At 36.9% G+C, this 142,750-nt stretch overlaps 11 protein-coding genes across 17 annotated transcripts in view; 7 read left to right on the forward strand and 4 right to left on the reverse strand.

The window, feature by feature from the left end:
* The first annotated feature begins 9,050 nt into the window (after positions 1 to 9,050).
* Positions 9,051 to 18,950, forward strand: LOC108676589 (syndetin). Of its 2 annotated transcripts, XM_047882223.1 has the most exons (9): positions 9,051 to 10,918; positions 11,200 to 11,417; positions 12,610 to 12,770; positions 13,417 to 13,558; positions 14,912 to 15,124; positions 15,432 to 15,578; positions 16,004 to 16,177; positions 17,084 to 17,310; positions 17,430 to 18,950. In XM_047882223.1, exons 1-9 carry the CDS (start codon positions 9,238 to 9,240, stop codon positions 17,434 to 17,436), a joined length of 2,970 nt encoding a protein of 989 aa, XP_047738179.1. In that variant the 5' UTR covers positions 9,051 to 9,237; the 3' UTR covers positions 17,437 to 18,950. The 2 variants fall into 2 exon arrangements, with proteins under 2 accessions (XP_047738179.1, XP_018020177.1); XM_018164688.2 differs by having other exon boundaries at positions 17,084 to 18,950.
* Positions 18,951 to 20,495: 1,545 nt separating this feature from the next.
* On the reverse strand, positions 20,496 to 33,620 carry LOC108676590 (probable small nuclear ribonucleoprotein E). Its single transcript, XM_018164689.2, has 3 exons — positions 33,460 to 33,620; positions 21,013 to 21,181; positions 20,496 to 20,674 (listed from the first exon to the last, which is right to left on the reverse strand). The coding sequence occupies exons 1-3, from the start codon at positions 33,508 to 33,510 to the stop codon at positions 20,595 to 20,597; spliced, it is 300 nt and encodes a 99-aa protein (XP_018020178.1). The 5' UTR covers positions 33,511 to 33,620; the 3' UTR covers positions 20,496 to 20,594.
* Positions 33,621 to 38,599: 4,979 nt separating this feature from the next.
* Positions 38,600 to 42,995, forward strand: LOC108676598. 2 transcript variants are annotated; one of them, XM_018164705.2, is made up of 6 exons: positions 38,603 to 38,641; positions 39,144 to 39,402; positions 39,705 to 39,890; positions 40,061 to 40,224; positions 40,467 to 40,571; positions 40,731 to 42,995. In XM_018164705.2, the coding sequence occupies exons 2-6, from the start codon at positions 39,187 to 39,189 to the stop codon at positions 40,912 to 40,914; spliced, it is 855 nt and encodes a 284-aa protein (XP_018020194.1). In that variant the 5' UTR covers positions 38,603 to 38,641; positions 39,144 to 39,186; the 3' UTR covers positions 40,915 to 42,995. The 2 variants fall into 2 exon arrangements, with proteins under 2 accessions (XP_018020193.1, XP_018020194.1); XM_018164704.2 differs by having other exon boundaries at positions 38,600 to 39,402.
* A 7,363-nt stretch (positions 42,996 to 50,358) lies between these two features.
* Positions 50,359 to 52,464, forward strand: LOC108676588. Of its 2 annotated transcripts, none has more exons than XM_047882224.1 (5): positions 50,359 to 50,615; positions 50,900 to 51,082; positions 51,260 to 51,426; positions 51,614 to 51,718; positions 51,876 to 52,464. In XM_047882224.1, exons 1-5 carry the CDS (start codon positions 50,400 to 50,402, stop codon positions 52,057 to 52,059), a joined length of 855 nt encoding a protein of 284 aa, XP_047738180.1. In that variant the 5' UTR covers positions 50,359 to 50,399; the 3' UTR covers positions 52,060 to 52,464. The 2 variants fall into 2 exon arrangements, with proteins under 2 accessions (XP_047738180.1, XP_018020176.1); XM_018164687.2 differs by having other exon boundaries at positions 51,263 to 51,426.
* A 4,979-nt stretch (positions 52,465 to 57,443) lies between these two features.
* LOC108676599 lies at positions 57,444 to 59,941 on the reverse strand. Its single transcript, XM_018164706.1, has 4 exons — positions 59,370 to 59,941; positions 58,705 to 59,009; positions 58,254 to 58,358; positions 57,444 to 58,034 (listed from the first exon to the last, which is right to left on the reverse strand). Exons 1-4 carry the CDS (start codon positions 59,622 to 59,624, stop codon positions 57,869 to 57,871), a joined length of 831 nt encoding a protein of 276 aa, XP_018020195.1. The 5' UTR covers positions 59,625 to 59,941; the 3' UTR covers positions 57,444 to 57,868.
* A 4,348-nt stretch (positions 59,942 to 64,289) lies between these two features.
* On the reverse strand, positions 64,290 to 66,458 carry LOC108676585. The gene is made up of 3 exons (XM_018164684.2): positions 65,757 to 66,458; positions 65,248 to 65,549; positions 64,290 to 64,398 (listed from the first exon to the last, which is right to left on the reverse strand). Exons 1-3 carry the CDS (start codon positions 66,006 to 66,008, stop codon positions 64,290 to 64,292), a joined length of 663 nt encoding a protein of 220 aa, XP_018020173.1. The 5' UTR covers positions 66,009 to 66,458.
* A 27,335-nt stretch (positions 66,459 to 93,793) lies between these two features.
* On the forward strand, positions 93,794 to 103,562 carry LOC108676586 (calexcitin-1-like). The gene is made up of 6 exons (XM_018164685.2): positions 93,794 to 93,923; positions 94,198 to 94,250; positions 96,144 to 96,263; positions 100,984 to 101,059; positions 101,240 to 101,337; positions 101,981 to 103,562. Exons 1-6 carry the CDS (start codon positions 93,860 to 93,862, stop codon positions 102,098 to 102,100), a joined length of 531 nt encoding a protein of 176 aa, XP_018020174.1. The 5' UTR covers positions 93,794 to 93,859; the 3' UTR covers positions 102,101 to 103,562.
* Positions 103,563 to 106,604: 3,042 nt separating this feature from the next.
* LOC108676597 (protein FAM151B) lies at positions 106,605 to 113,710 on the forward strand. Of its 4 annotated transcripts, none has more exons than XM_018164698.2 (7): positions 106,605 to 107,003; positions 109,066 to 109,209; positions 109,875 to 110,032; positions 110,246 to 110,335; positions 110,584 to 110,697; positions 111,471 to 111,662; positions 112,445 to 113,710. In XM_018164698.2, the coding sequence occupies exons 1-7, from the start codon at positions 106,970 to 106,972 to the stop codon at positions 112,724 to 112,726; spliced, it is 1,014 nt and encodes a 337-aa protein (XP_018020187.1). In that variant the 5' UTR covers positions 106,605 to 106,969; the 3' UTR covers positions 112,727 to 113,710. The 4 variants fall into 4 exon arrangements, with proteins under 4 accessions (XP_018020187.1, XP_018020191.1, XP_018020189.1 ...); XM_018164702.1 differs by lacking the exon at positions 106,605 to 107,003 and adding an exon at positions 107,285 to 107,343; XM_018164700.2 differs by lacking the exon at positions 106,605 to 107,003 and adding an exon at positions 107,502 to 107,624.
* Positions 113,711 to 121,027: 7,317 nt separating this feature from the next.
* LOC108676592 (chitin deacetylase 7) lies at positions 121,028 to 126,658 on the forward strand. Its single transcript, XM_018164692.2, has 9 exons — positions 121,028 to 121,096; positions 121,703 to 121,750; positions 122,478 to 122,636; positions 123,753 to 123,886; positions 124,128 to 124,248; positions 124,733 to 124,912; positions 125,192 to 125,307; positions 125,849 to 126,001; positions 126,310 to 126,658. The coding sequence occupies exons 2-9, from the start codon at positions 121,706 to 121,708 to the stop codon at positions 126,590 to 126,592; spliced, it is 1,191 nt and encodes a 396-aa protein (XP_018020181.1). The 5' UTR covers positions 121,028 to 121,096; positions 121,703 to 121,705; the 3' UTR covers positions 126,593 to 126,658.
* An 885-nt stretch (positions 126,659 to 127,543) lies between these two features.
* On the forward strand, positions 127,544 to 135,886 carry LOC108676591 (chitin deacetylase 7). Its single transcript, XM_018164691.2, has 8 exons — positions 127,544 to 127,625; positions 129,197 to 129,288; positions 129,783 to 130,096; positions 130,935 to 131,055; positions 131,425 to 131,604; positions 132,036 to 132,151; positions 133,048 to 133,218; positions 134,891 to 135,886. Exons 2-8 carry the CDS (start codon positions 129,226 to 129,228, stop codon positions 135,207 to 135,209), a joined length of 1,284 nt encoding a protein of 427 aa, XP_018020180.1. The 5' UTR covers positions 127,544 to 127,625; positions 129,197 to 129,225; the 3' UTR covers positions 135,210 to 135,886.
* A 4,323-nt stretch (positions 135,887 to 140,209) lies between these two features.
* Positions 140,210 to 142,750, reverse strand: part of LOC108676593 (CKLF-like MARVEL transmembrane domain-containing protein 4) — a 9,758-nt gene continuing 7,217 nt past the window's right edge. Inside the window, exons 2-4 of the mRNA XM_018164693.2 lie at positions 141,372 to 141,506; positions 141,007 to 141,180; positions 140,210 to 140,663 (exon numbers count right to left, since the gene is read on the reverse strand). Of these exons, the coding sequence (XP_018020182.1) occupies positions 140,424 to 140,663; positions 141,007 to 141,180; positions 141,372 to 141,506 (549 nt within the window). The 3' untranslated portion in view covers positions 140,210 to 140,423. The remainder of the gene's footprint in view (positions 140,664 to 141,006; positions 141,181 to 141,371; positions 141,507 to 142,750) is intronic.

Here is a 142,750-nt window from a genome sequence, read left to right on the forward strand (position 1 = left end):
AACGGAATTCGAACACGTGGATGACGGCATTACGTATCAGTAGAATTTGAAGCGCGGACGGAATACGCCTTACCACGTGCCGAATATTGCCACGCAACATGACGGAATATAGGGATTTGGTAGGTTTGCATTCTAAAGGCTTTTACATAAATATGGCAACATTTTGTGACGTTTCATTGTTGCCGACGCGTACTACGGTGTTTTGAGTATCACCTAAAGCAAACAGAACTTGATTAACGCATACGGTTATTTTTTTATAGTTTTTCATTTCTCGATGCGTCCTTAATGTGACGGAATATACGGCGTTTACCCTATACCATGGTCAGGCAGATGTACCAGGTGCACAGGAATTTATATTGTCATTTTAACGACCTGCGCGGTGCGCCGTACTATGCCGGTAAAAAAATGCGCGGTGTGCCGTACTTTAAGAAAGCTAAAATAGTTTAAATATGGACACATGGCATTCGTGGCGGCAACGCAAATTACGTAATCACACTGACCGTACACACAAACATGTATCCGCATTGTGTTGTGGTTGGATATGAGTTGCCTAGATAAGGCTAGATTGCTAATGCATCAACTCAGGACTTAGGTTCTAAGAGTCAGCACAGTAATGAATATTCATAATTCATTCACAGATCACAATTCAATTTCAATCAGACATGAATTACAGAACTAAAGAAGGCAACATGGCTTTAGATGTGCCATCGGTGCCTTCTAATGAATGACTGGACTGGTTGTTGTTACCGTGTGTCTCTAGCGGATGAGAAAAACTCGTCTGCTTATGAATTTAGAGGTAACTATCTAAGTGAAAGGATAATGAAACAATTTCTCTATAAAATTAAATAAGGGATCTTGTACAAAATTAATCAAAACAAGTGACTGAAGTAAACAAAACAGACTATGGATAAAGACTAATAAAAGTGGTGTGTGGATTGTGAGTGGTGATGCTAAAAGTGAACTAGAAATTAGACTTTAGAGCATGGGCAGGCGGAGGTGGTTCGTGTGCCAGTTAACTGAAAAAACATAACTAAAATTAATTGACGGAAATTAAATTGGCAACACTCATGACAATGCTTTGGAAGATGAGAAATATTTTAAGGTAATTTAACCACTCATGGCCATCATGCCAATCAAGACAATAAACATGCTTGAAGCAGTAATTAGTGGAACAGAAAACGGAATCATAGTTAATGAAGGTACAATTAACAAATCAAGATTTCAAGGTTAAAACTCTGAACTTAATGACTGTAGATAATGAACTGAACAATAATATAACTTGACTAAAAATGTTAGTGAATCATATTGGCACTTTAGAAAAGCATCACAAACATGGGACAAAATAGCTGGTACAGACTAAATAAACACATAATACAATCACATAATAAAATGCACATTCAGAAAAACCTTGCAATGACAACAGTTAAATTAAGAACCAAAAGCCTCTATTGAAAATTGTGAAAATAGCTTAACTAAGAAAGACTTAAGCAAGACTGTGACGCTCAGACACTTAGCATCATCTTACCATTAGCCTGAAGGGACAACAACAGCAGTCAACTCACCTAGGCAATAGTCCTTTTAACAAGCAATAATAACCTTCTGACTTCCCAATTGATCAGACAAATTACCACAGCTTCACATCAAGGCAATGACACTGGTAATGGAAAATAAATTGATGCTGGAACGAGACAAGAGAAAACATGGCAATGTTAATAATGAATACATTAAGGATAGGTCAAAATCAGCTAAATGGGAGAAGGCAGTAAGGGATGTGCTAAAACTAGCTTAATTATGCTCCCTGCAACATTGTGGCAAGTAGGGTATGAACCTGTATGTCAACAGTATGAAATGTTGGGACTACATTACCGACATCCTCCCGGCCGGCAAAATCGACACGATCAATACCTAATAACAATGCGCGTAAATGGACTATACAAATTAGGTCAATGTGGCATAATTACAGAGCGTAATTATACTATATGATACAAAATACAAATATATATATATATATATATGCAAGATAAGTCAATGGTCTGTCATTTATTTTTGCTTCATTTGAGCAATTATGGTTTCCAAAACTGGGTGCGTTATGTTACGTCATGCGTACTTTGAATGTGCAAAAATTATAACTAGTATCATATGAAAATTGTTATGTAGGTTATCATAGCACGAATCGCAATAGAGTATCAAGGTTGCAGTTCTGCCACCACCCTTCATTGATTTATCCTGCCTTTTTTTCTAAAATTCAATAATCTCTCTTCCAGCAAAGTTTGCGAAATTCATTAGCTGCATAAAATACTCTCTGCTGTGGTGTTCGAGTTCCGGTTGACATGACCTCCGTTTGCTTGTTTGACACTAATTTTGTAAAGGTTGCTTCAGATAAATTAATCATTGCCATTCCCATGTTCCACCCTCAATTTAATGTAGCTGACAATATTGAATGGCATTATTCATACAAATCTATATCTATTGAACTTTTACATTTTAAGATCTGATGGAAGCGGCAAGCGGCCCTAACAATATTTTATATACAATATGTATATAAAAACATTAATGATCTAGGAGCGGGCTTCACAAAAAAAATTTCAATATGGCTATAATTAAATAAAGATCATTACTTGTAGTATAATAAACATGAAGTTTCCCTATTAAAAAGTTATATTTCGTTGGTCATCAAAGTTTATATCAACTGCGCGAGTCGTACTAACAATAATAAAATGTAAGAACTGTCTGGGACTCCGGGTTACTTCTGACTCTTCCGCTTGTCGGATACGGAACATACGGTAATCGTAAACTGCGGCTATTAAACATACGAAATGTAAAAATACGGTGTTCAGTGTTGCCATATGACTTTGGAGATAATTTCTTCCAAAATAAAGTTCTAGATTTCTCATTTACCAAATTTCCATATCAAGAAAAATCATATATTATTGAAGGATAATTAAAGGCATACTGTACTGAGTATTGCGTCTGTTCCTCCACAAACTGCTCTTGTGCGGCGTAGAATTGATGGCCGGAATTGCGCAAACTGCAGAAGTCAAGATAAAATAACCACACCGCAAATCATTCATTCACTAATAAGTGCTAATTGCATAAAAAAACACAGGCACCGGAAGAAATCTATCTTGATTATAAATTTTCATTTTATTAATAAAAATGAGAATAGCTTCAGAGGGACACATCACACTCAAAGTCGAAGATCGTTCAGCGTTACTTGAAATCTACAGACAATGTTGCCATTCCATTCAGATGAAAACTGTGTCTAAATCAGAACTGTGTCGGACGGCTCTGCAGCCCACGCCGAGTGCTGCGCGGCGTGATTTTGATGACCATGATTTACGCAAACGCGTGCGCAAAGAAAATATAAAAACTATTTATGTGCGGGAAATTTGCCCATTTATATACATCTTCCTGAGTGTGGCAAGTATACTTGTATTTGCTGATTTCAAGTGGAAGTGGGTTAATAAATTAACAGATGATTAAGTTGAGAAACGGAATTAGACACATGAAAACTAATTCCTACACAACTTGAATTGGACACACACAGCTCGTTCCAAGCTGTGTGCAAAAATTGAAATTTTCTTAATTAAAAGCTTAATAGCTGTTAATTAAAAGCCTACTTAAGTAGTGTTCAATATTTAATAGTGTTCTAATTAAAAGCCCTGTCGTATTCCAATATAGCTCACACAGCGATTGGAATTCGAACACAAGGATGTCACTCAGCATGTCAGAATTACGTATTAGTAGAGTTTGAAGCGCAGCTGTTCCGTAATTCGTCTCACAACATGCCAAATTTAGTCACACACAGCGTCGGAATATAGGGATTTGGTTGGTTAACATTCTAAAGGCTTTTAAATAAATATGGCAACACTTTGTGACGTTTCATCGTTGCTGGCGCTGGCACGTAGTGCGGTGTTTTGAGAGTCACGTAAAGCAAACAGAACTCGAGTAATGCATACCGGCATACCGCATACGGTTAGTATTTTATAGTTTTTCATTTCTCGATGCCTCCTTAATGTGTCGGAATATACCGCGTTTACCCTACTCAAGATTTAAACCAATTTCATATGCATGATAAGATCATAAGTCTGGTATTCATGATACTTTACTGGTCTACTAATAGGACTCACAAATGAACTTGATGGAGAACCTATCTAAAAAAGTCTTTGCCACTATGAGCTACAGGGCCTGCAGACCGCACCAGATTGCCGTAAATGGGAACGGGCCCGCACCAGACTGTCACATCACCTTACGTCCTTACCCACTGGGCCACTTTGCAGGCTTAACCCCAGCCCTGACATTCACCAGCATCTTCTTCCTCCACAGTCCACACTTACCCCCTTCTCTTTCCTGAATTTCTACGCTTACCCCCCCCCTGCCCCCCCCTTTCCGTGACGGGTTAGGGTAGGTAGGATTTGCTTGAAACATGAGAAAGAATGGGAAACTGAGATATAATGTGAAAATTCTTCCGTAAGCTGGTAGCTAAAGTAGGACTAGGGGGAGCAGGAGGTAAGCCTCCAGAATGGAGGTTTAGCCTCCAGAAGAATGGACAGGCAGGGGAATAGCCTCCATTCTCCAGAAGAACAGACAGGCAGGCTGGCAGGGGAATAGCCTTTAGAAGAACAGTCAGGCTAAAGAGCCAGGAGAGGTAGCAGTATACACTGTACTGATAGCTCTTTGGCACAGGCATTCTTTATCAAAATTCAAAAGTGGTGAAAGCCTGAAGGGGCTAGGCTGCATGGAATAGAAATATTTCAGGGTTTAGTGTGTGGGTTACGACCATTGTTTTGGCGGCTTGCAGCTCAATGCTGAGCTCATTGGCTTGCTGGTTTACTTCCATGATGATGAAGGGATTCAGTCCCTGTGGGCTGTGGCTTTCAGCAAGTAATCATGTTGGCTAATTTGCTCTGCAGCATGCTTGCGCTGTGCAAGCATGCTGCAGAGCAAATTGTGGCATTGCGCAAGTGCGCAGCGCAAGTTGCGCACAGGGTGAAGACCCCGTGAAGTATGAAAATTATGCTGGTTTTGAGCAATGCTGGGCTATCTCAGTTGTGTTATCCCACTTTTAGCAATGATCATGTCATGTGTAACTTTTCTGAGTAACTGTGTACAGTCATCTGTGTTCTGTGTATGTGTAACTTTCCATGTCATGTGTAAATTTTCTCTTACATGCTGTCAAGCTCATCCATCACCTCTACTGACCTTGTGCAAACAAGGACAAACAGGCCAACTTTCCTTGCCAAGAAGTCCAACATAACATAAGCTCTCAGACTCAGTCTCAGGCCCAATGGTCATCCTTGTGGTTGTCCTGTGTTTTTCAGTCCAGTGAGTCCACCCAACGTGGACACCTTGAAAAAAAAAAGTAGTCACACCTTTGCTCTCGGAAAGTGTATTTACTTCTTACCAAGGTTACAACTTTACAAGAGAGCAAGCAGCAACACAGACAGAGAGAAGAATGAAGCTGAGAGCAAGAAGATGAAGACTTGAATTAAATAATTATTGCTGAGTCCAGGTGTTACAAGAGGTCTGCGCATGACTTCTTCTTCACCTTCAACCTAAGAAATTTTATTTACAGTGCATCAAAGGTGAACACAAGTGTAAAGTGTTACTGTGTTAGTGTGTTAGCTTAAAAACATGATTGATAGAATTTGAGTAGCTCATTCCAAAAAAATTGTTGGCCATTTCTGCACAATGGGGCTATAAGGGTCATCCTCCTAGGCCTCTAATGTCATGTTTTTTGTTTGATTGAAAAATTGTGGTTTGCAACTTTGCAAACATATCATTTAATAAAATTTTCAACTTTCGCAATGATGGCGCAATCTGCATTACCGTAAACTGGGGCTACTCGGGACAAGCGGGGCTACTCGGACAGGCCTCTGACACGGCGTAAAACTGTTGTAGTAGCGAAACTAATTGGAATATTGCAAAACTAAAAATAGTGGCGTAAACGTCAAAATTTTTCCTATCTATGTAGTATAAAGGAAGTTGAAAAATACTACATTTACTTGCTTGAAAAATTCCTAAAAAAATGGTGAAAAACTATATTTCAAAAAGTTACAACTGCTAAGGTATGTAGCAAAAAAAATATTTGCCGTATTAAAAAATTTTACTTACGTAAAAGTTGCACCCAGGTGTCGGCTTGAAAACATAATTGACAGAATTTGCCTATCTCATTCCAAAAAGAAATGGCAGCCATTTCCGCACGGCGGGGCTACTCGGGACACCCCCCCGGTGCTATTCGGGTTACCCCCAAAAACGCATTTACGGTAGAACCTCAGTTAGCAAAGGCTCCAATTACAATTATTGATCACATTTTCCTTGCTCGGCGAAAAAAATTTCACTTATCGAAAAATTAGTGCATCATCGGTCATCACAAAATTGTGCATAGCATGTCATGTATAGAATTGTGCACCAGGCATCATAGAATGAAAAGTAATTGACCTAAACTATGATTTATTTCTCCAAAAGATACATTGGTTGTCACTGAAACATTCCTTTCTTTTTTAAGTATGTTTTTCATGATCTTTTTTGATAGTTAATTCACTTAATGCAATTAAAATTGTGTGAAATTACAAGCCGTCCTGTTCCTGTAAGCTCACAGATACAGAAAAAATGCTATAAGGTTGCTGATATGAAGCTTGTAGTGGACAAGGTTGTTGTAAATGCTCAATGGCATGTTCATGGATACGGTAATATTGCATCAATAATATGATAATTGCACATCAATAATACGGTAATTAATGTATATGGTACCGGTAATATCATATCAATAAAGGAAAAACAGGTAAAAATCACAGAAAATGTCATTTATTCTACCTCTACATTATCTACAATGAAAGAGGAGGACTTCAAAGTGCTGTTAGTAATGGATGAGTACGCTCTGCATGCTTCAAATGTTTTGAAATGAAGTTTTATTCCCATGGTCCCGAGTAGCCCCGACCGACGGGGCTACTCGGGACAATCTTTATTTTGCGTCTGGCACCTTACAAATAGCATATGGAATTTTTTTGACAATGCCATTTGATAGCCCTCGCAAAGAGCTATAAAATAAGCCTAAATTTGTTTATGAAATGTTTCATCGTAAGAAGTTATTAACAAAAAAAAAAAAACGATCAAATCTGTCCTGAGTAGCCCCGGTTGACGGTACTTCAATGTTCCCGCCAAAATATCCTGCAAAACGTAATTACAACAAGGCAACACAAAACATTTCCTTGAAGCAGAAAATCACATAGTTGCAGAGTGAGTGCAGACTGTAGTCATGTCAGAGCGGTCAGACTGCATTATCATGTGTTCAGTTGCCACTTGAGTGAAGCCAAATGTTAGTTTTGCTGTTTGACTGTTTTAGGGTAAAATTAGAGATTTGGGGTAACATATGCACGGACTTTGTAAATTTGCTTGCAGGTTGTTGATGGCTTTTCATAGCCAAGATGTGGAATTTGCGGCTCAAAGAAATAGAATCACGGCTGGCAAATCCATAAAACCACAGCTAAAAAAATTCAGTCGCAGCTTGCCAAGTAGATATATTCCATGATCCATGCCTGAATGGCATTATAACTATAACATGTCCATGGATACGGTAATATCACATCAATAATACAGTAATGTATTATGTACAGTATGGGTATGGCAATATATCACAAAAAATGAGAAAAAATCACAGAAAATATAATTTATTCTACATACACATCATCTACAAAGAAAAAAGACTTCAGAGTGCGGTACTGTTAGTAATGGATGAGTACACTCTGCATGCATGATGCATCAAATGTTTTAAAATTAAGTTATACGGTATTTCAATTGTCCTTATTGCTCTGTTCCTAGGGGTAATCCTATTGCCCTGAGGCTTTTATGTTGCATCTGGCACTTTACGCTTACAAATAGCATATGGAATTTTTTGGAAATGCCATACAATGGCCCTCACAAAGACCTTTATAATGAGCCCAAACTTGTTAATGAAATGTTTTATGGTAAGAAGTTATAAACAAAAAATGCTCAAAACCATCCCTTATTGCCCCATTTGATGGTATCACTTTTTTAACATTTTTTCAGGGATTTTTAGAGCTAGTAAATGTTTGATTTCTCAACTTCCTTTGTGGCTTATGCTACATAGATAGGAAAATTGTTAAAGTTTAAGTCACTGTTTTATTATTTGCAATATTTCAATTACATTCACCACTATAACATTTTTATGCCATGGCAGAGTACTGTTCTGATTTATATCTCCTGCTCCTGCCTCTTATAACCTAGTTTGATGGTACCTAAATTTTCTGCCTAAAATTGAGTAGGTACTAGTCTATGTGACTAATATTGCCAAATCATTCAAGTTGCCAGTACAATGCATGCTCCTGCTCTAATGGAAAAGAAATATTTTCTAAAATAGTTTAAATACAAACATTTTGTTGTTTCAAAAATACACATTTTTGGGGATATTGCTCAAACATTATATGTATAATGCATATCCAACAATAATTTCTGTCAATAAGGATTGAAATTTTCAAACTTATTACTGAAATTTTGTGGCTTCAAAGTGCCAAATTTTCAATACATTTAGAATCTCGCAGCCCATTTGTTCTCTTTTGTTAACAATACAAGAGCAAATTCATCTAGTGCAAATTTTGCAGCTCCAAATATGATAGGAAAGCTATAGTTGCTTTAGTCTTTTCTGCACACAGCCATTATTAAGCACTGGAGTTCATTTTTCAAAATTTGCTCAAATTCACTTTACCTAAAGTTAATTTTAGGTGTGAAAATGCTTGTTTCTTAACCTATTTCAATATAACTGAATCTGAGTTTTTAATTGAATTCTAATTTCACATGAAGACAGTGAAGACTGTGTAGCTGTATTTATTTGGGTTAGAATTTCTAAGGTTGGCTCCTATACTTTCATCAAATTGCAGGCAATTCATTCAGTGGACAAAACAACAGTTCATCCATACAATTTTATCTGAAAAATAATATCCTTGACCATAAATATCGCAAGTAGTTCTTGTTTGTTAGACATTTTTGGGTATAAAGATGGTTAATTAATTCCATTGCTGATGTCATCATATTTTTTCAGGCTGCATTCACCACTGCCAGCACCTTGAACTTAGCTGATGTTGCATAAATTTGGAAGATCTGCCAGAGACAATAATGTTACTAATGAAATGGCTTAATTCTTAAATTATAATATTGGCCTCTCTGTTTGTTATAGTAACTCACATATTTTTGATCACATTATAATTTGTAATAGCAATTATGGATATAAAAGAAAAGTTGAAAACATTTATTGATAAAAAAACTAACAAGACTGCAAAGCATCCTCCAACAACTCCAGCATATCTAGCAGCTTCTGAAAACTGGACAACCAGTGATTTTGACAATCACCTTGCTGTCATTGGACATCAGAATCGCAAAGCCAGCATCTGTGAAGAAATTCCATTGAGCAATGAGGCTCAAGATGTGGTGATAGATACAATTGAGACCATATATTTCCAAAGTGACAATCCTGATGTGGGAAGCCATGAACTGCAGAAATTTCCTGATATTTCTGACATCCATGTTATCAATGGAATTAGATCTCGACTTAGGAAACAGCATGCCATTGTCTCCAGAAGGGTTTCAGACCTCATTATAAGCAAGCAAACTGCATGCATGGAGGAAATGGCTAAGATTGACAGGATCCAAAAAGAAGGCTGCCTTGCTGTGGCTCTGTGTGTTCAAAGTAGGAGAAAATTGTCTGTTGGCAAAGATCAGTTTACTTCCGCTAGTCTACGTGTTATTGCTAATCATTTAAAAAGACAGAGAATAGTAGAAGTAATGAACAACCTGAAGACAATAAAAACTTTACAAATGACTGATATACAGTTACAAAAACTCCTGAGAGCTGAGGCTTATCCTAGTGCCATTCAGTTGTTGTTGGAGTGCCAGACTGCAGCATCTACTTTCAGACACTTCTCATGCATTTCAGATCTAAGTGCTAAATTGCAGGAGACTTTAGAGATGGCTGAAGAACAACTGGACTGTGCAATTGGCAGAGTTGTTGTCAATTTCAATGCCAACACATATGCCAAGTTGCATTCTGCTTACATGCTACTTAACAAACGCCAAGCCCTAATGGATCAGCTGCATATGCACCTTACATCTCATATCCACAACTCAGCGTTCTCTATAGTTATGGGCTATGTAGAGTTGTACAGCTCTGTGTCTCAGCTCAACATTTCTAATATTGCTAATAACTCTATCAATGATACCAATAATTCCATAAACTGTGATAAAGCAACCCAGTCCTCATTTAGCAAGATGCAATATAGTGAACTGTGTAAGTATGTTGACCATGAGTGCTTCTTAGCTTGTTATCTAGACTTATGCAAGTCAATGTTTGCAATTCTAAGAAACTACAAAGCCATCAGCAGATGGCACCACAATGAAGCTGAGGAAATGAAGCAATTAAAAAGTGAAGCCTCATCTCTCAGAAGTAGCCCTACAAAGTCCCCTGTTGCCGAAAACTGTTCTGTGAATGAAAGAAGTTATGTTGAACAAAAACTGATCCATGGCCTCCACAGAATATGGCAAGATGTCCAAGCTAAAATCCGTACATTTATTCTGGCTTCTGACTTGTCACACTTCAAGTTTGATGACTTCCTGCTAGTGTTGGATATCACCAGTAGATTGATATCAATTGGAGAAGACTTTTGTGGTAGTAAATCTGAAGCTCTTCAAGACTCAATCAAGAAGCAAAGCATGGGGTTCTTCCATCATGAGCATGCGGCCCGGCTAGAAGAATTACACATGTTTCTAGAAAATGAAGCGTGGCAAATAGTTCCTCTCAAACCTACATTCACTGTCTACCATCTTCTAGAATACAGATTCCTGAAGAGAAAAGATGCATCCTTTGAAAAATCTTTGGTTGTGGCTGCCTCCCCAGCAAAGAAAAATGGTAAATAAGTGTTGTTGCTTGCAACAGACTCAAAGAAATGAACCGGTTTTGATGTCATTATAACATTATTTTTGGTATGAAGGGTTTTCTAAATTCATTTGAAATTCATCAAATTAGTTCAAAGTATTTTGTTACATTGAAATACTACCTATTGTAGGCTAAGCCCTGAGCAGTATTTCATTATTACTTGGTCAGCAATGTTTCTCTATAAATATGTTGTATGAAAATTTATTCATTTAATAGTTACAAGACTAGGAATTAATTCACAATCCTATCTGCAGATGCCCTGTGGTCTATAGATGCCTCGTCCAGTCCATTTGACCTGACCTCGGAAGAGACAAGCCTTGAGGAAGACATCCTGGCACCTGAAGAAGCTTTAGGAAAATCTGATGAAGATACTGATGATGATGAACCTTCCAGCACTTTGGACGGCAAGAATGGGATTGCAAGTGATAGCATAACTGCAGACACGTTCAAAAAATTTACAGCAACAGCTAATGTAAGCTTGTTACCACGTTTTTTCTTTGCTTCGTTTCGTGTCTGTCTGTCTGTCTGTCATCAAAAATTCAGTCCTTAATTTAGAGCTCTTCTGAACTTCCTAGAAACTTGAAATTTGGCATGCATGCTTATGCTGCCTAACATTTCAAGATTTGATCATCAGAAGTAAAAATAAAAAAAAAATTTTTTTTAAATAAAAAAAGTAAACAAAAAATTAAAATTTCACGGTTGGAATGGAGTTTTTTGTTGAAAGTCCAGACTTGCCAACCCTAGAAATTGATTTGAATTGCTAAAATTGCTAAACTAAAAATTAGAAAATGAATACCAGTACGTAAATATAAAAGACATTTTTTAAAACCATGTTTTTCTGGTTTTTACAAAACTAAAAATGATGAAATAAAACAAATAAAAAACTTTTTAAAACCACGTTTTCTTAACAGACAAAAAAGAAATACATTTACCCTTACATAACATTACATAACATTTTACATAACTTTAATGTTATTTAAAAGTAAATGTTTTTCTTTTTTGTCCGTTAAGAAAACGTGTTTTTTTTAACACGTTTTTCTTAGCTTAGCTTCGCGTTTGTTTGTTTGTTTGTTTATTTGTTTGTTTGTTTGTTTGTTGTTAACATTGACAACGAAAATTAGCCCACTTTTGATTGTTCTAGAGATCTGAAATTCGGCATGCAGGCTATTTTCGCCTATTAAGTGTTGTGTGCTTTTCGCTTTAATCATAAATCTGCCCGACACACGTTTTTTTTGGGGCGAACCATAATTTATTTTCTACTTTTTAGTCCACCAGAAAAACGTGTTTTTTTTAAAGTTTTTTTTAAGTATTTTATTTTAATTTTTTATTTGTTTTATTTTTTGACGTCTTATCAGAATTAGGCAGTGATAAAAAGGATCCATGATTTTTTTAAGAAAGATGTTTTTGCAGGATCCACTCATATGTTTATCTCTTGTCTGAGCTATCAAAACTTCTCTCATTGTATAAATGACATCGCTACCCTTTCTTTGAAATAACATCTATTCACTTGCTAAACTTCTCAAATCATTTATTTATAGTAATGATATTCGTGTAATTGCAAAAGTTGTGGAATCTGTTTTTACTTCACCCAGTATAATTTATATATTTTTCATAGTTTAATAGGAATAATTTGTTGGTAGTTGATGTTGAGAAATATTGTGCAGTTGCCAGTAGCAAGCAACACATGTCTGGCCATCCTGCGACTGGTGGGCAAGTACCTACTGATGATGAAGCTGCTGCAGCCAATAGCCGCTGATGTGTTCTTGTGCACAACTCAGCTGGTCCGCTACTACCTCTACACCATCTGCACCACCTTTTGCTTCAGGTGATGCGCGTGCCTTGAATGTATATTTTATATGTAGGTACTGGTATACCCTAGTCTGTGTGAGCTAAACCGTACCTTTTAATTTTAAGTCTGATTTACAAATATTTTTCAGGAAATTCTTCTTTCTGTATTTTTTTAGTTTGGGGCATTTTTCTAGTGTCTGCACGTAAGGCAAACGTTCACATTATGTTTACCTACTATTCGCCTTGTTAACTCAGATGTTATGAATTGCAGGAGCCAATAATTATGAATCTGCAATGAAAAACGCATGTGGGTAATAATTTTATCACGTTGTTAATTGATGAGTGCCATAGCAACTACTGTTCTGTCCTATGGACAACCAAATTAGTAATTTAATGTTGAGAGCAAATCCGTAGACTTTCAGCAAATTTTTGTATCGTATTCACGCTCATGTCTGCGAAACCATTATCAATGCTACTTCATTGCTCATACTTGACACATTTTCTTTACTTCTGCATGAAATCTAAAATTCGAAAAGCATTCCAATTCATTTGTGTGTCTCAGCCTGTGTCTTTAACAGCAAAATCATAGCCGGTCTGAAATAAAACAGTAATGCAGAGTAAGCCATTTTAATTCAAGCTCTGACGTGTGGCATGAAATTGGTGTGAATTCTTCTTTGATCCAGTGGCATGAGCAACAAACTGTCGTCTGTGCTACGGGACATCGAGAAGGAGATCATCATGGAAGACACCCAGCACCATCTGTCGTCGTCTGGTGCGGCGGAACAGAGCCTCTCGGTCACAGATATTTCCAGCAGAACTGCTAAAGTGAGACTTCCCAGGAAATCACTCGTTACAATTTTTTTTATTGGATCAGCAATCATTTGTTGTACTATCAATAATTGCTATGTTTGAAGTAGGGAAATATGCTATTGGTTATTTATTTACCCAACAATGAGATTTTTGCCATAAGGACGAATGAGCGATTTTTTGTAATTTGAAATTCTTGCTTCGAAGTTTTACACATTTATTTCCTTGGGTATTGCGATGGTATTCATAATTCGTTATATCTTTTGCACTTGTGTTTTCACGAGTTAGTAGCTCAATATGAAAGTCTTGTGTGCCTCTGCACTCATGTCTAGCTCATTCAGTTTTGAGATCATGTCAATCGCGTTCTATTCCATTGTGGTCACGGTTGTAAAGGATCATATTATTCGCTCACTACCGTATTCTTGTATGGCCACTAACTATGGTAGATCATTCAAAATATACTATTTCTTTATGATCACAGCCAATTAGAATTATCTAATTTGCGTATTATTCTGTTATGGTATCTGGTATGTATATGGTATATATTCTGTATGTATCTGGTATATATTCTGTTCTGGTATGTATTATACCAGATTATATTATATTCTGTTCTGGCATATATTCTATTCTGGTATGTATCTGGTATATATTCTGGTATGGTATCTGGAATGTATGGTATGTTATGGTATCTGGTATGGTATAGTTCCAAAGGAAAATGTTAACAGCTCACTCAGCCTCACTGTTTGTGCATACGGTAGTTCCGGTCTAGAAGGATCCACTAAAATATACTTTTTGGGTAGTCATGGCCCAATGTGATCATTTAAATAACAGAATATTTTTTGGATGACCACGTTCCAGGGTGGTCATTTGAATTGCATACTGTTCCCTTATTGCCGCGGACATAATCGACTATTTCGACCGCACACTATTTCCGCGTTGCCTCTAACACAGATCATCCTAACTATACCTGCATGATCACGATTCAGAAGGATCATTTAACTCCCATACTATTTCCACATTGTTGTTCCATTCTTACGTATACTATTTATTCTAATAAAATGGATGATCAATTGAGCATGTCAGTGTCATATTTCCTCTCATAAAATGCAGGATCCAATTGAGCATGTCTGTGTCATATTACCCCTCATAAAATGCATGATCCAATTGAGCATGTCTGTGTCATATTTCCCCTCATAAAATGGATGATCCAATTGAGCATGTCTGTGTCATATTTCCCCTCATAAAATGGATGATCCGAATTAGCATGTTTGTGTCATATTTCCTCTAATGGAATGCATGATCCAATTGAGCTTGTCTGTGTCATATTACCTCTCATAAAATGCCTGATCCTAAGGAGGTTGTCTGACGCAGGTGTACCGGGCGAAGGCATCACCTGTGATCACGGAACTGCCGGCATGCGGAACGGACGGCGTGTCGGCGCGGCTGGTGGCGTGCGAGAGCCTCCTGCTGCTCTGCCGGGAGCTCTGTGGCCTCAGGGAGGCCGTCATCTCAGCTCTACTGCCTGCAGAAGCGGCCGAAGCCTGCGAGGCTTTCTTCACTCAAATCGACGACGTGTTACCCGAGGTAAAACACTAAAAACAGTGGTTTCTTTTATACATTTATTTCATTGCAGCTTAATATGCATGTCCTCGTAAGCGCTATCTGAAATTAAAAAAAAAATCAAAGTCTTATATAAATTGTGGCATTTATCATGAGTGAGCTAACAAATTGTCAATTCTTGATTTTCGCTATTTAGCATCGTTTGCATTTATTATGATTCTACTTTCTTATAAATGGAATAGTATTCGTATGTTTGTTAAAATTGTGTTGATTTTTGTGAATTTTAAAACAATTTAGTATACGTGACTATAACAAATTCGCTTCTGCGCAGGTTGTGCCAGCCGTGTACAGCTGCGTGGGCGCTGCAGTTGTGCCACATCAGCAGCTGGTGCAGCAGATGTCATCAGTGAACTGGTCCATCAGTAGACTGGAGAGCCAACACAACGGATATGTGGACCAAATTCTTAGGCTAATGCAGGCAAGACATTAAACGTTTCTGTTGAGACTCGTTTAAATCTTTACTGCATCCTTCTTGTCACAATCTTCAATCTCCTTGTCATAGGTGAGGAGACAAGAGACAACAACCCATTACATTTTACTGTATGCTCAATATTATGGGTGAAGAAATTTCTCTTTGTACCAACCTATTGAAACTTACTGTTTCCTCATATTTTCTTGTGTGAACTGCAGGGCTATTTGACGTTAGGATATTCGAATAGATGTTTTCATTAGCCCTGCAAGCCAATTAGTTGTCATGTAGGCTTGGCTAATGACTTGTCTTGATCCAACACGTATTCGACTGTTCATTATGTTTAGCTGCGTTCATGCAGATTTTTGTTCATTATTTTCTTCTTATGTCCTCCTATCCTCAAGGTCCATTATTATGATTCATTGTCTGTACAGGGATTTTCATCAGTACTGCAGACAGTAAAGACGCGACAACCTCTCCCCGCGAATGCTGAGCAGCATCTGTGGAGGACTACCGTGTATCAGCTACACGCGGCGCTGTTGGCGGGCTACGCGGCCGCCAAGGTCTGCTCCAACGAGGGGCGCTCTCTCATGCAGCTCGACTACCAGGTGAGGAACCTTGAGACCTTGACTAACAACCTTAAGACATTCATTAACACATGTACGGGTCGTCCTAATTATATATAAACTTCATGTTTTATAGAAATTTTGGGATATGAATTTTGGAGGTAGCAGTCCCTGGCTACGCTGGAGAGTAAATGTCTAAAACCCACACAGCTTATATTGCCACGCACGTGGCAAGTCTTCAGATGAACGTGACGAATATTGGCACATTTTTATTTGTTATTATCATCAAGAATTTAAATACATTACAATACTGATATTACAAATTAGCACATTAATTTATTTCCGTGGAAGCTACGTATTCTCCCAAATATCTGTAAATGAACTTTGGTGTTTGTGACATAGGTACATAATCAAAAATAAATAAATATAAAAACATTTAAAAAAACACGTTTTTCTGGCTTTTAAAAAACTAAAAATAGTGAAATAAAACAAATAAAACAACTTTTAAAAACCACGTTTTCCTAACGGATAAAAAAAACATTTACTCTTACATAACATTTAAGTTATGTAAAATGTTATGTAATGTTATGTAAGAGTAAATGTTTTTCTTTTTTGTCCGTTAAGAAAACGTGGTTTTTAAATTTTTTTATATGTTTAATTTCACTATTTTTAGTTTTGTAAAAGCCAGAAAAACGTGTTTTTTTAATATTTTATATTAATTTCTTTTCTACTCATTAGTTAGCAATTTTAGCAATTCAAATCAATTTCCAGGGTTGGCAAGTGTGGATGTACGAGAAAAAACTGAATTCCAAACCGTGAACTTTTAGTGTTTTTTTTTATTTATATAACGTGGTAAATAAGTAAAAACACGTGGTAATAAAAATGACTTAGTTCACTTCAGATTAGGAAATTTTAAACATCATAATATTTAAGTTCCCGTATTTGCAGCAACTAACGTCAAAGCTGGAACCTCTGTGTGGATTGCGACCTCTCCCTGGACGCCCATTGGTCGAGAGCTACATTAAAGCTTTCTACCTGCCAGAGAGCGCACTCCGTGATTGGCTCATCGAGCACCGATCAGAATACAACACTAGGCACCTCGTCGCCCTCGTGGGCGTCATGAGCCATGTGCCTAAACACGCCAAGACTGCGCTCACTGCCATGCTCGAGAATAGGGAGTGACCTTTACTTTATACGCTCGGAAACTTGGAATAAAAGGCTAAGAAGAAACACGAAGATAACTTATGCTAGATGCTAGAGAATTGAGTGCGCTCACTACCATGCTCGAGAATAGGGAGTGACCTTCACTTTATACGCTCGGAAACATGGGATTAAAGGCTAAGAAGAAACACGAAGATAACTTATGCTAGAGAATTGAGTGCGGTCAAAATATTTATTAAACCATGCTATGTGCAAATGTTTACAATAATAGACTGATAAGAGGAATAGTTAGAAGAAGCAATATTTTACTTTTAAACAGGTATGAATTTAAACAGGTATTTTACTTTTAAACAGGTATGAATTTGAAGTTGAGATTTAGTTAACATTTTATAGTCATTCAAAATGATTCTGGAATGAGGATGATAATTCTAAGGATCTTTGTGTTTAAGATTTTCAATCGAAACGAATATGAACAAAATATATGCGTAAACTATGTAAGGACATGGTAATATTCGTGCCTGAATGTCAGAAAGCAAGTTTCTGCCTCTTGCTAACTCTGTGAATGGCGATTGGGGCCCGCTATGATAGTGAACTAAATTATATCTATCGATAGGTATTCATCATTTTAAATCATATCTTTGTGATGGGATGCGAGAATTATATTTATGAAGAGAACATGTGTGTCTTGTGATCTTTTATTGCATTGCGAAAGAAAGGTCTGTTCTTTCGCTGAAGTATCAGTATTACTATTGATGACTACGTTGGGTCGTCAAATGTATTGTCCGTAAGTTCGTTCCTTGAGACTCGTGAGCCAGGTTAGCGTTTTCAGCTTGGGCTTCAGCATTTCTGCGACGTGGACAATCTAATCATAATTTAATAAATCATTGCACCTTTGGAACATTTCAATGCAGCAAATAATTCAATATATATATATATATTAAAACCTATATATCCTTAACTTCAGTTTGCTTTTTGATTAGTTATGTGACATCTAAAGCCGTTGTTTGGGCTGCTTCTGTGCGTGCACATTCAATATAAAATTGCACTCGTTGAAAGGTACTACTGCCTGGTCCATTTAACGCTTTAGGCAAACCTCTATAGCTCACGAAGTGCCTGCTCTGAACGCCCTAACCGGCACCAGCATGCTTTTCAAGACATCACCGCCCCGAAATTAAGAGGATATCACTGTACCTACAAGACCACCAAGGACTGGCATTTTCAGCTTTCCAACTTGACATTTTAACAAGCTTTCTGCTATGCTGTCGCAAGCCTGCATGACGTACGGTACTCCATTTTGATACTCGCCACCATTTGCCCAAAAATGGCCTTCATTGACCAGACATACTTCCCCCATCCACCCACCTGGATCACGCTAGCACATTGTATCTTGATAGCGCTCTCCATAACCAACATCATTCTTTCATTTTTGTAGCTGCTCTTCCTGGGAGAACACCTATGAAGGAGGCTCTGCAATCCCGCTTTAACCATCTCATTGTGGTTGTTCTAGCACCGTTTTCGACACCGGCATTATTGGTCCAGCCTAGGCTGGAACCAACTTGCAACTGGAGTTGGGCTGTGCCGTAGATCATGTGTATTGAGGGTTGTTGAAGCAATTTAAGAGGTGAAGATCACCAGGAACTATAGAGAAGTAGTTGAAGATGTTTTGGGCTTTTGGATGTTTTCGTCGATTCGTATTCATTTAGGAGAATGCAGTGACCAGATCAAATTTGACCAGTGCCGGCTTGTTGACGGCAGGAGGGATTGTCATAATTCATCAATGTTTGCAAGTGAAAAAGGCCATCTTTTGATCAGTCCCGATGTGTGGTACAAATCGAGGGTGGCTCGGAGGATTTTGTGTCAGAATGTGCTCGCTGGTTGTTTGGTATTAATGGTTGGACGAGGTTGATGTATTTAACATAAAGCGTGACTTGCATGTTGCCAGGTTGGTGGTTCGGTCGCATAATTTTTGTTAGGCGTGTGTGGTATTTCAGCAGGTATTGGGCGAAAAGGCAATCAGTGCCTCTGTCAAGTTTTGACATTCGGATAGGTGTTGTTCATATGTATTATGGTAATGTTGCATTATGGTAACAAGTTCTGTCTCGTTTGGTGGAATTTCCTACTGTTCGGAGGCAGGTGGTTCACCACTATAATCTCGCAAAACACGTATACCGCCAACAATATTCTCTTAGTTACCCCCAACACCTAAAAATGCACTCGAGGGGGCCGCGCTCCTCCACCACTACCACTCCACTCTGACTCAGCTGCGTTAGGGTTTCTGAATTAATTTGGTTCCTTCGATATTTTGAGTCCAGCTTTCTCGCAGCGCTCCCTGCCTAGAGCGTGGATATTTTCTCTCCGCACAGCATATTTTCTATTGCCCGTTTCTCCTGCTAACCTTCTCGTGTCCTCTCTGAACGATAGTTTCGGCTTTAATTAGCATTTGCTCGGCCAACATTGCGTGCCCATGACTCTTGTGAGTCGGTTTTTAAATGACAAGATTTTAGTATTCATGTGTAAAATGACAAGGATGGCTGGCGGTATAGCACTGAGCCAATACGGTATCAAGCGCATTAAACAGCGTATATGCTTGTTATCAGTTGCGAAAGATCCTTTACAAGTATAAATGTGACTTTCGTTAGTCCAATAATAACACCCAAGATCCTGCCTGCTGCGAATGTGCGCAACACCTTTTTTTTTTATTTGGAATACGTTGGCCAGCACGCAATGCGCCAACTCTGTAAGCTAAATAAAATTTTTATTTTACTTGAAAAATGATTGGTCTGTTCCTCGATTTCTCGTATTTCGTCTTTTCTCGAACGAGCGGAGTCAATGAGTGACTATGATCGTACTTATTTCTTCACACAGTTCAATCGACTAATTAATTGTTCCTATCAAAGATCAATTAATTAAATTCAGTTTTACAGGCTTCAGCTTTTGAAATAATTCAACGTCATAGCTATAGTTAATGTGAAACCAAGATACACGTTTGAACTGAATTTGGTTTAGTCGCACTCGTAATACTTCAATTACGATCAATTGGTTTGGACAATAAAAATATTTTTAGTTTATGAAATTTAATGAGCGAACCTAAGGGAACAAATAATAAATTCCTTTCGATATTTGGTTCATGATGGCTTCAGGCATAAAATTACTGTCCGACCTCAACCATGGTTTCTTGACTGTGAACGACAACTTACAAAACATAATTGAATATTTGTCATCATGAAGTTTGAAGTTAACTGATACATGAAAATATTAAAACTATTTAAACTGAACAGATTTAAACGCATCGGATCTATCACAGTCCACCTGACACATCGATTTCAGGATTGCTATTCTGGATCAGTGTGATGTTATCACCCTTCAGCAATATCCGACCTGGAACAAACAAAATAGATGTTAATCAGTAGCATTTGGTGATTTATTGACCGCGTTTATATATGCATCAGATGAGGATGAAAGCATCTGTAAGTCCTGACATACACCCAAGCATTGCGAGCGCAGTTTCACAGCAACTTTAAAGGTGATATTGTGGCACACATGAATCACATTGAAATTTTCTCTACATATTCTTTTGCCAATGGTGTCTCCCAATGAGAATTCCATTTTATAAAATATGCCCCTATCTTGATAAATGTGATGTGTAATGATGCCTCTTAATACTAGAAAAGGTCATTGTTTTAACTTGTAGAAGCAACATTTAATATTGAACTTACCAACTGTTTTTCTGGTGCCTTTCTTCATATGCACTTCTTCAGCCTGGTCCAGCATGACGTTCATGTACTCGTCAAAGCCGATGATGTGGCCTTCAATGCGCAGATTTTGATTCTCGTAGAGCCAGACTTGAACACGAGCTCGTGATTGCAGGTACCTGAATATCAGGTTCTGAAGAGGTCATGTTAAGGAAAGTTGGCACAGATGGTAACAATCACATGGATTCAAAAATTACAGAATTGCCAAAAAAAAAAATAAATTGATCCACATATTTCTATTTTAATATGCCTTTGTATTCAAGGGAAATGAAAAAAATTGAATGGAAAAAGTCAATAGGTCAGAAATCTGAATGCAGACTGAGGTGTGCTTCAAACTTTAGAAAAAGAAAAATCTCAGGGCTCCTTCGGAGAACTTTGGAATCTTGACTGTGCACTTACGTGAATTAGATATGACAAGTCATCTAGCAGGAATCAGGCATCTCCAAAAAAATGGCTGGAAAGCTCTACTTGTGACTTGGAAAGTGTATATATTCCATGCTTGGATGAAAACCTGCTTTTAACAAGCAGATTTAACAAATAATGAGTAAAATTAGGACCATTTTATAGATTGTTTCTAAAAATTCAGTATTAAAATTTTTATTTTAAATTACTTTTGACAAGTGAAAAATATTGCAGGATCCAAATTATGAGCAAAGTTATTAACACAATCTGATTTTACAGTATATGTACCTACCCTTAAAAGGTGCAAAAACATTTTCAATTGACAATTTCATGCTATTTCTACTTTAAGATGGGCTTGTCTAGGAAGTTAATTTTTCTTAATCAAATGTTTCAAAGAGACATAATGCATTTCTTGAAGAAAATATATGAATAGAGCTCTTGTAGTATGCAAGAGATGAAAATTTTCCCACTTCAGCTGCTGCTTCAATGTTTAATGTTTCATGCAAGACTTACAGAATACAGATTGACCAGAAAGTAAAGGATGAAGATATGTAGCAAACCTTAATGCTTACATACATGTCAAAAATACACCAATTACAGGCTGCAAATGACACCATCATAGGTTTTGATTGGGTTGGGAATGAAACAGTCCTTCTAGGTTCAAACAATATCTTTATGCTAACTGCTGAAAAATTGCCCATTAATTGTATTAAATTCTATTAGAATTGCGAGTGTTCCACACCAAATATCAAGGACCTCAGTGCTTTGACAAGTGCTATTCCTCAATTTACTCACAAAATACATGCTTCATAGTGAAATCAAAATGAATACTGTAGAACAGGGTGACTTTGTTTTGACTACAAGATAAGAAAACCCCACAACTTAGAAAAGTTCTTGCCTTACAAAAATTGTGTTCATGGCTCTTGAAGTACCATGAGATAACCTACAAATGCAATAAAGAGATATTTCACATATTTACTGTGTGACTATTTGAATAATAAGAAATACCAGTGCTAAAAATAATCCAAGTCACCTCATATTACAGTACAGATGCAAACTAGCAGCACTCCCGACATTGATCTATGGAGAAAAAATATTAACTACCCAATTTGATTGGGTAGTTTAAATTTATATCACTATACAGGGTTCATACCCGTACTTAGAAAAAAATTCCATGACTTTTCCATGACTCTCCATGATCATCAATATAATTTTCCATGACTCATATACGACAAATTTAGCATGACTGAAAGACTAGCCATGCATATTCTATCATCTTCAGTTAATAAATAGCAAACTTGTAAATGCATAGCTCTTCAAAGCTGCTTCCCCCATAATTGACACATCAAAGTCTTTCGAGCACAATGTACATATCGCCATACCTTCATGCTTTGGATGGCAAGCAAGCCAGTCACAATAAGCTTCTGTTTTTAACCACAAGTCATGAAATTTACTTTCCAGGCATGGTGATGTAGAAATTGCACGCTGAAGATGGAACGCTGCCACTGCAGATCGAAAAGTTGCCGAATGCAACTGAGCTTGGTGACCAAGCTCATGTGATTGGTTCTCTAGTCACATGAACAATGGTCACATGATTGGAGAAACAATCAGAATGCAGGAAACAAGAGACTGCACCAATAGTAAACACATGCAGCACAGAAAAACACTTCCTTATTTTCTTCTGTTATTTGCAAATTCCATGCCTTTCCATAACCTGAAATGAAATCCAATGACATTTCAGCATGGAAAATAAAAAATCAAATTCCACGACTTTTCATGTTTTCCAAGACCAGTATGAACCCTGACTATAGTAGACAGGAAAAAATAGGCATTTCCTTGAGTTTACTTTATTCTTGAGTTAATTCAACATCTTGCAGCATTGTGATAAATAGTTGACCCACAAGTTCTCAGAGAATTTGAGGCTCTCTTTAGTGACATGTTATTTGCTATTCACATAATGGCAACACTAACCTTGCCAGGCAAGTGAACATAGTGCAATTCTATAGATAATATAAAAGAACATGGTCTTATGACATTTTGAACTGGTCAATGCTTCTTTACAGACCACCACACAACACACTAGCACTTTCTCAAACAAAAGAAAACTGCATACTAAATGGACAAAAGGGGCAGAGCAGCGTGACAACAAGCTTTGTCAGCTGTTAGCAGCTGTGGCGGGTTTATCAAAAAATTTGCAAGTAAAAGGCCTCAAAGAAGTGTGTTTTCAAGTCCTTAGGACTCCTAATACTTGCCCTTTCAAGTCCTATAAATACTTGCTAAATAAATTTTAATTTGCCTATAAACATTGCTCCAAAACTGATCGCTGCAAGACTTGGGGCGCTCAGTTTTCAAGTGATGTTTATATTCAAATTATAATTTATTTAGCAAGTATTTCTTGCACAAAAAATACTCAGTGCTCTTTTCAAAAAAAATTATTATTACTTTTCATCTCATTAGGTTTGATAAAAAATTTATCTTATTTAGCTATTAATAATCAGAAATTCCAGGAATAAAGAAGAAGCTACAACTAATAAAACAGCATGAAAAAGCCATAACACAGGATTGAAGATTTAATAATTTAAGAATTATCCTATTCAGGAAAATTGAGCAGAAGCCACCCATGAATGAGAGAAAAAGGCCCATTCATGCCATCAATTACACATGCTTTCATGCTGGCATGATATGTATCTACAGTTTAAGCTATAACTGGAGGCTGGAGCTTTCCTGCCAAGTTTAGATCTCTACGATTGATTCTGGATGAATCATCTATCTACTTCAGAGTTCAGACTAATTGTTGATATAACTGCACAATTAAGCCACAAAATTCCAAATATTTGAAAAATTGGTCACTTTGGAGTAGACTCCTGCATCTTGAAATAATATTCTCAAAATGAACTGGGACAGACAAAATGAGATGAGAAAATTCCAGGAAAAAATAACGGGACAGAGGGTAAAATTTGTCCCGGAATAAACATATGAGCCAAGACAAGACTTCTGTCCCGGACTTTGAAACTTGTGTCCCGGTATCATGAACCGGGATGAGACAGACAGATTTGAAACAAGACATAACTAGACGAGACAAGATTCATCTTAATTATTTAAGACAAAACAAGTTTTTTGATTATGATGCCAATCATTTTGAAAACATGGGTTGAAGAATGACAAGTTAGCCCTTTATTGCTAATAGGGCCACAGACAGTTACCAGTTAAATTGAGTTAATTGCAGATTTAGCAAAATTTGTCTAACTGACATGGCAGTTAATTAGTGGTCCGACAAATACCGCAAACCTGTTGATGTATGGCTGAGTATTGAGTAAAAATGTTACCCTCAAGTCTTAAGGGGACCATGTAGGTCAAAATCTATTTCCTATATTTAGGGAAGGATCATCTCCAAACTTGGTACACATATGTAAAATCGAAAATGACAACTATTTTGTTCCTGTGAAGTTTTAAAAAAAATTAAAGAAAACATGAAATTCATAGAAAATGGCCAAAAAGGGGGTACTCTAAAAAAAGATGACTGTTGCAAATCACATGCTACAACATCGAGACACATATCATTCAATGCGTAAGACCATATCTAGCGATTCTCAGGCCACTTTTTCAATTTTTTTCTTGGTTCTCTTGTTATGATGATTTTTCTGAAAAAATTTTGAATTTTCAAGAAAATTTTTTAATTTTTCCACCTTTTTTCTAAATATTTTCAAAACTAAAACAAAATCGAAAAAATGGCTTGAGAATCTCTAGATATTTTAACTGCAAATTGAATGGTATATGTCTCATTGCTGTACTAGCTTCAAAACTCTAGGAGTTATTAACTTTGCCGTTACAAAAAGTGTGAATGTTCAGTACAGCCCAACAAAGTGCCACGCGCATCCGAATAGCCAATGTAGCAAGGATACGAAATTAAACATTACTGAAGCTAGTGCCAGTCAAGGATGGTGGTAGTGACTACATGTACACCTCCCCATTCAATGACAGGAGGGTGACTAAGCTTCACTCCAAGTAGAGACTATTTATAGGCTGGGCAGCAACAGCGAATTTTCTCCAGTCTTATTACTTAAAGACCCCGCCCACCTCCCTCCCTTGCAGAATCTCTAGTGAATGCATATATCAACGCACAGAGATAGTAATGGTACCATTGGATAGCTCAGAATGTCAGCTTTAAGACGAGACTAAAAACCGGAAAAGCCAAACCTGTCGATTCTGTACCCTTAACTAAGGCTTTGATGGCACTTTATGGGAACCGTATGAGTACAAGTCAAGTTTATTATGCATTCGGAACGAGTTCAGGCTCCATGGAGCACATAGGGAGTAGGGACGCAGTGTCTAGATTAGTCGGCCAATTAGTAGAAAGGAGTGGAGTACGATATTCCCAATAATACTAAAGTTAGTTTCCTGGAGGCTTTGCCTCCCAGGAAATGCTAGTTTCCCAGGAAACTCCCAAGAATTTTCACTATTGTGCAGTTTCCTGAATTATTATTAAATGCTTGTTTAACATTATTTAGGAAGGATACATATGAATATTTCGAGTTCTTTTCTGAAGATCAAACTATTATATTTTTCCAAATTAAATTTTGTAGTATTTTAAAATGTTGATATTTCTTTCCAAACTTTTTGTCAAAGGAGATTGATTAAGGCAAGATCGATTAATCTGCTTCTGTGATTGAGCTGGAGGCAAATCAAAGTCTGTCCAGTCCAGGGTTGGCAATGATTAAATCAAAATGATTAAATCATGTGATTAAATCACTTGATTTTTTTATAAAAAATCATGATTTTTTTTATTTTTTCATATATTTAAATATATTGAGAGGCAGTCTTTAATTTATATTGAGGTATTGTTATTCATGGTTTAGTATAAATGTACCGTAAAATGGGGTAACTTAGACCGGCGGGGTAACTTAGACCACTTTTCGTTTTTTTTACAAAAATTCCCACAACTCAAAAACTATTTGACATAGAAAAATTTTGTCTTGGGGAATTAACACGTTGGCCGCGATTGCTGATTTGGCCTGAATGCCGTACGGGCGATAGGTTCAAACTTGTATATCTTCAGTTACCCGGCAGATAGCAAGGAGAAAAGTTGTGTGCTGCTCTGTAGGGCTATGTTCTGTCATTGTGTCACGTAAAATTCGTGGCCGCATTTGGTGCACATCGCTCAGGGGTGAAATTCGTCATTATTCCTGGCGATGTGTACCAAATGAAGCCATGCCTGTTGTGGCTCATATTGGCTCACGCCGCCTATCGTAATCACTTCTAATACTATGGGCGATGTGTACCAAGCAAAGACATGCATCTATGGCTCATATTGCCAAAAAAACACCTAAAGTTATCACTTTTATCACTGTGAGTGATGCGCGCAAGAAATCTACATTAGTTTTGAGTCATAATTGCACACATTATGGCTATTGGTATCTCTTAGCTTATTGTGAACGATGTATATTACGCATGGAAATTACTATGGAAAGAGATTGGTGTCCAGGTTTTCATAATCCTGAATAAAATTGAGGGTACTTACATTGTTAGTTCAGTTATATTTACCATATAGAGATCATTCATCGTATATATTGTCTTGAGCTTCTGTTACAAGCAGCATTTCAGAGAGAGTAAAATCAGGATGTATATCTCAAATTATCGAGTGGGACAGAGGACAGCCCACTTTCATTGAACCAACTAGAACTAAAGCCAGGATGCGCTGCCATGAATGCTACAACATGCTCTCAGCAAATGAGGGAAGTGCCGTAGCAAAGGTGAAACTCAAAGGATAAAAAAATACATTGGTGACTGTGAAGGAAAGTCATACATGTGCGATAACTGTTTTTCAATCAGGTATGAAATATAATGATGTTGGCAACACCCAATTTTGTAGTTTCAGATCAATAAGAAAATATTTTATTTTCTTTTCATACAAAGATAGATTTATATATTGCTTTCATCAATGGACACAAATTTCGTAATTTTTGTATTACTTGCATTTGAAAATAAAACTATTTCTCTAAGCAGTAGTTGACTTCAAAGCATTCCCAAACATGCCTATTTAATTGTATCATTGAAATTTTAAATTTGAAAGAGTAATAAGATTTTATAAAAATATGTATTATTCATATGAATGTACCACATGTGTACACATCGCGATTCTGAGAAGTACAGCGTGTACATATATGGCGCACATCGCGGCCAACGTGTTAAAGGCCTAATACTGAGGCTACATAACACGATAGAAAGATTTAAAAAGTTTGCATATCTAATAGGTTAAAAAATTAAAAATGTGACCCACAAAAAAAAAGCTATTATTCAAAGCCTGTCAGAGTACCCCCTCCAATTTTTTTTATTTTTTGGTTAAATAACTCCAGGTTTTGATGCATTGTAGTAGAACTCTTCTAGTTACATATGCAAATGACAAATTTTAGGAAAGTGTCATAGTTTGCAAATGGGGGACCACCCCCAAATGGGGTAACTTAGACCACCTAATGTCAGCCCTGATGGGGTAACATAGACCGGCTTGGAAGTTAATATAAAATTACCATATATAACATATTTTATGTTTGACAGCCTATTTGTGTTTTTTCTTTATGTTTCAGACTACACAGAGTCTTATATATGGTAATTTTAACTTAATATCCAAGCCAGTCAATATTACCCCATCAGGGCTGCCATTAGGTAGTCACATTTCCCTCATTATGGGGCAGAGCCCCCCATTTGCAAACTATGACACTTTCCTCAAGTTTGTCATTTGCCTATGTAACTAGAAGAGTTCTACTACAATGCACCAAGACCTGGAGTTATTTGGAGTTATTTTACCAAAAAAAAATAATTGATTTTACCACCCGGTCTAAGTTACCCCAAGAGCTGGGGTAACAAAGACCATCACTTTTTTTGAAATTACATAAAGACTATGAGAGGCAGGAGCCAGCAATTTATGGTGAGTGAAGCTAGAGTATAGACTTGTATTTTGCATGTTTCAATTCAAGTTTAATTTAGCTAGTAAGAAAATGGCATCATTTATAAGAAAAAAAGTGGTCTAAGTTACCCCATTTTACGGTACTATAAATGACAAATTGGTATATAAACTTGTTGCCTTTAGTGTGTATTAGGTTCCAATAAATTGAATGTTTTTGGTACAGAGGCATCAAGTGTGCAATACATTGTACGTAGCTAGCAGCTTAGCTAATTCTTATAAGGCTACAAGTAGTCTTTAACTATTTGACCATTTGCTATATATTGATTACAATATACAATTTAAATGTGTTAGCTAGCTTATACAGGGTGGGGCAGAACTGATTGAACAGTTTTGGGGCGAAATAAAAGAGTAATGGAGGTACATAAAGAAGAAAGTTTATTTTCCTTAAGATTAGCATAACATATCATATAAAATGCTTATGTTTTGCAAACAATATCAGGAAAATGGTGTTTGTCAGCTGCATCACACTGTTGGAGTTGTTCTCGGAAGTTTTCTACAGCAAGTTCACACATGGCGAGGTATGGCCATAACCTCTACTGCAATAATCTGTTTCCTTAGCTGTGGTAGGGTGTGAGGGCAATTTCTGAACTTCTCTTTTAGATGTCCCCAAAGAAAGAAATTGCAAATGCTCAAATCAGGTGACCTCACAGGCCAGTGTAAATCACCCCTCAGAGACACCAGACCTCTGGGAAACATGTGTTTCAAAACATTGGGTGACATTCAGGCTGTGTGAGCTGTAGCCCCATCCTACTGGAACCACACGTCTCGCAATGCTTCATTTTCAACAATGTTTTCCATCATGGGCTGCAAGAAATTTTACAACATTGCAGCATAGCGATTGGAATTCACTATCACGGTTACTCCCTCCTCCGAAAATGACTCCAACAGTGTGTTGCAGCTAATAGCCCTCATCTTCCAGATATTGTTTTCAAAACATTAAGTATTCTAAATGGTATGTTATGCTAACTTTTAGGAAAATAAACTTTCTTCTTTATGTACCTCCATTACTCTTATTTTACCTCAAAACTGCTCAATCGGTTCTCCCCCACCCTGTATATTGAGAGGTTGAGATTGTATTGACCTTTTAGGCAATTAGAAAGATTTTACACCCTAATAAAAGTATTCTTATAAAAATATTTAATTTCAATCTTTAAATATGTGAATTTAAAACTAGAAACAAAACAATTACAATTATAAGACTATATATAAAATAATTAAATGCAGTGAATGGATATAAAATATTTGAATTGTGCACATGTTTATTACAAACAGTATTAGATTTTCTCATAACTCAAGTCTCGTTTCAAGTCGTATGAGGTTTGTTTGGTTATCGTTTAGTTTACGTTTAGTATTGGTTTATTGGTCTGAATAAAATGGGAACAGTGCAGTTAGTCACTCAGTCACTATAAGTCAGAGTGTATAGAGGGTAGTCTGGTAGATTTATAGGTTATAAAACTAGTAGATCTAATGATAGTGCAGTGCACTGTGCCATCAGCTACAGTCACTACTAGTTGATGTGTATAGAGGGTAGAGTCTGGTAGATTTTTAGGACATGAAACTAGTGGATCTATTGATAGTGCTGTGCACTGTGCTATCAGCTACCTATCTGTTATGTGACTCTTTCAATGTTTAGAAGATCTGCATTCCTGAAGTGTTTTTGTATATTGAAGCCAGTTGAATGGTCAATATTTAGCTTATTACCTTGCTCCATACAAACTTACGAAGCTAATGAATAGATATAGTACCAATAATTGTTTACCCAGAAATCCCTATGTGGTTTACACCACCTTGGCCTGTTGGCCAGTATTGAAGGCAATAAGTGCCCTTTTTAGCCATCCATTATGATCCATATACTGTTATTGTTAGTAGGCTAATTGCAACATAAAAAATAACACTTCAAAAAGACAAAAATGTTGAAAAAATAAAAAAAAATCAAATAAATAAAAAAAATCATAAAAAAATAAAAAAATCATTGATTTTTTATTTTTTTAATTAAAAAAAAATCAAAAAAATCGCCAACCCTGGTCCAGTCAGCTGATGTCACCAGCAACAGCTAGCATGGCCTCCTCCAAACCATCATAGAACACAGTTTTTAGAAAAAAAATGTGCTTTTCCATTAATATTTGCCTGTCAAGATTAAGTACCATATTAAACCACAACATGTATTTGTAGCAAAAATCATTTCAATTGCCAAGCTCCAATCAGAATAGTAAAAGGATACGTCTCAAGTTATTATATAAATGTATGATGGTAAGCCAAAGTTTACACCACATCAATAATTGATTTTTCTCGTTAAAATGGCTATAAATTCCGGGAAATTTCAAGCTACCTATTTTAACACGTTGGCTGCAATGTGTGCCATATAAGTACATGCTGTACTTCTCAGAATCGTGATGTGTACACATGTGGTGCATTCATATGAAAAATACATATTTTTATAAAATCTTATTACTCTTTCAAATTTAAAGTTTCAATGATACAATTAAATAGGCATGTTAGGGAATGCTTTGAAGTCGACTACTGCTTAGAGAAATAGCTTTAATTTCAAATGCAAGTAATACAAAAATTACAAAATTTGTATCCATTGATCTTTGTATGAAAATAAAATAAAATATTTTCTTGTTGATCTGAAACTACAAAATTGGGTGTTGCCAACATCATTATATTTCATAAGTGATTGAAAAACAATTATCGCACATGTATGACTTTCCTTCAGTCACCAATGTATTTTTTTACCCTTTGAGTTTCACCTTTGCTACGCCGCCACTATGCAGAGAGAGTGGATGAATATTGCAAGATCTTTGGCGACGCTTCAGTAGCAAAATTTATGCCTTCAGAGTATCTTGCCGACACATTTAGATTGAAATTCTTGCATTTAATATATTTGTCAGTCTTCGGCCAACTATTTAAAAAAAGTAAGGTTTCCGATATGTTGGATGGATCAGCATCCAGCTTGTCCAGAAACCAGTTGTGATGAGTTCCTGCCAAAAAAGTGTAAACAGCAAGCTTACGATTACGTAGTTGTGGTCACATTAGAGCAGTCAGACAAAATTATCACATGTTCAGTTGACACTTGCTGTAAAATCATACTGTTTTAGGGTAAAATTAGTCATTTGGGGTAATACGTGCATGCAACCTAGTAAATAAGTTCGTGGCTTGTAAATAGTTTTTCATTACTCAGTGTAAATGGCTTTTCATTAAAAATTACCCGGCGACGCATCTTAAAATTACCCGGCGACGCTTAGGGCTTAAAATCCCATCTATTGGCTACGCTGCAACCACCCTCTGCGCCCTGGTGCTACGGCACTTCCTTCATTTGCTCAGTATGTTGTAGCATTCATGGCAGCGCATCCTGGTTTTAGTTCTAGTTGGTTCAATGAAAGTGGGTTGTCCTCTGCGTCACTCAATAATTTGAGATATACATCCTGATTTTACTCTCTCTGAGTGGCTGCTTGTAACAGAAGCTCAAGCCAATATATACAATGAATGATCTATATAAGGCAAATATAACTGAATTAACAATGTAAATACCCTCAATTTTATTCAGGGTTATGAAAATCTGGACACCAATCTCTTTCCATAGTAATTTCCATGTGCAATAGACATTGTTTACAAAAACCTAAGAGATAGGTAGTCATAATGTATGCAATTATGCATACATTATTTTTGAGTCATAATGTGTGCAATTATGACTCAAAACTAATGTAGATTACTTGCGCGCATCACTCACAGTAATAAAAGTGATAACTTTAGGCGTTTTTTGGCAATATGAGCCATAGATGCATTTCATTGCTTGATACACATTGCCCACAGTATTAGAAGTGATTACGCTAGGTGACGTGCGCGAATAGGAGCCACAACAGGCATGGCTTCACTTGGTACACATCGCCAGGAATAATGACAAATTTTAACCCTGAGCGATGTGCACCAAATACAGTCACCAATTTTACGTGACACAATGACAGAACATACCCTTGCAGAGCTGCACACAACTTTTCTCCTTGCTATCTGTCAGGTAACTGAGTTACATACAAGTTTGAACCTATTGCCAATACAAGTTTGAACCTATCGCCCGTACGGCAATCAGGCCAAATCAGCAATCGTGGCCAACGTGCTAACCACTAACCAGGATGTCTTGTATGTTGTATTGCCCCAGAATTCCTATGGAGGGCTGAAAGTTGTCCAGGTTTTTATTGCGAACCGGGACAGAGCCTGTTGTCTTGTCTTGTCTCGGATAAAAAAAAAAATACCAAATGCAGCAGTCTACTGTGGAGCCACAAAATTTCATTCATCAGTAAGAAAATTCAAATTAGCATTTATGGCCTTTTTTTCATTCATAGTAGGTAAATGAGATAGATGGGGCAATTTAGCCAGCAATTTTTAAAAATTAGCCATAGGCTAAGCCTACCTAAAACAAGAGTTTTTACATGCAATTTTTATAAAATTCTGCTTATTATTCCAGATTTATAAACAAGAGCACTAACTTACAAGTTACAAAATTTCAGAAAAAATCCAATTTCATAACTTGTTCCAAGTTTTTTACCATTTAACTTTAATAATTCAAGGTGTTGCATTCCAGAAAGAACAAAACATCTTCATGAAATTAAATTTAATATAATACTATTTTATTGAATGTTTACTACAAGTTTTGACATTACTTAGCAGTTAGTAGAAGCTTTCACTTTTCAGCACTAACAATTTAATGAAGGACCCTCAACTGAGTCTATGCCCTCAAGGAGTAAATGGAATGGACCATCAGAACTTCATAAGTTCACATTGTCATTAAAAAAATGAAGGTCGCAAGAAATGCTTCAATTAATGAAGGATTGCTGGTCATGCCGTCATGGGCGTTAACTCAGCCAAATGCCAATACCTACTTAACAAATACAGTTAATAGCCTAACAACTGCAATTAATTCATGCATCATGCATGCTGTAAAGAAAACGTTTCTTGACCTCAATCGAATATCATGACATGCGATAATGTCATGCCTAGCATGCTAGCCCTAGCGATCTCATAAACAGAAAATTTTTGCTAATAAAGGATACGATAGGTTGCACCATAACCTTCTGCACTTTGGGTTTTCCTGCGTACGACATGTTGATTAATCAATGTATAAAGATCTTTCTGAACACGTTGAAGTTGCAACAGCCTGAACAGGAGTCTGAAGTTGTCGATTCGTTTGCTGCCGGGAAAAAACGCGCTGGGATTGGCTCATCCACACAGGGCTATTGCCATACTACTTTTCTTCTACACGAGGTAAGAAAATAAGTCAGAGATCTGGCGGTAGTTTATCGAATGAATTTTGTTTGAGCATGAGTGTGATATTTGGGAACCAACTTCGAAACGTTAAATTTTTCAATAAATAAATATGAAATAATTTATCAACACGATACAATCGCCCAGCATTCTGAGTTAGCGATGGAAACGCCTTTGAATTGGTAATCTACATTTCCCCGGCCGGTTTTGCAATTAGAATAGAATTGAAGTGTCGGCATTGAAAAAAATAGGCCCATGGCCTGTTGCCGATTCTTGAATTTTTCGTGACTTGATTCACAAGGGATCCGGCCTTTTCAACCCGATCTTTCCATAACTGACGATTGATTGAGATAGCTGCTGGACTTATTGCCTGGTCCGTAATTTGCTAGGCTTTATAATTAAGACTGAACATATGCTCCTGCATAGCTTCGTCTAGTCTGTTTTTGAAGGCGTTCATACTCGGAGCGTCAACGATGCTATCAGTATCAGGGAGGCTGTTCCACATGTCGGTGACTCGAAGCGAGAAGAAATTTTGTCGCATCGATGTGTTATAACGCAGTTTTTTATAGCCGTGGCCCCTGGTGTTGGTTCTTGTTTCAAATTCTAGTAATCATTCTGGGACCTTGTATAAGCCATGAGTATACTTGTATGCTTCAATGAGGTCCCCACGAAGACATCGATAACTGAGGCTTGGACGCTTCGTAATAATCTTTAATCTTTCCTCGTAGGACTGGCCTTTCAAGCCCGGAACTATCTTTGTTGCACGTCTTTGAACACTCTCTATTAAATTTTTGTCCTTTTCAGATTTCAGTGACCACACGACGTTTCCAAACTCTAGGTTCGGGAGCACGATAGTAACAAAAAACTGCTTCGTCGCTTCTGCATCTAAGAACTCGAAGGAGCGTCTGATCAGTCCAAGTCGTTTATTGGCTTTATTAACTTGACCTTCAAAATGCTTGGAAAATTTCAACTCATTGTCGATATTAACTCCTAAATCTGTTTCCATTGTCGACTTCGACATCATCACTCTGTCGTTGCAACCGTGTCTTCTCATACTGTAATCTTGCTGTTCATTATTCATGCCAAGGTGTATAACTTTACAGCGTTAAAACGCAGCTGCCACTTATCAGCCCAGCCAACCAGCCTGTCAAGATCACCTTGCAACTGTACTTTTTGCGACGTATTCTTCACTGTATTATAAATTTTTGTGTCGTCAGCATACATCGAGAAAACGCTAGACACAGCTTCTGGCAGATCGTTTCAACGCAACGAACTATGAGCACGAACACTTGGAAACATTCTTCTTGTATTTTCCAGATTCCGAATTAGTTCACATTTCACAAGATACAATGCAGAACAGGCAGCTCTGTGACATTTTTTTTTTGTTCACAGTGCTATATTTTCTTTTGAACAAACCATTGTATTTTTTCGTACAGCCTCTTAACCTATGAAATATATGAAATTGAAATAATGTTTAACAAAAACTTGTAAACAAGGTCTACCAGTGAAATATGAAAAAATTACGCGCAGTATTTTCTACACATAACGTTAGGTCAGATCCATTGAGCTCGCCATGTACGACGCTTAGTGACGTCGAGCGCATCTTCCTTGATTGGTATTCTAGCGGCAATTGGTCATTTTATTCTTGATTGTTATTCTAGCGGTTAATTGTATTCTTGGTTTTCTTTTACGACTATTGCAGAGGAATTACAGACAGCGTGTTGACATGGTCAAGAACCGTTCATATATTTGGGGCATGCATGAGCACTGTTCTAATTTTAAAGACAGAGAAATTAAAAATATTCAAACTCAAAATACTCGACTAGCGAGAAACTTCACAAATATTTGAGCAGAATAATAATTTTTTTATTGCCTAATATCAGGATGCCGTTTCCAAATTCTGTTGCGTAATTAAATGGTCCGCTGTGGTCACCACGGATTAATTTGGATCGGTTCGTATCTTGACACAAGAAAATTCTACATGCATTTATCTTGGCTAATGTCAGAACGAAAAAAAATAATGGAACTGCGTTGGTCGCATATTTATTATCACTTCTACATTTACGTTATGTGCATTATAACAAGGGTTAATTAAATAACAAGTTAATTCGACACTTACTTCATTATCAGTAAGCTTACATTATTATCTCTGAAAATGTTACAAGTGTGACGGAACACAATTTTTGTGGATTATTTTTTTTTTGAGAACATTGTTTCGCTTCTAATTTAACTGAAGGATTTAATTTATGTATGACTAAGCAATGCGTAAACGAATATTTATTTCGTGGCCGTAATATGGAATCTTGTCTAGCTGTGGTGTTTGTAGGATTTAGTGTCTTGGAACGAGACAAGGTGTAGCTCCAACGTGATTGGTCGAGCTGCTCCTAACCTAGTTATAACGCGCGCTAGGTAGTCGTGATTGTGAACGATGGAGAGTTTGGTATCTTTGGAATTAGTTTAAGATTACTAGATTTATAACTGTGATTAGATTGCCAAATGATTACAAATATGTTAACTTTATTGTATTATATTATATTATATTATCTATTTTTTTTGCACTTAAGAAGTGTTTAGTCTGTTTTGTATATTGTAAACGGGGTGTTGAGGTAAGCTCATTTGGCTGAGTTACCCCCTTGTTGTGTGCGCTCGGAAGTTGTGTGTGCCCAGTGGCGCTGGGTTGGGGTGACACGGTTTCGACTCTAATCAGGCTGAGCCAAATTTGGGCTTCAAAAAATAAATTCCACCTCAGTCCTGGGCATAACTCTTAATGAGTTCCTCTAACGGAGTAATAACGGCGTAGGTGTTCTTGGATAGTTCCAGGTTTTTGCTGCGTTGGGCGGTTAACAGCCGTTCAAATCGCACCCTCGAGGTAGAGGCTAATAACCTCTGCGCTCGAGTTAATTGTCAGCGGCTTATTGGGGCTAGTACCCTCCAATAGTCGTGCTTTTGATGCGTAACTGCCACCCTGTTCCTGTGTGGTTGTTAGCATCTCGGTGCGGTTAGTTCCCGACGATCCCGTACGATTTGCTGTCCATCTTTGTGATTCTTGGCAGTGTATTAGTAATTAGGGCTAGGACCCCTAGTCTGCATCTCGGTGCGGTTAGTTCCCGTGCCATTTGCCGTTCATCTCCGTGTTCTTGGCAGTCTATTAGGGCTAAAACCCCTAGTCTCTGCGGCTGCTCGTTGGCATCCTTGGTGCGGTTAGTTCCCGTACCATTTGCTGTACGATTTGGTGATTTGGCAGTGTAATAGGGCTAGAACCCCTAGTCTCTGCGGTTCGTTGTCGGCATATCGGTGCGGTTAGTTCCCGTACCATTTGCTGTACGTTTTTGTGAGTCGGCGGTGTATTAAGGCTAGAACCCCTAGTCTCTGCGGTTCGTTGGCGGCATCTCGGTGCGGTTAGTTCCCGTACCATTTGCTATCCGTTTGTGATTTCGCGGTGTATTGGGGCTAGAACTCCTAGTCTCTGCGGCTGGTCGTGGCATCTTGGTCCGGTTAGTTCCCGTGCCATTTGCTATCCATTTTATTATTCGCAGCTGTGTATTAGGGCTCATACTGTGTGGTTTTTCGGCTGTTTGTATCCCTGAAATGTCAAACCTTTTTCCGCGAACTTTTGGATTAAGAAGAATAACAAATGTGCGCCTTGTGTGAAGAAACTTGTATTTGCCTGCAGATTACCAGTATACTACGAAAACTTCATCGTGTTCATTACTCCTTTCTACATACAACGCAAGGGAATTTAGAGCCGGACCAATGAGCGACTCTTTAGCCCTTGTGTTTAGGATCAGAACGAAAGTTACCAAGTCGGCACGCTACCCGTAAATATTTCAAATTCGCGGCGGTGTTTCCGGTTACACAAGTTACACGGATATACGGAGAAATGACTGGCATTTCTCAAGCCGATTTTAAAATTTGCATTGAAATAGAGTAACTACGTAGGTATACGTAAAGCCGCATAACTCGCTAACGAAGGCAAAATCGAAAAAATGTCTGGAGCTAATCATCACCGATGAAAGGTTAGGTATTCATTTACAAAGTTTCGTTCAAATCTGTGCAGTATTTTAGAAGACGTTTCTTGTTCTATGTGAATTTAAGCATGTATTGTTATCCCGAATGAGGGAAGAATAAAAAAAACTCGCAAACAAAGGCATATATAAAAAATTTTCACAAGCTAAACATCACCGTTGGATAGTTAAGAATGTATATTAAAAATTCTGTTTAAATCTGTTCAGTGCTTTGGGAGAAATGTCTTGTTCATTGCGAATTTTGGCACGTGTCGCCGCATAACTCACGAATGAAGGTGAAATTCATAAAATTTTCACGAGCTAAATATCACCGTTAGGTCCTAATGATTACGTGTACCAAGTTTCATCGAGCTACGTCCATTACTTAGAGAGATATTCATTGTTCAGTAAATTTGGGAAGACCGGCCGCGAGTCCGGCCGTAAAATTGTAAAATAACACTTTATAAAATTGTCCGAGACCTCAAGCACTTAATTTTCGTTAAGAAAGTCCGAGGTTATGTCTTGCAAATAAGTTCCTATGAGTATCTGTGCCACGTGCAAGGCGTCGGGCAATTGACCTGATTCAATAATTTTGAACTCGTCCAGAAGGCGCATAACACGATTAGCTTCCCGCCATCTAAGGATCGCTACCCTATAATTTCACTTTACAGTAATCGCGACGCTGCAAGTCTCGGTACTTACTTAAAATTCTAAGTGCCGAGAATTGTTGGGGCTTGTTGCTTGGGTTCCTCATTATGATTTCTTAACAGACTTTTTAAAAGAAAGACGTTTGTAACGGCTGGGCCTACCGCTAACAGTAGCACGCAGCCAGCATTAATCGGTCCCTGGATCGGGGGCGGAATTTCCATCGAGGGGGATTGATGGAGCTTAGGTTTAAGTTCGTCAGTTTCTTCGTTGGCTACTGTGGAGAGGTTGACTCACGTGCAGCTGCTACGCAGATATTGCAGTACGTCGAGTAAAGAAAACTTGTTTGTAAGCAGGGCTGAAAACTCTGTAGCCTGTAGGACAATTCAGAGGCAATAATTTCTTTATCAATCTTTCACGAATATGCCACTCGTGGCATACTTATATTTAGTTCATATGCCACTCGTGGATGGATCCCACCATTGTTGCTAGTTGGTCAAACATCAATTGTAGAGAGAATTTAGACTTGATAACAAATCAGTAAAGCGATTGAGAGTAATAATATTATCACTATAATAATAGTAGAAGCTCACGAAATGTGATGAGTTTCGAATTCACTAAGGTACCAATTTCTACACATGAAATGTATTAGTACGATTGATTAATTCTCGTAGATTTCCTTCCACATCCCTTGTATCGAGCTGAACTTCTAAGTGAATTGAGACTTGTCTTCATCGACGAGGATGAAAACTAGATTGAGTATTATAGGTACGGTATTTATATAAACCTCCGAATTTAAATAAATTTTTTTACAACTGAAACAGATTTGGAATTTCCTTCGCTATTTTACGTAAACATCGTTCGAAAATGATCCAATACAATGGAATATCAGCCTCAGTGTTGGTGATCTGCTTAGTACTTCTAAATTTAGTCAGCATAGCGGTGTCAGCATCTGCCCGTCCGTCTTCTGCATTGCAGCAATGTTCCGCACCTAAAGAGCGGATGCGAAAAGCTCTTTCTGTGGACCATCCGCACATCAGGAAAAAGAGAACTATTCAGGTCCCGAAAGGCACTGGATTTGAGGTAATGATTTCTAATTATATCTCTGTATAGATATAAATGTTATTATTTTCTTTTGATCATAACAATTTAATAATAATTTTGCAAAACGCATATATATCCAGATAATATAGTTAGGACACTCAGTCACTCACATGCGTTCATATTGTATTGCATACAATTTGTAACAAAAATATACAAAGTGAAATCTCTCTCAGAGTCTTTCGTCATGAGGTTATTCAAATGATCACATAGAAATTATTAATTCATTTATCGATGCTCTGATATTCTTTTGTGGTTGGACTTGATGAAATTTCTCTGCACAGTGCAAATGGGCTCTCAACATGCCGTTCGAAACGCAGCGTCGTTACAATGCCAAGCTACAAATGGCAATTCCCATCATCATCAATATTCCGGCGATCTATTTCGAGAGATATGGTCTCGAGAAACTCAAAGGCTTCGTGGAAGATGAAGAAGATGAGAAAATTGAGAAAATAGACACTCCAGAAAAGGTAATGTAAATTTGCTTCTTTCAAGGAAATGAAAAATCGAAAACCAATGTTTGCCGTGTCGACATTCGCCGGACATATATTTTTATTCACGCTATAAATATTAAGGAGCGAAATAGAACTAAACGGGCATGATGGCTTTAGAAGTACTAATGGATTTTTACTGATGGCAGGACCAGGGGGCAATGATCCATACTCCTGAGCAAGCGTACAATGAAGAGCCTCTGCCTGCCCACCACTACATCCAGAAGCGAGACGCAGTGATCTCGAACTATTCAACCATAGTACAAGAAGAACGACTTTATTTTTATCGAATCATCGAAGGACTTCTTGATAAGTGAGTGAAACTTTAATGCGTTAAGATTCGCTTTAGGACGATATTTGGCTGCGCACGACGCGATAAAAAACATTGGAGCCTTCCCAAAAAGTATTTGACCAGTTAAAGAAAATAATGACAGTATTTATAAAAATACAGTATTTACGAAACGAAAATTCCAGAATTAGCTTCACATTATTCGCTATATATTGATTAAAAATTAGCTACACTTTATTCGCTATATATTGGTTTTGGGACTGCAGGTTGGGACTGCCATCGAAGGACTGCATGCTGCGCACAGTGTGCGAAGTGGCACGTGATCCCATAGAGTATGGGCTGTACGGAGATTTGTTCAACATGCTAATGAGGTGAGTTCAATTAGCTAACTGCATAATTTTATAATATCTAGTGCACCATTTATCATGTTCATGAGGTTACTTAAATATAATTGATCCTAATTCTAACTTATTGTGGTTAGAATGCCTTACATTTAGTAGTTCTAAATCCAAGCCCCATCTTCTTTTCAGCCCAACAATGACATCATTGTTGGCATCCCAGGACGGAGGCTACGTGGACGAAATTGTTGCATACGTTCGGGCCGAAAAAGTCGGCCACATAACCGGTCGTTGCCACGACGAATACGAAATTTGTCCTGTGTCCCTCTTTGACTTGCTGCCTTTGGTAGTCAATAACATATTCTCTTCCGCGTAGAGTTACTTAGAACTGCTTCAGCTCAATTGCATTTGCATTCAACGTTATTAAAGCTCTTTTAAGATATTTTCTTCATTGATCGGTTCTGTTTTGGCCCGTACTCGATCTGTTGTATTCTAGACTACACTTTTTTTGTGTTCTAGCCCGCACTTAATTGTTTTCGGGCCTGCGCTCGATCTGTTGTGTTTTGGCCCACTCTCTGTCGACTTCTGGCCCGCTCTGTATTCTAGTATGCAAGATTCTGAATCACTTTGAGTACCTGACCGGGTCAGAAAATTTCAGTTATCGCTGCGAGTAAAGTGACGCCATTGAAACCTGAATCTGGTTTGTATGATTTTTCATGCAGCTTACAATCGAAACCCTACCGGTTGTATCATGAATTGGTGCCAAGAACTTCAAAGCTCAATAAAATTATTAACATGTCCCCGTTTTTTTCAATTGTGTAAAGCAATGGCAGATATTTTTATTTAAAAAAGTACAGTATTAAAGAATACAGTAAAGTACAGTAATTCTTAAGAATACCCTAGATGTCTTGAAAATTACAAGGTACACAATGTACAAAGTCTGAAACGGTTGATTCTCCATGTTCAGAAAGTTGCCAATAACAATCATTGTTATGTGCACAATGCTATTGAACGAAGACAAATTTATCGTTCATAACTGCTTTGTGTGTCACTCAAAGCTCTGTATCATTTCTATGTGTACTCATAATTGTGGTCCACATATTGGCAATACTCGCGGCACATACTGGCTACATGGCGAGCTCAATCATACAGATTGAGCTCGCAATGCAGGGCACTTAGTGACGTCGAGCGCATCTTCCTTGATTAGTATTCTAGCGGCAATTGATCATTTTATTCTTAATTGTTATTCTAGCGGCTAACTGTAGTATTGGTTTTCTTTTTCGTTTATTGCAGGAGAATTATAGAGTGTGTTGGCATGGTCAAGAACCATTCAAATAATTGGGGCATGCATGAACACTGTTCTTATTTTAAAGACACAGAAATTAAAAATACTCGAATTTCGCAATATTAGACATGAATGACAGACGACTTGACAGAAACTTTACAAATATTTGAGGGCGTGAAAATTTTTTTGATTGTCTAATATTGCGATACCGTTTAAATTATATTATTTAATTGAAAGGTCCGCTTTGGTCGCCACACATCAATTGGGATGGACTAGATTCTTGACACAAGATAAATTCTACATCATCTAGTTTAAAAAAATGCTAATGTCAGAAGGAACAAAATGGAACTACGTTGGTCGCATATGCATTATCAATTCTACGTTTACGATATGTGCCTTATAGCAAAGGAAAGTTAATTTGACGCTTATTTTATTATCAGTTGTTGTCTCACTATTTTTATTATTTTTTAGCCTCTGAAAATACTTATATAACGAAACATAAAGCGTCATCTGCTAATTGGGTTCTGTTGAATTCATCATTAAAGTTCGTTTTGTTTCCTTGCCTAACATATTTTTGAAGGCAATTAACGAGGGACTATAATAAGATACTTTACGGCCTTCTTCAACTCGTAATTGAGTAAGTTCAAGTGTGAGTCTCCCGCCAAATTTTATGTGCATAGAAGACAGTTGCGATTGTATATGCTACAGAAATTATTGTATATTGTATTGTATAACGCTACTTCTCCCTCAGTCACGTTATGCAATATAGCAACTACTAGACCTGAAACAAAACATTGCACTATTTTGTTACTGTATTTCAATCAGCAAACAGAAACGTTCGCATTACAATTTTTAGACGAAGGGTTTGCTAATGAGCAATTGGTAGTATTAAAGGTACAAAATGAAGGTGAAATTCGATGTCGGTTCATGAATATTAGAATCCCAGATTCTTTATCGGGAGTTGATTCTTCCTTGTACTTCCGGAACCATCCTAATCTTTCTGATTTCAGATGAGCATTTTCAATGCTTATCCCAGTTAATAATTTAGCGTGAATTATGCATGAATTTTTGTTCCATTACATTAAATGCGGCGCTCAGATTATGGAAATAACTTTTTTCACCATAATATTTGAAGGTTTTTAGAATCTAAAATCTGATTTACAATAGATAAATCTATTCTGAATTTTATTCAAAAATTCTTTGGAAAATTATTTTATTCAGAAATTACTTGGCCTAGAATACTTTTGATCACATGTCGTGCAGAAGCTAAATTTTTACCAAGATAACAAATTCATCGCACGTGTGAGCCCGTTTATTTATCAACCGTAAGTGGGTACTACTCAGCATTCTTAAGTGACTCAACTACGTTGAACTCGAACCTCATCAACACTAGATTTATTGTTAAAATTCAAGTATGATACAAGTGATATTTATAAACATAACGGAAATGATCATGAAAACGCTGACTTCAGTCCGGAAGACTGTAAAACTCATGAGTTTGAAATATCTTCGCCAACTAAGTTTTGTCTCTTCAATAGAAAAATCCGAAGCTTTGGAGGACTGGTATTTGAGAAATCCAATGACTTCTTGTGATTGAAAATCCATGAAACAAATCAAAGTTTAATTAAACAATACGATATTTCCTCGGTCTTCAAAATGTGTGTGTCAGCTATTTTGTGTAGCTGTGTAAATTGAGAGTAGCTGTAGTCTGCAGAAATTGTGTCGCAAATGGCAGGCAATGTCACTGTCCATGGATGCATCGATTAAGCTCTACCTGAGGATCGGGGTACGTGACCAAGGTCGTGAAGGATAAGTTAGACACAACTGTCTATACTGTATAACATATCTTGATATACGAGGTGGTTATACATGAGTTACGAATTACGATACAGTAAGCAACGGCGTCGACCGTGAGGTCGGAGAACTCAACAGACGCATTACATCGCGGAGCGCTTATCAACATAACTGCGGGGGCTCATACTAATGTTACTAGCCCTTCTAAAGCCTTCGCTTCCGCCCACAACTAAGGTCTTGATCGCGTGATCTAACACGTGATGTCTCCCAGATGCTGACTCATGTCATCAATCTCTATCAGGTCTAGTGAATATTACGTCTCAATAACATATTATTATAATGAGACGCCAGATTGACACCGGACATTACGGAAAAGGCTGCTACAGCACGGCAGTGCAAAATCTTGATTGCTCAAAGCTCAGTTCAAAAGAGCCGAGTTCGTTTTTCAATGGCGATAATATATAAGTTTTTACGGACCAACAGGCGATCCTTATTACCATATTCTCTATGGAAATGTGATATGTTCAATGAAAATTAGAGCAAATTTAGGTGCAAGATTCATTTTTCCCTTTCAACATTGACATTGCCTCTAAAGCAGTGTTCCCAACCTAGACCAGTTTGAGAGCCACTGCACTAGAGGGAACCGCCGTAAATTGGATCACTTTCAGGGAGCAAACTTTCGAAACGACTTGGTTAAATTTTCAGGTGCTTGAGTAGTTTTTAGTATTAATCGTTGTGCAAGCTCAGGCATAATTTGAAACTTGCTAGTTTACTTGTATCTCTTCTTATCGAATGGTTAAAACGCTAAAAGAAATTCGAATGAGGATTTAATTAGCATTTCATTTAAAATAAAATGTCCTAGATTACACTTGAATGTGTTACACTTTAATATTATTACACGTTAATGAAGTAAATTTAATTGCAAAAAATTAAGTTTTCTCTTCTGCAAGAAGGTACTTCAACTTGATATCGTACAAATTATTCAAGGAGATTTATTTGTTTAATATATACTCAAAACAATATATGTGAGTATACAGTATATGTTTTATGACCTACATATGCCCAAATGTCACCGACATAAACTTAACTTGTTCCATAATTGATCGTAGAGTAATATAATTAATTCAGTTTGCTATATGATCTCAAAATTTATAAAGCTAACCTATATATTAAAATTTACCATCCTAAAATTCACGTGCAATAAGGATAATTCCAAGCTTGAAGGACAAGTCTTACGAAGAAAGATTGAATATTTTGAAGCTTCCAAGCTTTTGCTGCCGACGTCTGCGTGAGGACCTCATAGAAGTATACATTGTTTATACAAGGTCCCAGAAGGATTACTAGAATTTGAAACAAGAACCAACACCTGGGACCGCGGCTATAAACTAAAAACAACAGCATTTCTTCTCGCTTCGAGTCACCGAATTGTGAACATCCTCCCTCTTTACAGCGTTGACTCTCTGAGTATGAACGCGTTCAAGATCAGACTAAATAAAGCTATGGAGAAATATATGTTCGAACTTAAAATGCCTAGCACTATATCGAACCTGGTAGAAGTCAAATAGCTATTTCAAACTTTCGTCAGTTTTGAAAATATCCGGTTGATGAGCCTGTTTTCAGATATCAGGTCACGATAGTACAAGAATCGATGAACAGGTCGATCGATTCAGATGAACAGGACACGAAAAGTACAAGAATCGGCAACATGCCACATCAGGCCTATTCTTCAGAGCCGACATCGCTATGATATGATATGGTTTACAAGCCAAATATTTATGGTTTTAAATGGACATTTTGCATATATGTTTGGCAGCACTGAACAAAACCGCTGGCACGTCAGGCGTTGGTCCGAGTTTCGTGGGCCCTGTCAAAATTCAGAAGCAGCTGTCGGTCGCCTTTCGGTTGCCACTCTTGCCTTAGAGATGAATCACGTGAGAAATGGCGGCCTTCCCTATTCAGCTACTATAGGAAGCTACTTTGGCAGTTCCATGGTAAAAAATATAAGGGTCAAATGACACACGAAACCAGCCGCTGGTCAGGCCCACCATTGGCTTACCATGCTCAGCAGCAGGCATGAATTCTTAGTGCGAGCGCGACAACTCCTGCCTGGAGACGCTGACGCTGCATGTGCATTGTGCATGGGTACGAACTTATCAACACGCTAGCGTTTCAGCACTCCTGCATTGCGTTTACGCCGACATGCTTGCATTGCGTTATCTTCAACACGCTTGCATCGAGTGCGTGTTCCCCACGCGAGAGTTGCGTGATACTCAACACGCGTGCAATGCGTGTCTGCCAACGCTCGTGCTTAGCGTGTGAATAGAAAAAAACATGCGGGTATCGAGTTATCTTCAACACGCTTGCGTTACTTTTATGTCAATAGGGTTGCTATTAGTGCCCGCCAACACGCATTTTCAGCAGTGCCTACGCGAACCGCGTTATATTCGATACGCGATTTAACGCGAACATTTCTTTTCTGTTAACACGCTTGCGATGTGCGAATATGTACATTAACACGCGTGCATTGAGTTATCTTGAACACGCTCGTGTTACTTATGTCTACATATGAGCGTCGCGTTCCAGCAACACGCTTAAATTACATGTACACGCATGGCTTCAAAACCCACGCTTTCGAGGCAAGACTGATAAACAACCCCCATAATACTCCCTGTTCAAAGGTGGGTTTACCCACTTCCCCCGACGCTCTGGTGTCAGACTCTGTAGTTTCGTGGATTTTGTCTCGTGCGGACGATAATTAGACATGCTTCTCGTTTCTATCGTGTATCCTTAGTGTGAATTCAGATGCATGTGAATAGAAAACAATTAAGTTTCTAAAGACTGAACATGTTAATTTGGGAATCTTTAGAAACACAACTTCCTATGTGTTTACTGTCTGGCCGAAAGCTTAGATTCGTCAAGTCGATTGGCGTTGCGTGCTCAAGTAAAGTAGCGGCGCCTAGCAACCTTAAGGTGCCTGTACACAGGGATAGTATACTAGCCGCTAGTTCATCCGCCGCTTGAACTATCCACGCTACTATCCTCGTGTATAGGGGTTCAGCCGCTTCAGAGGCATGCGCCGGCAAGTGCCCGAGACGCGGCCGAGAGGGACAACGATGTGTTCATTTCTGCGCTGGAGAAGAGGCTAGTAGCGCTGATCTCGGCTGATGCAGCCATGGTGAGAGCATCTGTGCCGCTCTTGTGAAATATCATGGGTCATGTGGCTTGTTTGAACGATAATGGTTCTAAGAAGAACCCAACAAAGTGGAGTCCAGACGATATTCAATTGTTCGTTGGGATATTCTAAAAATATGAATTAATGTGGAATGTTCGCCATGCTGTTTACTCCAACAAAATGAAGAGAGAAACGAGTATTTTAGAAGTGATAGAAGACCTTATTAGTCAGGATTTAGTTGTTCCCGACCTTGCATTTTTAAGAGATAGAATAAAGAGTATAAAAACGACGTACAGACTCGAGTTGTTGAAGGTGATCCCTCGATCCATCTTCACAGACCTCACTCGCCGGCTGCTAACGACTCGCTGGCGGGCGCGAGCGAGAAGATAGCAGAACCTTATACTCTCCTCGTGTACAGGCTTACCAGCCGGATAGTCACCAAGCAACCGACACTTGCCAGATCTACTAGCCGTCTGCACTAGCCCCGTGTACAAGCACCTACCAACTGGTCGGTGGACAGCTTGCTGCTGAAGACACACGTTCCAACAGAGTTACAGAGCAAATTCGTAAGTAACTAAGCTGCACGGTTCCGTTATTGTGAACTCTATTCAAACTGAAATCAAACTATTGTTATGAATTGGATTAAAATTGAGCCTTGCATTAAAATTGAGTCGTGTAGTTGTAGATACAGTTGACTGTTGATGGGAATGATGTAGGAAAATTTTGGGTTTGAGGACTGATTGTTGCATGAAAATGCTTGGTAATGGTGTATAAGTGATAGAATAGAATAGAATAGAATAGAATAGAATAGAATAGAATAGAATAGAATAGAATGGAATGGAATGGAATAGAATAGAATAGAATAGAATAGAATAGATCCGTAATTTGCTAGGCATTTTAAGACTGAACATATGCTCCTGCATAGCTTCGTCTAGTCTGTTTTTGAAGATGTTTATACTCGGAGCTTCAACGGTGATGGTATTTTTGGTTCTTATTGTAAGTGCGAGAATGGTTTTACTGACTGGTGAATTAGAATAATTTTTTTGTACTTACCGAATGGATAATGTTTGGTAGTGATGAATGTCAGATAACTGGTACTGGTGAATATGACACTAATGAGAGAATGTTTGATACTGGTTAATGTGAGAGGATGTTTTGCGCGTGTATATTTTGAGAATTTTAGGTACACAGGATTGGGAAGAACTGCATTACCGCGAATAATTTAACTGCATTTTAGGTAATTCATACCTGGAAGCATGAATTAGCTTCTATATTGAATCTGCACTATGTTGAGATGGTTAGAATTAAGCTCTGTAGATACAATAGGCTACTTTTTGAAAATGTTTTGGGAGAATTTTGAGGACTAATTCAATTGATTATTGCGGGAAAATGCTAACAGTATATGTGAATATTTGGTGCTGGCGCATATGAGAGAAGGTTCAATACTGGTTAAGGTGAGATAGTGGTTTGCTCAGCCGTACGTGGAAAATGTTTGGTACCTCTACTACCGCAATGGGAAGGAGTGTTTAATACGGGCAAATGAGCCCGTATTGAGCGGTGTTGAATATTTTAGTATGTTGATCGTTGAGTGCTATTGCATATTGAATAATATTTTGTTTTTTCGCATCGTGTGAGAATGCTGATTGCTGGTGAATATAGAAGATTGTTTTGCTCGAGCAATGTGAGAGACTTTTGCATTCTGGTAAATATAAGAGAATGTTGTACAAACTGATATTATTCCCGTTTCAAACTCGTGCTTACTTGCCACTTGCTTCATTGCACCGCTGTGATACATACATATATAGCGATTCAAATGCCCCCTCCCTTCCCCCATAGAAGGGGGGAGGGAGAGGGCATATTTTATGGCACTTTTCAGATTTGGTCGTGTCTGTCCCGAACGAATCAGGTACGAAATACGCGCGCCTCGCACTCGCCCCGCGGTTGTCAAGGAATAAACCGGATCCTAATCAGGCGCTTATTTCCCTCGTACAACCAGTTGAACCAGAACCTAAAGCGGACATAGAGCCCCTAATTTACGCACTAGGCAAACTTGGGGCGCACCTGTTCCAGCGGCTGACAAGAATCAAAATTTTGAGAGGGTAAACGGTCTTTCAACCTAGTTGGGCTTCACCGCCTACATCTCCAAATTTGGATTAAATCTGACCTATAAAGAGCAGATAACTTCAGGAAATTAAACTTTCTTCACTTTGCTATCTTTGACCTGAAGACACTTCGAGCTCACCACCCTCAAACTCGTCAGCGAGCTCAAACTCGAAAGGCTACTTATTAACGCAAATAACACATGCTTATTTTCTGAATTTCAGGCAAGTCTGTTCAAAATTGTGGGAACTGGGAGCAGCTCGGTTTCGCAAAAGTAGCGTTTCTTCATTTATAATTAAAATTGAGGAGTCGTAAAAATCTGTAATAATGAAAATCGTGACGTATTGGTAATAATTAAATATATTCTAGATTTGATACAAAGCCGTTCAGATTTGAGGGACTTATGAGCTGTTCGGTGGCGCTAAAATTTTGTTTTGTGGGTGAGCTCGAATGTCGACACAGTGACCCCAAGCACTTAATTTTCATTAACAATCGCGGAGGTTATGACTTGCAAATGAGATCCTATAATTATTTGTGATACGTGCAAGGCGTCGGGCAATTGACCTGATTCAGATATTTTGAACTCGTCCTGACGGCGCATAACATGATTAGCTACCTGCCTTCAAAGTATCGCTGCCCAATTATTCCACTTCAAGCGCTATGCAACGAGTCTCCGTACTTAAAAATTCCAAGATCCGGGAACTTGATGAAATATGATGCTTGTCGCTTAGGTTCCTTTGTATGATTTCGTAGCAGACTTTTTAAAAGAAAGACTTTGTAACGGCTGGGTCCACAGCTAGCAGTAGCACGCAGCCAGCATTAATCGGTCCCTGGATCGGGGGCGGAATTTCCATCGAGGGGGATTGATGGAGCTTAGGTTTAGCTCGTCAGTTTCTTCGTTGGCTACTGTGGAGATGTTGACTCACGTGCAGCTGCTACGCAGATATTGTAGTACGTCGAGTAAAGAAAACTTGTTTGTAAGCAGAGCTGAAAACTCTGTAGGACACTTAGTAGGCAATAATTTCTTTATCAATCTTACGCAAATCTATGCAGAAGCCAAAAAATAACACTGAAAATGAAATTCAGAAAGTCAAGCCATCAGTTCACATGCCAATCGTGAATGGATCCTACCATTGTTACTAGTAAAACATCAACTGTAGAGAGAATGTAGACTCTTCTTTCTTGATCACGAATATAGCGATTTAAATTAATAATATTATTGCCATTATAATAGTAGATGTTCACGAAAAGTGACGAGTTTCACATTCACTTAGATCCCAATTTCTAGGCATGAAATGTACTAGTACGATAGATGAATTTTCATAGATTTCCTTCCACATCCCTTGTATCGCGCTGAACTTCTAATTGAAACTTGTCTTCATTGATGACTTTAAAGAATAGATTGAGTATCTTACGGTATCTATACAAACCCTCAATTTGAAATAAAATTTTTTACAACTGACACAGGTTTGGAATTTCGCTCGCCATTCTACGTTATAATCTTTCGAAAATGAACCAGTGCAATGGAATAGCATCCTCAATGTTGGTGATCTGCTTGGTGTTTCTAAATTTAGTCAGCATAGCGGTGTCAGCGTCTGCCCGTCCGTCTTCTGCATTGCAGCAATGTTCAGCACATAAAGAGCGGATGCGAAGAGCTCTCCCTGTGGACCATCCGCACATCAGGAAAAAGAGAACTATTCAGGTCCCGAAAGGCAGTTCATTTGAGGTAATGATTTCTAATTATTTCTATGTATGGATATATATGTCATTATTTTCTCTCGATAAAAACAATTAATTAACAATTTTTCAAAACGCAAATATGTCCTGATAATATAGTTAGGGCGTTAATTTGCGCTCATATTGTATTGCATACAATTTGTAACAAAAATATCCAAAGTGAAATCTGCTTAGAGCCTTTCAATAATAGGTTATTCACCTAATTATATAGAAATATAAACTCTATAATTGGATAATTTTCTATAATTTTGTGATGGGACTCTCTGTGTACAGTGCAAATGGGCTCTCAACATGCCGTTCGAAACGCAGCGTCGTTACACTGCCAGGTTTCAAGTGGCAATTCCCATCATCATCAATTTCCCGGCGATCTTTTTCGAGAGATATGGTCTCGAGAAACTCAAAGGCTTCGTGGAAGATGAAGATGAGGAAATTGAGAAAATTGACGCTCCCAAAAAGGTGATGTAAATTTGCTCATTTCAAGTACTATATGAAACACCGAAAACTGAAGTTTGCTGTGCTAACATACGTGACACATTTATCGTTATTAACGCTATAAAATATTAAGCTACTCAATAGAAATGAACGGAAACGAATATGATGGCTTTAAAAGTACTAATGGATTTTTACTGATAGCAGGACCAGGAGGCGAAGAACCATACTCCGGAGCAAGCGGACAATGAAGAGCCTTTGCCTGCCCACCACTACATCCACAAGCGAGACGCAGTGATCTCGAACTATTCAACAATTGTACAAGAAGAACGACTCTATTTTTATCGAATCATCGAAGGATTTCTTGATAAGTGAGTGAAACTTTAATGCGTTAAGATTCGCATTAAGACGAAATTTTGCTGCGCATGTCGCGACAAAAACATTGGAGCCTTCTCATAAGTTCTTGACTTGTTAAAAACAATAGTGACAGTATTTACGAAACGAAAATTATAAAGCTAGCTTCACTTTAATTGCTATATATTGGTTTTGGGACTGCAGGTTGGGACTGCCAGCGAAAGAATGCTTGCTGCGCACGGTGTGCGAAGTGGCAAGTGAGCCAATAGAGTATGGGCTTGCAGGAGATATATTCAACATGCTAATGAGGTGAGTTCAATTAGTTTACTGCATAATTATTTAACGTTTAGTGCGCCATTTATCATGTTCATAAAGTTGCTTGAATATAATCGTTCTTATCTAACTTGTTGTGGTTAGAATGCCCCACATTTAGGATATCTGAAGCCAAGCCATATCTTCTTTTCAGCCCTACAATGACATCATTGTTGGCATCCCAGGACGGTGGCTACGTGGACGAAATTCTTGCATACGTTCGGGCTGAGAAAGTCGGCCACATAACCGGTCGTTGCCACGACGAATACGAAGTTTGTCCTGTGTCCCTCTTTGACTTGTTGCCTTTGGTAGTTAATAACATATTCTCTTCAGTGTAAAGTTACTTAGAATTGCTTCTGCTTAATTGCATTTGCAATTCAACGTTGTTTAAGCTCTTTTAAAATCTTTCCCCAATTGATTGGTTCTGTTTTGGCCCATACTCGCTCTGTTGTGTTCTAGACAAACACTTTTTTGTGTTCTAGCCCGCACTTAATTGTTTTTGAGCCCGCAATCTGTAGTGTTGTGGCCCGCACGCTGTTGACTTCTTGCTCGCTCCGTATTCCAGTTCGCAAGATTCTGAATCACTTTGAGTACTTGGCTTGGTCAGAAAATTTCGCTTATCGCTGGAGTATATAGAGTGAACCTGAATCTGGTTGGTATGATTTTACATGCAGCTTACAAACGTAATACCTACCGATTGTATCACGAATTAGTGTCAAGAATTTCAAAGAAGCTCAATTAAATTATCAACCTCCTGATAGGCGTCGTGTATAGATCACAAAACAGTTCCTTTGATAACGATAAAGTACTAAACAGACTTTTACCGAACTTGACTTTCCGTAGGTCACACGCGTTGACCGTTGGTGATTTTAATCATCCAGAACTAGGCTGGACAGAAGGATCCTTTCCAAGGGATGGGAATCACCCAGCATCCTTGTTCATGGAGTCTGTGAGAGACCCCTTCCTAGTCCAGCACGTTACCAAGCCAACCAATTATAGAAGTAAACACACTCCCAATATTATAGACCTGGTGTTTACTAGTGATGAATCAATGTTAGATGAGCTTCGTTACGAGGCTCCATTGGGCAAAAGCCATCACCAATCATTGTTTTTCAGTCTTAAGTGCTGTACAGATAAGACGCCTAGAAAGCGTGAGCGTTTGAATTTTGCGAAAGGCGACTTTGATAAACTCCGTGCAGCAGTGAGTGCAGTGAACATTTCGAACTGTATTAAGGTCATGAATGTGGCTGAGTCATGGTCATTTCTCAAGGACACGGTTATGTCTGCAATTGATGCGTCTGTACCTAAAATTAAGCTTAGTGGAGTAAAAAACTCAGAGGATGAACAGTCCAGTTCTAGCTAAACTGAAAACCAACAAGGAAGTTACCAGCGTTATTTACAGACTCATAGCGATACTGAGAACATCCTGTACGCAAGAGTTCGAAATTAAGTAAAATTTTATTGTCGCTCCGCAGTAAAAACCTCGAAAAAATATTGCTAAAATTAAAAAAAAAGAGAATCCGAAAGCCTTTTTTTTGTACGCTAGCTCGAAGTGCGAGATAGAGGACGGTGTTTCTGATTTGAAAGTAGATCAACGAAAGATATCCTCTGATGAGGGCAAGGCTAACGTTCTTAATCAATTTTTTAGTAGCGTATACACTGAAGAGGACTTGAACAGTATTCCAGTTATTGAGGAAACGTGCATTCCGCTCTAAATTAACAAGTTTGAAATACCAGAAGAAGAGCTTCTCAAGCGCCTGATCGCTTTAAATCCAAACAAGTCATGTGGACCGGACGGCTTCCATCCCAGATTACTCAAAGAGTTAGCAAATGTCCTAGCAGGCGCTTCGACGTAATTTATTTCAAAAAACTTTGAACGAAGGGATCTTGCCGGCTGACTGGAAAGAAGCTCAAGTGACACCGTTGTTCAGAAACAGTGACAAAAGCTTCCCGGGCAACTATCGCCCTGCCAGTTTGACAAGTGTCTTTTGCAAAGTAATGGAATCTGTTGTAAGGGGTCTATTGATCGATCATTTGACTGCTAATAATCTCCTATCAGACTGTCAACATGGCGTTATTGCCGGTAGATCCTGCACCACCAACCTCTTGTCTACAATGAATGAAAGGACCCATCTGTTGGACGAAAGGGAGCCAGTAGATGCAGTGTACCTCGATTTTTCCAAGGCATTTGACAGTGTCTCACATGAGCGGCTGTTGCGTAAATTGAAGTCTTAGGGAATTGAGAGTAATATACTCGAATTGATCAGAGATTATCTAGAAGGAAGACGACAACGTGTTTGTATTAACGGAGCCGTATCAGACTGGGCTTCAGTGCGCAGCGGCGTGCCACAAAGAAGCGTTCTCAGGCCTGTTTTATTCATTGCGTTTATAAACGATCTGCCAGAAGCTGTGTCCAGCTTGTGCTCGATGTATGCTGACGATACAAAAGTTTCTAATACAGTGAAGAATACGTCACAAAAAGTACAGTTGCAATGTGATCTTGACAGGCTGGTTGACTGGGCTGATAAGTGGCAGCTGCGTTTTCTCGCTGACAAATGTAAAGTAATCTACCTATAGGCAAGAATAATGAACAGCATGATTACAGTATGAGAAGACACGGTTGCAACGACAGAGTGATGTCGAAGTCGACAATGGAAAAAGATTTGGGAGTTAGTGTCGACAATGAGTTGAAATATTCTAAGCATATTGAAGGTCAAGTTAATAAAGCCAATAAACGACTTGGACTGATCAGACGCTCCTTCGAGTTCCTAGATGCAGAAGCGATGAAGCAGTTCTTTGTTGCTGTCGTGCGCCCGAACCTAGAGTTTGGAAACGTCGTGTGGTCACCGAAATTTGAAAAGGACAAAAATTTAATAGAGAGTGTTCAAAGACGCGCAACAAGGATAGTTCTGGGATTTAGAGGCAAGCCTTATAAAAAAATTATATTTTATGAAGCTTCCAAGCCTCTGTTGTCAACCGGCGCGAGATAGCTCGACCTGAAGCGTTAGCAACTACGGCCACTGAACTAACTAACTAACTCTGTTATCAACGTCTGCGTGGTGACCTCATTGAAGTATACAAGTATACCCACGGTTTATACAAGTCCCAGAAGGATTACTAGAATATGAAACATGACCCAACACTAGGGGCCACGGCTATAAACATAAAAAACTGCTTTGTAACATACCAATGCGACAACATTTCTTCTCGCTTCGAGTCACCGACATGTGAAACAGCCTCCCTGATAGCATCGTTGTCGCTCCGAGTATGAACGCCTTCATGAATAGACTAGATGAAGCTATGCTGAAGCAAATGTTCAGTCTGCCCAGCACCTTACGGAACAGGTAATAAGTCCAGCAGCTATCTCAATCAATCGGCAATTATGGAAAAATTGGGTTTAAAAGGCCAGATCCCTTGTGAATCAAGTCACGTAAAGTACATGAATCGGTAACAGGCAAAGGGCCTATTTCTTCAATGCCGACACTTCCATTCTATTCTATTCTAACATTTCCACACATCTTTCAATTGCATGTTCAGAATGTTGCCGATTAAAATCATTGTTCTGTGTACAGTGCTGATGAAGGGAAAAAAATTTTAGTTCAAAACTGCTCTGTAAAGCTCTAAATCATTCCTATATGTGCTCATTATTGTGGTAGACATACTCTACCTTGATTTGATTTGCTTACCTAGTTTAATTAATTGCGTCTGATAACAGAAAATGAATATTTTTTGCATTTTTGTTGTGGCTTTTTGCGTGTGTATTTTTCTAATGTTTTCCCAATTTCTCCATGTTTTCGAGCAAGTTTTTCTTTGTTAACTATATCCCAAATAATATTAATTTTAATGCACCGTCTGCAGTACAATTTTTGAAGTATTAGTAGCAATCTTAAATCTCAAAAGAATGTGAAATATTTCATTCGTTTTGCATAACGATATTATCATCTTTGAAATCAGTTCTCTCACCATTTAATAGCTCAAGAAGTACATAATTTGTTGATAATTTGTTTGTTGTTACCGATAATTTACGTTGATTTTTATTTGCATCATGGCGGTTGATGATATAAATAGAGTAATGAGAGCAGAAGACAAATTGTTGTTTCCCTTCCACACATCACCGGAATATAATAAAATCACCTTAAAATCAGCTTACGTTTTCCTTTTTGTTAAACATTAAATTGACACTAATGTAGAACTTCTAATAACCCTTACCATGGGTTCACTTAGAACCATAAGCAAAGGGTAAAGTTATTTGATGTAAAGTTAAATGAAAATGCCGTGGGTGAAAAGATTCTGCTATGAAAAAATGTCAGCGACTCAGAATCGGTGCCGAAAGACTTAAATAAAAAATATTTGAAAAATCCTAACGATTTGGATCATGTGCGCAAAAAGCTCAATGATCAACTATAGAGAAATGTTAACGATTTGCTTTCGGGGCCGAAAATACTCAGCAGTGGTAAATATTTGGAGAAATGTTAGTAATTTGCTTTGGGCGACAAAAAGGCTTAATAGGAAAAAAATATATACGGACAACTTCTAACTTTTATTCAGCCACGGTAAAACTTAAAATAACGAATATTTGTAGAACAATCAATGCTTTACACTGGTTACCAGTTCCGTCAAGTTCGAAGAAACTGTTTTCACGAGAAAACATTTTTTCAGGTCAAGATAAAATTCATTATGAAACAGCTACGAATGTGTTTCTTTTAGTCTTACACTTATCAGTGTAAGACTTGAGGCTTTCCTCCTCTCCGCCGTCTACAATGCTACAACTACAATCAAATAAGCACCACCGTACCAAAATATGTTATGTTTCATACTAAATCAATCTTGCAAATTTACATTTTATTTAAAACACGCACAATATACATAGAAAAACATAAAAAACGATTGAATCGGATCTAAAATTGACCTGGCACTCTACACCAGAAAGATTTCATGTAACACAATTAATAATAATCGCCAGTCAATGGCATATAATTTGGAATTAGAGATACAACCATTATAAATATTTGAAAAAAACAGTCAATGGCTTAAACTGGCTGTCGAAAAGAATTTACAATGAAAAATAGTTGAAAAACAGTTAAAGTATTTACTGGGTGTTTTGAAAAATTCAAGCGATGAATATATGCTTCTCAGTAAGTGCATGACTTAGGTTTCATATTCAGTGTCCACACGGTAAAAGATAAATGCTATTTTAAAGGTTTCATATTCAGTGTCCACACGGTAAAAGATAAATGCTATTTTAATTGTAAGCTATCAATGATTATTTTATCAGTAACAGTTCAGGAAAGGGCTAAAAAGAAATTGAAATTTGGCGTGTCTAAAGATTCTCAGTGACCCAGTGAGTTTGGAACGGAAAATTTTAATTTTTTCTTAATGATGGAAAAATTATGTTTTCAATCCTGTAGTTAGTTGCTGCTAAACTAAAGATAAGAAACCGTTTTAATTAATTCTACTAAAAGAGGGATTGATGTATAATTGAATAAATTTGTCCGACTTGATTGTGGTCACAGAATACAAAATAGCGCTCCAAATTGACTGATGGAAATTTTGTTTTGATTGATGAAAAATTGACCGGTTTTGAAATAGAGACTTCTATGACAAGTGGATTTACGATCAGACCATCACTTGCTACTTCAAGCTAACGGTGTTGGATTCACTATTGAACATTAATCTCTTGAGTGTAGGTCTAAGAAACATCTAGGGTAAAAATGACGCAAAATCAGACAGAAACATTTTCCTTGAATTATAGAATGCATAGGTAAATACTAAGATGTAAAATAAATAATGATTTTATAAATAATAATAATAAAACGATCAATGACTTGTAAAAGCCTCACTGCAAGTAGACAAGAAACGAATGACGCTACTCCTCACATGGTTGTCGGTGATATATTAATATTCTGACGTGCTTGATGAGTAATATTGATTATGATCATTTCTTTAGTTCATTGTTTTCTTTAAATAATGACTCACAATAGACCCAATTTACACGGTTAATGTGCGCTATATTAACATTTGTGAATTGTGGTATCCCTAGGTTGTACTTCCATCGTAAGCTCAACTGTGCGACGATTATCAGCGAAAAATCAGCTCAACTGTGAGACGATAATCAGCGAAAAATATTTTGTTCACATACATTATGTATTATTTATATATGAAGTTGCTCCCTATAAACGGGACGACATCGAAGAGTGACTGGGGGCAGTTGCTGTACCGCACCGCGCACGAGTCTGTCTGTGTGCCGTGGTACTCTGCCGTCAGGTACTCATCATACTCGTCTCCTGTGCTGTACGTAGTGCTTCGTGATGGCCTGCACGGTCAATAGATTACATTACTTATAATTTTTTAATGGTAATCATTGCAAAAAACGATTTCTTAAAATTGGGCCTCATGGACAACTTCAATCTTAAAACGTTGCTGTCTATCAGACTCAAACCACACATAGAAGCATGCATGTTTGTCGAGCAGTAAATGTTCGATAATCTCCCGTATTTGTACTAATTAATGAAATTGAATTATTAATTATTACTTGAGTATGGCGGTGACCAGCTTGCCCAGAAGGTCGTCCTGCAGCGGCGTCTCCGCGACCTCGCAGATGGTGCGCAGCAGACACGCCCGCGCCGGCAGACTCGCCCTGCGCATGCGTGCATTAATTGTCGCGCTCCACAGAGACTTGGAGCATCAATTTTACAGCGATATTTACAGATGGAAGCCTAAATAATTCTTTTTGGCACTGAGATATATGATTTATTCCTTAAACTACTGAATAGGCAGTAGCAGTACAATCCACTCGTACCCAGACAGGAACCCGAATCACCAAAAACTTCTATTTGCAAAATCAGCTTATCATAGCGAAATTTAGATTTTAACCACTTTTTGTGGTATACTGTTTTCGTACAGGACCATGCAAATTTCAATTCAATACTCATTTTTCCAGGCGAGCCTCATGCCAACATATACTTTTCTTTGGCCATGCTTACTTTATCAAGAAATTTTCTAGCATATTGTACACAGCACGCCTTTCTTCAATCGCCTCTCTCTTTTTTCTGTGCAAAATTTCATCTTTTCGGTCTTCTCCTTCTTCTGCTATTCCGTGTCCCGTGTCAATAAGATCGGGACGCTTCAGTAATGGTCTGTAAATCTCAGGGACAAGTTCTCGGTACGGAAATTTTTCTTGCTTATGGACAAATTCTCGGGCGTAGGGAGCGTCGATCAAGATGGCGAACTGGACATCCAAGAAAAAGCGGGCAAAGGTGTCGACTGGGACATCGATATTCCACTTGAACTGGAAGAAGAAGAAATATAAAAATAACAACTATTATTATTGTGACAACAGCTGTGAAAATTTCAATAATTAAATATACTGGTAGTTTCTAAAAGGTTAGGATCTTCCGTTCATAATTTTTTCTAAAATATTCAAACAAATATTCACAACATGTGTCTAAATACGTGAAATAAATTCGATTAATACGGAATGTTCATTGAAAGCAGTTTTACCAGTGAAAAAACATATCCCTCTGACATTAAATGCACACCACAATTGAAATAATATCGGAATTAACAACAGGGCAAATAAGTCAAGACACATAAATTCAATATAATATAGACCATTAACTTATTTCAACATGTCAACAAATGGTCTCACCTGCATGTTTATTCCTTTTGGCAGCTCTAGAGGAAAAAGCAATTCCCGTTTTTTCCTGGAGTTGGCAATAAGTTGACTGCGTCTCGATGGGTCCAGGAGACATAGAAAAAATTTACCTTCGTCGTCCATGTTGGCCTTGAGTTGTTTCGAGGATCTCAGGGCAAGAGCTTCTAAATTAGCAGTCACTTGAAGGCTTAGAAAAATAATGCATATGCTCACCATAAATAGTAGCTTTAGTTGCATCCATGAAGCCATTTTGCCTTAAAATTATAATCTATGATAGTAATAGAAATTTTTTATCAATGAAAAAATTAATCATAACAGTTGACAAGAAAAATTGGCGTTTAAATTTGCTGCCATGAGTGACGTAGGCAAAAGAATTACAAGTAAAACCATATACCTACTAAATTCACGTTCACTGGTTCCCGCCGCAAGTAAAGACATGGTGCAAAATCTCAAACAATTTTCGAACTTATATCTAAGGGCTTAAGTCACCCTATAGTGATGTCAAATACATTCATGTGCTGAAAATTGTTTGATTTATTAGCTCCTAAAAAAGTGAAAATTTTTCTGTAAAAAGTGAAATGAAGGCAATAATTTATTCTTATAAATACAATAATACATGAAATAATTTAAATGCAAATCAAATACACAACCAGAGCGAATACACAACAAACAAACAATAGCGGACTCTGAGACTAAGATGCGGTACGTTGAGCCTCCAGAAGACAAGTGACTTGTCTCTCAGTAGGTGTTACGTCATCACTTGACCTGAGAAGAAGAGTACCCACAAAGAGGTCGAGCCAGCCTCCTGGCGCCGCCCACTGATCTCTCTATATTATTGCATCCCAATTAATTCAGGATGAACTGTTTTTGTGATTCTGGGATAACAGATTCAGCGCATGCACTGTAGTAAGAAATTAAGTTCAATTAGAGGTACATGACCGATATATTTAGCAGGAATTCGGGAGATATCACTGAGGTTTTTAGGACAGACACGTTTTTTTACGAATCCGTTATCTATACCATCTGCCTTTATAAACAATAGAAGGCTCGCCTGGCGTTCTCCAACAGATGATATTGTCATCAATTGCACTCAGGATGATTTGTCTTCACTTAAAAATTTTATTTTAGTCTGTATTTCTGAAACGTTGCTGTTTTCAATTTTTAACTTCACAAAACATTGCTCAGACAAACCTGAGCACTAGTTATAAATAAAATATCTACGATTCTACAGATCCTGGCAGATTCTAGTTCTGATAAAGAAGCACTAGAATTTTTTTAACTGGTGTGAAAATCATCACAGTATTGATTACGTTTTATCAGCATTAGCAACTAATCTATTCTCTGCATCTCTCCATCTCCCGTTTAGCGCCAAATATTCAAATCAAGGGTATTACAAATGACTTGGTAATTAAAATTGTATTTAATGTACTCTTATCACATTATTATGGGGAATATATATTCAAAACAGTAGCATCTACAGCGAAGGCAGCATGTGCTTAGTGAAGGTGATTCAGTTTGATTTGCTTACAGATTTGTTCAGTCAGTGAGCTTCAGTTGCCTACATACCATTTGCTATATATGGTAACCTGATATAAATATATCTTATGCCATGCCCAAGACATGACCACTAGATATGAAAGAATCTAGTATCGTATACAATATTAGATTATAGTATAATATAATATTGATACACTAGATATTAATATATCCAAAATCGTGCGCAATATATAAGGACAATAAAAATAAATATAACGAATACCGTTGTAAAAATTATTACTCTAGATACAAATTTGTCTAATTAGCTTAATACATTAATAATAGCTTGCCTTGCTCGCTGCCAACTGTCCTGCACATGAGAAATCTTCTAATTAGTTAATTTATTGAATAATTCCCATTTATTTGAATGTCCCATAATTAAAATTATGGAGAATTATCGAAAAAACCTAAACGAAGTTTTTAAATATAAACGAGAAATCTTCAAATTTTGATGATATATCATTTATCATCACCTGCAGATGTTACATTTTTTCCAGTAGGTAATGTATGATAAACAGATTGAGTTTCTTAGTTCATTTTCTTTTTTAAAGATCCTCATTCAATGAGTGACCATTTATTGGCTTGTGAAGGACCAGCGATGCCTCACCCATTGGCTCGTTTCTGTGGTCCACGCAAAACAATTCGCGCCTCTGTACTCATAAATTGATGCGTCGTGTATTTTATACAGCAATTTAACCCGAGCAATTTTGCAAAAATCCTTGCAAACCAAGAGCTCCCTATAGTCATGATGTTGAACTTAATTCCATGGTGAAATGAGAACTCTAATTCGTAGTTTTCATTGCTGCGAGTAAACTTTCATGCGTGGAATAAATGGATAAAAAATTGGTTCCTGAACTCTTGAGGATTGCAATTAACGAGTAAATTAATCTAGTGTCGCCATTATTTCTTGATGCCCTAGCCTAATCATTCTTCTTCGAAACCTATATTTCTCAAAGCTTAAATGCTTGATATACGTGCTACATTAATTGGATAGTGACGTTGAGTGAGAGAAACATTAAGAGGAGTAATAAAATCATAAATAATAGAAGGATGCTCAAGTCGCCACCGTATATATGCCACCGTCCTCCAATTGAAAATATTTATTCTGCTCAATACTGCAAACTGAATTGTGACAGAGCTTTCGAATTAGTTCTAGATAACGGTGAAACTTTTATGTGGCATTAGAACAGTTCGAATCCTGTTTTTTTACCAGCATTGTACGGGTTTTATTGCTGACCGGCGAGTCAAGTGTAATATATGTTGAGTGGTCATTGCCGGGTTAGCTTACGTGAACTGAATACTTTGAGGCATTTAATTCTCCCCAGACGATCTGATTTATTAACATAATATGTTCAGTGTTAGCCGGTGCAGAATACAAGAATTAAAAATTATTATCTATATGTGTAATTAAGGACAATTTTTATTCTGTCTGTCAGTGAGTTTGGTATGTATTTAGAAACATTTTTGTCGTATCCGTGCATGTATTCAGTAAAAATTTACATCCTAATATCTAAGTGCATTTTTTTATGATGCAAGGGGGCCCTACTTAACAGTGCGGACCCATGGACCACATACAGTGACGAAGGGCCCTACATAACAGTTCTCTGGCCCGCGGACCACATATAGTGACAGGGGCCCTACATAACACTTCCCTGGACCGCGGACCACATATAGTGACAGGGGCCCTACATAACACTTCCCTGGACCGCGGACCACATATAGTGACAGGGGCCCTACATAACACTTCCCTGGACCGCGGACCACATATAGTGACAGGGGCCCTACATAACACTTCCCTGGACCGCGGACCACATATAGTGACAGGGGCCCTACATAACACTTCCCTGGACCGCGGACCACATATAGTGACAGGGGCCCTACATAACACTTCCCTGGACCGCGGACCACATATAGTGACAGGGGCCCTACATAACACTTCCCTGGACCGCGGACCACATTATAGTGACAGGGGCCCTACATAACAGTTCTCTGGCCCACGGACCACATACAGTGGCAAGGGTCCTACACAATAGTCCTCTGGCCCACGGACCACATACAGCGGCAGGGGCCCTACACAATAGTCCTCTGGCCCGCGGACCACATACAGTGGCATGGAGCCGGCCCTTCATGACAATTCTCTAGCCCGCGTCCTGTTACGCTTAGTCGGGCTAATAGCAAAATAATCACTTTCCATTTCTGCAGCATGTAGCATTGCCGCTCTAAATTTGTTGTTAATGTTGATTGCGGCTAAAAAAAGTGTGTGGTCCTCTTTAAGTTACATGATAATAATTAGGGATAGTATCGTAGTGTCATTGTAGAAAAGCATGCACATAAATTATTTGTTGTATGAAAAGAGTTTTAATTAAGAAATCAGAAAACAGCTGCCTTGCAACTCATTATTCTGTTTTATCTTTTAAACATTAGTTCGCGATGAAGCTGAGAAATTTATCTATACAATTAAATAATGTGTTTCAGTTCTCTCGACTAGTTCTAAATACTGTCGAGAAAATAACTCAAGACTGAATAAAAAATGTTAAAGTTCTTAAGTTTCCGAGGAATAAAAATTAGACAAGCTTTTACGAAAACGGTTTCTGTCCCATTGAAGTACTTGCGGTTAGCCTTCCACTTATACAAGAATCACTGGAACGACTGCAGAGAGAAAAGGAAATGCCCCCTTCATGCTTCACCCTCTTAGGATAATGAAATGAAATATTTATTCAACATAGAAATAATTTGCTTTATTTTCACTTGTATAAAATAAAAATAATAACTGTGCTAGTTAGTGAGGAAGTTAACTTTAAGATTTTAAAGAATTTCTACCCTAAGTTGAGAAATATCGCCTTCGCTTAATATAACCCTGCAAGCGTCAAGTCCCTTCTATTTTGTCCAGTCATTCTCAACTTGAATTTTTTTTTATACTTAGGACCCTCAATAATGCTGTTATGAGCATTTTATGAATAGTGGTATAAATTTATCTTCTGAGTCGAACTGTACTCGGTCTGGCAGATTTATTTGTTTGCTGCTAGAGTGTAGGTGCCGCGTTTGCTTTGCTGCCTTATACGCCTGTTCGGCAGCCATAGATTTACATATGTCACTTTTCGCTTACACTACTCAAATAACTATTACATGACGCTTTCTAAACCTGCATTTGTTCACAAGGAAAATAATTCCTCTTTCTGTCTCTTGTGATCATACTGAATTCCTTTTGTATGAAAATTTTTTTTGTATTATTTGTATACGAAGTTGCTTTCTATATACGGGATGACATCGAAGAGTGACTGGGGGCAGTTGCTGTACCGCACCGCGCACGAGTCTGTCTGTGTGCCGTGGTACTCTGCCGTCAGGTACTCATCATACTAGAAATTGAATTATTAATTATTACTTGAGTATGGCGGTGACCAGCTTGCCCAGAAGGTCGTCCTGCAGCGGCGTCTCCGCGACCTCGCAGATGGTGCGCAGCAGACACGCCCGCGCCGGCAGACTCGCCCTGCGCATGCGTGCATTAATTGTTGCGCTCCACAGCGACATGAAGCAACAACTTAACTGCATTGTATTTGAAAAATTATGATTTTACATTGAAAGGTCTGATTCACTCCATGAACAAATGAATCGGCCGTTGCAACCCGCCTAGCTGAAATGAAATGATTTTTGCGTAAGAATTCGAGCTGAAGTTTTAATGGCTTGCTAAGTTATGTTATTGTGCTTGTTAGACTTTTCTTGGTGAATACATAATTAACCAGATTTGTATACGACTTGAAGTAACTTATTTGACTAGAAATAACGGAATTATCTGAAGCTAAGGTTAAATATGCACATTAAGTGGGGTCTGTCATTTACTTGAACGTTTCGTTTATTCATGAGTGAATTACCGGCTTTCAAAAGTTCTTAAACCCAACACATTTATGTTGAGATATGATTCTCTTAAAAAACATCGTCAATTTCAGCGTGGATTAATTTTTAGAACTCAATGCGTGAAGATCTGCTACAGTATCTCATAGAGTGAAACTTCTATTAAAATAATATCACACTAAAACTATTCGTTGAAATCAGGATGACTTGAAAATTGTTTTGCATTCATCATAGAAAGTAATAGTGAATTTATTCTCTGGTCAGTCACGATAAACGAATGGTTGAATTTTCTCTTACTTAATACCGCTGCTAACTTCCACACTACTCAATGAACTTCCCTAAAACTTTCCACTGACTTCCGTTGAAGGAAATTGTAAAATATTTCACAAATTTCCTAACGCATTTCCAATTCTAAAGATCACACTCTTCAGTAAGTCGTTTCAATCCCCAACGTATTACAACACCAATTTTTCAAACAATGACTCACCCATCTATGTATTTCTCCAGCACCCTGTAAATTGCATGTCTCTCTCCTTTGGTTGCCCTTTTCTTCCTGTGCAAAATGTGATCCTGTCTTTTTTCCGCGTCTTCTTTACCAAACCCTGTATCTATTAGGTTTGGGCGCTTCAACAATGGTCTGTAAATACTAGGAACAATTTCACGAAAAGGAATTCCTTTATTTCTGTGAATAAATTCTCGAGGATATTGATGGTCAAGCAGAAGTGCGAACTGCAGGTCCAAGCCGAAGCGAGTGAACGTGTCGACAGGGACCTGGATAAACCACTTGACCTGAAAATATAATATAGATAAATGAATAGGTAGGAAAACTCGTTACGTAAAATTTTACGTGAAAAGAGCTTCAAGTGAATGGAACAAATATTTTGAACGATTATACTAGAAATGTTATAAAAATACTGCTTAATATATAAACGAAAATTTTTCTGAAAACTGTTTCGAATAATTATTTATTGATGAATATCATATTTTTTTTCTCACCTCAAAGAAAAGTCCAGGCGGCAACTCCAGTGGGAAGAAAAATCGCTTTTGTCGGGACTTTGCGGGGGATTTTAGACTTGCCGATGAATCCACAAGCACCTTGAGCCATTGTGGTCCATCGCCCATATTCATTTTTAAATCTTCAGCTGAGTTTAAAGCGATGTCTTCCAAGCTGGCGGTCACTTCAGTGCTTCGTAAAAATATCGAGGCGATGGTTCCAAGAACTAGATGTAGCCTTACATATAGCTCCATTATTTTCAAATTGTACAATTATAGAAAATGTATTCGTCTTTGAAAAAGTATATTTTTATTGATCAATGTGTTCATGAGACACGTTTTGCCAAGGAAGGTTATTGTCGCTTTCCTCACATCTTTCATTTTCCTGGTACACTGTACATGCGAGAACCGTGAAATTGTGCGCGGTTCTTAGAATATTTTCCAGCCAATTACAAAATCAGGCTTCGAAGTTAACTTATTATACACTAATAATTAATTTACAAGTTTCCCAGAATACTTATTGACAGGTAAACAGATATGATACCTAAATCAATATAAGTAGATAGAAGAAAATCTTCGATTCAAAGCGTCGAAGATTTGATCCAGTATGAACAGATATGAAAATAGACTCAGTGAGGAACTAAACTCGAAGCGTCTCAGGCTGGACAGAGACCTTGAGTTCTCGGAGCAGCTGTGATGCGTGCACCGACCTGGCGGCTTGAGCAAGGGACCCGCTCTAAGGTTGGCTCAATCTTCTTCAAGCTCCGCCCGCTGTATTCGTCACATGTTCATCCTCGTGCTGCGCCGAGATTTCGAGTGTTTCCGTTACGTATTGCTCGAAAGCTTTTGATTTCAATTATCATTTCATTGATTCCTATTTGTTATCTTGGAGAGTTGATTTTTAAATTCTAATTTTTAGTGAGCATCTAAAAATGAGTTGATTTCCGGAATCTTTCATATCGATTCCTGCCACAAATATTCTTTGTGTCGTAATTAGGATAAAATGTATTTATAGTCATTGATATGTTTGAATTGACATTCGACCAATACGAGTAAACTAATTGTCTGTGCTGCCAAAACTTCGCAGGACATCGAACCAATACATTTTCATACTTGAGTTACCGTTAGCAGAAGTTTTAAAAATCATGTCAGGAAGCTGAAGAATGAAGACTAGACAATGACGTTGGTAGATCTGACTCTGATATGCAATGCTACCAACGAGTAACCCAGTTTTCAGGCAACTTGTTAGTACAATCACATGCGAGAAGATATGGCGCGTGAGAAGAATTCTCTGTCATGACATTTTGGTATAATCGCTGTAGGCAATTGTTAAAAAACTTTTTCGATCGTTCTTCACGTAGACCATTTTGAAATTTTTACTTCATACCCGGTACGTTTGACTAAGTTAAAATAAATTTAAATTACCTTGTGCGCGCTGTTTGTGTTTGATGAATTGAACATTAGTATTAGTATAAGTGAGCGTGAAGTCAATGTCGTAAAGCACACAATGCCCAGTCAGTTCTCAAATGATATCGGATGCCTCTTCAGTAAAAGATAAACAGTGCGTCCAAAAACACAATAAACTTCCGACAATGCAACCTGCACAAAATCCTCATTCCACACGCTCACATCACATGTGAGTTACACAGGAAGACTGAACTCCCGTTCTCGACATAAACAGATTTTTGCAACCATCTCGAAATTTAATAAATAAAAGTTTTAGAGAAGAGAATATACATTTAAATTACTCACGATTGCCGGGTTTCACTTGCTAGACATCTCGGCGCCCCACAACTTCAGCCACAAGAGGCAACTTTACACATGAAAGTTTTTTAAACTTTATCACCTCACACGAGGGAGGTAATACATTATTTTTTCGGTTAAACAAAGTTATTTAATTTACATAATTACGATAAGATTTATATATATATATATATGGAAGATGATCACGTTTCATATTTACCATGCATGTCCTGAATCTAACATTCGAGCTAAATCACGTTAAAATTTCACTTGTATTATGAGGTGACCTAAATAGAAGAGGATTAACACAGTTCAGCAGCATTGATCGACAGTAAATAAATTCTGTAACAACGAACTAGAGAGAACCGGACACAATCCGTGGGTCCGCAAGAGAGCTGAAGCATTTATGGCATGAACAATTTTTAAAATCGGATGATCAGTAGAATTCAGCTAAAGGCTTCTGTCCTATTGAGTTTCAAATGATGGAATTAATTGGAATAATAAATAAATGATGGCATAATAATTGGAATTAAAACTGTCAATACTGGATGTATATAAATATAATTTTTGAATGCATAAACCTACTTATGTAACAGAGGATCGAATGTATTTTAGCCCTACGTATTGAGTATTTAAAAACGAAATTCCTGAATTCTAAATCCTTATTAATTAACAAAATGCAGAAGTATTTATACCTTAAATACTGAATGCAAGAAAAAATAATTTCTAAATGATTCAACCTTATTAAGTGCCAAATGATAGAATGTATTTTAATATAAATACCGAACGTGGAGAAACATTCCATTGAATGCCTTTATTAATAGATAAATAGATATTTAAACCATGATCTATCGATAGTCGCAATTATGTATGGCCGATTTATTTATATTTTAATCTTGGTCTGCTCCAACCAATGATTTAGACTTAAAATTGCCGCAAAAAACTCCGACAGTCGAGCTGATCATGCAAATCGAAATTCAATAAAGCGGAAGTTCGAAATTCCCTTCTGGCCAAGCCCATGGGGAGACCTTTTGTAGGCTGATGGTGTCTGTCAAAAAATTATCGCTCCACACATGGCGGTGGCATTTTTAGCACCATATGAACGTCTGCGAAATGGGATCTGTATTTTCACGGGAAAAAGAAGTCAGAGAGCTGCACTGTCGGACTCCAGAAAAAATCGTTTTCTCCGTTTACTTCTTGAAAATCTGAATTTGACGGTTTTTTGGTTGGGGTTAGAGACCGACATATTTACTATAGCTACGTTTTTCCGCCAGGGCAAGAATTGTAACTTATGATAAAAGTTTAGGAGTTAACTTGTTACTGATATTACAGTCTAACTGTAAGAGAAACGTTTCGGTTGAAACTTAGATAACCGGGCCGATATGGCCTCAGGCATAATTGGGTTAGCAACACGACTGAAACTCTATAGTCGAATCGATAACATGTGAAACCCTTTATCATCATAAGACGATTGGTTCTAAAATGGATATTCTGGTCCAGTAGCTTTCGGCCAACCTGAGTCAGCATGTGACCATTCATAATATGGCCATTAATCTTGTTGAGCAACAGTGACACAATTTGAATTAAGACGCCGACAACGATACATGTTATGCTAAAACTCAACCCTTTAATTCTTCGACACTACCTAACACGCCCGATACCAAACTGTGTATGATATGTTAAAACTCGAACCTTCTATTCTGTTCATCACAATTGAAAGAGCTGCATGCTCTAACTGGGCAGCAGCAGCCACAGAACCGCGCTACTTAATTTACGAGAATTGAGAGATTTTAATGCTCAAAACGTCGTTATTATCAAAGGAGCTTATATTACCGTCATTGTTATTGATAGTTTTATAACTCGACATTAATGATTTTTAATATCAATTCATTATCCATTTTTATATTGATTTATCAAAATCTCAAAATCATATAACCCCAAAACAATATTTTAGCCATATGTGAAATAATTTAAAATAGTATGGGTTCAAAAAGTTACTTCTCTGGGGCTGTTTTGACCAGCCAGTGATATAGTTATTAGGCTTTTTTTATTAAGACGGTTATATTTTTTCTGTATAAGAATAAATAATTTTTTCCGATGCATTTCTCAACTTGATAACCGCAAGTCTAATTCCAATAACTACACAAAAAGGAATCCATTCTGTCACGGCTGTTGATTGATTAATTTTTTTCCATATATATGAACAAATTTTTAGCAAAAAGACTTAGTTGAATGAGGTTATATTCATACTGGCCAGAATGCTTTGTGGCCGCAGTTTTTATGAATCAGTAGTTTGATCTGCAATTTTTACTGGAATTTGTAAAACGAAAAGTTCACTTCAGCTAGAGTAATAGACTATAGAATTCTTCTCTAGGCCTCATGCCGATACATGACTACCCTGAGGAACCCTGCGATTAGATTATTTTAATTAATCTCTGAGTTCTTATTATTCATTATTATCTTGGTTCATATGCTATTATTATTGTACGTTTTCCCTTTATATTTATAATTTTTTTGTTGCTTTCTATAAACCGTATTTCATGGAAAAGTAGTTTCTTATCCTCAGATGACTGTACGTCTGCTAATACAAGTTCCCGAAAAGGCAAGAATACCAGTAAATCTTTAAGGGGAGCGTCTACCCCAAAAATTATCTCGGCTATTTACAGACGGATCACTTTGAAACTTGGTACACATATGTCAAATCAAAAAATAGACAGCTTTTATTCGTGTCAATTTTTCGAAAAAAATAAAAGAAAACGTGAAATTCTTAGAAAACGGCCAAAAAAGGGGGTAAATCAACGTACAGATATGGCAGTGGTACCGTTGGATAGGGCAGAATGTCAGCTTTAAAATGAGTATAAAAACCGAAAAAGTGAAAATTTTCAATTTTAGGGTAGACGCTCCCCTTAAACATGATTCTTGAGAAATACTTCCAATTCAATTGCACCGTTACTAATTCTAAAACGTACCACAGAGCTCAATTATTCCCGCGGCTGTTGTGACCGTACAGCATATGGCTGGCAGGGAGCAGCTGGTCTGAGTCTAGAACTGTTCTATTTGTCTTAGGAAACCTGTGATGGCTTTGGCGTTACCTTAAACGCCCTCCAGATCGATGTGCTATTGCAAAGCCGGGCGTTCGAGAGTTGCTATTGCCTAATACAATTGCTGGGTGCGAGTGCTGGTCAAACGAATGTGATGCCATAGCAGTGTTGCGTGTAAAGGCTGTGCACAGTATGTAATATTAGCAATGACTATCCCAAAACAAATATCCTGAGCTAGAATCTGCAACTGGTTGAATGTGTGTTGTTTTTAAACACAGTGGAATGCTGAAAAAGTGCAAACAAACATAGAATTTTTCTAGAGCACTCCAAGGTTAAATTCATTTTTACCAAACTTTGGTGAAACGTTTAACTTGATCAAATCTGTATATATCAATATTTAAAACAATTTCTTCGGTCATTGATCGTTTTTTATTAATTTTTAGAATATTTCACGCTAAAAAATAATTTTCCATTTTACCTTTCACTCCCGGGTTAAGGCACTAGCTTTCCTCTGATTTCCCTCTGTCGGGGTCGAGGGGATCTTTCTGTTGGGGTCTCCCCTCGAGGTCGAGGAGCGGACGCTTGGCATTCGCGTGTGCGGCGTCAAGCGGTCAGCACGTGTCACCTCCGGCCTCGAGCAGCCCCAGACTCGCGCGGAGCTTGAGTTGGCGGCCGCGTTTAATGAATACAAATATTATTCAGTTCATCAGGTATTTTTCTTTAAAATTTTATGTGGTGAAATAAAAATTATGAACTATCGCCAGAATTATTAAACGTTGCGAAGAATACGTTAGCTAAAAATCCAGACTCTAGAAATTTTTCAAAAGGGTCTTAATGCGTTGTCTAAAACAGAGCTAATTTATAAGAGCCGATCCCATACAATGGACAATGTCTTTTTCCAGACTTCAATGAAATTCTAGGATTTGATTTAATTAACAAAATAAAATGAATTTCTTAGAGGAAAAATTCTTCTAGTAAACTTAATAATTCAAAATTCTTCTTGTAAACTGAATAATTAAAAATTCTTGTTGTAAACTGAATAATTTAAAAACTTCTAGTAAACTGAATAATCATAAATTCTTCTAGTAAACTGAATAATTAAAAATATCTCTAGTAAATCGAAAGAATGTTCGTAAACTTTTATTGCTGATGAACATATAGACGCTAGAACTTACTCGACCCGTCCTTTCAAAACGTTAACAAATAATTTCACAGAAACGCTTTGATCTGGCGTGACATGTACGCACTGTTTACTGTTCGGAATTAAATTTTCAACGAAGACAAGTGAATAATACAGTACAATTGAGAATTGGATGACGTTATGCGGCTTATTTTACATTGAGCGGTTAAAAAAATTAAATATCATTTCAAGTTTTTTAATGACGCTAAATTTGTAAACGTCAAACACAATTTTTACAACGCATCTTACAATTTAAAGATCAATTCAAATAATACTCATTTCGCTCTCGGCAATGCATTGTTGCGAGAATTTGATGACTTTAAATTTACATGAAATTGGAAGGACTAATTCTCTTAGATGTGGATATCTACGAATATTTATCTACCTCCCGTCTCTTCCCAGATCGTGAGTAGTTTGATCATCGAATCAGTTGGTCGCGAAACCTTATCGGATACTGACTTTAAAGTTAGCATTTTCATTTCTCCTATCGCGAACATAATGGGCAAGATTTCAATTCCTTAAAAAGAGACGGTAAGATTTCAACTATAAGATTCTTGATTATCGTAAAAATTTTGTCTAATTATCTCCAATTTAACCAACGACTTACCTCGTTATAGTGACATTCTCCATCGATTTGAATATTTTCTTTGTCAGTTGAACTTCTTGCTATTAAATGAAACGTTGACAAAATTGTAATTATTATTCATTTCGTATTCCTCACCTTCTGATGCCTCAAAATACTAATGATAAAGAAATAATTTTGGATTTGTGCAGAACTGTTCAATTCTTGGAAAATTTCCTTATTTTTCCTGGTAATTCTGAGACGTGAAATTTTAATTTTACCGCATATAGGTGGCGTAATAAGCAGAGGAAATGTAGTTATACATACGCAAATAATGATATTACTTGTCTTGAATTCTTTAGGAAACTACCACAAGGTATTACGCTCAAAATGAAATTAATTTCCTAAAAATAAACGTAATAACCAATTTCAAAGGAAAATGTTAAAATTTCATTGATTGTTTTCCCACAAATTGCAAACGAGTCGGGTAAAGAAGAAACGAGAACTCGTTTTCATTAGTTACTTTTTAATTAATATAGTTTTTCGTGTTTGAGGCGCATACAGCGCCCATTAGGTCATCTATACTAACTTGTGTAGTATTTAGTGAAGAAATGTTAATTTCGTCGGCGCCATGCTTAATTTTAGCCATAAATAATCACCTGGTAAGGACTACATATGAGTGTGCGATGTATAATTAAAATGTGACTCATGTTGAGATTGAAAAAACTTGAAGGCTTATTATCATTCTGCTGATATACTTCAGGGAATATGAAATCCCATTCTAGTATAATAATCAATTTCAATTAAAATGCATAAAAACCTTGCAGTTGGACGATTAACACAAAATCAAGTGCAGGATTAAAACAGTGTCGACTTCCTACTTTATGAGGGTAGCTCCTACATAATTCGGTGAGCAGACTTACTCGTTCTCCTCTCTATAATTGATGTGGCAAAAGTATCCCGGAAACACGCGCCCGATGAAACTCATTGTGTTCTTTAGTAGCTGGCTCAGTCTTGAATATTAGATACATTCAATACATCGACGCTCCTGAGACTCGGATATTACTTCACCGACATGGCTTGCGTGTCGCCTCAACTGCCCAGGGCCATAAAAGATTCACAGCGTGAAACGCCAAGCTCGTTCGGTATATAAAAAATTAAATGACACCAGTAGAGTAAAAAAAGGTTCTAAATGTGTTTTAGACTATGAGAGTTGATGGTAAGCTATATATCAACTATGGTAAAATGTAATCTCTTCATTCGCACGAACATTTTTGGTAGAATGAGACTCTAAGCCATAAAAGACTTGTTAATAACTGTAGAACATTTGCGATATATTCGAAAAAATACTAATGCAATTACATAGTTTCTGAATAGAGTATTTAAAAACTTTTTGATGAAGCATATCCTAACTATCACATGTTTATTGGTAAAGGAACTGCTCCAGCTTTACATGTTTCATGTCATATTTCATAAGCAATATTTATCTATATTTTCGATACATATTGCCTAAAAAATTAAATATGTATGGCACAATCATGTCGGCTATAGAAAAGGCCACATCCTGGAACACACATGTTTTTTTTCTGATCATATTAAGTTAGGGACATGAGGTGTACGAGCGTCAGGCTTGTTGCCGGAGGGTATACAGTACAACCATTTCACCAACGCCCAGATCGAAGAAAAATCACAAAACAAACTACAAGTCGTTGAACAAAGTAAGGATCTTGTTCAGCTTAGCAAACTCCATTACTTTAAAACGGAAGATCTTATAATAGTGACCAATTAACCGAGATGAAAACGAATATATCGGTAAACATTTTATATTAAAATAAATAGAGTTCAACCATGCTGGTTATTCATTAAATACACAACTCATAAATTGCACCATATTCAATGAATAATTATTTTATTGTGCATTATTGAGTTTGTATCGTTTCTTTGTAGCCATTGTTAAAATGTTGAGTGATTTTTTGCAGCTGGCGATAACTACAACGCCTATCGTGTCGATATAATGCAGTAATCACGAGTGTTTGAAAAAATATAAATTCTGATTTGAAATTATCTAAAATAAGCAATAACTTTTCCAACAAAAATTTAAGTTTCCCACCAAGTTTACGAAAAAAGTTATACGGGGTTATCTCATAAAAATGGATTGGAAATAGCGGTCGTAAAATTTGGATGACAAAGGGTTGAAAATTGCTGGGAAAGCAAGTATAACATGATAATTCTTTTTTCGCCGGTCAAAAATAAATTTTCAAATTGACCGTAAGATGATTATTGAATCGGTGGGATACGGCCCCTTAACAAAGGTGGCTCTCCTGCTAGAATTTTTTTGCACAATAGAAATTATACTTTATATTGCAGCAGCATTATATACTCCATATTGCAGTAGAAATTTCTTGGAACTTAGTAGCATAGGTTGTATTTTTAACAGAACACTATTGCATGGCATTATTTTAGCATTTCGTCGACATTTGGTCCCGTTATAGATGAATAATTTATACCTCACATCGACACGCGCAGTTCATTAACACAGCAGCATTGACGCAAAATCTTCATGGTTTCAATACTTTTTATCACTCCTGTCTTCAGTTTTTCATTTCATTGCATACAAATTTTTATCGGATATTGAAGCACGCATCAGTTTCATGATATGCAAATTGCATTTCCCGTTGGTTCATGTACGCGTTAACATCATTTTTGCAACATCGTTCGCGAAAATGGACATTTCGTGCCCCAAGTCTACGTGAGTTTGCCCGAGTCCGTGCATCAATAATGCCGTATGTTCAGAAGTTCGGAGCTTTGTGCAACGTGTTGGACTTAGAGTAACGCACCGTAAATCCTTCATAGTTGAATAATGCCTTAATTAAAGCTCACGCCTGAATGGAACTTTTACAAGAACAGGCATCAGGATGAGGAATTTCACGAATTTATAATTAACTGATATTGACAGTTGGCAGCAACTGGAATAAAACGGTTAAATTCCAGCACTAAATATTTCTTTGTGCACACTAATAATAATCTTATGTTTATCCTTGGAATATACAATCCATTTGGTTGGTCATACTTATGCTTGGCCGAACTAACAGTTGTTTATACTTATGGTTGGCCAAACTTACAGTTGTTTATACTTATGGTTGGCCAAACTTACAGATGTTTATAAAACTTACAGTTGGTTATACTTATGGTTGGCCAAACTTACAGTTGGTTATACTTATGGTTGGCCAATTCATGGCTTGCAGTCCAAAAGAGGTTATTGAATATTATGCAAGAGGTTATCGAGGGGCCGTGCGTGGCTGAGATGCTGAAACTGACAACTCAAATTGTGCTGACTCAGCGACGTTGACCGATGGCAAAACTTGGCACTAAGTTTGTCTTGAGTAAACTTCACAGGAAAATGATGGTCGAAGAAGAATATATTAAAAAATGCGAAATATGTGAATGTCTTCAAAATTCGAAAAATTCGATTTACTTGAACGCGACAATAAATTGAAGAATTTTATTCACGGAATTTTGTGCATTCTTTAATAATTAGTAGCAGAGAAAATTGGAATAAAATAATGTAATATTTGACTACGAACAAATTCAACGGATGAGGATGCAAATTTAATTGTATGCTACTTGTTGTTTAATTGTAGTTGTTAGACTTTAACGCCATTTAAAGAAAGGTTCCAGATCACGCGGATCTGGAAAAAACAGATGTTTCATCTAGGTACACAATACAAGCACATATTATCACTTAGATGGCATTTCAAATGCACAACGTGCTAAGCGCATCCATTATTTCCCCACGAATTCCATTCCTCATAATCATAATTCGTAAATCATCGTGAGCTTGGACATCCATTTCCCCGGAACCGACGCGATTCCCGTGGTGATGAACTGCCACTTATAATTAAGTTCCTTATTAGTTCTCTTGATTTCAGAGACTCATGGTTCTGTCTCCAAGGGAAACGTGTCATCAAGCGACGCTTGATTATTTCCATGAGGCTGGAATATGTCAGCCTAGGATTACAGCTCATCTTTTCAAACCATCTCAAGTTTGAACTAACTAATTTAAGCACTTTCAAGTTATACACAGAAACTTTCATGAGCAGCTAGAGCCCAATAAAAAAACAAATCATTCCACAAAAGTTCTCCAATTGATCAGCACAAATAAAGATAATTCGATTGCATCTCATACATGAATATGAGACTTCTACAGGCACTAATAATGAATCCTTCGATTGCATAGTACAGGCATTTTTGCGCTTCTTTGAAAACATTCATTTCTGCATCGCTGGCGACTATAATAAGTAGTTTACGGAAGCACTATGACGGTATTTCGCCCAGGCATTTCAATTTGGGAACAGTCATGCATGCAGCGTCTATACTTAATACAAAATGGACAATTTCAACGCTTGCTCAGCTTAGCACCAATGCCAGCCCGTACTCAGCCTGATGAGCTGAAGTTTCTACTGAGGGAATAAATTTCGCTTTGGAGGCTTTTGACTTCTAAGGAATGATTTGAAAATTGCTACATGAGTCAGATGTTTCTTCAAGTTTGCAACTTGTTCAGTGCGAAATACTTTGCGTTAGTATATAAAAGTATAATGTCTTTACTTTATATAAATTTGTTGCTTGAAAATTCTGAAAGTATTTTAAAAATTCAGGCGTTGATGGTGAGAACCTGTTTCCATCATACTAAATTTATTGAAATATTCCTAAACTTTTAGGCTCAGGGGCTTTTAGGATGGCGGCCATGCTTAAGATGATCGTTCATGGCGAACCATAGAACGATGGGCCAGCGCTCGCCTCTTATTCAGTGTCGTGGCCATAATACGGTGAGGCCAGCGCTCGCCTCATATTCAGTGTCGTGGCCATAATACGGTGAGGCCTGCGCTCGCCTCTTATTCAGTGTCTTGGCCATAATACGGTGAGGCCAGCGCTCGCCTCTTATTCAGTGTCGTTACCATAATACGGTGAGGCCCGCGCTCGCCTCTTATTCAGTGTCGTGGCCATAATACGGTGAGGCCCGCGCTCGCCTCTTATTCAGTGTCGTGGCCATAATACGGTGAGGCCCGCGCTCGCCTCTTATTCAGTGTCGTGGCCATAATACGGTGAGGCCAGCGCTCGCCTCTTATTCAGTGTCGTGGCCATAATACGGCGAGGCCAGCGCTCGCCTCTTATTCAGTGTCGTGGCCATATTGCGCCTTGAAGCTGTGGCAAGAAATGAAAAATGGTAGTCTTCAGAAAACAAAATTCACGCACTTCTATCTGAGCTGTCATATATATCGTCGGGAATTTCGTAATAAATTTCCGAATGAATTTCTTTTTTTCTTTTTAACAGGAATCATCCGAAATTTGTTCCTGGTTAACCGACTGACGTAAATTTATTTTTAGTCCGTATAATTTTATATCCTATAAGTTCCAACTAATTCGTACGTCAAGTTACATTGCAATACAATTCTGAGGACGGCATATTAATTGAGAACTCCTTCAAACTTTCAATCGAATATTTGAGTAATCCGCATGTTGCGATAGGAGAAATTTCCACAAACGGAAATCAATCAATTGATGAAATTTTGTGAACTAGAATTCATCCCATTCATTTGTTTATTTATTCAGCTGCTGCGTTATTGCCTCAAGTTTATTTAACAGCCGCGACTTTTTTGATAATCTCTTTCATGCAGATTAATTTTAGTACTTATAATGAGCATATATATCATTTATACCATCCAGAGATAGTTGAGAATACCATTCATAATTAATCAAACCAAAACGAACTAATTAAACAAATACTTTTTCTATTGTTTTACTTATCACATAGAGCTACAATACCGTTATAAAATGCGAAAAAATTCAATCTTCTAGACTTAAAATTTAATCCATTTATATAATTTATTTGAAATATTATTTTTTTATTCAATTTATATATGAACTAAAACTTTTATTTTTAATGTAATCATTTCCTTCCAATTCGCAATGTCTTCCAATTATTCTTCCAAAACGAAATAATGACGAAATCCCGGTAATATTAAGACACCAAAGTATCCTGGGACTTTAACTAATATATTTTTTTATAAATGAATTTATTTATGTTCGTGTGAAAATAACAAAATTCCAACATGGAAGACATTTTCCGAAGTTACACTGTCGATTTTTATGGATGTGGTTATAATAATGATCAGTTAAGATAATTTAGTATCTATTATCGTCAGAAGTTAAGCCTGAATAAAGCCAAGTGAAAGCCGAGAAAGGCTGGGTTAGAGCTAAACCGATTGAAGTCTGGACAAAGCCGAGTAGATTTGAGCCAAAGCGGGGCCGGTAAAGCCGAGTCATGGCCGAGCCAACTACAGCCGAGCCAAGTCAAAGCCGGACCGAGCAAAGTTAAATGACAGCCGAGCTGGGTAAAGCCGAGCCAAATCAAGCCAAATCAAAGCCGGGCCAAATTAAGCCAAGTCAAAGCCGAGCTGAATTAAGCCAAGTCAAAGCCGAGCCAAATAAAGACAAGTCAAAGCCGAGCCAAATTGAACCAAGTCAATGCCGAGCCAAATAAAGCCAAGTCAAAGCCGAGCCAAATAAAGACAAGTCAAAGCCGAGCCAAATTAAGCCCAATCAAAGACGGGCCAAATTAGGCCAAGTCATTAGACGGGCCGAGTAAAGCCAAGTCAAAGCCGGGCCAAATAAAGTAAAGTCAAAGCCGAGCCAAATTAAGCCTAATCAAAGCCGGGCCGAGTGAAGCCAAGTCAAAGACGGGCCGAGTAAAGCCTAGTAAAGCGTAATCAAAAACAAAGCCGAGTCAAACCCTGTTTATCATAACAAGCGTTCCGCGAGCATATTCTGGATCAAAACACCGACGTTTGTTCAATGTAATTTTCGAGTTGCCTTTACTTGAACTAAATCCTAAATAAAACATGCGAGACACGCTTGCAAATTTGTTCTAGGAGCCCTGTGGATGAGACAACAAACAAATTTAAGGGAATTCCATTATTCCTGTTGACTGCGGCAAAGATCCCCTCGTGCTAACATGGTTAAAAGAAAAATGGCCCAACCTGCTGAGATTAAAATATTTACAACATAGCTCCAGCGGTTCCAAAACAGTATAAAAATACAGGTTTATTCATTTAAAATCTTAAATAAAATTATTTTACAATATTCGAATAGATAAATGACAGTGGTACTCGAATTTACCACTGTATTGGTTTCAAGATAAGACGCACAGGTTTTCGAGGAAGCTGCAGCTTATCTTCATAAACTTTACGCAATTACTAGTTTTTCTTCGTATAAATTGTTTCTGCTAGGGCGTATTTTCTGTTCCTCGAATAAAAGAAATGAAGGTCATCCCACAATAATTGGATGATGAGAGAAGTATTTAAAACTTTGGGAACGTTAGGCAACTTTGAAACTTGATCAAAGAAAGGAAAGATACTTTTGATCATCGGATACATGTCTTAGAGAAAACCTTAACGGCAGGAAGAAATTACGCGAGTAATGCATTCCCTTTAAAATAAAAAATCAGCTGGATTGAAAGTTAAATGTTGAGTAAAAAATAAAAAAAAAACAGAGAAGAAATGAAGTAAGTAATATACAAATTACAGCATCTGAAAATATGTTTATTTTATACTACGATTGAGAATCAAGTAATTTGAATCATTCATGTTATCATTCTTCTTGTACGGTATCGTTAATTCGTCAATAACGCAAATAATACTCAATTTTTAGCCCATCATATCTGTAAAAAATTAACACTTAAGTTTGTTTTCTCGTCAGCACTCATAATAATTTTCGAAGCTTCAGTGAACAGTGAATCGAAGCCCATTCAAGATAGAATAAGTCCATTTAAGATAGAACTTCATTTGATCAGAAACATCTTGTGCGTGCCACAATTTGAGCAATAAGTCTGCAAATCCCGTGGCGTGCTGTCATCACTCAGTCTCAGTAGGCAAAACCCTCGAGAAGAACGGGCCCTTTAAGCCTTTGACGCTGCGCAAAAAAGGCCATTCCATATTCGCAGTGACGAAAAAAATCAATGTGAGCTATGGTCGTATTTTTAAGCGCCGACGCGCATGCCTCGTCGTTGGCATACGAAGAAATGACTCGATTTTTCCAAGACACGCGCACCGAAACCCGAACTTTTTCTCCATGATCAAACGGGCTGAAGTTCATAAACTTTTTGAACCACAGCACAGTTTTTTTTATCATTCTTACCGTAAAAAATTCTATCATACAAAATTATTCTCACACATAGATCACGAAAATATCCACCCTATGGTTCATGTATGACATCGTGATAATAAATTCTACTGTTCCGCTGGTCAGATCAGTCACACACCCTGCAAAAATTGAGGACCCAAGCTAGTGAAGCTACGATAGAGTTCCCTAGTATATATTCATTCTTATAAAAAAGGTTCATAAATAATTTTTACGCAGTGCTATGACTGGCCACTTTGATTCCAGTTGTCATGATTCGTGAAGAAGGCCCACTGTTCTACCTCAATTATCCATATTATTTATTGTTAGATTAATTTGTACAGATGTTTACGAATTTTATTTACGAATTATTTAGTTTGATCTTATTTAACTTAATCTCTAGTTTTGATAGTGCCCTCCGTGACAGTCAATGGAAGCAACATAAACAAAGGAGGTGATCGCGTGATGATGTCAAATTGCCCTTAACACTTGGTGCCGATGTGGCTGTTAAGAATTGCCTAGAAAGGGACAAACTCTTCAGAAATATAAATCTTTCTTGCCACCCTGCCACCTGCGTTACTTATACAGTTTACAACAGTAGTTGCCTGACACTAAATAGTGGGTTTGAATTGATACGTAATTAAATTTTTATGGCTCTCTTACGTCGCGATTAATACGTAAGAGACGTGCGACCCAAATTTTTTTCAGCATGTTCACTCATAGAAATAATCTAACTTTTGTGCCTCAGACGCTTTAAATCTACTTTTTAGGTGAAAATGTTACCGAAATGCTACCGAATTTATTACTGTAAAATCTTATGGGCGTTTATTCGTTATATTGTTTCGAATAAATCGCACTGATCTCGTAATTGATTTTCCTCATTTATTGGGATACTTAAATGTTGGTTGTGAAACCCGTAGACCGCAAATAAATGTCCACTAACGTTTCTTGACATAATCGTTTATTCCTGAAACGCTTACAAATTTGAAATTACTCATACACTTTGTAATGATGCGGGTATTATGAATAGTAATTCCTAATACCTTCTGGTTTAATTATTTATATGTAAGTGATATGATTTCCGTGTACCATTTGTCTAATGGTATTGAATAATTAACAAGCTTTTATGTAGATGAGTTTCTCATAGACTTTCTAAAGTTTTAAAGTCCACAGTGAATTATCATGAAGTACGAGAACTTGGGATGGTTGGGACTCCAATCTTTTACTGAACTGTCAACATTGCATCCAATGATTGATTAAGAAGCCAGAATCGCTTTGCATACTCATTTGATGTTTTCGTTCAGTTCCATGCTTATTAAACTGAAATTTGCGATCTGTCTTGTTATGGAGTGATTTAAATTCCATGACTTGTTTATAATGTTATTCTGTATGATTGACAACGAAGATCAAAAGAACGTTGACGAGGTTAATTTCAATAATTGCCAATTCATTAATAATTAGTGCTAATCAAGTCAGAGAAAAATGTTGTTAGTTACCAATCTCCGCATTGCATAAATCGTAATAATTACCAGTTTATCAATTACTTTTCCTTTCATTTATTCATTAAATTTATTCACTCATGGCAATTCAAGATATTTTACACGACTATGTTTGATTTCTAATTCATGAATAAAATTTATCCAAACCATATGTACTTCGATTTTAATTATGAGCCACATAACTTTACACAATCTGTGAATACACATATGTGTGATACATATGTGTATCACATATGTGATACACATATGTACACATATCACATATCACATATCACATACATATACAAATACACATATGTGTGTCTCAAATATAACTACACAAATATGCATCGATGTTCGTTTTCCAAAAATTTCTCGAATCGGTACACTGTCCATAGATTTTCGTGTCTGAATTAATTCATTTTTTTTCCAATGGACTGCGAGGGCCCCGACAAATGGCGTGCCCTCACATCATCAGTGCCGCGGTGATGAAGTAATTCTACTTTCTGTGTGACGTGCGAACCACGCTTGCCGTCAGCCCGGGGTTTTTTATTCATCTGAATTATATACGATGTTTAATGGTGACCAACTCATTCCAGATTAATGAGAAACTGGACATTTTGCTAAAAAAGTTATAAAAGTTATCAAGAACAATAATATTCATGAACCCACGCTTTTGCAGCATTCCTATAACGACAATGACGGTTACGGAGAAGTAAATTAGAATTTAAAGGTCAAAATCGATCTAAAAAATGATTTTTCGTGCTACTCATGCGGGATTCACCAATTCATTTTTCAGTTCACTTTTTAATTCCTAAGGTTCGTGTTAGTTACAGCAAATAAATTGCATCAGCTTCGGGCAAATGTTTACTTCAATTATGCGATTAAATATATGTGTTCAATGATGAACGGAATGTCGTGTAAAATGATGTCAATGATGTAAAATGATATTTGAGCAAGAAAAATCGCAAACATTTTTCTGCTGTACAAATATTCATCTAATGATTGGGCTAAAAAAAACTTATTCATTCAGCGGTTGCAAAAGCTTTACGGATGTGCAATATTCTCATGTTGAGCTCAATTTAAAAGAACGTCCTATCAACAGATAACGTTTTTCAAGCAAGGAAATATTCTAAAGTATTCTTGGATTTGAAAAAACACGAGCCAGGTTCTTAAAAGCTCTTCTCTGGCGTTAATAAGAGGAAAGATTTTTTATTTTGAGTTTCAGAGACTTGATAAGAGCAGCCCTTGATTCCAATTAATCTGTTTTTGAATTTCTTAAAAAAGCGGAGAGTTCTAATGAACGATAACGTCAGACCCGAGACTAAAGGCCACTAAAAACTAGGAACAAGTCTGTGCTTCGGATCAATTTTGCTAATTGCTTTGGAAGTAGAATGAATTTATATATTTTACTTACATAAAATACTTGAAATTAGCGTAATCGATTTTTAGTTTAATGAATAGATATATGTGTGAAACTTATAATTTCGCAAGTTTGCTTTTATCATTAGGAATAATTTTTAACTCAACTTGAGGAAAATAACTTCTACATCATCAAGAACTTGATTTCAAAAATCGACCTCCTTAAGAACACATGAATTTTCGACATTTTAATAATGAATCAGGGCACTTATACCTTCATCAACATCTGTAGATACTTTACTAAAGATGGATAATAAATGGATCATTCAAATATTCAAACTTCCATCATAATAATAGCTCATAATAGCCTATAACAGCAGTCCATGTAATTTGTATTCTCCTTAGCGTGCAATATTGGCAATAACCTGACCAATGACAGGAAGGGATTTGTTGCCTTGCCTAGTGCACACCCAGTGATCGGGCAGGTTGAAATTACGCAATCTACTGCACATGTTCTACTGATTGTTTAACCTGGTAGTGGTTTTTTAAATTTGGAATTATAATTTTTCCCTGCACTCATATTCTTGCAAAAAATATTGGGATAACACCAAAGTTTTTCTGTTTTTCTTCTGGAGGTGCTATTTTTATTCCGCTTGATGCATTAAACATACATGCAACTAGAACTAGAAAGGGAAATGCTAACCTTACCCTCCTCTTCCAGTTCATTGCAAAACTCATAATATTTTGAACACAGACCATTCAAATGCGTCCGCCTCGGCGCGTTCGTGACAATCCGCACTTCTTTGTCCACCTTTTGTGTATCCAATTTACGGACACAATCCGCATGCGAGCTTCGGCATCACGAGCTTCATTGTGGATGCGGAATCTTTACACATTCTTTTCTGCGACACCTCCTCAGGAGGTTTTTTTCTTGGTGCATGCAGACTCATTTGGCTGATATTTTCACGTTAATTAATTTTCATTGAAGGGGAATGGTTACAATCAAGTTCTGTAAGTAAGTTCTTCCGTCGTTGCGACGGTCTGCAACCCAAAATTTCAATTTAAACGTAGATTGAGAGTTTAACTTTGATTATATGGTATTTTTGCGGCATAGGCTTAAGTACGCATCAAGGCTGAAATTTATTTTATAATATGATCAGACACTCGTTCAAAGGTGACATTTTTGCAGTTAAACCTTTATAATTCATCGTTTCTAGAATTTTTGAATCATACAACTTCTGTTACAAAATAAATTTATGCATATTTTTATGGTATTATAAACCGTCGATTATTATCTACTCATTGAAATTCCTAGATATTAATTTTTGTAAACACTTCTCAATTTCAATTTACAGGCGAGAAGGAAGTTTCATTTTTAGCGCATTTTCTCATTTGTGAAAAAAATGCACTATTGTGCTCGCCATGTCCGTCTGTCCGTCCGTCTGTCTGTCCGTCTGTCTGTCCGTCTGTCTGTCCGTCCGTGACTTCACGTTTTCTTCGACGAGAAAATGCGCTCTCTGTCACTCACTGCAGTGAGTACTGAGTTATATTTTTTAAATCGAATAGTAGTTATTTTTGTGACCAGCAGAACGCTCGCTCACGACCGGCACTGAGAAGACTAGCAACGGCCGCTCAAGAAAGTCTTAAATTACCGCGCTCAGAATTGCACTCGCAGGTTTTCGTCTTACGATATTTGTTAGCTGGATTACGAGAAGCTCTTTATAATATCCGGAGACTCTTCTCTTGAGTGGTGAACCTGACGAACTTTGTGATGAAGTCATTAATCTCACAGGGGTCTCCTTAATGGCTAAGAAGGAAGTGGTTCAAGTGAATGTGTTATGAGTGATGAAGAGAGGAGGACTCTTGCTACATTCATTAATCTCGGCAGCATGAAATTATGTGCAGGCGGAAGAGTTGAGTTGAAAGTTAATCAGGTGGATTATTGAAGCAAGGAATGAGTCGGTCGATTAGTCTCATCAGCTGGTTCGATGGTGCGATAGGAAAAAGTGTTATTAATAATGTTCTAAATCAAATTCAATACCTTTGAATGCATTGTGAACCTCAAACTAAGCAATTTTAAAATTGAAAAAAAAATAATTGAAATTCAGAATTGTTCAACGAATTAAGGATTAAAATTTTTTAACGATCTCGTTAATCGACATATGTAGTCATTATTCAAAATTTCCTCAAAAAGTTTAAATATAACAAAAATCCTTGTCGTTTTGTCTAACGCAAGCTGAAAATCAATTCCTATTCTCAATGCAATCAAGCTTAGTTGCAACATCTCGTTTGTCTACTTAGTTGAATCAAATTAATCCAATCTTTCCATCTTTCGGAGCAACAGTATTGCTTCGTTGACATTAAATTTCGCAGTTTGCATCATCAGAAACAACAACACTTTGCTCCCTCGCCCTGACGCGATCGTCCGACAACACGGACGACAGCGCGTCCAACACGAAAGTTCTTCCACTGAATTGAACGGACATTTGATTACCAAATGTCAACGCAGTCAATACGAAAGCAATCATCCAACGTTATAATTTTTACGTTGACGAACTGTTGGAGTTTCCCATCGAATTGATTATAAGCATTTGCAAATTCCATGTATTTATTCGAGGATAATAGTAATCTTACTAGTATTAATAGTAAACCATTGGACTAATAGTAATTTTACAAAATTATCCATAAACTATATCATATGTAGTCTAAAAACCAATTGTGCTAAAACTATGACAGAAACAATGTTCTAAACTATTTTCCAACACAGTTTGATCACCATGTAGAAATTCGGGACTGCAGACATTGAACGATTCCATTTGCATCGAATCATGGAATTCAACTCAAGGTTGTCCCTGACAATCCTTAAAGCCCAGGCTACACTTTTGATTGATTTACGCACCTGCAGGGCACGAGCCGGCGCCAAATGCAACCTCGCAAATGTCATTTTATTATTTTTTATGTAATTTACCATTTATCATTTTTATATCAATATCATTTTTATCGCAAAAAACCCAAATCCAAATAAAGCCACCCAACCAAACTAAACCAACCGAAGCCCAACTAAACCCACTCACTCTCATCCACTCACTACAAGCATTCCATGAGCATGCACCATTCTATCAATTTACAATGTTTCGGTGAACGGATAATCACTTTTGAAATTTATAATATTTTTATTTCAACTGAAACTAGCGTAGCTCATTTCAACCAAGTAGAAGTGTCGCCCGTACATGACCAATAGATAGGCAGTGAAGAATGATAACGAATATTTTACAGAGCTTTTTCATATTTTAGTGAGATTCCTCATCGAAGGGTTTTTCTTCAGAGATGTCATGTTGCCTTCAATTTACATGTAAATACCTTAGCTATTATTCACGTTTCACGGCAAAAAAAATCATGTTCTGCACTCAACTAATTACATTTCTTTCCTCAGAATTCGACCATATGAAGAAAATGAAAATTTAAACATATATAATCCTGTCAAAAAACTTTTTTTTAATCTAGATAAGGTCGAAAGTAAAATTTTATTCGTTGATAAAAGCAAATGTTTGTAATTCTGTTCCCGATGATTTGAATATTTCAGTAGAGTGGTACAGGAGCTTTATAATAGTTTAAGGAAATCAACAATAAGCTAGGGTAATAATGGCTCTCACCGCAGCCGAGCAATTCGTTGTTAAAAATGGCTGCCAGGCCCTGCAATTGAGCTCCCTGCATGGAATATTGACTTTTAATTTCAATAGCATGAGCCATAGCGAGCCCTTTGAAGTAAGCCCTTAATTGGACACTGCAGAGCAGGCTTGAAATTAGGGCTTAGCAGTCGCTTAGGATTCTCTCAGTTGTCCCATTCCTCCAGTGAGGGAAATCAATTGCAATATTCTCTTTACTCTATAAAAGTTTATATTCCCATTGGAATATAAACTTTATATTTAAAAAGTTCATATTCCCATCCTAAACATTGTGCAATTGTTGTCAATTTCCGCCTTCTTTAGAAAAAGCGAAAATTCTATTATTACTACGGTAATTTTATTGCTCGCTATAATTTATTATTTTGATGAATTTTATTGTACTGCTTGTGTTTTAATCAAATTTTATGGTGATTTTCTTGTATATTTCGGGAGGTAGATTCAACAACTGAAAAATCAACAACTGAAACTGGTAAATCAACAACTGAAAAGGTTCATGCGAGAGCCATGCAAAATTCGAATATATAAGTCATATCTCACACAAGATTAAGTCTTTGCATTGGACAGGTGATAACAACATAGCAGTTAGGAATTTTAACGACTTTGAATTGAATTGAAGCTACTTTAAGAGTTTCTGTGATGCAAATAATTTTACAATACCTGTGAAATAACCTCAGCCTTCATTTGTTTATTAATTATTATCGTGTTTGTAGAGTATAAGATCCGTTATAATGTAGTTCTGCCTGAGAAACTCGGTTTCGTCATGGCAGGACCATCTGTGAAGGTGGTGCGGGATTTATGGCTTGCACCAGATGCCATAAATTATGGGCAGCTACTCCTCCACTGTGATGATGGAAATTTATGGTAATGGTCTGGAAAAGAATAGCTCCTCCAGGAGTTATGGCCTACCGGTTTATTAATACTAAGAACTATGCAAACCTCAGTCATGTAAAACATTTTCATTTTTTTATCGAGCATAAATTGGAAAAAATATCTACAATTCAGATTTCCAAACAAACACACAATTTTTTGTTAGTAATTATCTCAAAAAATTGTATTTAAAGGCAAATCAAAGGTTCGTGGCAATTTTTCATATTTTTTATATTTCTTTTATTGACAAGAAAATACTCTAGGATGGAACAAGAAAACGGAGGCTGTGTGACGTGGCTAAGGAGCAACTCCGCGACCCTTGAATATTTACAAAAAATCCTGAACTTAGAAAAAACTTTACATTCTACAATACTCGCCTTGTCAGAATAAACCACACTTTTCGATATTTAAAGTAATTTTTAAGTAATTGATGTTTCTAAAAATTACAAAATTGTAATGAGTTGACAAACGCAACCGAAACAATCAGATTTGTGGTAACTATAGAGTGGTGCAGGTGGGACCACACTGTAAGTGGTGCAGATGGTACCACACGGTAAGTGGTGCAGATGGTACCACACGGTAAGTGGTGCAGATGGTACCACACTGTAAGTGGTGCAGGTGGTACCACACTGTAAGTGGTGCAGGAAGTACCACACGGTAAGTGGTGCAGATGGTACCACACAATAATTATTATTATTATTATTATTAATATTATTATTATTATTATCATTATTATTATTATTATTTATCATGATGATTATAATTTATTTAACCTAGAATCATATATATAAAACTAAACACGGAACATAATGTGCATAGATTTTATTATTCTCTACGCTTAATTCACGAGCAGAAAATTAAATATAAATAATTTACTTGAAGTTAACGCATATTTACGTCTTTTGTGCGCAATAACTGCGTTCGTTACGCAGGCAATCTCTGACGCGATTGCCTCTCAAAGAACGTCTGCAGAGCGCATAACATGGCTGGCCCCAGGCTGCGTGCTCAGCAATCCGGCCTCCGCCTAATTGATTAATTACGCTGGGATGAAACTCAACTTTCATGAGATTTATCCCTGTTTGGGAGGTGAACATTACTAGCAGAAAAAGAATAATTTGGTTTATTGAAATACCTGTATATATTATATATTGGAATAAAACGAATCTTAAATGGAGTTGAATTAATATACGCTTCTTAGCAAGTTATTTTAGTATTCGTAAGCTTTTTTTACTGATCTAACTTGAAGCAGGTAAAGAAAGTAGTTACCTATACAAATTTAGAATACGTATATCTTAGCGTAATTCGAATTCGCGTCGCATTGCTTGACGATTAAAGAGGCTAGTAATATATTTAGGTGCGCTTTTGCGTTAACTGCTTCCGAGCTGATTTCAGTGCGATTCTGAGCTGACTGCCTCCGAGCTGAGCTCAGTGCGCTACTGAGCTGACTGCCTCAGAGCTGAAATTCCCTACCTGCCCCGAATGTACCATGACTCTCTGCTCTGATTCATGTCAAGAACTTTGAGAAGCGAGCATTCACGCGCGAGGAATGATATTACGCGAGCGTCGCATGACTCAACGCTGCACAAAAATGCGCTTGACGTAAAGCGAGCTTCACAATTGCAGCGACAGCGAGACAATATGAAACAATAGCGCAATTCCCTGCCTGTGTCGGCACTTCTTGATCATTTCCGCCATAAGCTTAGGTGTCAGCCAGGGAGAAATTTCGTGACTGGGAGTTGCCAAAGTTGCTTACGAATGCTGGAGCTGGAATTTAATTCGTAGATCTCGACGATGAAGACGTAGAATCTCATTAGTGCATTGAATAGATTGGTGACTTTCAAATGGTAATGACGAAAGTTGTGATATTGATTATCGTTTTGTGCAGTTGATTTTATGTAAGCATTTAATCAGAAATTGTGCACGCATCAGTTCGAGGAAATCTATTCTGTCTAGGTGAACGTAACGATTACCAACTTAATGGTAATAGCTGGAAATGTTATTTTTCGCAATAGGGTACGGAATGTCGACTATTTTTCAAAATGTCTTTGCATGATATTCACAACGCCATATTTAGAAGATGAGATCCAGTATACTGACTGGGAAGGGAGAAATGTTTTCAAAATATCCTCTGCCGACCATATCCTCCGAAAACAAATATTCCATGATAATAAATAAATCATTTTTTAGTTAAGTTATTATTTAGCATGAGCGCTTTACATCAGCATTTAAAATACTGTAAATAAAATGTAAACCGCTTAGGTGCGTCAAAATTAACGTGGTTGTCGTGAAATTCAGCGGATAGTTTGTTGTTAAAAAATGCACCGCTTCTTGGTTGAAGGGGTTCTTATTCGTAACTGCTTTACTGCATGAACACAGTCAAGGAAATAATTGCTAAAATCAACTTCATATTAAGTCCATATTTCTAGTCTTGACTTTAAGTGGTCATAGTTAAATAGTTAAATATCGTCGTCCGTTCTTGGTTTACTTCGCAACCTTGTTTCGTAATTTAAAAGGGATTAACTGGTAATTGCGACATGCTCCAGCTTTCTTTGTGCACCTGCTTGTCCTTGCATGATATGACTTTGTTATTTTAATGTCATGTTATGCAAGATATGTTTGCTTGCAATCGCACATGCAGTGTTATGGAAGAGCTCGAGCATTGCCTTGAAGTTTATTTCTCTACATTATATTATGCTTGGTCCTCGCATGTGGTGGGATTTGTTCCACAACAATTTGAAGCTTATGATTTTTTAATTTATTTGTTCATAAATCATATCGATGATTGCAAAAGATATTCAATGTGATGATAATATGATCAAAAAATAGTTATTGAGATTAAAATGTGAGATTGAATAGTGCAATGAAGTCTAGCGGCTTGCCGAAACGTTTCAGTTAAAAATACAGCCGATTACCCTCATCGCAGCGATCATGTTAGTTGATTTTGCGATGGCTTCTATCACGGCAGAATTGATCGGCCATCGCCTAACTGTGGCTTCGTACTCTAAAAAGCTTGATGCTACTGGAAAAACTCATGTTTTGCAACAAGGGAATTTCACTTTCACAATTTTCCAATAGATAAAAACACGATTTCAGACTCTCAATAGAAAGTAATAATTCGCCCGTTTAATAAGTGATATAATAATTCGGCATTTTCATTACAAGATTTTTACACTGGGACATGTCTCCGAATCAAACGCTGCTTATCAGCGGTTGTCATAAGGTACATATAATTAACTTACTAATTAGCAACATAATAACATTGGTGCTAATGTAATAAGATTATTAGGCATAATTTTCAGCGCATTGTATTCTTTTAATCTCCTTCATATAGAGCAGAATTTAAAGCTCCTCTCCCTGAGCTTTCCATTGATGTCGCCTATAAGCTTGATGGGAAACGCTCTACACGCGGAGCGACCTCCAGTCTATAACTTCCAGCAAGAAGAACGCTGGACTTATGAATGAAATTTATGTGAAATGAAAGATGAAATTCAGCCGAACTCATTTATGAAATTTACTTGGAGTTTAGGCAATAATTCATCTGAAGTCAAGCAAGTAATTCAGCTGGAATCAATGATATAAGGAAGTCAAGGATTCAATTCAGCTGAAGTCACGGAATTATGTCAGCGGAAGTCATGGATCCAATTCGGCTGAATTCAAGGCAGTAATTCAGCGGAATTCAAGGATTCAATTCAGCTTAAGTCAAGAAATTAATTCAGCGGAAGTCAAGGATTTAATTCAGCCGAATTCAAGGATTTAATTGAGCTAAAGTCAAGTAATTCAGCAGAAGTCAATGATTTAATTCAGCGGATTTCAAGGAATCAATTCAACGGAAGTCAAGGATTCAATTGAGCTGAAGTAAAGGAAGTAATTCAACGAAAGTCAAAGATTCAATTCAGCGGAATTCAAGGTAGCAATTCAACGGAAGTCAAGGATTTAATTCAGCAGAAGTCAAGGAATTAAGTCAGCTGAAGACCAGTAAGTAAGTCAGCAGGACTGGAATATAAATCCGGTGGAATGGAATATAAATTAACCTGCAGATGTCGTCGCGTTTCCATGCGGAAGTCTTTGACAATCTTCAAGAAATTCTCGAATGTTCGTATGATTGTTTGGATAAATTTGAACTTTAATGACTAATAAATATGCTTTGTAGAAAGCTAAGGGCATTGCGATACAAACCGGCAATAATATTTATTGAGGAAAAATTCAGGAACTAGCTGCAAATTATTATAAAATATCACAACTTTTTTGAAGAAATGCTTCGGCCGACACAATGACGTAGGCAATGACTGGCCTGTGTCATGACGCAGTGACAAAAGCAATGAGCAATGACTGACCTGTGTCATGACGCAGTGACAAAAGCAATGAGCAATGACTGACCTGTGTCATGACACAGTGACAAAAGCAATGAGCAATGACTGACCTGTGTCATGACACAGTGACAAAAGCAATGAGCAATAACCGGCCTGCACCATGACACAGTGAAAAAGCAATGAGCGATGACTGACCTGTGTCATGACACAGTGACAAAAGCAATGAGCAATGACTGGCCTGTGTCATGACACAGTGACAAAAGCAATGAGCGATGACTGGCCTGTACCATGACACAGTGACAAGAGCAATGAGCAATGACTGGCCGAGGTCACGAGACTGGCAATGATGACACTCCTGATTCAGTTAAGGATGCCATCTGCTCGCCGCTGTCCTGCTGATCAGTTTTGTCAGCGCTAATAATCAAGATGGGAACTCAAGACGGCATATCAGGTGGCGAAGTAATAATCATAAACTATAATATGGTTTGTGAACTTTATTTACTATAATAATCCTTCTCCTAGTTTGCATGCTGTTGCATGTGCGTTTTTTGACCAACCAACAATTAATTTTTTAGTGTTAAAAAGTAATTGAACTTATATAACGTATGCAAACATCACTAGTATAGGAAGTGAAATTCCGCAACTGAACTTTTGAATCTCTGGAAAACTTCGCTTCACATAATTCTCCGTTAACATTTTTCCTGATATAACCCAGCATGAGGAAAGGAAACTTCACACTAAAGTACGTTTAAAATTCAAAGCCAACGCTGTGGACGGAATTCTGCATCTTTCCCCGGCGCCTGAGTGTGTGATTGTGAGCCTATAACCCCGCGGGTTGAGGAAGAAATTGCGGGTAGCGGCGCCCATTGGTCTGTGTATATGCAAATCCTTAGGCCAAGGATCTGTGTCAACACAAGAAATTCGCACAGCCGGTGCTGCTGATCCTTTCCCGGTGCGAAGGAGGGTTAGAGTAAGAGAATTTATTTTTGGGAAATAAATAAAATGTAATTCTTATATTTTGACCACTTCTGCCACTCCAGCAGTCCTGTTAGAAATGCGGGAGGCCCGGTGGAGTTGCAAAATTATATACCTGAATGCAGATCGTGTGGCATTATCTTTTTAATAATAACGGGTTCGTGAAACCTTATTTACAATTGGTATTAATTTTTTTAATTTCTTGCATAAAATATGCCCAGCAACACAAAGGATGCTACCGAATTGCTCGTGATGCATTGACAGCTTACAAAGGATTATACGCCCGTGAAAATGGTCAACCTGTTTTCAATTAATTTATAACCAAATATTCGAAATTTGCGTATTAAATCATATACATTGAAACTAAATCTACTATTTGTGTTTTTTTTACGATAAATTTCTTAACAGAATAAGGTGATGCCAAATTCGACTTCATTTTCCGCTGGTAACCCATGGGAGCTGGCGTGCAGTCCTCTAATTTGTTTAGTTCTCTCACGCTTATTGGCTGCATTTAAAAGCAAGTCAGATCTTTCTAAAATTCCAGAAATTTAATTCAAAGTCGTCTCAGATTAATATATTCTAAAAGAAATTGCATTGCTGTTCAAAAATACATTATAGCCATAATGATCGTAAAGCATAATTTCTAATTTATTTTTTTTCCAGAATAATTCTAATCAGTCTTTCAGTTATCAAGTTTGTGCAACAAATCGAATTTATTCCGCCCAGCATGGCTGTCGTTCTCTCACCATTCCGGAAGTCGAAGCTGCTTCATGTCTTCAACACTTTCTTTGGTGAGAATGAAATTGTTATTATGATTATGAACTTTTTGATTATATAAGTCCTTATCTTATTTTTGCATCTGTATATAATACATATAGAATCTATCGATATCGAATATATCACCTATCGAATATGTATCAGAAATACATATTCCTGATACAGAGCCTATCCCTAAAATACCCAACGTTGAAACAATCAATAATGTTCCCACAAAAACTTGCTCCACATTTCAGCGACTATAAATTTTTTATTCCGCTTTATTTAGTAGCAATGACACTTTTCCAGATGTGAACCAGAGCGGTGAAATCGATGAAAACGACCTGGAATTGGCAGTGAAGGTAAGAGATACTTCATCATAAAATGACTAATTTAATTTCGGATACAAATTTATGATATACGATAGATTTACATTGAGCGTTTTGGGTACGTTGCTGCAGTTGTATTTCTAAAATTTGTAAAAAACAGTTCAATATTTTAATGAAACGTGATTTAATGTTCACAATTTAAGGTAACTCGTTTACTCTCCACTAATGCCATGGCAACAACCTGCTTGATGGACATGAAAGAGCCAAGAAATTCAATTATAAAAATAACCATCAATTTCTTAGCAAGTCTCTCCAGATACAAATAACTCTAAATATATATCACGGAAGTTGGCTATCGTTCAGCTTTTTTTCAACAAATCACATCGCTTATCCCTTTGACCTCGGCATGAGCTTCTTTTGGAAGCTACAAAGATATCAACTTCAAGACACTCTCTTAAACTTAACTAACTTCGGATATAACTTTTCTGAGTCTCGTCCAAGCCGGAAATAAATCGAAGGGCTGTCTTTTCGGCACCACTTTCAGTCTTTTCCAGGGAGGATCACGTCGAAGAGGGAGACGTCTGAAGGCTTCGTATTTTGCCGGCGGAAATAGTGATGTTGCGAACGTGGCGAAATGTGGCATGCCTTCAGATCTTGTCGTCAGATTTGAAAATGCGTGTAGTAATGCTTTTTAATTTTTAATGTTGTGTTTTCGGAAGAAATGAATCTCAGTTTGAAAATAAATTGGTGCCAGTTAAATTCATATTTATCATAAGAAACAGAAACACAACGTGAAGCGGTTAACAGTGCAGGGTTTTTAAATTTTTAAACGTAATCATTATCGTTATTTTCTGAAGATAATTTGAGAAAATAATAATCATAGAGAATAATTTTTGCTCCAAATGCATCATGACCAACATTTAAATCGGCACTTTTTCACATATACATATTAACGAGTGATATCCTATTTAGTAGGAATGGTTATCTTAGACTTAAATAAATTAGCCTGACTTATTCGCTGCCGCTGAAGTCCTCTTGAATCTTCATTCCCCGACAGAAAACAAGGAATTTTACGATCCAATCTCCGGAGATTCCCGCTCCGTTGAAGAAGTTTTGAGCCAACGGAATGGTCCGCAGTTTTATTTTCAGTGCTAAAGACTGGACCTGGAATTATCGGTATTGGATTGTCCGGATCATGTTAGGGCTTTTATTAGTTTCAATCGAAGATGAATCTTTTATTAGAATTAGCGTAAAAATGTTCACTGCAGATCCAGGGAGTTAAATTTTAGAGCTAGTTTATCTTCTAGGCCATTTTAATTGCTGAACTTCTTTATGAAATTATAGAATACAGGAGTGAGATGAAACTGATTCGTAACAAATCAATTAATTATAATAACAAATTAAAAATCATTGAAAATATAGGTTTGTTTCATCTTCTTTCTTAGATACCAATTTCTTAATCTTAATCCCACCTATCATACATATTGAATTCACTCAGTTCAACAAGTATCACATATAGGATCGACAGTTATAAATTATTAATAATTTCAAGATGGAAATATTTTTACCTATCATACATCTTTTTAACTTTGACACTCGAATAAATATTGTTTAGTTCCATTATGCACTACATTATTTATAAAGATTCTCGATTGATATAAATAATTTCAAATACTGTTTTAATATTCAGTTACTACTGCCTTACTCGTGTTCTTCAAGCGAGCGAATATTTCATCAATAACGACTATAAAATGGACAATAATTAACACAAATAATGTTAATTATAGAGCGTGTGTGGGCCACGGGGTTGGGGGAGAGCGATCCTAAATAATGTTTTGGTATTCAGTTACCACTGCCCGACTCGTGTTCTTCATCAATAATGACTATAAAATGGACAATAAATAATAAAAATAATGTTAATTGTAGAGCGTGTGTGGGGCCAGGGGTTGGGGGGAGAGCGACCCCCATTACGCCAACACGCAGACTACGCTGCGCACGATCTGGCGGGTACTCACTTCCCGCGCCGACAAGGACAACGACTCTAAGGTAAAAACTTACCCTAACAAAAACAACTTACCCTAACAAAATTTAGAGTCGCCCCAGCTTCTGGTAGCCGACAGAGACAACGACTCTAAGGTAAAAACTTACCCTAACAAAATTTAGAGTCGCCCCAGCTTCTGGTGGCCGACAAGGACAACGACTCTAAGGTAACAACTTACCCTAACAAAATTTAGAGTCGCCCCAGCTTCTGGTAGCCGACAAGGACAACGAATCTAAGGTAAAAACTTACCCTAACAAAATTTAGAGTCGCTCCAGCTTCTGGTAGCCGACAAGGACAACGACTCTAAGGTGACAACCTACCCTAACAAAATTTAGAGTCGCCCCAGCCTTGGTAGCCGACAGGGACAACGACTCCAAGGTGACAACTTACCCTAACAAAATTTAGAGTCGCCCCAGCCTTGGTAGCCGACAAGGACAACGACTCTAAGGTAAAAACTTACCGTAACAAAAACAACTTACCCTAACAAAATTTAGAGTCGCCCCAGCTTCTGGCAATCCGAATCAGAAGCTGCCGCGTCTATAAATTTTCACAGGGTAAATACCTTAAATGTAATTACTCCTTAGTAAATAATCAAGGCAACCATTCAAATATATATATAAGAGTTACATTACATAAATATGTTGTACTATAGATTCTTGTAAATCATTACTTTCTCGGCACCTAATTAATATAATTGGATCACTTATGTTTTTAATTTCATCTCGCTAGAACTATACAACATTAAATAATAATTATTCATAATCATATCTATAAATTAGAACTAATCAGTTCTCAATAAACGGATGACTTCAATAAAAAGATGGCGAATTTGATGAAGAAGAAATGTCGGCATTCACGAATGATAAAAATGAAGCATGAATAATTTAAATAATCATACTAGAGCAATTCTAAACTTCTAACCTGAACGTTAAATTATCTATTAACTTCACCATCAAAGAAGAAATTCATCAAGGTGAGCGCGGCTCGCTCAATCAGAATTTGAAGTTCAACGACTTGTTCCGTATTGTTTTACAAGGAATTTTCTGCTGCCTAATGAGAGACGAGGAGCAATCCTTCAGTCTCTCGCAGATCCTGTAGGAGGGAGGGATCCTTTGGTCTCTCCAAGAAATCTCGACGTAATCGATCGAACTTCAAAACAAACTGTAAACCTTTGATACGGAGCTAATTTTGTAGGGGTCGTCCTGAAATTTCAACCGCCCCGTACGTTCGCTTTAATGAGCAAAATGTGAGAGAGAACTTCGCCTTGATTTGGTTTGCTCGTGACCAAGTCAGATATGTTATTGACGAGTTTTTGTTAATTTATGATTAGATTTTAAGTTAAATTATTTTTGAGTGTATTGAACAAGCAAATTTTGGCAACCGACTTTAAATCTTCAAGTCGCGGGAAACACATTTGACTGATTGACAATGTATTGGTTTCAGGAGCAACGTCATTGCATTATAAGGAATTTCGAAAACTTTCTCCATACATCAAGAACATTGCTCAAGTTATTAAAAATTTTTAATGGACACAAACCCTGCACAAGTTCTCTCCGAACAACTCTCACCGAAACCGTCGAGTGTTTGGCTTCATTAGGAACTTCTGAACAACTAGCTAAGCCACAACGACATCTCGTCATGAAAGGCCCAATATTCTCCCTGCAGATCAGTCATTTATTTTCTTCCCTTTGAAGGGCAGCTTCATCTTCTCCAGTCGCCATAAAAGTTTGTTGCCAGAGTCCTAACGCTTGCCTCAGTGCGGCGACAGCATTCGTTGCCATATTTGTGGCCCTTGACTAAGTTTGTTGCCTTACAGGCTAACTTCAATGAAAGTTCGAGCACAACGAAGTTATGACGGCAGTAAATTGGGTTCTTCACTTTTCGATTAAGGCACGTAATAATGCATACCAATGGTTTATTAATATGCCTAGAAGCAAGTCTAAGATTCGAACAATTCAAGCAAAGTGATTGGTTAACTATGAATGATTGTTCGTGAAAATTTTTTATCATTAATCTATTTGGGTTGGTAATCGTAAAGGTGAAGGTGTAAAAAGCTGAGTAAAAAAAGGAAATTAAATTTTCCCTTAATAAAGATTATCAGAGAATTTATACGGAAAACCTTGCTTAAGAAAATTTTTTGAAATTGAGTTGTCAAATTCATGACGGTTTTTCAGATAACGGGTTGATAATGTAATTGCCTTTTGCTAAGATCAACAAGAAATACAACTTTAAAATGAATATCGAACACACAAAGTTTCAATTAGAGGCAACAGAATATAAAAAACCTAGAGGCCTGGGTAGCCGTTAAAAAATAACGTTTTTTCCTGCCGTGCGATTCTGAGCCAGTGACCACGAACTAACAGGAGGGAGGCGAACGGATGTTATAAAATAAAAACAAGAACACACTGAGTTAGTATGGATGTTGTAAACAAGAACACACTGAGTTAGTACGGATGTGTTAAACAAGAACACACTGGGTTAGTATGGATATTGTTAACAAGAACACACTGAGTTAGTACGGATGTGTTAAACAAGAACACACTGGGTTAGTATGGATATTGTAAACAAGAACACACTGAGCTAGTACGGATGTGTTAAACAAGAACACACTGGGTTAGTATGGATATTGTAAACAAGAACACACTGAGTTAGTACGGATGTTGTAAACAAGAACAAACTGAGTTAGTACGAATGTTGTAAACAAGAACAAACTGAGTTAGTATGGATGTTGTAAACAAGAACACACTGGGTTAGTACGGATGTTGTAAACAAGAACAAACTGAGTTAGTATGGATGTTGTAAACAAGAACACACTGAGTTAGTACGAATGTTGTAAACATGAACAAACTGAGTTAGTATGGATGTTGTAAACAAGAACAAACTGAGTATGGATGTTGTAAACAATAACACACTGAGTTAGTACGGATGCTGTAAACATCGTACTAACCCTGGGTTAAAACTAAATGCATACATAAACTTATGACGCATCCAGCACTTCATTTAATTGACACTAGTGTTAGTAGCATTCAATGTATTCGCTCCGATATGATCACAATTTATTCATAGAAGGAAAGGGCGCTTGTTGGCGTCAGTGGTTACTCAGCTCGAGTATGTAATTTGAATGATAATCTGATATAAAGCTCATCAGTATTTAGCCTTTATAATATATACTAATTATATAATTGGTACTTTAGGTATGTGCTAAAATTTTTAGATTTAAGAGGTTACATAGTTTCAGCCACCACCCAAATTACTATAATATTACATTTTATTTTTCCTGAATTGATCAATGTTTTAGATCAGAAGCTTCGCCTAGTCACCAGTGCAACTTTAAATCGGGCAATAATTTTACAGATTTCTCTCGACGCTCCAAGTTAGAAAGCCACCAGTTAAAGTTTAGTCGCTGAAGTTTGCTCTCAAACTTTACAAATTGGTCCCTGGATACACTGAATACTTCAGGGTGTTTCTTTGACACAAGTTAGTATGGAGGTGAGCTCGTCAAAAGGTCTGATGTTTCAAGTCGTAAGAAAACAAGCGGGAAGGAATAAAGGTTTTCTTTATTCATCCCCGTATTTTTGAAATGAAAGTATTCGATTGACGGCAATAAATAACAGTAGACAAAATTGTTCAATAGCAATCGGGGAAAAGTCGGACAAAGAATAAGGCCGAGGCATTCGACTGATCAGCCTGAGTGCCGACCTTCGGCAAGAAAATTTGCTAGAAATCTCTGGAAGCTCCACTTCCTACTCCGCGCTCATCACTTTCACATTTTCTTTCTTTAGAGTCACAGAGAAATGTTCAGTACAATAAGGTTGACTGAATGAGATCTCTTATTGTAGTTAATCCTCAAAACAGTAAATAAGGAAGTAAAATGTCGTCCAGAGAAAGTTTATTCGTTGATGAAATTGAATGAAATTTTACATTATTACAAACCAGTCATAAATTTATGAAATTTTGACATTGTTCACAAACGGGTGCGTGCTCATCATTAACGCGGTTAATTATTCATGTTTAAACACTGTAAGATGTTTAATTAATTTACAGTGCTCCTTTAAAATTTTCTCTCTGGGAGGCATAGGGTAACGTGGGGCAGCGCGCCCCCCACTTTCTTTAAACTAAATTTTTGATGAAGTTTTAATTGATACGAGGTGGTTCTTTGTTTTGTTTAAAGGTGCAACTAATGAGGAATGTATGATGAAGAGAACACGGACCAATATCTGCCATACTTAGCGAGAAACCCGCTATGGGCCCGTGACCCGCAGTGGGCTCGCTGCCCCATGTTACCCTACCATGTTTATGCTGTTAAGTTAAATGATTCAAGTGCTTGTAATTATGCCACTAACAGACTGGATATCATATATAGACTCAATATAATAGACTCGGAATTATTTATTTAAGTCTACGAATCTGTGCTCTGGGATATAACACTTCCATTAATAATTATTAATTTTGAACTAATGGGGTTATATGTTGACCTATGATTAAGGGGATGCAGTGTATATTACATACCATGCAGTGTATATTACATAACATGCAGTGTATATTACATACCAGTGCATGTGTCATACATATCTAAATCCTCGTTTTCATTAAAGGTTTCGTTTACCGGCTACCCTCCGGAAAAACCTTCTACAGTTATCATCCGATCATCATGAAATTTCACATACATACGTAAAATGTAAAAATAACAACATTTTGCTTCTATGAATTTTTCGAAAAAATTAGGAGGACTCGTCAGGTGAGGGAAGGCAGAGGGACAAGACCTTCAGGGACCTCATGTTCCTGCTGGAGGACTCGTCAGGTGAGGGAAGGCAGAGGGCAAGACCTTCAGGGACCTCATGTTCCTGCTGCAGGAAATAATAAATATCCTGAGGAAATAGTAAAAATTATTTACGAATTTCACTCTCCAATAAACGCGTGCTACTGCTTTGAATTTTAATTAATTTTCGAATTTTATTAAAAAATTTGTCGCGGTGTACAGGAGATGGAGCGATCGACGTGGCGGAGTACACGGCGCTGTACGTGGCGCTGGGTATACCGAGGGAGGAGTGTCAGCAAGCCTTCAATAAACTCAGCAAGGTTATAATTATTATAATATGATCATATTATTATGTTATTATATTTTTATATTTTAAATAATAGCACTTACTACTTAACTTACTGCAACTTCAGCATTTTTATCGCGAGCCTAGCAAGGTTTCTGTAATAAATTTTTGAAGAGACATGAAAAGTGAACAAATTAGACGGGACAATTTGCAAGTTTGACAAATTTACGAATATATGGTAGATAAAAATGCTAGTCTAAACAAGCGATGACACCAGATCCAATTAGTATTTATATTTTAGATCATATCGAGATGCAAGATTGTTTATCGTCTGCAAAAATTAATTTAAGTATAAAATCGCTCGTGAATTTACTAGTTTATTTTCCGTTTTTGCTGTTAAATTTTTGGTAAACTTGAGATTTATCTAACCAATGATATAAAATCTTACCTACCACATAAGTTGTGATGATTAAGTAATGATCTTCTAATATTTACAAATATCGTTAAGTTGGAAAAGGTGGTTACGAAAGAGTGTTTCAACAATCAAATGGCACCATATTTCGATCTAGTTTTGCCTATATCAGCGCCATCGTACGAGCGAAATTTGCAATGTATCATGCAATATTAAAATTTTATGTTGAATAAAGTTGATGTAGTTTTGATGAATTTTGTTTTAGGGAGAAAAGGAAGTGACGAAGGAGCGTTTCGACGAGCTGTGGGAGGAGTATTTCCACAGCGAAGACCGCCATGCTCCCGGCAACTTCATTTTCGGGGTCACGGAGTTCGCTTCAGCCTAAACATTTCGAAGTATTGCCAGATTATTTATTTAATCCTGACACAATTGAATAATAATCGAGATTAGAAGTAGTTCCCTTTTCGTTCCTTGTTGATGAATCTTAGTCAAGATTTAGCCATACTATACCGTCTATACGGACATCCCTTTTTGAAACACACACAAATTGAATTCAACAGATAGACAATATTGTAGTTCTATTCAAGTTCGTTGAACTAGAATTTGAAGTGATTAATTTGTTTGCTTCACGTTCCAATTTAAGTTTTCGAATTATACAGCCTCTTTTATTCCCTTGATGGATTGTAGTAGAATTTGGGAAAAGAACCCTACTTTAAAAAAAAAATTCTTTGACAAAAACAGTGAAACGGTTACCTGTTTATTGTGCGCGTTATATATACTTGTAAACAAAATTCCACGCCAGCACTTACCAATGGAACATTCCAAAAGGTAACTCAGTAGATTTATTGCCTAAATCTAGAATGCACTGCAATTTTCTTAATCCAATAGTAAAAATGATTGTTTCTTAGTGCTACTGCAAAAAAATGAATAATTAAACGTTTGATATCTAATAGAATATACAGAGCATACCGTCTATTTCATGAACTAACAGCTCTGTCCGTCTTCATAGCTTACTGTGTTGTAGACCGACTTCGCTGGGTTTTTGAAGTCATGATGCAAGATTGTTTCTGCACGAGCCATTTTCCATTGTATACAAGACATGCTGGGTAAAATGTTAGAGTATAAATGATTAGTTGATGTTTTCAAGTTTTAATCTTACTAGAAAATTAACGTTCATTGTATGTTTGGGTGAGAATAAAGGCATTAGTGGATCGTCATTAGTAGATACATTTATTACTGTAAAATGAAGCATCTGTTGCTGGACCGTTTCAGTGTAAAGAGAATGAGAAAAACTTCCATCTTCTAGACGATTATAGGTGAATTTATCAGATTTTTAGCTATATTGACCTACATAGTTAGTTCTCATTGCACACGCACTTTTTTGTCTAATGAGATACAACACCGTGAACGTATAGTGAGTTTTTATAAAATCGCAGTTTGTCATTAACATTGATTTCGATTTTGGTGTAAAATTCATGTCGGGTTTGCAACGAAAAAATTACCGTAAACTAAAATCATTCTGATATATTTATATAAATATCAGAACATATATATATACCGACTTCAAAACTTTCTATGGGTCGTGGTGTATTTCAAACATAAATTTTGCGCAAGCGGTGCACAAATTTAAGCACTAACGACACTTTCATCATCGAATAAATAATGTGGAGCCGAAAATCCTCCATGAAAAGTTTTGCCGGTCTAAACGAGCTCATTTCACGGTTTAAAAACACAGAAAGGCCAAGCTTTTGACTTTATTAATTAGTGGTTAATGGCCGTTCGTACATGAAGTTAGCTCAGAAAAAATTTTCATGCAATTTTCGTCGGCTTTCCATGTGAAATTGTTTATTTGGATGGCTAAAAGTAATTAAATTATGTAAGAATTTAATTATGTAACCAATTATGTACTTATGTAATTAATTTAGTTCATTTCTCTTCACCTCGAAAATATTTCGTAACGCTCTGGCATGAAAGGATAAGACATTCCTCAATTTTCACGGGGCTAAAATTTTCGAGGAAATGGTATATTCGACAATTTTTTTTGGCATGAAATTCCTGGTTCAATTTCACACAGAGGTCACTCGTTTCTTTATGAATTTTAATAATTTATGTAAAACATAGATAAAATATTGTAACTCGCTTCCACAAGTACAAGCATTTTTTATTATTTCAGATTGGTTAATAAATAAACAACTCCTTTTCAACGTAATCTTATGGTTGTCTAATCCTATAACAATTTGATTCCCATTCCCGATTCTATATCTAGTGTACAAACTAATACCCGCAAACTCTATTAAATGCAAGTGAAATAACTACTCTCTTTTACTACAATTCAGAAAATCCTAGTCATAGTCAAAATTATTTTTAAAGAAATCCCGGGCTGTTAGGCTAAATCAGGACTCCGTGATTAAAACAAGTGATCGATTTGTGACTCATGTTTCGTAGAATAAAATGAGTTTGTTCAGTTTCTATCTACAGGACGCCTCGATAAACTTCACTGAATTTATCTTCATATAAATTATAAGAATTTGTGTGTGTTTCATTAATCAGAGCACCGAATTATAATCACTGAGTTATAGGCACACAGGCACATTAAGAATTTTTCCATATGTAGCCTCTAATTTTCATGCCGTAATATTATTATAGCCTAAAAAGTACTTAATTATTCATCGTGAAACCCCATTGAGTTTTATATTTAACACTTATACGAATCAAGAATTATTGTGGCTCAAGATCATTGATTTAAAAATAAAAAAACCCAATCCCCGATGAGAAGTAAGAATTTTTGCCGAGTTTGTCAAGGAATTTCGATCAATTTGCCGATACTGGAAAATATGACCTCAGGCTGCATCTCGCCGCGAAGACGTCGAGCATAGTTCCCCCTGTCATATGTCGCCACCGGCGAAGATTTATTAATGCAGGCATTCTGGAAAGTTGGGAAAAAGTTGAAAATGGACTCAAGGTGAGTCATGAATCATGCATCCACCGACATTTGATTGCAATACCTACGGAAAACGTGCAAACCGACGTACATATTTTTCAAATGTAAAGTAATGCGACAAAGACTCTGATGCATAATTACCTATAACTTATAAATTCGTTATGTGCAGGCGATTTTAATAATTTTTTTTTTCTTGTGCGTTTTTGAATCAAGAAACAAACTCATCATGATACGAAATATTGTTATCATCACTATGAAAATATCTAAATTGCATAAATTCCAATTGACGTACTGTTAAAGCTACCATAAATTTATTTTAAGGGGACCGACTACCCTCCGGAAAAACTTCTACAGTTATTATCCGATCATCACGAAACTTCAAATACATACGTAAAATGTAAAAAAAATAACATTTTGCTTATATGAATTTTTCGAAAAAATTGATAGAAAACGTGAAATTCATAGAAAACGGCAAAAAAGGGGTACTTTAGAAAATCTATCTCCTCCTACAAATATCATCCTACAGCATCGAGACACGTATCATTCGGTTTGTAAGGACCATACCTAAAAATTTTATGATCACTTTTCTCATTTTCCCCTTAGTTTTTTTATGCGCGTTTTATCCCATTTTTCTCATTTTTCCCCCCTCCCCCCTTTCGCCCCCATATAAAAAACGAACCAGACAGAAATTCAAAAAAGCGATCATCAAATTTTTAGGTAATTTCCTTACGAATCGAATGGTGTATGTCTCATTGCTGTAGCTTGAAAACTGTAGGAGGAGATAGGTTTTCCGTGACAGTAAGTTGAACTTTTCAGGACGGCGCGACAAAGTCCCGAAGAATGTCAGCTTTAAGATGAGACTAAGCATGTAACTGCAGCACAACTCAAGTAGAAACTATATTCAAAGATTTCAGCAGCTAATTACTTTATATCTAATTACTTAAAGAACTCTCCCACCCGCTTCCCTTTAAAGAGACGTCATTAACGTAAATATTAGCGTACAGCGATGGCAGTGGTACCATTGGAAAGAGCAGAATTCCAGCTTTAAGATGAGCTCAAAAACCGGAAAACGCCAAAATTGAAAATTTTAGGGTAGTCGGTCCCCTTAATAATTTAGTTAGCTGCGCTGAAGACAAGAAATGACTGACCGCATCATATTTATATTGTGGGAATCTGACATGTGGAGATATCCTAGACCTAGATTAACATTGCAGTGTGCAATACATAATCGAACATTAGAGCTTATCATGAGATGTACGGTCAAAGTGACATTGCAGATATCAGTCGCGCCTAGCAGTGTTCGTTGAACGTGTGTACCGTATGATTATATTCAATTGCTTGATCTCCTTCAATACAGTGAAAAAATTTCTTCTTTAGCCTGTCATTAGTTTTGAAATGAAAATATGTTTTTCTACCGCATATGAAAGATTTTCTATAAAAAAGTTTTATGTATAGCTAAGCCTGCAATGCTTCACTAATGCGCTCACATCGTTACGTACGGTATCTAGGAAAATATACACACTAGAGATGCTTGGCAGTACAACTGACACTTTCAAAATAGATGCCTCCTTGACCTTCAGCGTTAATTACTCTTTAAATAAATAAGAACAGCGCCCTTTTTATAATTCGCCTAATCTTATTCCTGTTTTAAAATAAAGCATTGCATCGATAACAACATGAATGGTTTCACGCAATAACACGTTTGAAATAAATTCATACTGGTACATTTCATTTTTTTGCAAAATTTGTCTACTCGTAAATAATGCAATTTTTCATCTAAATTGTAATATTGACTATGAATATAAGTTTAACACATTTTCCAAAAAATTAAGTAGGTTCACTTGTAATGACGACAATATTAAAAAGTAGCATTTGTAGACGTTGCTACTCTCTGTGCTGAAAATCAATTGAACATCGATCGTACAGAAGTTCAGAACCGCCTGCTAGTAACTGGGTGTCCATTGTGTGTGAAGGATGTGATAATACACGCTCCCGTTCCCAGTCCCAGCTACCTACTCAAAGTATTTTCATTTCTTGGCAAAATTCTTTTCCGTCTATAATTTGCTATTAAAAAATTAAGTAGATCGCTAAAAGTTTCAACTACAAATTAATTGCTAACATCTAAAGTAATCCCATTAGCATACAATTAAAATAATTGCAAGTCGAAATAACTTTTTTATCAATTATTTAATATAGTTTTATAGACATTTTTTGAACGGAAGAGTTTGCTATAAATTTGAAGTAAATCATTTGATTCGGTGCATTTATTTTCTTTGAATTTAGAAAATAACTTCTTTGCTGAGTTTGCTCAAGATGCGGGTTCAGTTAAATACGGTCTTCTTTACAGGTAAGTGCTAGTGTAGCGTACTTTCAAGTAAGCATTGCGCGCCAATTCAACGACGTACGGTACTGTATTGTTCATCCATGAAATCAATATACATATAAATAATATACAATACGTAGGCGTTTGTAAGTGCACAACTTCGTTCTCCCGCTATGGCATTCACGTCAAGTCGTTGGCCAGATGCTCTTATTGTGACTCATAACTATCACTTGTGCCGAATCATTGCTTGGGCGTAACATCAATACATGGTCAAACTTGTGCTATTCAGTCGCCCACTTGCTAAATTTCTTGATGCGCCAAGCCGCCAACTGTTCGTCTATGTTCTGAGACGACTCTCCCAGCTGTAAATAAATGTTGTCTTGAAGCTTTTCTGACCAGTGATTTTCCCGCTGAAAAGAATTATAAGAACTTTTCGTACTAGAATTTTTTTTCTATTAACGAAAATCAATACTTACAATTGAATTTTGATGAAGTTTAACTTAAGTGAGGAGCGTAAGAGATTTTCATTTCCTACGCATTGGTGATGTTTACACAGCGATAACTATTGCATCGTGTTTGATCAGCTGGTGTAGACTGTAGTGTAGAGTAGAGGCGTGGCTGAAGCAGACAAAACTAAATTTTTCGGTAAAAGTCTATCCCAAATGAATCAATTATAAATATTTCACCCTGTTTACATATTGATCATATAATTTATTTTGTTCTCTTCAGTCACTTATTAAACTTGAAATTATTTCTCCTGTTTGTTTAATGTCGTGACAGTCGTGTCACTTGTCTTGAAGTTGTGTGTAATAAAATAATCATCAGTGTCTCAAGTCCTGAGCTAGGCCTAGTGGATTGTAATTTCATTGAACAGATGTATGACGAGAAACAATAAAAACATAAGCAGCAAGATTTCTTTAGCAATATAATATTATTGCCGTGCTATCTATTACCTAATCACATTTTAGTTCCTAACTTCCTAAATTCCTGACAGTGACAGCCTGACAGGTTGACAGCCTGACATGATGATGATGGTATGATTTGCAGATTTAGATTTTAGTAGGATCTGGATATAAAATGTGATTTCAGAAATTCAGATTCTGATTTCTGAAATTCCTGAGTGAATGAATGAATTTTGGATAATTGAAACAACTCAAACAAGCGGAAGTTAACTCTAGCCATCCATGTTGTAGAGGCCAGACAGACAAAATAGGTGAATATTTAAAGATCTTTGGAGTTTGGGAATCAAAATTTATATCTCCACATAGTCTTGATATTGAGATTTCTGTTTAAATGTCTCTCTAACAGTCTTAGTCTTTATATGTCTTAGATTTTGGCAATAAATTTCAATCAAATATTTAGGTAATTATGGCTGCAAATTATCAATAATAGTATAAGTAATACTGTTGATTCTTATGGTCTAACAGGAGGATTTTGTTGACACAATTGTGAAACTCTGCATAGTGGAGTTAAGTCCAAGCTGCAAAAATTCATTATGATGCTCAAACATTAACAAAGGGTTTACCAGGGCTTACTAGGTCTTTTTTTATCACAAGTTCAACATCTTGCCAAAATTCTAGCTGCCAAATGCTACAGTAATGATTCCAAACTGGTATGCATGACTCGTCCACTCATAAAACTCTGAGCCCTGAGGTTGTATAAATTTTCTCAGAATGTTAGAAGAAATATTGGGTGAAAGGGCTTGTGATGGTGTGAATCGATGGATGTTGTAATGTTTATATTTTTTTAAACTTGGTTAAGTTAGTGTGCTAATTTGCTTTAGACAGTTGCTGGTGATCAAATTAATATTATACTCAACAATTTTAAATATATTATATGTATATGATGTTCTTGGTGTAACATTTATTTATGGTATTTCTCAACTATAATATTTCAGACAAATTTATCAATGAATTCCTGCCAGCCTGGCATATTCTTATGTATCCCAGTGGGTTTGGTGTTTAAAATACATTTTCGTAGCTGTGTATACCGGTATTAATTTTTCTTGATATGTTGTTGGTCTTGCAATTACTGTCTAATATTTTCTCGAATTTGTTTGTAAACTAAATAATTGTACCTTTTTCAGGATTCCTGAATTTTATAGCTTCTGCAATGGGATCGTCCATCCCAGACGTTGACCAATATTGGCCAGAGGTGGCAAATGATCTCAGCAAGGTGACATGGTCACATGCAACCAACAGCAAGGCACTTCTTCAAGAGGCTCTTACAAGTCAGTTCCAACTTCTGAGACATCTCAATGTTGCATGGGACTTAGGTTGCTTTGTAACCTAACCTTATGGCTTTTTTCTTTTAATTCCTATTTGGTCAATTCAATTTTCAAAAACTATTGTTTTCTCTCTAGTCCAGACATGGAAATAATAATTTCTAAAGTAAAAGTAAATTTCAATGAGTGATAAATGTTATTTTTTTAATATCAGCAGTTATTATACACTAATTAATCTGCCTAAATTACAAGCTCAACAAGACCATTCTTGATGTCTAAAGTTGATCAGTTCTGCCATTACTTGCATTAGCCTGGGAATCTTGGCTTTTCATTGACTGTTGAAAAATAAATCTTATTATTTTCATTATAAGGTAGACATTGTCCACCTCAAACAATATTGTTTATAATATTGTCTAATAATATATAGAAACAATGTTATATAGTACCTAATCATCGACTTCTTCTTAGTACAAATGCAGGTTATTTTTTAAATTTCAAATAATTTTATACACCTTGTCCTGTTTGCAGAGTAATGCAAGAAGTCACTTCATTCCTGATACTAAACTGGTCAACATTGGCATAAACGGGATTAATTATATTCATTACTATCACTTCCTAAGACCCAATACTACGTTTTCCTGTTTAAAATTATATTCTGCTGTGTGTTTCAGATGACACAATAATGATGATTGAAGCTGACATAAGTATGGGACACCTCCAAGGCAATCTGTCAACTGATCCACTGCCCATAATGGCCCATCCTCCACACAAAACATCTGATCTCTCTTTTGAGATGTTCTTAGATACTGTTTTAGTAGCTACAGCACAGGTGAGCTGGTTATTGATTTCTGTCTATCTTATAGACTTATATCCTTTCTTCATATACATTTATTTTCATCAAATGAAAGTGGTTGGATATCTTTTTTGCATGCTCCTTGAGGCTCTTTCCTTGATGCTATGTAAGAAAAATTTACCTTTTGGTTGTGATTTTAATCATTTCTCCTTAGAATGCTGTTATTTCCAATTCTATTATTATTTTCAGAATGAGACAAAGAAGGGGATCAAATTGGACTTCAAGGACGTTAATGCTGTCAGAAAATGTCTGGATTCGCTTAACATTCAGAGAGATCAAGTAACTTCTGGTCGAGATTTTTGTGCCTCAAAATCAAATGATATAATGCAGTATATTCCTTTATTACCTTATATAATGTCACATACTATTCATCCTATGTTATTTTGGTATCAGAATATTAATTTAAGTACAAATTTCATCTTAGATCGTTCATCTGATTTGAACTCTGTAAATTGATATTGTTCACTGTAGGATCCTAAAAGTATCATGCAATGTAAGAAAAGAAATATTATTCAAGTGTTTTTCAGATAAATTTCCCAGTTTGGCTGAATGCAGACATAATTTCTGGCCCAGTGGATGCAGTTAATACTCCTGTGGATCCTGACACATTCTTGCCATTGTGTGTAGAATTTTTTCCGGAGGTAAGTAAGTGGAGCTAGTAAGGTTTTTTCTGAATCCTAGTAATCATGGTTTCACGAATTTTCGTTTTTTAAATAACAAGTTTATCTTCAGCAATAAATGCATTTGAAACTTGATTGGCTGGCAGGAATTTTGCATCAAGTCTGTTAGATACGGTATTGTTAGTTATTCGAAATCTCAGTATGTCTTTAATTATATCATCATGTCCTTTGTACTCCTTTCTTGCCATTAATTATCAAACATCAATTGCAAGACCAGAAAGTTGACATGTTGAAGCAGAAACTTTATTTCTGACAATTCGATGAAATTCTGTAGGCGGTGTTGAAGGACAAACTCCTTGATGTAGTCAGTAAATGCATAAATCTGTAGAACAAGTAAATGCACGAGTCTGTAGGCCTGAAACGTGTATTTGAAACGTGGGTCAAACATCTACAGCAAATTGCATCCATAGTATTTTTTTTTAAATCTGTGGAAACTATTATAAGTTTAAAACTCGAACTTAAATGCTTCTTATGTACAACAACTGAACTACTAACTTTAACTGTCGTCCGGGGTACGTTTTCGGTTGGTTCGACCACAGTTTCACTTACAAAAGATTCGAAACTAGAATTTAAATGCTTACAACTTATTGACAACAACTACTTCTACTGGCATTCAGGGTACGTCGTCGGTTGGGTAGACCACAGTTTTTTCGCATACAAGAGATTCGCAACTTGAACTTTAGAACTAGAATGCTTTCAACTTATTGACAACAACTACTTCTACTGCCATGCAGGGTACGTTGTCGGTTGGTTGGACCACGCGCTTCACTGAAGCAAACGACAGCAGGGCCCACTACACCACGGACCAGGTGAAGCAGATGACGGACGCTATAGAGCGCAACCACGTCACCCAACCTATCACCTTCCCCGTCCGCGCTGCCTTTGTTGAACTCTCCCTGGACATCTTATCGTGGCTGCTGGATGCCGTGGGTTGCGTTACTTTTATTACAACACTTCTCTTTAACTTCACTTCTTATTGTTTGTTTGTTTGTCTCTGCTACAAATCTTATAATCTATATTTAACACACTTCTACCTGTCCAATCGATCTGAAATTTGGCACACTAGTGTAAAGTTGGATACAATTCGTGCATCAATTGACAGAATAAAAAATTTTGAAAATAAAAAAAAAAATTCTTCTGCTACATGTCTTAAAATCGCTATTTAACATACTCCTACCTGTAAAATCTATTTGAAATTTTGCACACTTGCGTAAAGTTGGAGACAAGGCATGATACAATGGACACAATAAATAATTTTTATACATAATTTTTTTTTAATTTTAAAACTAAAATTTAAAAATTACTTTTTTAATATTTGATAATAAAATTAGACATTAATTCTACTGTAAATTTGTAACATCACAGAAACTGAATTCTTTAGAAGTGTTCTTTAAAAAGTCATTTTTAAACGCATATTATTTGTTTTTGTTCTTATTACACAAATCTGTTCAACTATTAGCTTCGTTTTCACGCAGAATCAAAGTGTTGATTCTGTTTGCACCTAAATAAAGTCTTTAACCTACTCATATTTTTGATTCAAGTTGCAGTTTGTCTTTTCAGGTAACTCTTTGATAGCTGTTATCTCCTGGACTACAAGACATGTAAATTTCTAGTTTCATAAATTATGTTTCTTCAATCAAATATATCTTTTAATTAGTTTTAAATTATGGGTTCATAATAAATGAGTTGAAGTAAAGGAATACTGCAGGTGCCCGACAGCACTCTAACGGTGTGGAGTTCAGAGTCCGACGAGTACAACATAGAGGCGCTAGTGTGGCTGCAGGACAGCGTTGGCGCTGATGCCGTCTACTACGACCTGCCTCCTGACCAACGCGCCGAGTTCGATAAACTGAGACCAGCGCAGACCCTAGGGTCAGCGTCGTCCGCAGACCCTTGCGTCAAGATATGGCCCAGAGGAACAGTTTTATGGGCTAGTCTTACTGCCGCCCTTGGAGCTGTTGCTGCTGCATATTTCTATGGTTTTGACTGACCCTGCGAACTGAGTAACAAGATGCATGACTGTAATAACTGGTAACGCGTGCCTTCGTTATGTCCTCTATAAGGACTCTATTCGCTGACTCGATGCAACCGTTTTGCATGCTTTGGCTGCCTGTTCTCTACTAACAAGTTTAGGTCACCTAATTTTTACAGAATGTAATAGTAATTAAAGCTGTCCAGCGTGCTGTGTGGTTCATGAGTGGGATATATACCCGAAGTTTGTAATATTTTCAAGAGCATCTTTAGAGTTACATGCCGATGTCATTTTGAATTAAACTTTTTTGTGTGATTTAAAGTGAATTTGAGGAGTGCGTGTTCAAACAGGAAAACAGCGTAGTTTTATTTTCCACTGTTGTACCGAATTTACAGCGATTTTGAGAACTACCGTGAATCAATTTTTTATCGATAACTGGTTATTCGTTTTTTCATCTTCCATGAGCTTGGACACTATCATTTTGCTCGACACAACTCCTATGCAGGTCGTCGTAGGAGGCAAGGTTCCTGAGAGTGCCCCGTAACAGAATTCGTATAGTCTGTACGCGAGGCTCAGATTTTTTTTCGAGTAATTCTTTTCTGTTTCTCTTGCATGCGATCGACGTATCGTGCAAGTGACCTAATTCGTGTGTATGTAAACCTGTGAAATTTTTTTTCCCAAATTCCAATTAATTTTGTTTTGGTTGTTCATCAATTTTTTGGCCTCATACATACCTGCAGCTCTGGACTTTGGTATAATTTGTGTAATTACATTCATTGCGACGCTTGATTTTATTACAAGTAAATCGCATCTGAGAAGAGAAATAGCTCATAGTATTTCGACGAATTGACAATAACTTGGCATGTCATCATATTTCTCAAATTTATGTCAGTTAGTTTTCAATCTATGCGCCTATATCCGAGTTTGCAGAATGATTCACATTTGTATTGTTTTCAGTCATATACCGCTCTTTATGTAATAAATAATATGAAGTCATCGAAACCATCGTATTCATTAAACCCTGCTGAACCTAGCGACAACGTGGCAGACTACGGGAAACGTGCCTATTCCTTTTTTGTTGCTGTTCAGCAATAAAATATTGATGATGAAGCCGGACGATAGTTACGAAATAGTGACGATACTTCAGGACGACATACTGTATGCACCATGTCGTTAAATAACTTATGTTACAATGGGCCGAAGATTGTCGCACTGAACTACAAATACTGTTGAGCAGAATGCGGAACGAAATGTATCCTAGCACATGCAACTGTTACTGAAGTGAGTTTTGTCTTCGTTACGAAGTAAGGTGTTGGCAAGACAATACCATGCACTTAACACATTGTACCCACAATTACACAAAATTCCCCTCAACGATTCGAGACACTTCTTCCATATGAACGATATATAATTATGTAGGTGTCGGACAATTTTACGGCCGGTCTCGCGGCTAATCTATAAATTCAATGACCAATGAATATATCCCTAATAATGAACGTAGCTTGATGAAACTTGCTACACGTATTTTTTAGGATCTAACGGCGATGTTTAGCTCGTAAAATTTTAATTCCATTTCACCTTTATTCGCGAGTTAAAGAGAAATTCGGACCGAAATTTGCTGTGATAAAAAAATTTCTTCCAAACTATTGAACAGGTTTGAACGAAACTTGAAATATACATTCCTAACCTTCCAACGGTGATGTTTAGCTCGTGATAATTTTTTCGATTTTACTTGCGTTTTCTATTTCGGCAGGAGCGGCTCACTTTCTGTGTGCCTACAGCCAGCGAAGCGGACGCTAAACTTGTACTCTCCACTTTTGATATGCTGCTGCTGTATAATCACGTACAGGGGGGTTTGAGGTCAAAGTTTTCACTCGAGCCATTTTTCCCAGGAGCTCAACCGTTAGAATATCATACTAATTGTCACAGACATGTACGCATATTTTTCCTACCAAACCTTCTTGTCGGATTTCCGAAATTCCCACTCCTTCCCCCCCAAAATCCCCAAAAAAGGGGAAAATTTGGTCAAAAAATTACCTAAAATGAGATATCGGAACCGATCATAGCTCGAAAAGTTGCAAACTCAGAGCAATGCGATTCATTTCAAACGAAAGGTAAAAGATTGGAATGTGTTTGGGATTTCGAACGATTTTTTGTCGGGTCAAAACTTCATCCCTAAATTGGGGGTCAAAGTTGACCCTGAAAAAATTGCTTTCGGCCATTTTTCGGTGGTTTTTCAACTCTCGCGGCCAAACCGTAAACATTTTTGCCATAGTAAAAGCGGGAAAAAGATGCGTCTTGTTGAGACAAACACACTGGTGAACACGGATTTTGAAAAAGTACAAAACTCACAAAGTTGTGAGCGAAACTTTGATCAACTTTGATCAATTTTTTACCAACTTTTTCACTTTTCTCTTCACAACTCTACGGAAAAATTTTGTATATTTTTTCAACAACCCTAACAATAAAGAAAAAGTCTTTGCCTTTAATTTGGACCCTGTTTCATGATCCTAGCTTCTATAGAGATCGAGATATGATTTTTCAAAGTAGACAATAATTGACAAAATTTTCGTCCAACTCGCCGTGGTCCGGTCGCTGCTCTGAACGTGTTCTACGAGTTTACTTTTTAGACTATTGTGCAAGCTGCGTAATTTTAGGAAGCTTTCTGCAAGTTGGTATCGACAGAGGATAAAATTGCGCTAATTACTGCCTATTTAACTCATTTTCAAAAAAATTATTTCTATTAGAAATTTAACGATCAAAAATAAACCGAGATTCGGTTCTGCTCACTTATAAAATACTTTATTAGGCACTTATTTTTTTAAGTTAGATACTCCATTCGTATATGGTTATTTACTTAAGCTCTTTAGCATTAATATTGCGAATAAAACTTCTCATATGTACCGTTAAAAATCGTTTTAATGAAGCAATAAGATTGCTCCCTGCCATGTATCTGCAGTCCTTGGGCCCAAACGTGAAGGCGTTATAATTCTTTATAGACCAAGATTGAAGAAAATTCACGCAAATAATCATTAGAAGGAAACTAAAATACTCTCTGGGGGGCCCGGGGGGTCTGCCGGGCCCCCTTTTTTGCAAATATTTGTAAGATGAAAGAGTAAGATTAAAGAGATATTCCTCCTTAGCCCGTATCTTAGCAGTCCACCTCAAACGACGCTCCGTTTTCTTCGTGACAATGAATTGAATCATGGATAACTACACTAATTCAACCGTGTTGTTGAATTAGTCAAAAGTTGTTTACATAATATAATGTCGAATAATATTCATTCTCCCGATAAAACCATCAATCGTAGTATGAGAAGGTATTTTTCAAGCAAATATTTGTTAAATTTTAATGTTAACTGAAAACTGCAATTAATAATTAATTCATTTAGTATGGGTTATTATTAAATCTAATTATATACATTTTATTTAAATAATGTTCAATCATAAAATGTCCATTAATACTTTTCTGAATCTAAATTGAAGTTTATACTTTATTAATAAATTTATATATTTATACTAAATTGAAGTCCACCACTGCGTCCAATAGGTTAGGACAGGTTAGGATATGTCAGGCTGTGTTCAGTTCGGTTAGGTTATGTTAGGGTTTTTTGGCTAGGTAAAACTAATGTAAGATTGTTTTAAACACTAAAGATACACACAGGAAAAGGCCACAATTGGGGGATTGCTGTGTGTCGTAGGAAATGTGTGGCAAGAAGAAGAAGAGAGAAAAAGAAAAAAAAGTAAAAAAAAAAGTTTAGCGGCTGATCTGTTTTTTTGCTTTTTCAACTTCATTCGCGAGTTATACAGACATACAGGTCGAATTTCGCAGTGACCAAGAAATGTCTTCTAAACTACTTTACGGATTTGAAGGAAACTTTGAATACCTTCCGAGCTTCCCAACGGTGATGATTAGCTTGTGACAACTTTTTTCGATTTGTCTTCGTTCGCGAGTTATATGGATATACGGAGAAACGACCGGTACTTTCGAGTCTGATTTTTAAATTTGCATTGACATAGAGCCATATACGTATAGCCTTATAACTCGCAAATGAAGGTAAAATCGAAAAAAAATGTCACGAACTCACGATTTAAATATCACCGTTGTAGGTTAGGTATGCATATTCAAAGTTGCATTCAAATCTGTTCAGTAGTTTAGAAGAAATTTCTTGGTCACTGCGAATTTTGGCCCGAATTGCCGTATAACTCACGAATGAAGGAGAAATAGAAAAAACTCGCAAGCGAAGGTAAAACCTAAAAAATTTTCAGGAGCAAAACGTCGCCGTTAGAAGGTTAGGTATGTATCATGGTTGAACTATATACTAATTCAAGCATGGGTATGTATATTCAAAGTTTCGTTCAAATTTGTTCAGTAGTTTGAAAGTAATTTCTGGGTCACTGACTCACTGCAAATTTCAACCCTAATTGCTCTATAACTCACGAATGAAGGTGAAATGAAAAATATTTCACGAGTTAAACATCGCCGATAGGTCCTGATGAATACGTGTACCAAATTTCATCGAGCTTCATTCATTAGTTAGGGAGATCATGGTTGAACTAGTATAAATACTGCCTATTTTGCGGATGTAGCTCGTTGTTCGCCTGTGACGTCACTGATCTCAGTGACGTCACGGGCATTAACCTTTACCGAAATTCGATCAAACCAGTCGGCCAATCTGTCATGGGAATGACGGGATTGTTTACGTTTCTCGATCTACGTGACGTAACAAGAAAGCTGAACTGAAAGACGGAACTTCTCGTGGGTCAACCTTATATAGTTCAACCATGAGGGAGATGTTCCTTGTGGGTCGCCTGCCGAAGACCACCACTGCCCTGGATGTAATGGACCATCATGATTCCTGCCTTCCGGAACGTAGCCTTCAACACTTCAAGCCGTCCGTATCTAGGACGTGCGTCGAACCAGCCCTCGGTCGAACGGCCACTTGTCGAAGGACGATAAATTTTGGAACAGAACTATGCTATCTGAAACCTAACCTCAGATGCGGTGAACGTAAAATTACGTGATTTAACGATGCCCGGAAGTCATATTCGATCCGCGGCCTGGTGGTGCACAGCAGGTTCTATGCAAGGCCGGAGTAGGACATAGCCCAGTGGTTAAAGCTGATTGGTGGATGTCCGGATAGATCCAAGGCGTTCGATTCAGGGCTTATTGGTGCACAAAATTTGTGGTGCACGGCTGCGCTCCCTTCCTGGTCATCGAATTTGGAGATTGGCCGTGAGACCGACCGTAAATTTGTCCGAAACCTTCATTATGTTGAGTTGAAAATCATTTTAGCAACAATGAGAGAATTAAATATTTTTCTATCGCTAAAACATAAGTAATGCATTTTCGGTAATGCATTTTTTTCGGTATAACATCGTCTTAATGTCAACTGGCGAGATGAGCGTAGTAGCCCAACACTGACGACATAGAATAGAATAGAATAGAATAGAAGTGTCGGCGTTGAAGACATAGGCCCATGGCCTGTTGCCGATTCTTGAACTTTTCAGTCCCCACGCAGACGTCGATAATGGAGGCTTGGAAGCTTCATAATCTTTAATCTTTCCTCATAGGACTTGCCTTTCAAGCCCGGAACTATCCTTGTTGCGCGTCTTTGAACACTCTCTACTCAATTTTTGTCCTTTTCAAATTTCGGTGACCACACGACGTTTCCAAACTCCAGGTTCGGGCGCACGACAGCAACAAACAACTGCTTCATCGTTTCAAAATCTAGGAACTCGAAAGAGCGTCTGATCAGTCCAAGTCGTTGATTGGCTTTATTAACTTGACCTTCAATATGCTTAGAAAATTTCAACTCATTGTCGATATTAACTCCTAAATCCTTTTCCGTTGTCGACTTCGACATCGTCACTCTGTCGTTGCAACCGTGTCTTCTCATATTGTAATCTTGCTGTTCATTATTCTTGCCAAGGTGGATAACTTTCACTGTCGTCATTGACAGTGAACGGAACTTTAGCCTGTATTCGTTTTGGTTTTATTTATCTGTAATTAAATAATAGCGCATTGCGGCATTTGTTTAGCTTACTGCCACAAGCTAATAATTTCGCGAGATTCACTTGCACGATGAATGTTGAGTAAAGTGAAAAATCGAAATTGCATTTGCTAGTTGAGAAATTTGTTGCCATTCTTGATACATAGTATAAATATTATACTCGTGCTTTTGTTATTTAAATTATCGGTTTGTATTAGTTTATTTATGATTCATCTATAATTCAAGGGCGCCGTAATGGTAGATAATATTTTCTAGTAATTTTATAAATACATCTTACCTATGATAGAATATAAAAAATATTTCTATAAAATTTGTTGTGTATCGAAATTCATTATTTTCGATCAGTTCATTTAGACTTGTAACGATATAGCAGAAAGGGTATTACTTAGGGTAACATGGGTCAGCGAGCCCACTGCGGGTCATGGGCCCACAGCGGGTTTCTCGCTAAGTATGGCAGATATTGGTCCGTGTTCTCTACCGCCGGTCGACAGTTTCACTGGGCGAAGTGTACGGATTTACATTTTGCTAAGTGTTTGCGTTATTAAGTTATTTGTGAATAACTGTTTTAGCCCAGATAAAATTGTTTTTGCTGCTAAATAAAAATGTTTTCGATTACTGTAGATGAAGCTTTTGAAATTACTGTGAATTATATTTTGAAAGTAATATTTATAGGAATAATTTTGAGATCAAGTTTAGACTATTAGCTTTCAAAATAAAATGTTGACACAATATAAATTGAAATGATACCAAGTGGGGGCAACGGGCCCATGCGTGTCACGTACGGGGCAAAGCGCCCATGGTGAAATCTTGTGTTATACATCATTAGATTTGTCTCAATGACCTTTTCAAACTATGACTAGCTTTTTGGATTACAAATTACACTTCATATTGCATGATTTTTTATTTGCCGCCTCAAGGCAGCAGGTTTTGTATCTAGTTATGCGTATATATGACCCCTTATCGAGTTATTGACTCTTGCTTTGCCAAAAGTTGATTTCAGTCAACACCAATGAGCCAAAAGTTGATGAGTTTTTTATGGTGTTGGCTGAAATCACGATTAGGTACGAATTCTCTGCACATAATATCTGGATTATGGACAAAACAGGAACAAATTTTTTTTCTGATAAACTAAATATATTTTTTCTAGTCAAGGATACATTTTTCATGTCGGAGACGAATTTTTTATCGCAAGGATATCTTTTTCAAGTCAAGGATATATATTGTTATGTCAATGAAATATTTTTCTTCACATCAGTGATAGATTTTTTAAGCCAAGAGTATATTTTCTTAAGTTATGGTTATGATTTTTTGAGTTGGTAATAAATGAATGAATGTCATATTTTTTATTACATTTTTCATATTTTTAACTGTAAAGTGTTGTTTTATCATTTTTTAACAAAAAATATGCAATTGTGGTAAAGGGACCGAGGGTGGGCGCCTTGCCCCAAGCCCATGGGCCCATTGCCCCAGGGGTGGGGCAATGGGCCCATTTTGACACTTTTTGCAAAATAGTGTTTCATGAAAAATTGAATAACTCTATAGGCGTCTAATTCACACCATACATTCCTCATTATTTGTACCTTTAAACAAAACAAAGAACCACCTCGTATCAATTAAAACTTCATCAAAATTTTAGTTTAAAAAAGTGAGGGGCGCGCTGCCCCACGTTGCCCTACATTAAAAGAAGGAAAAATAAATAATATTTCAATTATTCTTGGAGCTACAGCGATCTCTTGAACACCGCCCGCCACCACTTATCATTTTATTCCGAATTTTCCTGCACTGAAGCAGCAGTTAAACTCTTCACTCAATAACGCCCAGGTGCTAATGACGTGCAGAGATAAGGAAAACGTCGAAGTCTTCTTCATTCAAACAATCATAATTTCTGTGAGCTTTAACTCTAATTATTATGTAGCTGAAATTCGCATTATACTCTGTACGTATCTTGTCGCAATTTCACCCATTAAAACTGTCTAAATTCGTGTTCCATGCACCATTACTCATAAGCGAAATACCTAACGATTTCTAGCCTTCAGAGTAATATATGACTACAGCAGGCATTTGTGGGTGTTCGAAACTCCTGCAATCTGTACGAATTACGCGATGTCTATAATAAGCGACAGGCTAAATTTTTCCTATCCAAAGCCGACATCACTATTACTTATTACATTACTCTCTTTAAACCAGCTTCTTTTCCTGATCCGCTGAAGAGCAAGCTGTAAAATTTCGAGTGCCCGTCTACGTAATTGAGCTTGCATCGTCTGCTTCGTGTCATAAAAAGTTTGAAGTCAACCACTTCAGTTGCCTTTAAAAAGTCTGATCTCAGAGCTCTCCCCGACTCCTAGAATTGCCTCAACGCTGACAAGGTTTCAACGTAAGTTCAAAGCGTACGATTATTTTTATGCTTACATGTATTAATGGAATTAGGTCCGGTTATTGATTGATTTAATTATTTCTAGCAAGGTAACAAGATAAGGTTATCGATTAAGCTAAACAATTCATTCAAAGTACATAGCTTTACCTCCTAATCCGTGAACGAATTATAAATTAACGACTAATGTTAAAAAATGTGGAATTAATAAATCGAAGTTTTCAAAACAAATTACTACTCTATATGAAACTCATATGCATTGATTTATTTTCAGCAATAAGCGCAGCATCCGCAGTGCGAATGTTATTCTTAGTTTGATTTAAAACTTGTGTTTAGGAACACTTTTGAGGTGTGCCTGACAGTTAGTAATAAGCATATTAAATTTTTTGGATTACATATAACGTTATTAAATATAATGTCTTAAATATATAAATCTTTAATTTATTGTGTTTACCGTATTTATTAACTAAACTTAGAAATTTAATGGCAATTCTTTTGTGAGTTCTGATATTGTTGCGAGATTTAACGATGAAAAATCTGGTGCGTGCAATAATGATAAAAAAATTTTGCTCGTCCATCAATTTATTGTATTCACCTCTCCGCCCGCAGACGATGCATTTTGCAGTGCTGCTCGCGCTGTTCAGCGTCGCCGCTGCCGTGAGTAAATATTATATGAAAACAACGTAAATTTTACATGGAAACTTTGTGAATATTATATGGAAACATTATGAATATTATACGAAAACAACATAAATATTATGTGGAAACACTGTAAATATTAAATAGAAACACTGAAAATATTATATGGAAACATTGTGAATATAATATGGAATATATCAAATTACGTTCGGTAGTTTATCGATATTGTTATTTTTTCCAGAATATCGAAGATAAATTACAGTGTAGATTTTTATATATCAGAAAACATATTTTTAGTTATAAATCACAATCATTAGCTGTTCTAATAAACATGTGCTACAATCTATGGAAGTTTTGCATCTAATGCCTCATTTAATGAGTTGTTTAACCTGAACTCAGTTCCATTAGGTTATGTTTTTAATAATTACAGACTATATGTTGAACTTGATTGGGAAACCTTCCTTTCATTTGTAATCAAGAGGTTGATATTCAACGTCAATAATATTGATCAATTTCACCGAGGACTGCACACATTAACACCCAAAATCATTCTAAAAATTCAATTTCTTTTCCAATTCTATTATAAAATCATAAATATTTTATAATTATTTCATTATATTATACAATCAACCCATAATATTGTTCATTCAATAATATTCATTAAAAAACGAATAATATTATTAATTATAATAATATTATTATTGTTATAATAATAAAATAATAATATTGTTAATTAACATACCAGGAGGTAGCGGGACCATGTGACGAGGCTGACTGCGCGCTGCCGACCTGTGCGTGTTCCTCCACAGCCACGCCCGGCGGTCTCGCCGTCGCCAGCATACCGCACTTCGTCGTCTTCTCCTTCGATGATGGCGTCACTGTCACCAACATCCCCTTCTACCGGGTTTGTTTGGGTCATTATATAACTAAGCTTTTATTACCCCCACCAGCAAGGGCTTGTGATCAACCGTAACAAGGTCCCTTATATAAGGTTCGCTTGGTGTTTTTAATTTAGCTGTCATTATCCCTTCTAAAAGATGCGTATTAACTACCTTATGAGTGTCCGTCTGTACAAGGATTGTATGAAGTCATATACTTAGCTGCTATTATCCTCTATAAAAGATGCATGTAATCTATCTTAACAATGTCCCCTTTAATTAGGTGCTCAAGTAATAATCTAGCATTATTCACGTACCAAACCTGACCTATTCTTCAAAGCTTCCATTTATATACCCTATACCATTATTACCTTCTACCAGGTGTGCCAGAATTAAGCTATACTTTTCTTTATTTTCGAAGTACGCTCGAACAAAGTTGGCAATACCTTCTTCAACCTGGAGCGATATAATGGCATTATTAAAATTAGTTAACTAATGATATTTCGAACCAGGCACATTTGAATTGTTTTGGAAATAATAAATACCTATAAGAAATATGTTAAATCCAATCCAAATGAATAAGTTAGAATTATTTTGTAGGGATCCGGTACGGTATTCTAATTTTCATGCTCTGACGCTTATTTAACCTTAGGATCTGCTCTAACTGGTCAGTCTCCATACGAGCCAAAAAAAGGCACCAGATTGGCAATCAATATTCAAATATTAACGGTGATTATTTCATTACGTCGAACGTATATGATTTATTTACTTATAAAACGTTATTGACATATCTTGGCATCGCATTATACACATTCAATGGCGTTAACAGCATATCTACATCTTGGCATTGACATTATGGCCCACGGCTTGACATTGACCCAGTGGCCATATCTTGGCATTAACATCATGGCCACGGCTTGGCATTTACTTAGTGGCCACATCTTGGCATTAACATTATGGCCACGGCTTGACATTGACGTAGCGGCCACATCTTGGCATTAACGGCTTGGAATTGGAATTGACATTGACGTAGCGTCCACATCTTGGCATTAACATTATGGCCACGGCTTGGCATGGACATTATGACAACATCTTGACTATGAATTCATGGCAACATCACTAACAATGATGTTGGGCGACAGGAGCTGCAGAAGAGAACGAACCCTAACGGGTGTGGCATCGAGATGACGTTCTTCGTGAGCCACGAGAACAGCGACTATACTCTCGTCAACGAGCTCTACAGGAACGGCCATGAGATCGCCGTTCACTCAGTCACGTACGTTCACTTCTTTATTATTTACATATAGCATTTACCTTTAAGCCAACACTGATTCCATGTACTGGATATGTTTGCAGTTTTCAAATGAACTTTCTCTCTCTTGCTTCTCTGTGTCCATAATATCGTTCATGTAGTTCGTTCTGTAAGGCATATATTCCTAAGTAGATTTATATTATAATGTTATATATTCCTTAGTAAATCTCAAGTCATTTCAACGGATTACTTCTAACGTCGACAGGCACAAGTCTGACGTCGGGGAATACTGGCGTAAACTCAACCAGTCGCAATGGCTGGCAGAGATAGAACAACAGAGGGAAATGTTGAATACTTACGGCAAAATTCCCGTGGAGAAAATAAAGGTGAAACTAAAATCACCTCATGGTTCAGCTAAGTTCAACTATAATCATATTAATGTTATACGCATAGTTCTGGCCTTATTTTTTTGCTCTGTTTCCCTATAAATTCTTTGATTGACATGCTTACATCACTTGATTCTCTTCACCTTTGATGGGCTTGGTATTTGGGATGTTCCGCTTAATGGGAGTTTTGAAAAAATTGCCAACGAAAACTAATAAAACATGCCAGTTGACTATCACCATAACACGGCAGTTGACATCACCGTAACATGCCAGTTGACTATCACCATAACATGCCAGTTGACTATCACCATAACATGCCAGTTGACTATTACCATAACATGCCAGTTGACTATCACCATAACATGCCAGTAGACTATTACCATAACATGCCAGTTGACTATCACCATAACATGCCAGTAGACTTTCACATAACATGCCATGATGCCATAACATGCCAGTTGACACTTGCCATGACTCCCTCCAGGGTTTCCGAGCCCCGTTCCTCGAGGTAGGCGGAGACTCGATGTTCGGCGCCCTGAAGGAGGCAGGCTTCGACTACGACTGTTCGTGGCCATCTTTGCAGTACACTCCATGGTTCCGGCAGCCTGACGGCAGCTACAAGGGCGCTCTTTGGCCTTACACTCTCGACTACGCCAGCATCCAGGTCCTCGACTCAATCATTCACTTCTTCCCTTATATTGAATAATCGTTACAAACTCATTGTTAACTTGTGCGACGTAAGCTGTATTATGTCAGTCTTTGTCTCAGTGTTTGCCTCCTCGGTCGTTTGAATGAACCTACGAACCTCTCTACCTTTAATTCAAACTCTACGGAATTACCACAGAAATCTTCCTATTACGTTTTTTCATATTCAATTACAGTATTAAGTATTTCTTAATATTTTATGCATTAATTTGTGTGTGAAGATTCCTTGTAATTTTAGGACCAAACTGTTGGCGTAAAACCAACCGAGTCCTTCCCGGGGTTGTGGGTCTCTCCTATGACAGACCTACAGGACAACAGAGGCTTCGAGTGCTCCATGCTCGATGCCTGCCAGAGGTAACTTAATAATGATAATAATAATGATAATAATAATAATAATAACAATAATAATAATAATATTAATAATAACAATAACAATAATAAGAATAAAATTGATGATAATAATAACAATATTAGTAATAAAAATACTAATAATAATAATAACAATATTAATAATAAAAATAAAAATAATAATAGTAATAATAATAGCGGTTTCGGCGTTTATTAGGGCTTCAGCGTTTCAATTCCTACAAAAAATTTACTAATTCATTCATCTAAATTTTCTCAGTACATATTTTTGACACTTCCAACAAAATTTTATTCAAAAATTAAATTACATAATTTTCCTAAATCTGATGTTTGTGACATACAATTTAATCTTGACGTTATAACGCCTTCCATTTGTATTTATACTCACACATTTAAATCCAAAGTGAATATAATGAGTTGTTTTATATTTATACTCATAAATCTAATTCCAAAGTGAATTTAAGGAGTTGTGAGTTATTTAATTCAAGCATACGTTCATTAATTGCGATAACCTTTATCGAATTCACAGCTCACCGGAAGGCGAGCTCGAGACGAGCTCGGAAGCGGTGTTCGATCTGTTGAAGCGCAACTTCCGCAGCCACTACAACACCAGAACGCCCTTCGGTATCTACACCCATCACTCATGGTTCTACAATGAGACTCGCAAGGATGGACTGAGGCAGTGAGTAAATTAGTCATTTGTTCGCATGGGACCAGAAGATTTCGTTGGTTACGAACAAGGGTTAAGCGGCAGACACTCCAGGTTCTGTACTTTGGAAGTATCTTCAATTACTGAATATATTGTATTTGCATGATCTAGCTCAAGGTAAATGCGAGTTATTACCAAAGTTATTATTTAAAATGCTTCGTCTGACTATAATTTATTTAGTTAAGGCACGATTCTCTTCCTATATTCTTTTGCAGAGATAGACTTATTTTACCATCATTTTGGACTTGCGGGTTGCTAGCTTCTTTATTGGGCCCGTGCAGGTTCTTGGATTACCTGAAAGCGTTCCCTCACGTCTACGTCGTGTCGGTGCGTCAACTTCTCGACTGGGTGCGCTCGCCTGTCCCGCTGAGCCAACTTGGTACGATGAGTTCCTTCCAGTGTGGCCAAACCTTAGCCGACAACTGCCCCGATAAGAAAAACTGCCAGTACAATGCTCCCTTGCCTATCTCAAACTCAGAGATCTACATGAAAATTTGTAACAGCAACTGCCCGCCTAACTACCCGTACCTCGATAACGTGGATGGAAGCAAGCCATACTCGTAATATGCGAACGGAAACTTCAACTTGGCCTCAAATTATGAAATTCATCTCGACTGGATAACTTTCCTTTTCTCGACTGGATAACTTTCCTTATAACTTTCCTTATGATAACTTTCCTACTCATTTATAACGTTTAATATCTTATATTTCCTTCAAACTCTGCCTTAGAAGTATGTCTCTCATGAAATCTTATCGGCAGAAAACTTGAATGTACTCTGTCAATAAGAAACCTTCACTTAGTTTCACACTTTCCTCCTTCTTCCACATCTTCTTTCGCACACATCTTCTTTCTTTTCCACATCTTCTTTCTTCTTCTTTTTTTCATTTTGTTGTCAGAAAATAAGAAGTTAAAATGATAATAATAATTAGTCGAATTGGGGATTGTATTAAAAAAAATAATAAAAAAATTATTTGTTACACAAACTAATAATTTATTAAAAATTACCATTAATTGCTTGATATTTTTTTCCATATCCTGCGCATACAACTGATTCATCGAGTGCTCTTGTATGAAGAAGGATCATGATTACTTACTTATGAATTTAGATTACAAATGTCAAATTTGAGTACATTTAATGTTTAATATTAAGTCTTAGCTTCAAATTTCGCTCCCTGGACCTCAAACAAGTCCTAATGATGCAAAATGGCTCTTCTGCTAATGAAATTTTTGTACATATAGGTACTGGTTAGATTGCTAACAGGTAACATGATTTCCATTAGTCAACCTTCTGGCAGTCTACATGGTCTCTATATGTGCGCGTACTCGATATTAAGCAGTATTATTACGGTATTTTATTAGACTTACATTTATTTACTGAGTTGGAAAAAATGCGTAGAAGATTTTAAGAGAGATAATTTTTATCTAACTTAGATAGCTTTCAACTTCTAAGAAGGCTGCAAGAGTTTTCGGAAAATCAGAGGTGCACATGCCGTTTCCCAAGAACGCTTGAGCCAAACGTTCATATCAGAGCCTTCATTGCTACTGCAGACACCTTCGCTGACTCCAGCTTGCAACTTGAACACCAGAAATATCAAAGTAAGTCTTGTCCAGCCTTGTAAGGTCGAGCATCAGCTTGACATGCATTTTCCCAACAAAACATGATAAACCTTTACAAATAAGCACTAAAGCATCATAACATGAACCAATATTATTTGGTACCTATTCATGTGATAGAATTTTAAAAACAGTGTCGCACTTTGAGTCTCTACGTTTGTACGAAGTATTGTAAACGTATTTATATGTTTAAGGAACATTTTTATACCGCGCTATCTTGGGTACACATGCCGTATGCTTTTTACGACCATTGCGATGTAATTCTAGCACACGTGTTATTACGCAGCCTCAGAGAGAATATTCTTTATTGAATTTATTCATTGAATAGCCTTCAATGAAGCGGATAGGAGTGTCTCATTTCAAGTATCCAAAAATCAAAATTCAGCCATTCAAATAAATTTGAGAACTAGTAGTAACCATGATGAGCTAATACGTGAGAGTCAAAAATTTTTTAAAAACGTTACATAATCTAAGGTTTAATGCGATTCAAAATTTCTAATATGATATGGATTTCTATAATTAATAGAAGTGATGTGTTTGTTGATTCACATAATCTCCTTGCTTACTAGATATTGCTGCAGGTGATCCTTCTCATAGAAAGTTGTACGTCTTTGGTGTATGATATATGGATTAAGAATAAGTATTATGAATATGAAACATAATACCTCTCAACGAATCATGAAAATAATACATAATACCACTTTTCATGTTTTATAGTAAGTGATCACTCAAGTGATGTCAGGCTGTTTTCGTTACAGATGTAAGTTACGGAAGGTTTTAATTATATTGAATCAGAGTTTGAAACAAAACACTTATGAACATGTTATATCCAAAACTTTCCTACAGTTTTAGGCAGCTAGAATTAAACTATCATTATAATTTCAATTGCATGAAATATATTATTATTGTGAGTCCTTGGCTGAAAGAAAAAATATATGCACGCCAATCTCACGCAAATAAAACGAGCTGATAACTACAGCTAATATCAGTTTGCAGTTCGCAGAAACACAATAATGTTCTTCGAACACGCGGGGCTTTTCCCACACTTATTGCGTCAGCTGCACGGGAACGCAAGTTTTCAGAGATAAACAAATAAAATCAACATGTACGATCTAGAATTGTGTTATGTATTCATCATATTCCTCTTGTAATCTTCTACCATTCATATTCATATTCGTGTTCATCCATTTCAATTCATAATCGCGCTTATCCATTTAAATTCATATTCGTGTTATCCATTTCATGCGTAGTCGTTCACAAACATTCAATGCATATCCATGCAAATTTATTTTGTTATTATTTCATGTAGCTCAGAATTTCTTGAATAAATAATTGCCTGCCAATTAATTAAAATCAGTCATGCACCAGAAAGTTTCCCAATGAAAATATTGGAATAATTACATTAACATGACAATCTTAAATTTATCATTCCTTATTGAATTTTTAGAACGTAGAAAGTGGTCTTCTAAATTAATAGAATGCGGTGCACAATAAAAAAATAAATAGAGCATGCAATTTTATTCTAAACTCGACTTTTCGCTGTCACTTAACAGGACAATAATCCACCAAATCTGCTGTAACAATGCTGAGAGAGGCTGTAGCCGCCGCTGCTCTGTTGCTTCTCAGTGCCGCGGTCTTCAACAAGGTCTGCCTACCTGATTAGAAAATTATGATTAGAGTACACGAAGCCAAATGTAATTACTGCGAAAATTAAAATTAGTTGCTAGTTCTTAACTCCTTCAGCAAATCCCTAGCGGCTTTTCAAGCAAAATCCGCCAATGAAATACAAGAAATCGGCCACCAGGTGTAACGAGTTTTGTTAGCACGTCCCCATATGTTTAATAGGTCCAATTGTCTATATTCTGCGTGATTATCCGACTGCGTTTTAAATACGATGCTGCGCGGACAACATTTTCTTAAAATACAGATTTTTCTTAAGTCATTTCCATTAGACGCTCAATTCATTTGAAATTTTGATAAGAGTAACATGAAAAAGTAGAAGGATATGTTACAGCTGGCACCGACGAATCTGCTAGAAAGTTTGGTCACAAATTAAAGTTTTAAGTAAAGACTACTTAATTGATTATATTAATCCATGGCAAAATAGTTTCGTATGTAAGTTTGTACAATGTACTGCAGGTGGGTCCAGTGCAGGGTGAAGCACCAGCTTGTAATCAGACAGAATTACCTTGCAACAACGCAACATGCCGATGCTCCAGCACCGACGTCCCAGGCGGGTTCGAACTCAAAAATACTCCGCAGTTCGTCGTTCTTTCCTTTGATGATGCCGTTACTGTCTCCAACTTCCCCTTCTATGAGAAGCTTTCTAAAAACGTCAACCCCAACGGCTGTGAAATTAAGATGACTTTCTTCGTGTGTCACGAGAGTCTCGACTACACTTTGGTGCACAAACTTTACCGTATGGGGCATGAGATCTCAACGCATTCCGTCTCGTGAGTCCTTGGTGATTTTCTAAATAAAATTCGCAGCAATTTGTCTTGCTGCACTTCAATCTCACAACTTATATTTATTGTAAAAAGAATAAGCAAATCTTAATTAGTGGCTGCTGTAAGTTCATGCGCAAATAAACCAATTTCAGACGTAGTTTGCTGTAAATGAAGCAGTGGTTTTGCAAAAGTTTTTTTGCGCCAGAAAAAGTCGTTCAGTAGCTCAATATTTTCGATAACTGTTTCCCTTGTTAACAAATTTGAATTACATCATTGAAAGATTTATCCACAGGGACTTTATTGACTAAGGTTTCATCTCCGCCAGACTTGCTGAAATATAGGTTTTCTTTATTTCGATATTGAATTGAAATTTCTGAGAGCATGATGGAAGAGGAAACAATTATTTTTTTGGAAAAGATTGTATAGAAATTTTTATGATTAACCTTTTTTAAATGTTATTCGAATTAATAATCACTCGGTTTCCCATCTCGACTGGTCCGTTCCTCGTTAAAGTAATTTCCTTTAGGTTATCTTAACCCTCTGCCGCCTGGCATGAGTAACGTACGGAGCAATATTGTCACAAGCCTGCTTCCCAAAAAGGATACGTTCAAGTGAGCGCAAAATGACTTGCACTGATGGTTGCCGCTACGTACGACAACTTTAAAATGTTCTCTGTTGCGTACTTAGGTCCTCAGGTTGCGCTACACTCGATATAGTTTACTTATAAATTCGTATCGCTTATTTTGTAAGTTATGTTCCCGGAGAGTGACATACGGCGGTAGAGGGTTAAAATCATGAACTCTAATAAAGTATTGGTTTCACAATTAAAACGTTGGCTCTTCAGGCATAAATCTGACGTTGTGAATTATTGGCGTAACATGACCAAAGAAATGTGGACCAATGAAATTACCGACATGAAAACGATGCTCATCAACTACGGCAAGATACCTGCGGACGAAATTGTGGTGAGGGAAAAATGCTAAATGATCACGTGCTAAGGTTTATCCTTTGAACTTGTTTACAGTTAGATCAAATTTCATGGTTCACCATAGGGGGGAGAAATAGAATGGATTTAAAAAAGGAAACGGGGAACATAACTTATTGGAAATAATTATTGTTAGAACAATTGAAATATTTATCTAATTGTATATTTATTATCCAATATTTTGTATTTATTATCCAATATTTTATATTATTCAATTTATACATCTGGTGTAAATTATTTAGCGAATGTCTTCCACACACTGTTAATTGAGATACAGGTTATTGAGCTCCACTGTTCATTAAGCATACTAGAAAGACCATTAAAAACCTTTTAAAAATTTTTAACACAGGGTTTCCGCGTACCGTTCCTCGAGGTTGGTGGTAATCTGATGTACGAAGTGCTACTCGAGAACGGCTTCAAGTACGACTGCTCATGGCCGAGTCTCAAATACACTCCCTGGTATACTGAATTTGGGGGTGAACCCTTGGGCACACTGTGGCCCTACACACTTGACTACATGAGCATTCAGGTGAACTGTCCTATATGATTTAACCAGTTTATCAATATATTAAATCAATGCCACCAAGTCCAGGCAATTTTATTATTGTGAATAGATGAAAATTTATAATTTCATATAAATATCTATATATTTTCATATAAATATCGAAATATTTTCATATAAATAGCTATCATCTATATTTTCATCAAATTTATAATTTGTATAGCTCCCCATTCATTCGCTACAGGATTTCAGTACATTTGCAATTTTTCTCATCTTATTATAAAATGTAAAAGTTTAAATTCACCGCGAAAGCGCTCTCATTTCCTTATTCATCTTGTCTCATAAAGTCCTGCTGAAGAAGCCTGTTAGGTCCTAAATATTACGTGTGAACCATAATTACTTGTATTATATTATTACATACTTATAACTAACTTCAATTATTCCAATGAATTTCCCAGGACCAAACAGTGGGTACAAAGCCAACCGACTCGTTCCCCAACATGTGGGTGAACCCCATGACTGACATGCAAGATAACAGGGGAGTAGAGTGCCCCATGTTGGACCAGTGTGTCAGGTAACTTTGAAATTCTTTTATTTCAGTTTAAGTTATTCAATGTAGGAGGCCATTACTTCTCCAATTCAGCGTTATACAGCGTACGAGACAAGCCACTCTTAAATTCATCAATATTCAGCTTACTAGGCAACTCTTCCTCACAGTTTGCGCTGTTCAATGTAAAATTTAACTTCCTCTTACAGTCTGCGCTATTCAGCGTGAATGGCAAATCTTTCTTCCAGTCACAGTATATCAGCATAGGGGGAAAGTGCAGCTTACAGTCTGCGTTATTCAGTGCATGCGAGCTCATATTATTAGCAAGAGCATTTAGCATGCATCAGCGCCTTTGAAAATTCAGAGTTTCCTCCTTACGATGACATTCTGTAATTTAACGCCTAATGTTTTAATTGACGTGAATTATCTAATATGTCATTTTCACCGACATCAAAGATCAATACTATTTAAAATCATATTCGTTGTTAAGGTTTCTCCAGATAAATCCTTAGGTAAAATTTCATTTTTCAATGGTTGTTGCTTCCTGCCTAAGAGGACAAGCTAATTGTGAATTTGCGCGGTCTTATTCAAACCATTTTGTAACATGTAAAGAACAATTTGAAAATTTCTGGTTAAACATACGCATTTTTCACTTAATGTAACATTTTAACATATTCAAAATTTTATTTCTCTTCAACTGGCATAAGTGGATGAATATTTGTGGGGCTCACGTCTATGAAGTGCACAACCTGCATAAAACTAAAGTCTTAAATGTTTGAGAATTTATAGCATTTTTTGGCGATTTTCATGCAAACCCGAATAGGTAAACTTTAAATGTTGCAAAATCATATATGAATTTTAGTGCTAACGTTTACAATGATTAAATTATAGTTAAATAGCTGAATTAATTTAATATTTATCAGCGCGGAAGACGAGCTGGAGACCTCAGCAGAGGCCGTATTGGATCTGCTCAGACGGAACTTCAACACGCACTTCTACGGCGACCGCGCACCGTTCGGGCTGTACACGCACCACTCGTGGTTCCTCACCGACACTCTCAACAACGTCACCGTGCGCCATGATGGCTTCCAGATGTACGTGTTCATCGCTCTTATGTATACCAAAGGCTGTTTCTGGTAGAAATTATACTAAGGATTCTTCTTTGGCATTGTGGACCAAGTCAGTGAGCTGCCAGCTCATACACTTACAGATGTAGATGCTATTTGTTTTATATTTGCCATGAGCTGTTTCTGGAAGGAATTTTAGTAACGATTCGTCTTTGGCAATGTCGACCCAGCGGCTTCCAAGTCTTCGAGCTGTGTAGCACTGAATTACATTTGTAAAGGCCCGTTTACACTAGTGGCAACGACATGCGCTTTGAGTCGTTTGCTGCAGTGCCTCACCGCGCACAACCGTTCACACTACGTTTGTAAGCGATAGCTCTAGACCGCGCGCTTTGAACACCAGTTGCCCCCTAGACGTCAATGAGGATGGATGTAACCGAATTTGAGCTGTGGGCCATTGTTCTCGGGTGTGCTGCGGTCCGTCATTCTTCGCACTATGCCAGATGTAAACGAGAATTTAGCATAGGCATCATAATTAGAGAACTAGCACATTCAAAAATATAGTCTATTCTTTTATAAAAAGTTCCAATATTCGTACCGATATTATATCATCCTTTGAAATCGCTAAACGGTAATGCATAAATTGTCAGGAGTTGCTAAAATCACATAAACTAAACACGTCATGTAGAAATAACTTACATCATTTGCATTTCGATTTTTGTACTCCTATGACCGAACACTCCATATGCATTCATTTTCTCTATAAAGATCAATTAGGCTCTCTACTAGAGAATGACTCCAAACGAGAGTGATGTTAGTCGACATTTGGTGTGCCGGATCAGCGTACACAATCAACCTTACTATAGACAGCTATCTACTAACTAAGAATTTAAAAGCAAAGAATAGTCCACAAAAGTTCATATCTTTATAGAAAACGTTTCGGCGACCAGCTCCATCGTCAGTTCGTAGAATCTAGAATCACAAATCAGAAGTCACAAATTAATACATTGAAACCATAGAACGAATTGAATTTCTTTAATTAATTAATTAAGATTTTTAATTTGATTTACATTTTTAATTTAATTTGAATTCTTAGTTAATTTGCGATTTAAGCATACAAGTGATATTAATTCTTTAATAGTTATCTACTAAGTGCCGCGCTTGTGTTGCATGAGGCATGGCCCCTGTCAATCGCTAGCTCGTCAATCGGTCAAGAAGCGCATGCAGAGGCTGCAAAGCGCCTCTGCATGCGCTTTGAGGCACTTGATTCTCGTGTGTTGCCTCTAGTACGTGTGAACGGGCCTTAATGCTGACGGCTCAGGCAATGTTGCGTTTAGCATTGTTATTCATGTGGTGCCACTAGGCTTAAGAGTGGAAGAGAACAAGAGGTGGTGCAGAGTTGCCAGATAAAGGAAAGAGAAATGGGAAAATATAGTTGGAGTTGAAAAGGCGCATAGCGCATAATTGGGTTGATGGTCGGTTTTAGGAGTTTGGGGGACGTTGAACATTTTATTTCCTTCTTCATGCATACTTCGATGTAGGCAGAGAATTTGAACATCTAAAACATCCAGCCAGCTCATAACAGATATCTTTCGAAACTTTTTCGTTCTAACTCATTACCTTTTTGTTTTAACTTTGTTCAGATCAACCATTAGTTTTTGTTTTCACCATAAAAAGATCTTTCATAAGTTTTTGTTTACAGGTTCCTGGACTACCTCAAAAGTTTCCCGCAAGTTTACATCGTGAATGTTCACCAGTTGATCCAGTGGGTTCAAAACCCAGTAGATGTGGCAAATATAGCTGAATTCGGGCCTCTTCAATGCGGAAACATGTTGCCAGATATGTGCGCTGAGGCTGACAACATCAACTGCGTGTACAACGAAAGCTTGCCCATAGATCAGTCTCAGGTGTACATGAAGATTTGTGAAGGCCCTTGCCCTGCCGCCTACCCCTGGACTGGAAACCCTGATGGGGTAAAAGGAATGGCTAATTTCACCCCAGAGAAAATAAGGAAAATTTGAAGCTTTGGAAGCGTGAGACTGATTTTATTTTGGATTTCAGCGTGCAATTACAGAAATTGAAATCATAAACCAAGTCGGGAACTATTAAAAAAATTACTAAAATTATATTTCATCAATAAAAAGTATTTGAACGTTTCTATAATTACTTTTTTACCGATCATAAGTCTTTAAACTCCCACACTTCGCATAATTTGAAAATAAAATAACATGTCATACATTAATTTGCTTTGATGGAAAGCTGTTTTTAAAAGCGATCAAGTCTATATAGGAAATATATTTTCATCGCATTAATGTGTTGAATATCTGGATAACTGGACTGATGTCGTATATGAATGACTCATGTCAAAATTTTAACTTATTAACAATAGATCAATAGAATTCCAATGATAATAATAATAATAATAATAACTCGTAAAACAAATTTTCTGAATTCCTCTTTGGTAGAACAATTGACATAAAATGCCTTAGTAAAGGCTAACTGGATGATACTGCACAACATCGTCAACAAATTAATGAGGGCGATAACCATTTAATTTAGGTTAAGCATTATTTCAGCACAGTCTGGTACTTAGAAATAACTTTTTATCACTTTTCCAACAATTGCATTTAACAAGGAGTTTATAATCTTATTTATTTATATAATTTCATTCATTTCAGCCTAAATACCTCGTGTGATTTGGGATTTGAATGAAATGAAAGGGTATAGAAGTAAAAAATTCTAATTTTCTCTTTTATTTAGCATATACAGCAACAACTGACATATAATTGGCTTTAACTCACAAAGATTTAATTACGTATGCGTCACAACACCTTGAGTAAAAATTTCAAATTGCGTTGTTTTCAAAATCATTACAATACCATTAAACATGTCGAGTGTATTTATAATCCTTCCATTTGTCTTCCACTGCCGTGTGCGAGACTTGGTCTTTTCCACATATGTGCCATCATATTCATAGGATTGCGTCTTGCTATTCTGGATTGCTATGAAATTTTAGCAAACTTGGCTGATAATTGAAATACACTAAGTAAATCAGGATATACATGGAAATTTAGGTTAACTATTATTAGGTTTTATACCGTACTTCTTCCGCTGCGCTTTTGTAAAATTTGTTTATTGTCATAGATTCAATCGAATGATGACATTGATAATAATCAATATTTAACTGGGTAAGTGAATAATAAATACTTATAACTTCTTTCTGAGCAGAGAGAATGTTCATTTGTTACTCATAGAAGCGCCATGGCTATTAATGTATTCAAAGTTTTAGACGTGTTGACCCCGACTGGTCATGTGTTAATTGTTTGAAAATCAATTAAATTTATTATGTTTTAAGTGCCGTGCATAAACACAAGCCATTATAATCAGTATTGGACATGGTCAATAATCCTACTCAAAGATGCAACAGTTTAGAGGAAACATCCAACGACAACAAGAAAGTTCTCATTACGCCTTAAGAATATTTCAAATTCAACTCTAACACCAACACACGACTGAAGTTTACTGTCAACCCTATACTTCAAAAATTTGAAAGCAAAGAAAATAGCCAGAAAATTCACCATTTCTTAAAAAGTAAAACGTTTCGGAGACCAGCTCCATCATCAGTTCAAAACCTAAAACACAGGTACAAACAATTAGCAATAAATTCACATTGATGCATAAATCGTCAATCGACGATTTATGCATCAATGTGAATTTATTGCTAATTGTTTGTACCTGTGTTTTAGGTTTTGAACTGATGATGGAGCTGGTCTCCGAAACGTTTTACTTTTTAAGAAATGGTGAATTTTCTGGCTATTTTCTTTGCTTTTAAATTTTTTATAAACTTGCGATTTAAGCAGTCAAGTGATTTTAAACCTATACATGTCTTCGATCAAGCGATATTTCAGCGCAACAAACACTATTGGCTTGTCGAGCGACGTTTACATATTTTCCGTGCCTAAATTGAAACATGATTATTAACTTTAGCCAAAATAAGCTTTCCTCAGCAAATAATTGTAACAGAAAGGGACACGTAAAAAGCTTTATTTTTGTACAATCAATGAGATTCCAAACCCTCAGACAGTAATAAGCTTAATTGTCGCTGGTAATATGCTAGCAATAATATTGAACAAATTCACATTGCAGAAAAAAAAAAATAATTTCATGCATCATACAACTTAGTGGAAAGAATCTTAAGAATTAATTTGTTACATTTTCAGTTATTTTTTGTTAAATCACATTATTTTGTTATTTTAAATTCGTATCATAATTTGAATTTCGTCATCAAATATTGCAATAAATTTTATTAGAATTTAAAGAATTTCTTCGGCACATATTGTGAGTGAATTATCAACCTGCATTTTATGGTAAAATTTTCAGTCATCCGACTGAAAATTTATAATTTTATTATTAGTCATTAATAATATTTTTTTAAGAAGTTTATTTTGAGAAGAATTTGCTGATATTTAAATTTTTCGGTAAAGACTTTCGCTGATCATTGATTCATGAATCGTGTATGAATTTTATTAATAATTACTTGTTATAAGAAATATTCCTTATATTTTCTATTAACGCTCTAGATTCGCATGGTTCTGGGAGCCCTTCCTAAGCGAAGACCGCACAATAATAATTCGTGTTCTAGAAGCCCATTCCTCTTAAATAATCCCTATCAAAAATAACATTCAGTAAAAAACTGATATGACTCTTATTAAGTCACGGGAAACTTGTGTTCAACGTAGAGCCTATTTTTTATGAAAATCCAAGAACCACGAGTAATGCAACCTACAAATCTGTGTCACGGATTAAAGCATTTTAATGTCTCCCAAGATTCTAAACGGGCCTGTTTCTCCGATAACATCCACATGAATACATATTTAACTTCCTTCCATTCTTAATTTTAACAAAGACTGATGCGTGAATACTTATGTCCGAAAATTGCAACAAATGATTTTACCATGAACTATTAACTAATTCGCTGAAATGACTGGAAAAGGTGAAATTTTTATGAAATTTGTCCATAGTGAATAGAAATAATGAATAATCCGTTTATGTACAGATTTTGTACTAGAAATTTATGTTAGAAACATGAATTTTAAGTTCAGAACCTTCATGACAACGATAACTATGTGCAAGATAGGCAGTGTCGGGATACTCATAAAAGTATAGGCAGCATTGTCATCCTCGTAACTATTCATTGACTTATACGTAAATGACGCATCATTGACATCTCTACGGTGGAATTTTACATTTTATGAAATATAATCAATTTTTTTTCTAACGCCTGCTACACCGTCTCAAAAAAAAAAAAGCCTAACAGAAATTAGCTAATACGAACAACGAACTTTATTTATATATGCTTAGATAATCCCTCATGTGTTCATATTAACGATAATCTACGGAGATCTGCACAATTAATTTGCAGATTATAATTGGCAATCATGATATGTAACATAAACCTTAAATAAATAACCTACTATGAAAACGCATATCGGGACGAATTTCTCAGCTAAACGAACTGTATTTTTACACAAGATGAATTTATCATTTCATAATTTGGTCATATTTTCCCAATGGCTTGGTTAACAATACAGGCAGTTAATTGCATTGGTTCGAGTTATACCTACGTTTATTCTTAATTACCATTGAATCAGTGCTAAGCTTAATCTTCGAATGAGTCATCAATTGTGCATGGCTGAGCCGAGAAAAAGTTTTATTTAAACAAGCGGCGTCCAATCGAAAGTAATAAACGGTTTTTGTGGAACCGAATCAGAACGATTGTAAATTTTTTACAGGCTAATTGTCAGATTTTTCAATCATTTGATAGAGTTTGAAATTGTTCTCAATTAAAAAATATATATATTTTTAAATTTCGTTATTGAGAGATATCGTACGTAAATTGGAATACGTGAGGGGGATGTTAAGTAAAAAAAAGTTTGACTTGGTTTATTTTATAGGAAAATTAATTTTAAATGTTCGTTGGAATTTATACTAAGCTAGTGTCGGAGTGAGAAGGTAGTTGTGAGGTGACATACTAATTAATTGAATGCAGATTCTCACATACTGAACGGGGTTCTAACGTCCATGCTTCGCGACCGCGAATATCAACGAACGTTTAAATCATCTAAAAAAAAGTTCAAGTTATTAAAGACTACATCAAATCACGATTCTTTATTGTAGCATTAAGTTTGCATTACTGATGGGTCACGACCACGAATAACAGAATATGTCCAAATTATTCTATAAGTTTAAGTGCTTCAACGATTAACGCTCGAGAGTTTAGACCTCGCATGCGCGTGTTTACGAGATCCTGAAAACTACACGGACTTCACAACCACAGTTTAAGTACCTATTTACCATCTGAAACGAGTACCGGATCTATTATGTGTAATTAGTTAACGTCTCGGACAAAAACGCGGCCTCTCTCACGGCCGGTCTCGCGGCCGGACTCCAAATTCAGTGAGCGTGGAATATCTCGCGAAATACTGAACGTAGCTCGATGAAACTTGGTACACATTATCACTAGAGCCTAACGGTGATGTTTAGCTCGTGACAATTTTTCGAATTTCGCCTTCATTCCTGAGTTATATGAATATACGTGGTGAAAATTGCAGTGAGCGTGACATTTCTTCTAAAGTACTGTACAGATTTGAATTAAATTTTGAATATAAATTTCTCAATACCCGACGGTGATGTTTAGCTCATGATATTTTTTTCACTTTTGCATTCGTTCGCGAGTATTTTTCACTTTTGTCTCATTCGTGATTTTAACAGCGATATGTGTTGAAATTCACAGTGAGCGTACGATTTCTTCTAAAATACTAAACAAATTCGAACGAAACTTCGTATATTTGAAAAATTGTCACGAGCTAAACATCACCGTTAGGCTCTAATGATTATGTGTACCAAGTTTCATCGAGCTACGTTCAGTATTTTGCGAGATATTCCACGCTCACTGAATTTGGAATCACGGCCGCGAGACTGGCCGTGAGAGAGGCCGCGTTTTTGTCCGACACGTTCTAGCGAGCAAAAATTACACCCAGAAGCTTTACATTTTTTCGAAAAAAACTTTCCCGCTACAGTTTTTGATGCTTCCTAAGGCCTGTTGTCACCCTACTACTTACATCGGCGATCATTTAAACGCAAACACTTCTATCAGACCTGAAATATTTTTCTTTTAACAGCTGAGGTTAGAAAAATGTTTAGGTTTATCATCCTTTATGGTGAGTTTATCTTATTTAGTAAGCACCGGGAGATTGGAGCTCTGGTGGTCCCATGTGAATAGTTTGTTCCCCTTGCGCTATTTCGCCGGACTTCCAGGCCCGGAACTTGAAGAAGGTGTCCGCTCCGTAGACCAACATGGCGGCGAAGCCGAAAAAGGCGGCAACAGCATAGGCTTCAAAATATCCTCCCCAAAGGGCGACTGTCAGCGATGCAGTAAAGTAGAAGAAAGTCCACAAAGCCACGTAACCAAGCTCCTGTAAAAAATTTTGTTTAATAATTCATATAGGGTAGAGATTCAACAAATTACGGAAAATTTGCAAATGTATGTAGATTGGGTAGATAATAATCATGTTAAGTTTTTGAATCTCCTCAACAACTAATACGATGTCAGAGGACAGGAAATATTATGTCTGCAATCTATAGAAACAAAAACAGTGCAGAAAAAATCACGCCGAAAAATACTTCGCGATAGTTTAAGATCATGGTTGAATTTTAAGATGAATTTTGCCTTTCTTTAAGAACTGAAAACGCTATCGTAAGCACTGTAAACGCACTGTTAACGCACTGTAAGCACTGTTAAGTCTCTGTCTCACTTACTATTTTAAGCCATGGTACCATGTAGAATTTTTCGATTACGTGCATAACATAGAAAACTAGGAGCAGTCCTGTGAGCCAAAACCCAGTCATTGACACGAATGCGAACCATTCTGCTCGACTGTGGTTGGAGTTCACCGACGCAGAGATGCTGATGTATCCGATAAGATTCAGTACCTGCATGAACAAATTTATCAATAATATTCATTAAAAGAAGTTATAAGCGGCACAGAACCGATTTCGAAAACATTTGAAAATAGGCAGTAGGCACATCGTGCATTAGTAACTCTGAGTGAGAAAAATAACTTGAGAAACAAGCGATTTGAGGCAACTATACGACACAGGACAGTATGCTGATTTTAACTTACCATTGCTACAATTTTGATGATACCCGGGATGGTACGTATGTACGAAGGGTCGAACCGTAGAGTTGGTGTGACTCTTGTAGTCGTTGTGGTCATGTGAGAGTCCGGGAAGCCTGGATCTACGGTCCCTGGTTCCATCTGCTCAATTGAAGTGGATTTGTAGATGGGGTTGAAAAACTTACGTCCATGCATATAATGTGCACGCAATGAAATATTTGAATGCTCGCGCTGAAATATTTGATAACCGGGTTAGGAAAAAATAAAGAATTAATTATCTCAACTGATTGCAAGTAGTCTCAACAGAGTAAATATTTTGGTTCTTAGATAGTTATTTATAAAATTAACTTTTATAATAGAGTATGTCAGTAAGCTGTGATTGGCGTAAAAGGTTGGCCTCACTCATATTTAAATATAACAGACGGTTTACAACTGCTCGGGAACTTCCTCCATATAAAGATTTACCATCAAGTGTCCTCAAACTTGTAATTCACTCATGCAATATTGGACCTCTAATTGAAAAACTTTTCACTCTACACTTATATTTATACTTTATTGAATATTGTAAAAAGATAATATTTCCAATTTATTAAAAAAATTAATTATGGTTGTACAAGCTTCGAAACTCATTAGTAGGTGCAACCAGCACATCAGGGACAATCATGCCGCAACAGTCCCTTTTCACACATATAATTTCAACATTACCTGCATACAAACAGCTCAATATAATAATATAAATCACATCAATAACACACCTAGTCAATTCAATCACCAGCGCACTCTTTTCACATCATAACCAATTCACTCACCACAAACAACTCCATCATTAAGGCATATACAATATATACTCACAGTTCTATATCTTATCACTTCTAAAAACAATCAATTTCAAAAAGCCATCATTAAAATAGCACACTTCCACCAAAACAACTCCTGTAAAGAATTCCAATACTCACAGTCACAATTCATATCTAATCAATTGCAACATTAGACAGCACTCAAGCAATCATCAGCTCACTCTGCCAATATCGTATTTAAACTCAAACGCAATTCCGAAAACATCAAAAGAATTGACCACTTCCATATATTTTAAAACCTTGCCTACTCTCTCTGTATTTCACATTGTTGATTTTGCCTAAACTTGTCTAGCTTTTCCCCATCTACCATAATCTATGTAACCATAATTATTTATACCTTACCTTATCCAACCTTACCTAACCTGTACGGCTCTACTCCATCCATACTCATAATAAACTTTCCGTACTCAAAATAATGTAATTATCTCGAGCCCAACCTTACATTACCCATAATTCAAAACCCTGCGCAGCATTACCCAAACTTACTTAACTTTGTTTATTCTTCCCTAACCTAACCTAACCTAACCT

Source organism: Hyalella azteca, unplaced genomic scaffold, assembly GCF_000764305.2.
Source record: "Hyalella azteca isolate HAZT.00-mixed unplaced genomic scaffold, Hazt_2.0.2 contig9938, whole genome shotgun sequence".
In the NCBI taxonomy this organism is placed as follows: domain Eukaryota; kingdom Metazoa; phylum Arthropoda; class Malacostraca; order Amphipoda; family Hyalellidae; genus Hyalella; species Hyalella azteca.

Bases quoted from the DNA above. Each gene is read 5' to 3' on its own strand.
- LOC108676589 (XM_018164688.2), top strand. From the start codon at position 9,238: ATGGATATAAAAGAAAAGTTGAAAACATTTATTGATAAAAAAACTAAC. The intron at 15,579-16,003 runs GCAAGACATTAA...TTGTCTGTACAG, and splicing joins AAATTCTTAGGCTAATGCAG to GGATTTTCATCAGTACTGCA. The intron at 16,178-17,083 runs GTGAGGAACCTT...CCGTATTTGCAG, and splicing joins TCATGCAGCTCGACTACCAG to CAACTAACGTCAAAGCTGGA.
- LOC108676590 (XM_018164689.2), bottom strand. From the start codon at position 33,510: ATGTCGTACGCAGGAAAACCCAAAGTGCAGAAGGTTATGGTGCAACCT. The intron at 21,182-33,459 runs GTATCCTTTATT...TGACCTCTTCAG, and splicing joins AGGTTATGGTGCAACCTATC to AACCTGATATTCAGGTACCT. The intron at 20,675-21,012 runs GTAAGTTCAATA...TGTTTGTTCCAG, and splicing joins AGGCACCAGAAAAACAGTTG to GTCGGATATTGCTGAAGGGT.
- LOC108676598 (XM_018164704.2), top strand. From the start codon at position 39,187: ATGATCCAATACAATGGAATATCAGCCTCAGTGTTGGTGATCTGCTTA. The intron at 39,403-39,704 runs GTAATGATTTCT...TTCTCTGCACAG, and splicing joins CGAAAGGCACTGGATTTGAG to TGCAAATGGGCTCTCAACAT. The intron at 40,572-40,730 runs GTGAGTTCAATT...TCTTCTTTTCAG, and splicing joins TTGTTCAACATGCTAATGAG to CCCAACAATGACATCATTGT.
- LOC108676588 (XM_047882224.1), top strand. From the start codon at position 50,400: ATGAACCAGTGCAATGGAATAGCATCCTCAATGTTGGTGATCTGCTTG. The intron at 50,616-50,899 runs GTAATGATTTCT...CTCTGTGTACAG, and splicing joins CGAAAGGCAGTTCATTTGAG to TGCAAATGGGCTCTCAACAT. The intron at 51,719-51,875 runs GTGAGTTCAATT...TCTTCTTTTCAG, and splicing joins ATATTCAACATGCTAATGAG to CCCTACAATGACATCATTGT.
- LOC108676599 (XM_018164706.1), bottom strand. From the start codon at position 59,624: ATGGCTTCATGGATGCAACTAAAGCTACTATTTATGGTGAGCATATGC. The intron at 59,010-59,369 runs GTGAGACCATTT...TTCTTCTTCCAG, and splicing joins CAAAAGGAATAAACATGCAG to TTCAAGTGGAATATCGATGT. The intron at 58,035-58,253 runs GTAATAATTAAT...TTGACCGTGCAG, and splicing joins CTGGTCACCGCCATACTCAA to GCCATCACGAAGCACTACGT.
- LOC108676585 (XM_018164684.2), bottom strand. From the start codon at position 66,008: ATGGAGCTATATGTAAGGCTACATCTAGTTCTTGGAACCATCGCCTCG. The intron at 65,550-65,756 runs GTGAGAAAAAAA...TTATATTTTCAG, and splicing joins CGCCTGGACTTTTCTTTGAG to GTCAAGTGGTTTATCCAGGT. The intron at 64,399-65,247 runs GTGAGTCATTGT...ACGCATGCGCAG, and splicing joins CTGGAGAAATACATAGATGG to GGCGAGTCTGCCGGCGCGGG.
- LOC108676586 (XM_018164685.2), top strand. From the start codon at position 93,860: ATGGCTGTCGTTCTCTCACCATTCCGGAAGTCGAAGCTGCTTCATGTC. The intron at 96,264-100,983 runs GTAAAAACTTAC...CGAAAAAATTAG, and splicing joins ACAAGGACAACGACTCTAAG to GAGGACTCGTCAGGTGAGGG. The intron at 101,060-101,239 runs GTGAGGGAAGGC...CGCGGTGTACAG, and splicing joins CCTGCTGGAGGACTCGTCAG to GAGATGGAGCGATCGACGTG.
- LOC108676597 (XM_018164698.2), top strand. From the start codon at position 106,970: ATGCGGGTTCAGTTAAATACGGTCTTCTTTACAG. The intron at 110,336-110,583 runs GTAACTTCTGGT...AGTGTTTTTCAG, and splicing joins TTAACATTCAGAGAGATCAA to ATAAATTTCCCAGTTTGGCT. The intron at 111,663-112,444 runs GTGGGTTGCGTT...GGAATACTGCAG, and splicing joins TATCGTGGCTGCTGGATGCC to GTGCCCGACAGCACTCTAAC.
- LOC108676592 (XM_018164692.2), top strand. From the start codon at position 121,706: ATGCATTTTGCAGTGCTGCTCGCGCTGTTCAGCGTCGCCGCTGCC. The intron at 121,751-122,477 runs GTGAGTAAATAT...TTAACATACCAG, and splicing joins TGTTCAGCGTCGCCGCTGCC to GAGGTAGCGGGACCATGTGA. The intron at 126,002-126,309 runs GTGAGTAAATTA...GGGCCCGTGCAG, and splicing joins CGCAAGGATGGACTGAGGCA to GTTCTTGGATTACCTGAAAG.
- LOC108676591 (XM_018164691.2), top strand. From the start codon at position 129,226: ATGCTGAGAGAGGCTGTAGCCGCCGCTGCTCTGTTGCTTCTCAGTGCC. The intron at 131,605-132,035 runs GTGAACTGTCCT...TGAATTTCCCAG, and splicing joins TTGACTACATGAGCATTCAG to GACCAAACAGTGGGTACAAA. The intron at 132,152-133,047 runs GTAACTTTGAAA...AATATTTATCAG, and splicing joins ATGTTGGACCAGTGTGTCAG to CGCGGAAGACGAGCTGGAGA.